At 38.5% G+C, this 144,179-nt stretch overlaps 1 protein-coding gene across 4 annotated transcripts; it reads right to left on the bottom strand.

The window, feature by feature from the left end:
• Positions 1-66,058: 66,058 nt before the first annotated feature.
• Positions 66,059-130,958, bottom strand: LOC149224968 (putative protein phosphatase 2C 55). 4 transcript variants are annotated; one of them, XM_089386369.1, is made up of 7 exons: positions 130,763-130,958; positions 130,038-130,155; positions 128,991-129,937; positions 88,710-89,034; positions 67,117-67,266; positions 66,657-66,994; positions 66,059-66,464 (listed from the first exon to the last, which is right to left on the bottom strand). In XM_089386369.1, exons 3-6 carry the CDS (start codon positions 129,839-129,841, stop codon positions 66,698-66,700), a joined length of 1,623 nt encoding a protein of 540 aa, XP_089242495.1. In that variant the 5' UTR covers positions 129,842-129,937; positions 130,038-130,155; positions 130,763-130,958; the 3' UTR covers positions 66,059-66,464; positions 66,657-66,697. The 4 variants fall into 4 exon arrangements, with proteins under 4 accessions (XP_089242495.1, XP_089242496.1, XP_089242493.1 ...); XM_089386370.1 differs by having other exon boundaries at positions 130,038-130,085; XM_089386367.1 differs by having other exon boundaries at positions 128,991-130,155.
• Between the last annotated feature and the right edge of the window lie 13,221 nt (positions 130,959-144,179).

The following is a 144,179-nucleotide window of genomic DNA, read 5'->3' as shown; positions in this document are numbered from 1 at the left end:
TAGACTCATGTAGACACAGTATGGACGCAGCCATCTGTTTATGATTAGTCTACTATATAATGGATACAAAACTCCTCGCAGCCTGGATGGTGGAAACTAGATCCAGGGTCTTCATTTCTACTTCCCGAAATAGTACGATTCTATCCATGCGAATAAATGAGTTGATGTCGAACATGGTAGAAACCACTTGATTACCAGTTGATGATGTAAACTGTTAACAAGTGTGAGAGAGACCACCAGTGATGTCAATGGTTCTCAAAGTACCCAGTACAATCCATGAGATGTGAATGAATGTGTTGATGTCGAACATGTCACAGAATCCTTTGATCGAAAGTCAATGATGTAAACTGTCGTCAAAGGCGAGAAACCTGCCGTTGATGCATGCAGAATTCAAGGTACTGACGATTTCTAGGTCATCTTTCTAGATAATGTGCTGATGTCGATAGAAAGCGACCTGTTGCAGGCAAGCCCACAACACGAAATCATAGATCAAGTTGAAGAAATGTAGCTGTAAGGACTGACTCAGGGATGGTCAAGATGGATGACGGGTATTTTGCAGATGAATGGTTTATTTGCAGTGACCTCTTGAACACATAACGACACAACAGATGGCTTGGTGACAATTGACCCAAAGTTAATACCCGGAAACCGGCTGAAGATTTTCAATGTGGTTTGATCAACTGTTAGGCAAAGGATTTCCCAACCCAGGTGAATGAAAAGTGTCGTGTTCAAGAGTGGTGATAAGGTTTTTCTGAGACAAAGGATAACAAATAGGCTCATTTTTCTCTCTTTTCCCCCACCATTTCTGGCAAGTACCTCTTTATTTTTTACAAGCTTTTGGAGGATAACATATGCTTGATTATAAGCTCATCCTTCGGATGAGTCCAACTTAGTTTAGATTCGAACCCTAAGAAGGAGTGGTCCGTTCCTGTTTATAATCGAACAGGTCCTTTACTGTGAAATTTTAACGAGTCCAGTATAGGAGAAACTCGGCGTTTTTCAATTTTAGAGAGTCTGAAAAAACTTAAGAAGACTCCAGGGTTGACCTTTTTCGTAAATTTGTGTCTACCAAGCCCGAAAAAGTATAAAATAATACTTGAGAGAACCGCTTGATCTTTATGACCAAGGAGTACTTTCATGATTAGTGTCTCTGACCTGAAAAGTAAAAAGCAATCAAGGACACGTCGTTTTATTTTCAATATTGAATTTGAAACGACAAAAATCCGGCAATCTTTTCATGTTTTTACGGTCAGAAAAGGGCTATAAGAGGACCGTCTTTTAATCTGTTTTAACGAGTGTAAAAGAAACGCTCGGCAATCTTTTCATGTTTTAGGAGTCAGAAAAGGGCTTAAAGATGACACTGATGTTTTTGTTTGTAAAAAATGACAATTTTCCTTGAAAATCCTTTATCCTGCACAAAAACCAACACATTACTCATACCTGTTTAAGATAGATAAAAATACTTTGAAAAATACCTTTTCATGGTGAAAAATAAACAAATTTACCATTTATTTACCCAAAAAACCTATAAAAAGGGCTTTTACCAATTCATTTTTACCATTTTACTGTTGAGGAGAGAAAAAGGGCTTTTGGCAAGACACTTCCTGTGGACATTGCGGAGAATCCGACCGTCAAAATCGAATGCCATCTCTTTCAGGTATTCTACAACATCCTCCTCTTCATTTTCATCCGTTTAGAATTTGTTTTTAGGCCCTAGATGTCATTTTTTGGAGGCTTTGGGGTTTCAAGATCCGCCTTTCGGGGTACGCAGGTGCCACACTAGGGACCCGCGTACCCCGACATTTTCTCAATTGGGAAAATGCCGGGCGTACGTGTTGGAAATAATACTGAGAGGGGGGGTGAATCAGTATTATCTAGCAATTTAATAAATCTTCCTTATTTGATCTTTGAATTATTTTAGCATGTCAGTACCATAAAATAATGAGCATAAAAAACAGATAGTCACACCAAAGAACACAAGATGTAAGGTGGAAACCCAATGTGGGTGAAAACCACCTGCTGCAATATGTCTCTATCTTCTTTCAATTTAGAAACTTCTTTTACAATGATTTTGTACTGGTGCAGTCCTTTACCAGTATGCAGGCTGCAACCTGCAGAGAGCTACAACTCTCTCTCTCTCTCGTTTTCCAGTCTACTCCTGGAAGGGAGCTACAACCCCCTACTTCTTTTCATAAAGCATCAGATGATCAACAAGTACATAACAGATATAGATCACTACAGATATCAGATCAGCAACAACAGAACTAACCCAGAACACCTTATCAATAGAGAAATTCAATCAACAGAACATCTTAAAACAGAGACGCAGTTTTTCTTTCTGTGGCCTGCGACCAGACGCCGTTAACCTTCTGCTACTCTGCGTCCACATGCAGATATCCTTCTGCTCCGCTGCGTGCCCACGCACTGTTCCTTTGACTGCTCTGCGTTCTGTTGCTTCAGGGACGCACCCAAAGATACTATCGTGCCGCGTCTTTCGCTACAGAGACGCACCTGAAAACACTATCGCGCCGCGTCCTTCTGCTTCAGAGACGCACCTGAACCTTGATCGCCCTGCGTCCCCACGCAGGTCTCTCTCTACTGTGCTGCGTCTCGGCGCACTTGCCCTTTACAGTACCTGCGTCCCGGCGCACTTTCCCTTCACTGAACCTGCGACCCTTTAGATATAAATGATATGAAGTCTTCAGGACAAACCCAAACAGTCAGATCTACAGATCTGATCATGCGCCATAGAGATCACAGTCCATTAGAAGATTCGCCCTCTTAGATCTGGACTAGATCTCACCAAATAAGATATTCAACCCAAGACAATTGCTCAATCCAAATGAACTCCTTTGCTTTATATAGGCAAGCTCCTCCCCAAAACATGGAACAATACCACGAGCCGACACCATAGAAACATAAAACCGTCGGCTAGATACCACACAAGAAACCCCCACGTGCTTTTCTCTGCCTTGAAATGTGTGCACTGGGTAGACGCACCTCCTGAACGGCTGGCCGGCATCCCTGGACGCGGGTTCTGCATGGTATACCTGCGGGGACGCACTTTCTGAACCGATTGCCTGCGTCCTTCTTAATTTTCAACAAACTGAGAGCCTTACCACTGGAGTTGCCATCAAGTACAACATCTGTAACATACAGTCATACCAGAAAACATAATGCCAACAATCTCCCCCTTTGGACTTGATGGCAACCTCAACCTTACAAGCTTCAGCTTCATTCTCCCCCTTTGACATCAAGGGCAAAGGGTATGCTCCCCCTTAGCTCATGCTCCTCCAGATCTGCAACAAATAACCAGAAATCCACCATGAAAGAGATAGAGACATATTGCAGCTATTTCCAAGATCTCCTTCTCCATAATGCCAACAATGCATTATGTGCTCCCCCTGAGCCTTGTACCACCAATAAGAAGATGTTCAACAATAAGATGATGCATCAACAACCCCCAGCTTTTGCCTGAGGTATTCAAATGTGTCCCTGGGCAATGGTTTGGTCAGAATATCAGCAACTTGTTCCTTGGAAGGAACATACTCCAACTTGACTTTCTGTTCAAGCACTTGTTCCCGGAGAAAATGGTACTTGATTGGTATGTGCTTGGTTTTTGAATGCATAACAGGGTTCTTTGAGATGCTGATTGCACTTGTATTATCACATAAGATGGGGATTGGTGGAGTACAAGTGATTTGAAAATCCTGCAAAGTCTGCATCATCCAAAGGAGTTGGGTGCAACAAGATGCAGCAGCAACATATTCTGCTTCAGCTGTAGATAAGGCAATGGAACTCTGTTTCTTGCTGAACCAAGATACCAGTCTGGAACCCATAAAGAACGCACCACCACTTGTGCTTTTCCTGTCATCCACGCTTCCGGCCCAATCTGCATCTGTATAAGCATGAAGAGTAAGATCTGTATCTCTAGGATACCATAAGCCATAATTTTGAGTCCCTTGAAGATATTTGAAAATTCTCTTTACTGCCTGAAGATGAGTCTCCTTCGGATTTGCCTGAAATCTTCCAACTATTCCAACTGCATGCATGATTTACGGTCGGGTACCTGTCAAATATAGTAAACTTCCAATCATAGATCTGTAGGTTGGTTGATGTATTGCTGTAGATTCATCATTTGCACTGAGACTACATCCTGTGACCATGGGTGTACATACTGGTTTTGCATCTTCCATGCCATATTTCTTCAAAATCTGCTTGAGATACTTGGTTTGAGATAGAAAGATTCCTCCTTCCTTTTGTTGGATTTGCAAACCAAGGAAATATGTCAGTTCTCCTAGCAAGGACATTTCAAATTCTTTCTGCATGACCGAGGCAAAGCTTTGACTCATAGCTTCTTCATTGCTGCCAAAGATAATGTCATCTACATACACAACAAGTATTAGCAATTTGTCATTTTCAACTTTTATATACAGATTGCTATCTGCTGAACCTTTTGAGAAACCTTGTTGATGAAGATATTTGTCCAACCGATAGTACCAAGCCCTTGGAGCTTGTTTGAGACCATAGAGAGCCTTTTTCAATCGGCATACAAGATTTGGATCATTTCCAAGAATGAACCCATCTGGCTGTTCAATGTACACTTCTTCTTCCAAGTCTCCATTCAGAAAGGCTGATTTCACGTCCATTTGAAATACTTTGAAGTTTTGAAAACTTGAGAGAGCAAGGAACATTCGGATGGCCTCAAGTCTTGCAACAGGAGCAAAAGTTTCTTCAAAGTCTATTCCTTCTTGCTGCGCATACCCTTTACAAACAAGTCTGGCTTTGTTTCTAATTACTTCTCCATTTTCATTCAATTTATTTTTGAAGACCCATTTTGTTCCGATAACATTCTTATCCTTTGGTCTAGGAACCAGCTCCCAAGTGTTGTTCTTTTCGATTTGCTCAAGTTCTTCATCCATTGCTTTCACCCAACATTCATCTTTGCATGCTTCTTTCACATTTTGTGGTTCAGTAGAGGAGAGTAATGCCAAATAGCTTGAGGCTTCTGCAACTGTTCTTCTTGTTTGTACACCTGCTTCTTTCTGCCCCACAATCTGAGATTCTGGATGATTCTTCTGAACATATCTGGATGGAGTTTTCTCTTCTATTCTTGTCTGCTCCTCTGGTTCTTCTTGAGGTTCTCCTTGGGGTTCTTCTTCTTCATTATTCTGTCTTTGAGGGTAGCCTTCATCTTCTTCTATATCTTCATGATGTACTGTCCTAGGAATATATCCCTTCTCATCAACCACTACATCAATGCTGTCAACAATTCTGCCAAGTCTTTTATTGTAGCATTTGTATGCTTTGCTATGTGGAGAATAGCCAAGAAGAATGCCTTCATCTGCTCTAGGTTCAAGTTTGCCAAGCTGCTCATCAGTATTCTTGATATAGCATTTGCTCCCAAAGATTTTGAAGTGCTTTACCGAAGGAGTCCTGCCACTCCAAAGCTCATGAGGAGTTTGAGTGCTGTTCACCCGGACATTTGTTTTGTTGAGAATAACAACCGCAGCATGTGCAGCTTCACCCCAGAAAGTTGCGGGAGTTCCTGATTCATCAAGCATAGCACGAGCCATTTGTTGGATTGTTCTGTTCATTCTTTCAACAACTCCATTTTGCTGAGGAGTTCTAGCTGTAGAGAATTCTCTCCTTATCCCATGTTCATCACAGAAATCGAAAAATTCATTTGAAGTAAATTCCCCACCTCTGTCGGATCTGAGGCACTTAATTTTGTGACCTGATTCATTTTCAACCAAGGCTTTGAAGGATTTGAATTTTTCGAATGCTTCATCTTTGTGCTTCATAAGTCCTAACCAGACAAACCTGGAGAAATCGTCAATAAATAATATCAAGTATTCCTCTCCTCTAGGTGTTCTTTTCCTGAATGGACCACATGTATCTGTATGTACTAGCTCAAGAGGCATGCTAGCTGATCCTTCTTTCTCTGGAAAGTTAGTCCTGGTTTGTTTTCCAAACTGACATGATCTGCATATGGTATTGTCAGGAATTTTGATATCTGGAAGATCGCGAACTGCCTGATATTTGCATGCTTTCCTTATTTGTGAGAAGCTTAGATGTCCCAACCTTCGATGCCATAACCAGTGCTCTTCATCCTTGCTTAAATAGCATTGTTGTTGTCCTTCTTCAAATATGTACAGATTATTTGGAGTTCTTTTGCCTTTGAGTACTGTTTTACCTGTATCAAGATCACGAACAAGACATCCATTCGATCTGAAAATAACCTCGGTTCTTTGATCACACATCTGGCTGACACTTAGAAGATTATGCTTCAATCCATCAACATACAAAACATTTCCAGCTTTGACCTTTCCTTTTAACTGAGCAATGCCTTTTCCTTTTATAGTTGCAGGAGTATCATTTCCAAAAGAGACTTTCTTTCCTTTTTCTAGAGCAGAATAAGATTCAAGTTTTTCTTTATCACCTGTCATATGTTTCGAACATCCACTGTCAATGTACCATAGATTTTCCTGTCCCTCTGCATAAAATGCTATTCCACATCTTTCTGTTTGAGGTTCCTTTATTCTCCATGTTTTGATGCTTGAGGCTTGCTCCTTTTTCTGCTGAAACCTGCTCCTGCATTCAGATTCTTCATGACCAAAGTTATTGCAAATAGAACATTCGACTTCATTTTCAAGAACCGAAAAGTTGTTATAGGTCCTTTTTGTCATCCCTGTCATACTTCTTTGTTTTTGAGCTTCCCTAGTCATGATTGTTTTATATGCAACACATTGAGCTGCTTTGTGGCCAAAGTTATGACAAGAAAAGCATTGTCCATTGAAGAAACTTCTGCGGTTATCGAATCTACCAGCCAACTGATTGTAATTTCTATATTCATCTATTCTTGGACCAAATTGAGAAGATTTTACCTGTGGCTGGTTCACCCTTAAGATGGATTGCCCTTGATAGTTTCTGTTTGTAATTCGTCCCTGTTTTACCTGATGATCTTCATTGTTCTTTTGCTCATTTCTTCTTGCTGCATCAAGATAACTCTTTGAGGTGGATGCTTGAGAGGTTTCTCCATTGTAGCCCAGACCTGTCTTGTTTAGAGGAGACCGCTGCACATTGATAATCTTATCCAAAGTTTCAGATCCTTTGACAAACTTAAGATTAATAGCTTTTGTTTTCTCAATCTCTTTTCTAAGACCAACAATTTCTCCTTCTAGTTTTTCAAGATGTTTTTCCTTTTCATCAATTTGAAATTGTAGAGTATCAATGATCACATTCTTTTCTTCTATACATCTCTTGAGTCTAGTGATTTCATCGTAAAGGTTATCCACATCTATAGCATCCATATAATCATCATCTTCAAATGCCATTAATAACTTATATTCATTACCTCGTTCATCTTCATCACTGTTTGATAGACCATCACTATCTTCATGGGTGTAGTAGCTTTTCTTATTTGCACTTTGTTTCTTGTTCCATCTAGCAGGTTCCTTTCCTTTATCCTTATTAGGACATTTTGCAGCATAATGACCTACTCTTCCACAAGCAAAGCATTTGAAAGGTAGCTTACCTCTGAACCTTCCAGAACCCCTTTGAAGATTTCTGACAAAATTTGATTCTTCTTCCTCTTCTTCTGGAACATGGCTTGCTTCATAGTAATCTTCTTTGCCTGATGCCTTAAAAGCAGCTTCCCTTCTGTCTGATGGACCTCCCTTTCTCATTTCATAAGCAGTTAGAATTCCATGTAGCTGAGACATAGTGAGAACACGGAGATTTTCTTTTTCTTCTATTGCAGATACTTTAGATTCAAACTTGGGGGATAATGATCTTAGAATCTTTTGAACTACTATAGCCTCTTTTATTTCTTCACCCAAATTTTTCATACAATTAACAATCTCATCTACCCGAAGAAAATAATTAGCCACACTTTCATCATTATACATCTTGAGAGTCTCATATTGAATCCTGAGAGTTTGAAGTTTAGCTTGTTTTACCTGTTCATCTCCTTCATAGCTCGTGATCATTTTGTCCCATATCTCTTTTGCTGATTTGAAGTGCATTACCTTCATGAATTCTGTTTGGGATATACTTCCTAATAGAGTACTGACTGCTTTTGCATTTGTTTCATACTTCTTTTTCTCAGCTGGATCTGTAGGAGTAGCTGAAGGAAAAGCATAGCCTGTTTCTACAATGTCCCAAACTTCTGTACCAAGAGATTGAAGATATGCAGTAACTCTTACCTTCCAATAATTGAAGTTTGTCCCATCAAAAATCGGTGGCCTAATTGATGCTTCTCTCTCGTAGTTGCTCATGATGAACGATCTACCTTCAAGCGATCAAGCTTCTCTGAAGGACCTGCTCTGATACCAATTGTTGGAAATAATACTGAGAGGGGGGGTGAATCAGTATTATCTAGCAATTTAATAAATCTTCCTTATTTGATCTTTGAATTATTTTAGCATGTCAGTACCATAAAATAATGAGCATAAAAAACAGATAGTCACACCAAAGAACACAAGATGTAAGGTGGAAACCCAATGTGGGTGAAAACCACCTGCTGCAATATGTCTCTATCTTCTTTCAATTTAGAAACTTCTTTTACAATGATTTTGTACTGGTGCAGTCCTTTACCAGTATGCAGGCTGCAACCTGCAGAGAGCTACAACTCTCTCTCTCTCTCGTTTTCCAGTCTACTCCTGGAAGGGAGCTACAACCCCCTACTTCTTTTCATAAAGCATCAGATGATCAACAAGTACATAACAGATATAGATCACTACAGATATCAGATCAGCAACAACAGAACTAACCCAGAACACCTTATCAATAGAGAAATTCAATCAACAGAACATCTTAAAACAGAGACGCAGTTTTTCTTTCTGTGGCCTGCGACCAGACGCCGTTAACCTTCTGCTACTCTGCGTCCACATGCAGATATCCTTCTGCTCCGCTGCGTGCCCACGCACTGTTCCTTTGACTGCTCTGCGTTCTGTTGCTTCAGGGACGCACCCAAAGATACTATCGCGCCGCGTCTTTCGCTACAGAGATGCACCTGAAAACACTATCGCGCCGCGTCCTTCTGCTTCAGAGACGCACCTGAACCTTGATCGCCCTGCGTCCCCACGCAGGTCTCTCTCTACTGTGCTGCGTCTCGGCGCACTTGCCCTTTACAGTACCTGCGTCCCGGCGCACTTTCCCTTCACTGAACCTGCGACCCTTTAGATATAAATGATATGAAGGCTTCAGGACAAACCCAAACAGTCAGATCTACAGATCTGATCATGCGCCATAGAGATCACAGTCCATTAGAAGATTCGCCCTCTTAGATCTGGACTAGATCTCACCAAATAAGATATTCAACCCAAGACAATTGCTCAATCCAAATGAACTCCTTTGCTTTATATAGGCAAGCTCCTCCCCAAAACATGGAACAATACCACGAGCCGACACCATAGAAACATAAAACCGTCGGCTAGATACCACACAAGAAACCCCCACGTGCTTTTCTCTGCCTTGAAATGTGTGCACTAGGTAGACGCACCTCCTGAATGGCTGGTCGGCGTCCCTGGACGCGGGTTCTGCATGGTATACCTGCGGGGACGCACTTTCTGAACCGATTGCCTGCGTCCTTCTTAATTTTCAACAAACTGAGAGCCTTACCACTGGAGTTGCCATCAAGTACAACATCTGTAACATACAGTCATACCAGAAAACATAATGCCAACAGTACGCACCTTGCCTTAAGGGACCTGCGTACGCACACTCTGTTCCTAAAGGCGGGGTGCGTACTCCGCGCAAAGGGTTTAAAAACCCTAAATTCTCCAAATTGGACCAACAATTTTTGATTTCATGGATTCTAATGGATGTTTTCTGGTGTGTAGATTGTTCACCATGCTTTATTGGCGCGAGAGAGAGCACGAAGATGTTGATTTGGCCGCCATTTGTCATCAACCGTCCATTGATGCTTTGAAGGCATGCGACCTTTACAAATACTGGGCCATACCTGGCATGAGGGCCCAAGTGCGCTTTCTAGAGTGGCTGGTAGAAAGATGGAACGTTCAGGACCAGTGTTTTTATATTGGAGGGCACCAGCTCGAGATAGAGCCCTCAGATATCTACTTCCTCACTGGTTTTCCCAAGAGAGGCGAACACTTGACTCTGTTCGGGACTAGGCCGGGTGGCCAGTCCATCGCTAGTCTCCGACTAGAGTGGTGTAACACTCAGACTCAGGAGAAGGGGATAGAGATCAAAACTATATCCCGCCCTGAACTTATGGTGATTGCTTTTACAGTTACCAGACTTTGCGGGGCTGCCGCTTTACACATTGCCACTGGATCCCAAATGCGGATGGCGATTGATTGCTATCGAGGTACCATTTTCAACTGGTGTGATGCTGTGTTGGCCAATTTAAAGGGCCAACTGACTAGAGCCAAAAACGGACAGCTAAAGACTTTTGGGTATGGGCCTTTAGTTGTGAGTTTTGGCTTAGAGAGGGTTCCGATGCTGATCCCACAGCAGCTCACTGTTGAGGCTGGGCTTCCCCGAGAGCCCAAATTGATGCGATGGGTTGCGGTTATGGCCCGTCATCCTGATGAGGGCACGGAGGTTGTCCGATTTACTCCGGAGTACTTTCACTCGTTAGAGGACCAGGTCTTTTCTATACAGGATTTTCCTTATGCCGGAGTTGATTTTCGTGGAGATCCGGACATGGTTCTTCTACCGGGAGAACAATGGGATAACACAGGTAATTCATTTTCCACAAGTTTTTAAATTATCTATTTTTTTTTGTTTTTTATATCGTCTCAAAATTGATAGTAATAATTTTCAAAATGCAGATGTAGGCCCATGTCGTCCAGCCAATCTCCAGCCTTTCGAGAGGAGACTACCAGTTGCAGCTGCGCCGGCCCCACAGGACGAGACTACAGAGACTTTAGCTGAGTTGGAACAAGACCTAGAGCGTCTTACAGCAGATATACCAGAGACTACTATAGATGATATTCCTATCAGGCTTCAGCGCTATGTAGTCGCAGTCCCAGGACCTTTTAGAAGGTTCTTGTGTAGGGTAGCCCGTGCAGTGGTGTCGTATAGAGAGCATCACCAGTGATTGGATGGTCGTTTTGTAGACACATGTGACATTTTGGTTTTTTTTACTTATCATTTTTGCCGATCATAAGGTGTTTTTCAACCTATGATCGAAGACGATGTATTTTTTTGACACACTCCTATCTATATATATCATTATTACCGGCTTATCTGTTGAACATGTGTGATGAAATGTTTTTAAATTTACATGTATGATTATTGCAAATGTTTATTTAACATTCGAGAAGCAATTGCATCTGCTAATGTATTTAAAGACCTTGGAATATGCTGATATTCAATGTAATCAAATTCACGTTCCAAGAGACGCACTCTCAAAAATAACCTTAATAACACTGGATTTCTAATGGCATACACTCTATTAAGCTGTAATACAACGAGTTCAGAATCTAACCTCACTATCAAACTCTGAATCCCAAATGAAATAGATTCAGACAATAATTCAATTACTGCACTGTATTCGACAATGTTGTTTGTTGTTTGACCGAGGCTCACCCCATGCATAGAAACTAACTCGTCAGAGGGTGAATAGATAACCCAAGCTGCGGAAGAGATATTCCGTGTACTACGACAAGCACCATTAGCAAACCCAATGTATGTTTGGAGAGGCATCGACATCTGCAATATCAAGAGTAAAACCAAGATAAGCAGAATAACGACGAAAATCACACTTTCTAAGCTAAGCACACTGTCTAAACTAATAAACACACCAGCTAGAAAGAAAAACCTAACCTAACTAAAAATCTCCATACCCATCATTTAAGCATAATACCTCTTTAGGTAAAGTCCATTTCTGGGTTTACCCAAAGAGTCCCCGTCAAAGTCTACCAGCTCATAGGCCCCTTTTGCTAGCTTTTGCTTGACAATATAGGGCCCATGCCACATAGGAAAGAATTTTCCAGCACCTAATTTATCATTAGCTTGATCATATAATAGCACTAGGTCTCCTTCCGAAAAATTTCGAGGGGTCACATTTCGATCATACTGAGCTTTCATACGTTTTGCGTGAGTCTCGATTGCCAATGCAGCATCACGTCGAGTCTCATATAATTGAGCTAATTATAATAAACGCTTCTCCTCTTCGGAAGTAGCTGGAAGTAACTCGATGGCCATTTGCAGTGACGGGATTTTGCATTCAATGGGCAGCACAACTTCCAAACCATAAACTAGTTGGAAAGGAGTGAACCCTGTTGATGTTTTCACTGAGGTTCGGTACGCCCAAAGCGCGGAAAATAACATGTTGTGCCAATTCGACCGATGAATACCAATGATTCGTCGGATCATGATAACTAAAACTTTGTTGATGGACTCAACCAGACCATTCGCTTGTGGATAATAAGGAGTTGAACTATCGTGACGCAAACCAAGCTGGCCTGTAAGTTCTGTCATCATAACGTTTCGAAAATGGCGCCCATGGTCAATGATTATCACTTGTGGGACACCAAACCTAGCAATAATGTGATTGAACACGAAAATTGCAGCTGTCTTGACGTCTGCCTTGAATGTAGGCATCGCCTCGGCCCACTTAGTAAAATAATCTACCGCAAGGATGATATACGCATGCCCCCAGGCCGAGTGAGGGTTACATGTAATAAAATCGATACCCCATTTGGCAAAAGGACCAACGGCAATTATAGGGTGGAGAGGAGCAGGTGGAGCGCGCATCTTTCAATCAAACACTTGACAGTTGTGGCATTTTCGGACCGCAGTAATACAATCTTTAAACAAGGACGGCCAGAAGTAGCCAGCACGCAATATCTTTTGGGCTGTGGCATACCCAGACATATGACCGCCACACGCTCCAGAGTGACAGTCATTCAGAACCCTTTCAGCTTCTTCGTGTGTTAAGCAACGTCGAAAAACCAAGTCCGCCCCATGGCGATAAAGAGTATCTCCAATAATTTTGTACTGTTGGGACTGGAATCGAATTTTCCGACGTTCCGTCTTGGAAACTTCGGGCCGAAAGGATTGGGTCTGGAGATAGACGATGATATCCCCATACCACGGATCTAAAGTGCTAATTAGAAACAAAGATTCGTCCGCAATGGGCTCCTCTGCCACAGTTTTCGTGTCAGCACGCGGGAAGTCACACATTAACTCTGCAAAAACTAAAGATTTCTTAGACTTAGATTTTTCAAACTCCAAGTCGAACTCCTGCAGGATAACGATCCATTTAGAGTACTTGCCCCCTAGCAATTGTTTAGTCAAAATGTAGATCATAGGGTTGCAATCCGAAATGACTATAGTTTTACGGAGTAAAATGTAGTGACGAAAACGTTGGACAGCTTGAACGGCTGCCAATGCCAATTTCTCCACATGTGAATATTTGAGCTCAGTTGGGTTCAACGTCCGACTAAGGTAATATATCACATGTTCCATTTCGAATTCATCTTCCTGAACTAAGACCATTCCAATGGTGGAATGAGCGGCGGCGAGGTACAAAAAGTAATCCTGGTTGTAATTGGGAGGATGCAGCAACGGTGCATGGGTCAACGCGTGCTTGAGTGCATCAAAAGATTTCTGAGCTATCTCATCCCAAGTGAATTGAGTGTTCTGTTTCAACAACCGTGTAAAACCTTTTGTAACCTCGGCGTAGTTAGGAATGAATCGTCGTAAAAAGTTTGCTTTCCCCTGCAAACTTTGGAGTTGGCGAAGACTCGAAGGAGGAGGCAATTTGATGATAGCTTCTACCTTCGAGGGATCGACGCGAATGCCGGATTTCGAAACTACAAATCCCAGTAATCGTCCCACTTCTATACAGAAGACACATTTGTGTGGGTTCAACCGAATTCGATAATGCCTACACCTCATGAAAATTGCTCGTAAATGGACAAGGTGGTCAGCTCGATGTAATGAATGAGCAGGCAAATCATCGAGATACGGTTGCACAATGTGTTTGATGTCATGAAACGCATAAGACATCGCCTTTTGAAAAGTTGCTCCAGCATTCTTAAGCCCAAAAGGTAATTTGCAATAAGCAAATGTCCCCCATGGACAAATGAAAGCCGTTTTTGGTTGATCGACAGGTAGAATATTGATTTGATTGTAACCGGAAAAACCGTCCATAAAGGAAAATATTTCACTGCCGGCACAATCATCAATTATTTGATCGATATAGGGTGTTGGGTAGTTGTCCTTTGGACAAGCTCGATTAATGTCCCTATAGTCGATGCATATTCTTATTGTTCCCTGTTTTTTGTTAACCGGAACAATATTCGATACCCAATCCGTTAACGGGATTGGATAAATGAAACCTGCTTTCAACAGCTTCTCAACTTCTGCTTTAATTGCAGCCGCTTTTCGTGGGTGAATCTGACGCAAACGTTGCCGGACGGGTTTAGCGTCCGGGTAAGTCTTGATCTCATGGATAACAATCGCGGGATCAATTCCTGGCATTTCCTCATAGGACCAGGCAAACACGTCGCGGAATTCTTGAAATAGGGCCTTGTATGTCTGAATTTCGTCATCTGTACACGAGGCACCTATATGAATGTTCTCAACAATTCCGGGCTTGACTGAAATGTCAATGGGAATAGTGCGAGAGATGTTTCCCAAATTCAGCTCTGAATCAGGATGTTTCATTGGATTCTGAGCTTCTTTGACATATTCAGCTGTAAAGATTGATGAGAAATCATTTTCAAAACGACCATCCTCAGGTAAAAACGAAAATCTGTGATGGAGATCTTCCCATGGTAAGTCGTCTACACACAGGACTTCACGAAGTTGCTCGTCAGATGACACAACTTAGGGAAACGCTATTAACTCCAAGGTTGATGTGAAAAGTGATTCCTCATGGACCACATTCATTTGGTCGATTTTGGTTGAACGCGGGTCAGTAAAAGACTGCACAACTTCATAGGCAATTTCATATGGACTCAAAGGCATAGCATCACCAAATGTGTCTATCTCAGATTCAGAAGGAACGATCCAAGGATCGTCATAAACAATAGTGTCTAATATAATCATATGAATGGATGCAAACGAAGGCAATGCGTTGATTGGAGGAAAAGGAAAAGTTCCCAGTAAACCGGCATCTTTAACTAATCCTACTCCAACATCCTTATAAGGGATAGTTGTTTTACCGACATGTTGAATACTCTCTGAAGAGGCTGGGTCGGATGAAAAATAAGCAAGCTGGTCTATTGTTACGATCTTGCCATTATGTGGAAACTTTATTACTCGAAAGACCGATGAAACGACCGCTGTCATAGCGTAAGACCAACTTCGACCCAAGAGAAGGTTGTAGTCTAGATGGGCATCAACCACCTCCACATCTAGACTAACGGTTTTTCCTTCAACCCCTATAGGCAAATCCTGTAGAATGCCAAACGGATGAAACCCACGACCATCAAAGGCCTTAAGAATTGTCGGGGATTGGTTCAGTGAAGGAGAACCAAGCGATCTCCAACACTGTATCGACATAATACACGTGGAAGCTCCCTCATCAATTACAGTCTGATGAATAGGCATGTTTTTGACTATCACTGGGATCTGGAAAGCCATTTGATGAGGTAAACGCAGTGTACTATTTTCTAGATCAAAGATTATTAGGTTCGGGTCCTGAACATCAACAACTCCTATAGCCGACAAAAGTAATTTGCGTTGTGCTGGGCATGATTGCAACACTTCCAAAGCCGACATTGCTGAGGGTGAAACAGCTAAGTCCTCAACAATGTTATAATTCTGGGCCGCTCTCACATGTGGATTGAAAGCAGACTTTCGAAGTATACCCTTGGCGGGCGGTTTGATTACTAAGTCCGGGTTAGGCTTCTCGATCTGTAGTGGATCGGAACCGGGAGCTGAGGTTGATGGATTAGAATGAGAAGATTCTGCTTCTTTGCCATCAACAGGACTTTTACTACCATAATCTTGTGATCGAGTCGCAATCCTTACATGAGACATCATCAATATGGGTTCTTCACTGGCACTCGAGGAAGAACCTATCATCTTACTCTCCTGCTTTGGAAATGGATCTTTCAAAACAGCAGGAGTTGGGGAACCTTTGACGATTTTCACAACCTTTGCCCGATGAGGGCAATCTCTTGTAAAATGATCCTCTTCACAAATAAGACAAGGATAACGAGGTTTGCGCTTTTCGTCATTGGTTTCCGATTTTTCAGTTTTTTCCTTTGGAGTTTTGTCTGCTTTATTCTTCTTCTTACCTTTCTTTTTCCCACCGGATTTTGATTTAGCCATAGATGACTCTACAGCATGAATATCAGCGGAAACTTCAGTAGAAGAATCTCCTGTTGGGGAGTCTGGTAAGGTTATAATAGGCGAAGAATTCTTTGAGGATTTCTTCTTGCTTTTAGTGTTCACCGTACCAATCATACCATCAGCGGCATGAGACCCCGAAGGAGCAGCAGCGATTTGATTTGACTTAGGAAGATCTGGGATCTTTTCGTGTAACGTACCTGACTGAGTATAAACTAAGTCAAGGTACTGCGCTTGAGCAATCACTTGCTCCTCAGTAACTACTCCGACCTTAGCTACGTCTTCAGTAATCTTCGGTAACAATGATTTAACAAACCATTCAGCTAAGATTTGGTCCGAGATAAAAACTTTCACTAACCGCCTTCGACGTCTCCATTCATGAATATGATCAGAAATATAAGTGGACGTCGATTTTTTTAATGAAGTTAGTAACTTCGTGCCATTATCATATCTGACCGGCAACTGAAAATGAGTTAAAAACGAGGTAGCTAACTGGCTAAAATTATAAAAAGAGGCCCGTGGTAACTCAATGTACCACTTGGCCGCGAGACCAATGAGAGTGCGCTGGAAAAGACGTAAACTGATCGAATCATCCGAGATGGAATTAGAGGCACACCAGAGGTGGTAAGTCATCACATGATTCGACGGATCCTCTCCAGACTTACCTTCGAACTTGGGAATGTCACTGGGCAACTTATTTGGCATTGGCGGCCAAAACGGAAGATAATTAATTGGATCGTTCGTTAGGCGTGACAAGTCTGGTAAATCCAAAGTTGCGATAAATGGTAACTGCCGATTAGGATCCCTAAAACTCTGGGTCACGAGACCAGTCCCAAGAGGAGGATATCCAGGATAACTTGGAATAGGAATCGCGTTCGGGATATTGTATCCTCCCGGAAAACCAGGATTAACCGGACCGTACTGGGGTTGTTGCGGTTGTTGATAAGTGTTCCCAGGATACGGTTGATACTGGTAAACTGGCTGCTGGACAGCAGGACCGAATTGGTACTGTCCCTGGTACGGTTGATAAGTGAATTGTGGCTGACTTGTGACAGCCGTACTTAAACCAGGTTGTCCTACAAGCATCTGAACCGTAGTTTGAATCGTGGATCTAGACGATGGTAAAGATGTCTGAGGAGTAGATACAGAGACAGTAGAAACCGGAGCTGTCGATACTCCAGAAGTAAGTGGGGTAGATTGAGCAGATGTTGCGGTAGTTGCAGCAGTCGTTTGAGATGGAGTACTAGGTGCAATAGGCCCAGACTGAGAAACTACCGAAGGTACAGAAGTTTGAACATTAGACTTGACTCGTTGTTGGGGTGAACCAGAAACTAAGGGTTGTCCAGTTTGAGATGACAACTGTACACTTGGCTGCAACACTTGTTGAACTTGTGATGGATCCCACACTGTGTTCATTACAGGGTATTGACCCATAACAGGTTGAGGATACTGAGATCCATAACCGGATTGAGGGTAGGATTGATAATTGAAAGGTACATTTCCCATACCTTGAACATAAGATTGACCTTGGGGTGGTTGGTAACCTTGACTCGAGTACTGACCTTGGGGTAGATACCCTTGAGGCATGTACTGATACTGGCGTTGACCTTGAGGTATAAATTGATACTGAGGTTGACCTTGGGGTACATATTGAGGCTGGGGTTGACCTTGAGGAATGTACTGCACCACGGGTACATACTGTCCTTGAGGTTGCCCCCCAGACGCAATTTGTGTACCTTGAGTTTGCCCCCCAGGCGTTAATTGAGGCTGCCCCCCAAGCGGTAACTGGCCACCTTGAGGTTGAGAACCGGGAATAGAACCTGACATCATGTAAACATCTCCTACGCTCAATGGTTTATTACCATTGTTTCCAGTTAATAACCCATGTTCAATGGGTTGAGGAGATGCTCCCGCAAAATTACCAGAAAGTGACTGATACACAGAGGGAACAGAAGGACCGCCGTACAAAAAAGATTCAGGCGATTGAGTAAACATGGACGACTGACCAGACATATTTACAGGAGTATAAAGACCTCCAGGTGGATAAGGAGCACGAGGTGGAGAAAAACTTAACCCTGAGTTGTCCAAATAATTAGTTAAAGAAAGATACCAAGTAGTACTTCTAGGTGGACTGTAAAAAATGGATTCACGCTCCCTTAAATCAATAGTAGGTTGATTTTCAGGGATAGGGACGCCTATTTCTTCTTCTGGAGCAAGTTCTTCAATAGCTATCAAACCAGAAGGAAGATTTTCGGTGATGACTCTTTCTACCCTAGGTGAATCAAGAGCACTAGAAGTTGGAGAGACTAACCCCGATGTTGGAGTAACAGGTTCAGATATCTCAGGTTTGTCGCCTATATCACTAGTAGATGAAAAACTACCAGCAAGCTCGGAAACTGCAATAGCTTCAGGATTATAACCTGTTTCTAGAGTTTGGTAATCAGGATGAACTACCAACGAAGACTCTCCTTCTTCAGGTGAACCTACTTTACTGCCACTAGGAGTTACAAGGACTTTCAAACCTTCGTAATGACTCGGGACGTCTTCAGGAGGTTGGCCCCGAAGTCTACGGGACTTCCTCAACAAATCGGCCACGGTTACAATCTCAGGAGACTGGCCCCGAAGTCTACGGGACTGTCTCGGTAATTCAGCCACAGCTAAAAACTTTTAACTACTGCACACGCAAACAAAGTAAAATCTCAAAGCAAACCGCCTAAAGCCTCTAAAGAACCAAACAAATTCGAATCACACGCCTAAATAATCTAAGGCGTCAAACCATACACAAACAGTAACCTTCCGGACCGAAAACACTAGTTGGTGATGAAATCCAACATCGCAGAATCCAGTACAGAAGTGGCGGGTGGAACAGTTACCCCGGCAACCTGCTTAATGAATAGACTGGCACAAGTTCCTCCACTTTAACCGTCTCGAGTGAAGTGAACCCCCCAGAAAATCCAAGTGAGTCTAGCCGACATCTGCTCCAGGTACAGTGGGATCTTCCCTCCATCGTCACCTTGGGTAGAACCCTAAATATAATGGTCACTAAGGTTACCAACAGCAGCAAATATACCTGGGGGAACAGTCTACGATCCGATAGCACGCAAGGGCAGAGTAACAAGCTCAATCCCCTTGTCGGCTCCTTGACAATAATCCAAGGTTTACCGACAAGTGACCCCAGGCTCCTCAACAATGGTCAATCCGAGGTTTACCGTTTGTAGTACGTGCGTATCTGGCGTCATTCCCAATGAAGGAGGATTGATCCCCTCACTGGTTCGGACACGATCTCGTGCTTCTCCTTTAAGAGGAGCTTTCCCAGAGCATAAATGTAATAATTGGATTTATCCTACCACAAGATGAGCTACTTGTTTGGTTTTGCTGTCTTGGAGAGTTAATTACTCTCCTACTCCAAGACACTAGCCTGATCTATATTGGTGTTTCAGAGCCCTAGTAAATAAAAAGTTACTAAGTTAATTTTACTTTAAGCGTTAATTTTTATGGCTTTTCTTTAGGACAAAAGGCAGTGGAGATGAAACTGATGGTGTGTAGACTCGACTCAAATCCACTAAAAAGATGCACCTAGGATGATTTAAACTATCTTTCCTTTTCAATGAATTCCCTAACTAAGAGAGTTGGAGAATGCAAAATTTATAAAAACAACTTTCTTGGCAATGAAAATCAAAGAAACAATCTCTTTATCTTTTCCAAAGCACACAATACATGACCACTAATCATTTTCACGAAAAATTTCCTTTCTCTTTTCAAAGACTTCAAATGCTACTAAAACAAACTTTTCTTCAAAAGAGATTTTTGTATTTTTCCCTATTTTAACAAAGCATGTAAAACTATTTAACAAAAATCAACTTTAAAAAATCTATGAAAATCGAAGAGAAATTTACCTAAAAGCAAACCTAAGAGAAATTTACCTAAAAGCAAATCTAATGAGGTAAAAGCCTACAAAATATAATTCCAGGATGTTTTACTCAGTTAAAATTCAACCAAGGACTAGTTCATGCAGAATCATAAACCAGTCAAAAACAAAAATAAAAATCTTTTGTTCTTTTTCTTAAGAATAAAATTCACAGCTTTAACAAACAAGCCTTCTCGAAATTCCGCAAAGAGACAACACAAAGGTAGGTTTCTCACAAAGGTGGATTTTACGAAAGGTCAGACTCCTAAGAAGACTGAAAAGACCAGGGATATCCAAGGTTTTTACAACTTCTAAAGCCAAAGTCACTACAGGACCAATACAAAAATCAAACCTAGGGCTAGAACTTCTATGAATTTCACTAAAACCCTTGATGCTAATGAAACAAGCTTAGATGAAAAATTCTGACAGGTAACCAGTGCATCTGGGCAGCAAAAAACAAACTATAAACAAAATCTAATGGGTAAAAAAAGGAAAAAAATGAATTTTCTCAACTTTTGACAGGGTACGCAGGCAGCCTGTTTGCACAGGTGCGGCCACGCTCTGTGTACAAAGTAGAAGTGCGTACAGGTACGCACTGTGCTTAACACAGAGGGTGCGTACTGCTCTCAAAACCAAGAAAAATAAAAACTAAATCAACCCTAAGCTATTCCACCCAAATTCACAGTCAATCAGTCAAAAACCAGAAAGAAATCGACTTTTCTCAAATCAAAGTATCAATCAAAAGAGAAATCAATCAAATCCATGGATTCCCCAGTATGGTCGCCATTTTGTCATGCGGAAAGAGTCAATTTAGCGGACAAAACCGACCTCCCTAGAAGCTAAGGCTTTCTAGTGACAAAAAAAACAATCAAGCACTATCTTTCCCTAAATATGCATTTAAAATACAAGCAACTAGGTGTTTAAAGCATACCTTTAGTCCAACGTTGTTTGTAGCAGCCAAGCCTCTCCGATCCAGATGAGCTCCTCCTTCTCTTTGAAACCTGCATTCACTAACAAGCAAACGATTACATAGCACCGGAATAACTCATATAATAAAACATATTCATCATAAAGACCAAGGAGTATATGAAACAAATTATATATAACAACTTGTTGAGAAAAATGAACTTAATTGTATTAATTGGAAACAAAAGAAACCATTACAACCAGTGCCTTGGTGTTGTGCAGGTCCCTCCCAGGGTCCAGCAAGAGTTCTCCTTTACTTTGATCAGCTCACCCACTTCCAAAAGAAGCTAAGAAAGGATGGGAATCTCTCCTCTCAAGCTCTATAAGGGAGTCCTAATTTCAGCAGCATCTACCCTTAGGAATGTTCAGCTTTCAACCTCCCCTCCCTCTGGCCCAATGCCTGTATTTCTAATGCTTTGGAGGAAGTTAATCAGGTTCACCATCAATGGGATAAGCCCCTCTTTCAATGGGATAGCTCCCCTCTTTATGGGATAAGTTCCTCTTTCTTTGGGATGCATGAACCATCTGGAGGCGCTCAATACACGTCAAACCATCTTCTAGAATGCTCTAGATTCGACCATAAGTAACTTTTTTGAAGTAAAACTCGCGCCTTTTGACCTTTACAGGAGTACGCACCCACCCCTTTACAGACAGAGCATACAAGTACGCAGGTATTGTGAACTTGAGGTGCGTACACGCAGGTAAGGGTAAGATAAATTGCGTAACCAGAGTTGATTTACTTTTTAAAGACTTTCTCTCTTTCTTGGAGTTTGACATGAGGAGCAGAGGTATAAGACTTGCCAAGGAGGATAGTATGACAGTTGATGGAGCCATACTGACTGTAAATAGTCATGGTGACAAATTTTAGTGTAACATATACATCTAAATTATGGGTCCCCCTATGCTTTTCAAGGTATTATTTTGGTGTCTTGAACTAGTCAAAAACTTTTAATAACTCATTTATCATCAAAGCTACAATTGATGTATGTTCATGAGGCACATTGCCTATGCTTGTTTGTCTTGCTTCATCCTCATCATGAGGGTTTATGGAATTTGCACTCATTCATTTTTTCAAGGATCCTAGAGCACTACTCCTCCATGTTCATTTATTTAGGTAAAAAGTATTTTGTTTCTATACTTATGTGTGTCTTTTATATGTCCAATGTTTCGACGAAGTTGCAATCAAACTAGGAGTCTTAATACCACTAGGAACAACTCTTAACGGGAAACAAATATTATTATGTTAGTAGGGTTATAATATGTATCAAGATTCATTTATGGTTCAACGTTGCCATATTGTCACAAGGATCAACCTGGCTCATTCACACTTGAGTTTACAAGCAACAATAGGCTTTGCCTTAAGCCTTTAAAAACTTGTAATTTTTGCCTTGTCGCAATCGCATTTTGCAAAGCTAGTCTTCCTGGCCTCTAGACGTGGATATGTGACTTACACATGAATCTTGTCCTCTTAGTCTCAAATTTCACTTCCAGAGCCTAGTGGCTTATGAATTCCCTTTGCAAATGTGATTTGTGACCTAGCTCTTCCTTGTCGCATGCGATAAATCCAAGTCACACTTTTTGATTATGAATTCCCCCACACGTCATCATTACCTTTTTTCCTATGCTTTGGAATTTAATCGATTCATTTTCTCTCATCGTGAGTACTTATACCTCCCACATGCATTCCTTCCTATCACCTTTACGCCCAACCATAAAAGTTCCCTCTTCAACCTCTATGTTTACTAGTTAAACTATGCTCTCGCAGAAGCACCAATTTTCTTCTTAATTTTCAGACTTAGTGCTTGTGCTTTTGGAACCCTCACCCGTCATTCTTCTGCCAAGGATTTCTACCCTATGTTTACTTTGAATTTCATTTTTTTGCCTATGATTTCTATATCATATTACAGAGGAGCTTCTTCGCTTAGTGAAATTGCATAATCTGATGTTTGTTGTCATTCGTAGGGATTTAAAGTTGTGTGAATACGTTAAGGGGAATCATGTATTTTTTAGGTATTAATGCATAAGATGTATTGGCATGACCATTATATCCATTGTATTGGCACTTCAAAGTTTAATACACCCCCCATTCAACCCTTACAATTCGCAAGCTCAAGAAGCCATCTTCCCCTTCGCAAAACAAAATTTTAAGTAATGCCTAGTGTCACTATGATTGAGGAATGCGACTATAAAATTGATTATTCTCCTTGTGAAATTCATAAGTCTCAATATTATATCTCAGTGAGATTAGAGACCAAAATTGCAACTGACAGTAGAGATACCCATACTTATAGTCGCAAATCGCATTTATTGTTTACACTAAGATTGTTATCTCAAAATGTGAATTGCGGTGCAAATTTAAATTGCAACTAGGCTATGGTCGCAAATCACGTCCATAAGCCCCATCAATATTGTGGTGTGGAAATTTGATTTGCACTGTGAAGAATATTTATTACTAGACTATGCTTTTACCTATCTTTAGGTTGCTAGTCTCATTTGCAGGCCTCATCAAGCCTGAAATCTTGATATGTGATTAGACTAAACTCATAATCTGTGATTGGTGTTAGCAAAGAAAATCATGCTACAATCATAGCTCCAAAATTCACACCTTTTAGAGCCAATGAATTGTGTCGAGAACAAATGGGATTACATCCATATGATAAGAGGAAAACATTGATGAGTATTAGCGCCTTTTTCTGGAATTGATTTTTCTCTAGTACAAACAAATGAAAATCTTTTGTGAAAGCCAGATGTTAGAGAAAGAAAAATAGATGTTGCAGCTTTTGGAAGAGCTTTTATCAATTGATTATTGACATGAAGGAAAAGGAAATAACAATTGTTTTCACATAGTAGCTTTTTAATACACACTTTGGGCCTCTTTGGGAATGATTGCCATTCCTTGCGCAAAAACTATATTCACATAGCATAAGTTAGTTGTGAACTATGTTCTTTTTTCATTATAATTGGAACCAATTTTCCTCTGATAGATTTTTCCTGAGGCATTCCTCGTGGTCCTAATGTACCCTGTGATTCTGAAGATGTCAAAAGTTTAGAGACTCAAGAAAAAACATCAGCTACATCATAGTTTAGATGAAAACAATATTTTCCTTAGATAAATCCTCATTAATAGAACTCACATGATTTCAAGGATACTGCTTATTTGTTAGGATATCCATTCGATAAGATTATATTTTCACTTTGTTATCATATGACTTCTCAAGAATGCACTTCCTACAATATATTTAGAAATATTTTCCACAAAACTTGTGACAATCGTGAGCATGAAGATTATGAGAGATGGTGTTTTACTAGAATCAAAGGCTTTGAAAGATGATTGGTCATTTTATGTGGCACAATTCAAAGGTTGAACTAAAGGCCCACTTGCAATGAAGCCTTATCACTTGTGTAAGGATTTTTATAAGTACCTCATCGCATTTGATTTCAACAAAGTGATCTGGAATTTAGCCTTAAGTTGAGGGTGGTTATTAGAACGACTATTTGTCAACATGGGGATATTTTATGGAACAAAATTGGAATACGAGGTAATGTGGGACTGGATGTAGTTGCTTACAACACGTTGATGTATTTTAGTGGGAGAGCAGGTAAGTGGAAAGAGATGCATCTATGAGGAAAACTGAAGTAGAAAGTTGCAAAAGGATAATGGTGACCTATCACCATTTAATGAGAGATGATAACCTTAAGCTTACAATGGAAACATACCATGTTATAATGGGTGAAAATCTAACATTGAGGATGGTTTTGAAAACCTTACCTATATTTGTGTGAAAAAAAAAGAACAATGAGTATTGGCTATGAACTTTTTACAAAAACATGGTTGGGGAAGCTCGGAATGGTCCTGCAAAAAACACACATACCTTGAGAATATTGTGATGAAAAAAAGGATTGTACAAGGGTCAAAAATTAATATCTTTCTTTTCATGAATATGTTATGTTTCTAGTATTGATCTTTGACTATCAAAGTATCTGACCAGTGTAATTTGTTTGCAAATAGAAAAAAGGGAACAAAAATGTTGACATATGCATGAACAAAGGAAGATGGGATCGAGTTGAGGGCAGTGAGATCTAATATTGTCAATGCACAAGCAAACTTTCTTGCAATGCATCTTCTCCAAGCTAAGAAAGAGTTTATTGTATCCCAAACAAAGGAGCTTGTGGGCCATTAATGTCAGATAAAGGTTTCTCACAAATGTAGAGACAGATTAGAAGACACCAATTGCTTCCTTTTCTAGCTAATGTTAATGTGTTTGGGCTAAAAACTATTGGCATCCAAGTTCTTGGCTTAACCTATTGGTCTGATATTCAATTCCACATAAGACTGCACAACCAAGGTTTTCCTTTTGTAGAATGGCTCAACAAGCAGGTGAATTGGCTCCATACAGGCTTCTAGGACCATTTAGCAGTACCAAGGGAAATCATCTCAAGGTTTTCAACAACATTCTCAATATGATTTTGACTTAAAGCACGTGTGGAAACCTCACAACCTCCTTTTCGTTGTAAATACTAGTTTTTCATTGCCAAAATCCATTAGACATTAGGGAGTCATGAAGAAGTTCACGAGTCATGAGGGTAGGGGAAAGGTCATTGTACATGAAAGGTCACCTCATTTCTATAAATATGCCATCATGCTCCATTTGTAAAGGACTTTTAGCACTTGATCTAGGCTAGGAATTAGATAGTTGTTTGGTGCTTAAGGAGCTAGAAGCACTCAGCTCTTGGTAGATAGTAGGGTGAGTTGTGGTGAGGCTAGGGTTTTGACCCACTATTGGATTTTGATGGACCTGCTTGACATGTACATTGAATTCACATTATGAATAATGAGTATTTATTCACTTTCGACATTGATTCTTATAAATATTCATAGTGGTTGTATTGGCTATCTGGTATTTCCATTGTGTTTGTATGTGTGCTTCCATGCAAGTGATATGTTTATGAACTGATTCGTAGTTATTACGCATGTGTTTGCTTTCGAATATATGCACTTTTATTCACGTTAATGCTAGTAATTTATTGTGAACTATTTTGCAGTTAGCCTCTAGCACTCTCTTAATTATATTTCTTGAATGGTTTTGGCTAACCGACTCCTCTTTGAGATGTACTTCTTATTATTTTTTTGCCTTATTCTTGTACATTTCTTTGTGAGTTTGTCAATCGCGGGTTGATTTTTTCCCCATTCTCTAGGCATTTCATTCATATCCTTTCTCTCACATCTCTGCATTTGACAACCAAGAGTACCACTTACATGGTGGCAGTCAAGACCACATACTAGATGCGGATCCTATCCCAAACGGTGTGAGCTCTAATTGGGACTTCACATCGGGGAGGTCCCCTAACTGTTGGCGGGATATTTTTCCCCGTCAACATAAGGGTTGGTATGGCCCAATCCAAGTGTGATTATCAGGTGATTTTGATGGCTTATATTCCCTTGGGTTTTAATTTCTTAAACCATAGGTTAGTCTCACAAGTCACAGACACATTACTGAAAAGAAAGAAAGAAAAAAAAGGATTTGATTAATCAATTCTAATTTCATTGGATAGTTTTATTGGAATAATGATTGCAAGGAATGAATTTTGAGATTCGTGTTTCGCATAAAAAAACATTGTTGCAAAATGGAATTCAAATTACACAATTGAATTAAAGCAATAGTAAATAAATAAGGTTTTAACTTTATATATTAATATCATAATTAAAATAAATGCTAAACTAGATATGTCAATTGGATACAACTCAAGTGGTTGTGAGGAAAAGTCAATACCATACCCAACTAGTTCAAAATCCACTTTATGACTCATGATTGATATGTTGGAAAAAAAAAAGAGAGTAAAAAATAGATGTAATAAAAATATAGCCAACATTATAACAAAGTAAACTTAATCTGTAAATTGTCATAGATATTCCACTGGAACAATATGTCACAACATATTTGATAAATTACTGAAATATTTACTATGAAGGTTAATTTCTTTAAATCACATATTCTTTAATTATTGTTTGTATGCTTAAATGTGTACCATCCACAAATCAACACAATATTTACCCTTTGAAACTCATCCGAGAGAAAATCCAGCTAGAAGGTAAGGTTTCTCTACTCTCCTAAAGGAAATAGTTACTCTTTAGGGAGTTACCTAAGACCTATAGAATATACAATTTCTACAAGATCTTAAACCCTATGTTCAACACTCTAACCTCCCCACTCCTAGATTCTTTACTCAACTATGGAATAAATACAATGACATAGAATGGGACCGCTTCTCCTCCTAGTGGCCTAGTATTCAACATTTCCCAATATCCATCTAGGAGTTATATTTTAACCTCTCCAACACTCAATTAGAGTTACAATTTTGGACCTTCCAAAATCTCCCTGAAATCCCACACATGGATAGCCCCATATGTATGAGTAGTGGGGGCTGACATGGCATCCCTTGATACCATGGTGGTCAACATATTAGGTTAATGTGCAAGAAGCATATATTTTCCATAAAAGCTCCAATTTGTGTAATTCTTATGTCGTTGGAAATTTCTTTGAGCGTCTATTGGTGTCAAGGAGTCTTGGCACAAGTGATAAAAGATTTAACCCCAAAAAATGTTGTTTGATGCCTCAAATGGATTTGGTTTCAAACTCCAATTTTCCAAACTAGAAAATTGTCCTTAAAATTACCATGCAATTGATTCCTCCAAATTTTTCCACTCTAATATAATCAAGATATATGAAAATTAATTTAATGATCCAAACTGAATTATATCTCCCCATTTAGGGAGGTTTTTGGTCGCTTTTGGTCCCCACAATATTTAATGAATAAGGTGAGTAAGTTTTTCCTCTAGCTGAATCTCCCTGAAGAACCACTTTGCTTCACTTGGAAGTTGTCCTTTCAACCTAGTATGCAAAATTCATGATACCCTTCTCTTGTAGTTCTAGACCTCTTTTTTAAAATTGTGTCCTCTACCAACTTTGCCTAAGCATATGATGATAGTTCCTCTATGGAAGGTAGGACCCACTCTTCCTCCTAGTCCAACATGGAGGGTTCATAAAGTTTGAGATTCTCCACACACACTATTGATTAAATGTGCATGTATGGGAGCAGACTAAGTCGATAGGAACTATTTCCCATCTTTTCAAATATATTGAAAGGACCAAACTGCACAACCTTGATTTCTTATTGGTACCCTATAGTATTTCCTTTGTTAAATTCTATCCAAACTTTGTCTCCCACTCTAAATGAATTCTTTGTTCTATGCCAATCATGTTTATCTTTTAACTTTCTTGTAACTTCTTCAATGTCTCTTGTACTTGCAAATGGATCAATCTCATCTTCTCAATAATTTTTTCTACTCTCAATGCATCTCTTGTGATGTGCTCCCTCACTACTACTTGTTGTCCATTTACAACATACAAGACTGAAGGTGTAAAATATCCAAAGCAAGTTTCAAAAGGGGACTTACCAATAGAAGTGTGGACTTCCCTATTATAAGAATGTTAGATATAGATCATATTATCATCCCAAACACTCAAATACTTATGATTGTAAACCCTTAAAAAGCTACACCAAAGTCTTGTTAACTACTATTTTCACATCTCCCTATGGATGCAATGTTGTACATGTATTCAAATTCATGGCCATCTTCTCTCGTGACACAGTCCAAAATTAACTGAGGAATTTGGTATCCTTGTATAAGATTATGCTCCTCAGTATTCGAAAGTGCACCTAGACATGTTCAAAGAACAAGTTTGTTATTTCTTGTCCTTTGATGGTCTTTTTACAAGGCATGAGGATGCACATATTGTTGAACTTTTAGACTACCATAAGCATGTATCCATGTCCCTTCCTAGTTGTTGGTAATCCCACAAAATCCAAGAAAATTCTTTCCCAAGGAAGAGTGGATATAGGTAGGGTATGGTATAGACCTTGCTTCTTGTTATTAGAGGTTTATTGGTACTACAAAGTATACATCCTCTAATGTACCATTCTACATTTTATTGCATTATGAGTCAATACACATACCTCTATAAGTTGGAAACTATATATCTTCCCAACACCAAAATGTCTTGAAACCTTGGAGGTGTGAGCCTCTCGGATAAGTTACAATCACTCGCCTTTAGGAACACAAAGCTTTTCCAAATTGAAGAATAACTCATTCTAGAGATGATGGTCATCTTTATTAGCACCATCTTCTACATGAATCTAGCCCTATAGCTATTGAAACACCTCCTTGAAGTCATTAGGGTAATTCTAAGGTATAAAATGGACCTCATAAGGAAAATAACAAAATAATGGTTAATTAAAATAAGAGATGAATTTTTAAAGAGAAAGCAAGGAAAGTAGGTTTTTTATTGTATTTTTGGCTTATCTCCTTGTAGGTTTACTTAAACTTAAGTGTAGACACCCAATGGATACGGAATTAAATTCTACATCCAATAAGTACCCACTCTTCATACTTTTGAGTAGACCCACATCGGGAAAAAATGAAAATACATGAAAAAAAAAGTGTGTTGAGCACACTTTTTGTATATTTTCAAATATTTTTGATGTGGGTCTACTCAGAAGTATGCAGAGTGGGTACTCGTTGGATGTGGAATTTAATTCTGCATCTAGCAGGTGCCTACGTTTGACATTTGAGTACACCTATAAGGAGATAACTCAGAAAAATAAATAAATAAATAAATAAATAAATAATAAATAATAATAATAATAATAATAAATAAATAAATAAAAATATAAATAAATAAATAAAATTAATTAATTAATTAAAAATAAAATAAAAAAATAAAAAATAAAAAAAAATTAAAAATAATAATAATAATAAATAAATAAATAAAAAATTTAAAAAAAAAAATAAATAAATAAAATTAAATTAAAATTAAATTAAATTAAAATTAAAATTAAAAAAAAAAAAAATATATATATATATATATAATGTTTTTTTCCCTCCAAAATATTTACCTTTGGGGATGACATCATCATCTTGAATCCTATTGGTTATTTTAAAGTTAATTTTGTTAGTACATATTTTTAGGCTCATTTTTAACCTAAAAATTCCCCTAAGGCCTCATATTATTTTTGTACCTCTCTATATGCATCATGGGTGAAAGGCTCCATATACAACAAAGGTCCCAGAGCTATAATTTTGGATGTAGGTGGCCTTGAATGGCATGTCTACCAACTTTTTGGGTTACCTTTATTGTAATTTATGACTTACCTATCCACTTGTAATGTTTGGTCTATTGTAGCTTACTTTGGGCTATAGATACTGTGGTGGCTAGTGATATGTGTGGATGGTGCTCTCCCATGGCCATCAAATAGTGCTTCCACTTTTTAACAACTCATACTATGGCATAGAGCTCCTTTTCATGGGTAGGGTAGTTGAGAACTACCCCATGAAATTTTCCAAAATGATAAGATATAGATCTTCACCCTTTCATTAACATCGCTCTCATGGCATACTCTCTTATGCCTATCTCTATTTCAAAAGGCTTATTCAAGTTTGGTAAGGAGAGAACTGGTTTGACTAATCTTTCTTTTCAACTCGTTAAAAGTTTTATGATGGCTCTTCTGCCACTGGAAAAGTGCATTGCTCATTATTATGGCATAAAATGGTTCAACTATTGTTGATAATGAAGCTATGAACTTCTACAAGTACTATGTTGCCCTAATAAAGCTCCTAATTTTAGAGACATTTGTAGGGACTAGCCACTTCATGATGGCCTCCATTTTTCTAGGATCTATCTTGAGTTCCCCTCCACCGATCACATACAGCAAATATTGTTGGGAAAACTCACATTTATTGAGGTTAGCCAACAGTTGGAACTTCTTCAAAATATCTACACCTACATAAGATGTGATATATGATCCTCCTAAGTAGCACTATAAACTACTATATCATGCAAATAAAATATAACAAAATAATATAGATATATGTGTAATACATCATTAATCAATATCATAAAGATATTTGATGCATTACATAAATCAAATAGAATGACCATTTATTCATACAAGCCTTACCTTATTTTGAAAGAATCTTTCCATGTGTCTTATTCTTTAACTCAAATATGTCGGTATCCATATTTTTAGATCCAACTCAATGAAGCATTTTTCCTTTTGCAATTGATATAATAAATCATCGATCCCAGGTATGGGGCACTAATTTTTTAGCATAATCATGTTTAATGCTCTATAATTTATGCACATTTTCCTAGTCCCATCCTTTTTTGGCACAATTATGATGGGTGACCCACTAGGTGAGGTGCTTGGTCGAATCACACCCTACTCCAACAATTGCTACAATTGCTTCTTCAATTCATTTACTTCTAGAACATATTGTCTAGCAATAGAGAGTTCAATAGTCTACAATAGAGAGCCTAGCAATAATTTTATTTATTTCTCCACTTCCCTCTTGGGTGGTGACCCTTTAGGCTCTTAGAACAATCTTTTGTATGCATGCAACAACTCTTCTAGTCGATGTTTCTTCTCTTTAGTACACCTCTCTGTGGATGCCTTTACTCTTATTGATTCATTTTTTGACTGATTCTATCTTGAGAATATCAAACATATTTCTTACTAGAACTAATCAAACTCTTGGTTTGATTGGCACTTACTAGTGACATCTTTGACTTTCCCTTATGTGCATTAATGATGTAGGATTTCCCATCCTTGACCAGGTGGTATTGGTTGGCTCTTTGCATGGATTGCATCCCTCATATACATGTTGGGGCTTCCAAACAAGACTCCACATATGTCAAGGGGTACTACATCCAATTCCACTTCATCAATAAAGTCAACACTTGTAACAAATTTAGTCTGTCACGATTTCTTTACCTTGATCTCTACATCCTTGTATACCCATCCCAATGGATATGGGATTGGATGATTATGAACCTATAATCCAAGCTTCCTAAACTAATTTGTTGTTATGAGATTAGCATGTGAACCAAAGCCGAACAAAGCATCTATCTTGGTCTTCTTGAACTAGAGGAAATTTTATTACAAAATTAAATAGCTCCATGATATATATATATATATATATAAATTATCACTAAAACAAACTTTCGAAAATTTAAACCAAATATATAAATAAAATGAAACTAAAGCACAACCTTAAAATTAAAATTAATGACATGTCAAATGATGGATTGTTATTTCGAATAACAAAACTTTATAAATCATATTCTCTTCAAAATTCTCTACATTGACTTGCTGTGAAACAACCATCAAAAAATTGATGTGATAAATAATAACCTTTATACAATTTACACCATCAATATGAAAATAAGAACAACATCATTGTTAATAGAGTTTTGGTTTAAGTTATAAAGTTTTAAGTTGTCTAACAAGATTCCAATCCTAGTAAATCTATCAGACTTGAATAAAATATTGTTCGACAAAGTGCTAAAGTACAGCCTCAAAGATTTTGGTGGAGTGGATATCGCTTGGAATGTGTCACATAAGTGAATAAAATTTGTATTGCAAAGTGCAACTTCTTAAGACATGTTGCTAAACTTTTCTCCACAAATATAGAGTTAGTTAATATTGGTGATCAGATAATTTAAATAAAAAATATTTATATGAAGCAAGTGAACCTCAAATTTATTTTGGTCGGAAAATTATCTTTCATTCATGAAATCATAAATTTTCAAATTTGTTTTTATTTGAGAATTATCTTTCATTCATGAAGTCATAAATCTCCTCAAATGTCATAACCAAAGAATACCAAACCCATCAATTTCACAAAAAACTTTCACTTAACCTTACTTGTTTTTGTCAAACTTAATCATAAAATATTACAAAATAAGAAAATAAAATTATCAAATTATATTATTATAAAACTAATATTTATTATAATATCACATCACCAAGAAACCTACATTAGCCTAAAAAAAATTACAAAATTTTAAACCCTATAATCATCTTGAAAGTCCTTCAACTTACCAATGCACCATAGATTTCCATGCAATGTTGGCTTTCTATATGTTATTAAGGTTTTTCATCCTAAAAGAAAACAAGGGTTTCCATCCTAAAGAAAACTCAGGAAAGGATAAATTTGATGTCGTAATATATTAGTGTTAAGGTAAGTTTAAGAAGAAATGAATGTTCTATTTATATTTATCTTGAAGATATTTTATTTGGTAGGGATGATTCTCAACGTAAATCATGTGTTATTTATTTATTTTTAAAAGTGTAAATTTATTTTAAAATGTGATTTGAAAATATTTTAAGAATATATATAAAAGATAATAAATATTATAAAATTTTGATTGAGCAATCGGAGATGGGAGGGATCTGCAATCTGAACTAGGGTTTGAGTTAGGGTTTGGTGGGTCATGGAGGAGGGAGTTCTGCTCCCTCCTACAGTCAAATAGCCACGAACAGAAGCAAGGGAACTGGTCTACATCGCTTCAAGAAACCACCGGAGGTGATAACTGAGGATACTAACACAGGAAATATCAAACCTCACAGACAGAAAGAAAATCATGAGGAAGATAGCAGGGAGAAAAGGAAAGAGGGTAGCAGTCAGAAAGCTACACCTATGAGTGCGACAGGGGTCTGTAAACCCAAGTTGACCATTATTCCTCAGGTCGTTTTAAGTGACCCAATGCTACAGGTGCACAGAGAACACATGGCGGAACACGCGGTTATATGCAAATTTATGGGGATTTGGCTGACGGAAAAGGCCTTACACATATGGATAAGGAACCACTGGAAACCGAAGGGGGAAATAAACCTTCACCTTGGATCCAAGGGCTTCTTTACGGTGGTGTTCACGAGCTTAGAAGATAAAAACAGAGTGTTCAACGGAGGACCCTATTTTTACGGTGTTGCAAGCCTTTACATGCGACCATGGGTGATGAACTTTGTCCCAAAATGAGAAACGTTCACTTCAGTACCGGTATGGATAAGAATATACTCCCTTCCTTTATATTATTGGCTGTCGGAGTCTTTAAAGGCTATCAGTAATAAACTAGGGCATTTTATAAAAATATCGAATGCGAGCGGTAAATACACCTCTTTCGCCCGGATCTATATGGAAATGGACTTATCTGGGGCACTTCTGGACGAGATCATTTTAGAAGTATATGATGAAGAATGGGTGTAGGCAGTGGAATATGAACATGTCTCAATCAGATGTTGTAAATGCCATGAACATGGGCACCTATACAGGGACTGCCCATCAAACAAACTGGAGAGCAACACAAAAACCACCACAAGCAAAGATCTCGAGGGTTTCACTAAGGTGGGGGACAAAGGGAAAGGAGGAAAATGGTACCAAAATAAAATCAACGAGGACGGGCAACTGAGCAACAACAGTTTCAAAATCTTAGAAGAAGAAGATGGAAACAACGAGGCAAACCAGGAAGCGGAGACTAATACCAATGAGAAGGATAGGGATGCTAGCATGGAGGATATACCAGAGAACAGCCAGCAAAAGGATGATCTACCAAGCATTGTGGAGCTCAATAGGGACCATGAGATGACCCCAAGTGAGGCGGGAACGGAGGACCATGAACTGCAGGAGATTCTTGAGAGGGAGAACTTAGATCTAGAAAAGTTTCTGGAGCAGGGTATTTCCAAAGGGGTTGAATCCCTGCCAAAGGAGGAGTTTGACAGGGTTCAACAGCTCTTCCTCTGGAGATCCCAATTGAAGGGCTCTGGAGTCAATAGAAACCATGACAGCCAGGAGAATAGAGGGATGAAAACAATGAAGGAAACACTGGGGCACTCTTCCAAGAATCCAGGTAGGAAAAGAGGAAGGAAAAGACAAAATGAGTTGCTGACCGAATGTGGAAAACTCATGATTAACTCAAGTAAGATGAGAGATCTCACTATCTACTCCTTTACAAACCTTTCTTAATGAATCTCACAACCTGGAACATTAGGGGCCTAGGAAGTAAAAGGAAACAAAGAAATCTTAGCAATAGAATAAAAGAAGAAAAATCAGATATGGTTTTTATTCAGGAAACTAAGTGTTCGATGGACAAGATCAGAGAAATACAAAGTAAATGGTTAAGCAAGTGTGAGTATCTAGAGGTTAAGGCAGATAACTGGGTAGGAGGGATTCTTACGCTTTGGGATCCTTATAAACTTGGAATACTGGATGCGGAAGCATCTAGGAACTATCTATCGTTGGTGATTCAGCCTTTGGGTGATAGGGAGACTTACATGATTACAAATGTCTATGGTCCTCAAAAAATAGAAGACAAACTCAAGCTTCTCACCTCCCTTAAGGAGATAAGAGAGAGATATCCTGATATGCCATGGATTCTGGCAAGGGATTTCAACATGATCAAATCTCTTACAGAGAAGAAATGTGGCACCAGAACACTAAGCAGAGACTCCATTGCCTTCCTGAACTTCATAAATAAAATGAGACTAATTGATGCTAAAACAATAAATGGCACTTTCACCTGGAATATTAAGAGAGGAGGGGCTTCTCAAGTTGCCTCTAAACTAGATAGATTCTTAATCTCAGAGGACCTCCTTCTCACAAGCCTTGACATGATAGCTCTAATCCTTCCCTTTAGAGGCTTGGACCACTGGCATGTCCAGCTTGAAGCCACATTTATAGGTACACCAAGGAACAGACCTTTTAGGTTTGAAAATGTCTATCTCTCTCACCCGAACTTCACCAACAATATTGACATGTGGTGGGTGGAAGATTTGACCATTCAAGGCACTAAAATGTTTATGCTGCAACAAAGACTTAAACACATCAAATCCAGACTCAAAGATTGGAACAAAAAAGAGTTTGGTAATATTTTTAAAGCCAAAAGAGAAGTTGAACAGAAACTCCAGGGGATTAATCAGATCATAATCACATATGGTTTTACCGAGGAAAGGAAAACTCAAGCTGACTCTCTTCAAAAGGAATGGGAAGATAGGTGCATCCAAGAGGAGATATTCTGGAGGCAAAAATCTAGAGTGTAGTGGATTAGAGAAGGGGGAAAAACACAAAGTTTTTTCATAAATCAACTTTGGATCACAGGTCAAATAACAGAATTTCAAAACTCAAATATTTTTAAGGGAAAGAGCTTGTCTCCCACAAATAAATGGAATCTGTCCTAGTACAACACTTCCTTAGCATTGCAAAGGAGCCTCTCTTAGACAGGTCACAGTTCATTAACAGTTTCAAGAAGTACATTCCCAAGCTTTTAACAAGGGAATACAATCACAATCTTAACAGGCCAGTGTCTAAAGATGAGGTCAATGAAGTTATCAATGAGATAAAAAATGGGAAAGCTCCTGCCCGGATAGATTCAATGTGGACTTCTTCAAGGCATACTAGAAAACAGTCAAACAAGACATCCCTGATGTAGTGGAAGACTCCAGAAGATCCAAAACGGTTTTGAAGGCTCTCAATGCCTCTTTCGTAGATTTGATTCCAAAGAAGGAAAAAGCTATGACACCAGACAGATTTAGACACATAGCTTTATGTAATGTTGTGTACAAGATTATTTCTAAAGTGATCGCTAACAGACTCAAGCCACTTCTTCCAGCTCTTGTCTCAGAGGAGAAAACTGGTTATGTGGAATGAAGACAGATTCTCAATAACATCATACAAGCTCATGAGATGGTACACTCTCTTAAAAGCAATAAGCAAATTGGTATGATTATTCAGCTTGACCTAGTGAAAGCTTATGAAAAGCTAAGTTGGTCTTACATAAGGGCAATGCTAAGAGCTTATGGTTTCGACCACAACTGGTTTAGATGAGTTATGGCCCTGGTATCCACGGATATATTTTCAATCCTGCTTAATGGCTCGCCCTCCAGAACCTTTCTGCCTTCTAGGGGTCTCAGACAAGGAGATCCGCTTTCCCCCTTCCTCTTTGTGCTCATGATGGAAGGACTAGGCAGAGCGATAAAAAGTGCAAGTGCTGAAGGAAGAATCCAGGGACTGAAACTGACCATAGATGGAGCTACTTCAACTCACCAACAATTTGTGGATGACACTATGCTGTAGGGCATTCCCATGGTCAAGGAAGGCAAATCTTTTAAACAAATCTTGAACGACTTTGCTATGGCCGTTGGTACAGAGGTAAGCCTTGACAAATCAAAAGTTTTCTTTTTTAACACTGAAATTGTTATTCAGAGAAACCTCACCAGAATTCTAGGGTTTCAAAGGGATCAGTTACCTTCTAAGTACCTTTGAATCCCTCTTACAGATAAACCTCTAAGTAGGGGAGTGTGGGAGCTGGTAATTAACAAACTTCATGATAGGATCAGGAAATGGACATGCAGATCTTTTAATTTCGCAGGGTGTCTTGTGCTTACAAAGGTTGTCCTGCAGGCCATACCCATTTTTATGATGTCATCTCTTCCTGCTCCTAAAGGAGTTATGCAACAGATCAGGAACATTCAAAGAGATTTTCTTTGGGACAAAGGGGAAGAGAAAAATAAATGGGCTTTGGTAGCTTGGGACAAGATATGCAAACCTAAGGCCCATGGTGGTTTGGGGTTTCATGACCCTGAAACCCTCAGTAGAGTTTCGGGTGCTAAACTTTGGTGGAGGTGGCTTAAGGAATTGGTAACCCCTTGGGCCAAGCTTTGGAAACAGAAATATGCAAATAATTGGCAGGAGAGGGATCATATTCGAATGTCTGGGCTTATCAAGGGCTCCCACATTTGGAATATGGCTTGGGAAAACAGAGCCATTGTCTAGCAGCACAGCTTCTGGGAGATCCGAGCTGGGAACCTGGAAAGATTCTGGGAGGACAACTGGCAGCAGGAACCAAATTTGTTTAGTGCATAACTAACCGCCCTCAAGAATGACACTGACAACAAAGGCTTATGCATGGTAAGTGACTTCTGGGATCAGGCAAGGAACAATGGTCAATGGAGAATATGGAAGGATCTGGGCTATAGTGAAGAGAGCCCTTTGAAGGCTCAAGTGGGCTCTCTTGCTCGAGACTTGGAACAGACGAAGATTTTGGTATCATCATCGTCTGACCAACTGAGATGGGGAAGAAACACAGAAGCTAACTTTAACCTCAAAGAAGCTAAACGAATAGCCCTAGGGTTTGATTATCAAAACCTTAATAAGGTATGGAAGGACCTTTGGCAGCACCAGCATTGGAAGAAAATAAATTTGTTTATGTGGTTGGTCAACAAAATAAAATTCTAACTTGGGAAAATATTATGAAAAGGGGTTTTTTTGGCCCATCCAAATGCCATCTATGTGGTTCACAAGAGGAGACGATGGAACACTTACTCAACCTCTTCCCTTTTACCTCTTCCTTGTGGGATTGGATGGCCTCAATCTTCAGACAGAATGATAGGGATAGACTCAGTATTACCAAAACCTTAAATAATTGGAGAAAATACTTCTAAGGCAATGAAATCATAAACAAAACTTGGACTCTGGTTCCAGGCTTCTTAATCTAGGATGTCTGGAAAGAATGCAATGGCAAGATTTTCAAGAATAAAAATGGCTCAACCCAGAACATTATTGCACAAATATTAAGACAGCTCAAAGACACTGTTGAAGCCCTTTAAGGAAGACCTCCTGAGGACCCTACTCTGCCCCAGGACGCTCGTATACTACTGCAGTTGGGTCTCAATTCGCTAGTTCCCCAAAGCACAAACAAGGGTGTGAGACAGATAAATGCTAGTAAAGACATCTGGCAACCACCTCCTCATGGTTTCTTGAAATTCAATATAGATGGAGCCTCTAAATGTAACCCAGGGATGGCTGGTTTTGGAGGGGTCATCAAAGATGAGAAGGGGTGCATTAAGGTTATCTTTCACATTCATTTGTGGACTGCCACTAATAACATGGCGGAGCTCATGGCCTTAGAGCAATGACTGGAAATATTGATAGAGTCAAATCTACATAATGCCATCATTGAAGCAGACTCTGAATTGATTATCAATGCAGTCAAGAAGATTTGTAATGGAAAAGCACCAGGAAAAGTTCCAAAACATTGGCGGCCTTTGCAGGTCTTTCAGCGCATTCATACCCACCTACAAACCCTGAGAACAGTTAGCTTCATTCACGTGCGAAGGAAATCCAATATGCTAGTTGATCATCTAGTGAATGAAGGAGTGTTATGCAAAGAAAGTTACAACAAGTATGCTTGGGATTCGACACCCTTCGGAAAATTGCGTGAGGATTGTCAAACACAGGCAGCCAAAGACATGGAGAACTTCCAGACTATCAAGAATGAACAAGAAAGAAGACCAGTGGAAGCAGGAGTGAGCGGAAGTGAAAGTCTTTCTTAACCGTTGATCCCTCAAAAATGCGTAAAACAGAGCTTTCTACAGGGAAGGGGCACTTGGTAAACAGCAGGCTTCTTAGCAGGTCGCCAACCACAAATCTTGATAGCCTTCGCCATCATATGGATATCGGGTGGGAAAGTGACCAAAGGTTAACTAATCAAGCGGACCCGAAGATTTTAGATTAGCGATTCATAATCTTCATCGAGTCCGTAAAAGAGGGTAAAGACCATGCAAGTTTCCGATCCGATATCGCGAAGGACCATCAAATCAACGGCGACCTAATCGTATGGATTTCGGGTTCTAAAAGTAACCAAAGGTTAAGTCTCAGATCAGACCCGAACATTTATAAACCAATGGTTCATAATCTTTATCGGGTCTGTGAACCGTGTAAAAGGGGTTCTTGTTGCGAAGGTGATAGTGTTCGTGATTGTTGGATCTTATGGGATCCGGATCGAAGGGGAATCGAGTTTCAACATGGGAGGAGGTTAAGGCCAAGAACGGACCCGAAGTTTTATACGTTGACAGTTTATTTACCCTGTCGGTTCCGTAAAGCTGGTAAAGGTCGCGCATATCTCTGAAGCGATTGCTTTAACAAACATTGGATCACGAGAGGTCTTATCGAATGGCCATCAGGTTGGCTAATGGGCGGAGGTTTAGATGTAAGACTAAGGCATAAGGTTTCAGGTTTGTTTCGGGTTGTTTCGGGTTAATCTTCATCGAGTTAGCCCTTGTGGGTCTTTACACTTATAGAGACATATAATATATGTAATATTTCTTGCGGTTAATAGAAGTCTCCACTCTTACTTGACCAAAAAAAAATTATAAAATTTCAAAAAATACATTATATTTTAGCATTCATCAATGTTTTTCTTTAAAAATTATGTGTTCAATGACCATTATACTTTCAGTTTAAATTGTGAGTGTTCAATGACCAATGACCATTATACCTTTAGTTAAATGAAGACAAGTGTGAATCATGATCAAGATTCAAGGTTCAACAATATATCCATCAAATTGCTCACGTCTTGTCTTCTCAATTCCCTACTTGAAACGTTATGTTGTGAATATTGTTGATTTAACAATTGGCATGCATTCACTATCTCAATTCCCTACTTGAAATGTATGTTGTGAATATTGTTGATTTAATAATTGGCATGCATTCACTATCTATAATGTGTTTGACTCCCACACTCTAACTCTAATATAATGAGTTTTTTTTTGTTTTTCACATTATTCCATTAATAATTGTGCTTGAAATTAAAAAACTTCTTCAGTGATAATTTCAAACATGTGTTTTTAATTAATTTTAGATATAAATCTGCATATGCACAAATTGAAATTTGTCAACACAACAAAACCTAAAATTGAAATCACAACTATAAGAACTATGACTTTGATCATCCAATCTTTTGTATCATTAAATCTTCACTTCTTTGTTCTCTAAGTTAATCACCTTTTCCATGCTTATTTATCTATCATGCTTTCATTTTTTTCCTGTGCATCTTTGAAAACTCAATGTATGGGTGGGATCTTTGTATAAGATAATATAATTGTTGTTATCATAGATAATTGTTGTTAGACCCTCTGGGGTTTTATTTTTGTCTCTACAATCATGTTGTTTCTAAAGGCAATCTCTTTTTGGTATCATGCTCATCCTTTGATGCTTCTGTATACTGACCATCAGTCTTTCTCTCAGGCGATCTTTTAACAGATCCATCAGAACTATTCTGTATGTCTTTCTCTCAGACGATCTTTTAACAGATCCATCAGAACTATTTTGTATATATTGCCTCAATATAATATAAAGCTTTTCTTTTTGAAAAAAAAGGTATTAGTGATAATTCTCTACCATCCACTCTAACAAAGATTTTTGAGTTCTTGGAAATAGAATCAACAATCAATATTTTTAAAAGACAATATAGGATTTATTAATTATTACTTTTGTTATTATTAATGTGGATCTTATAAATGTAGGTTTTAAACCCGTACAGAAATTACTCGCATACGAATTCTAAAATAAACAAAGGCGAGATTATAACACATAAAACACATATACATAGAGATTTTCCCCCGGATCCCAAAACCGGGACTACCAGATTGATTTTTCATTGTGTTCCTTTCAATGTTACAATACATATATATACATGCCAAAGCATCCGTAAATCATAATCCATTAACCCTGGATTAGAACATAATCGTAGTTCCCTTGGCCAGATCTACATAATACCATGGACGGAAAACCATCGCGCCCAAAACCATGTGCGAAATCCATGCAAAAAACCATAGGTAATATAGGGTCCGAACATAGCCCTTGCATACCCCCTAACAAGGGGGTTGTTGTCCCCCCCATTTGACCCTCCTACTAGTCCTGAAAAGAATATAACACAACCCAACATTCTCCCACTTGTTGTTTTCTTTCCACAGGGGGCCACAGGAGAGCTTAGTTTTTTATCCAACCCTGCAACGCCCATTGTTTCTCTACACCAAGAGAACTTCTCAGAGCACACAGATTTTGTCAATGCATCTGCAGTATTCTTTAAAGTGTCCACCTTTACCAACAACACCTTTTTTTCTTCTATCATATCCCTCACAAAGTGATACTGAACGTCAATCTTCTTTTTCTTTAAATGATAAGCAAGGTTCTTTGCCAAGAAAATTGCACTTTGATGGTCACAATCTATCCTTCTAGATCCCTCTACTAACCCAATACTTGAACACAACCTCTACAACCAAACTGCTTCCTTGCTTGCATGACTGGCTGCCATGTATTCTGCCTCTGTAGTTGAAAGTGCCACTATAAATTCTTTCTTACTCATCCAACTGACTGCACCTCCAAATAGGTTAAACACATACCCACTTGTCGATCTTCTTTGATCTGGATCTCCAACGCAGTCTGCATCAACAAAACCACTGATATCCAAAACTTTGTCCAATCCTGGTCTTCCTTGGTAGCACATACCATAATCACTAGTGCCACACAAATACCTAAAAATCTGCTTCACTATTGTTCAATGCTCCTTCCCTAGTTTTGACATAAACCTGCTCAATACTCCCACTGCATGTGAAATGCCTGGTCTAGTACATACCATCTCACGCAACAGGCTACCGACTGCACTTGCATATGGAACACGAGACATTTCATCTTCATCTTCTTGTGTCTTGGGACACTATTCAGCGGATAACTTTACACCTACAGGAATAGGAACCTTCACAGGTTTACTATCGTGCATATTAAACCTCGGCAGTATTGTCTCGACATACTTCCTTTGGTTTAACCAGAGCTTCCTCTTTGCCCAATCTCTTTTAATTTCCATTGCCAAAATATAGTTTGCAACACCAAGATCTTTCATGTCGAATTTGGAGGACAATTGGGTCTTCAAATCTTGGATAATTTCTTTGTCATTTCCAACCAACAACATATCATCCACATACAAGACCAGATAAATAACACGGTTGCCAATTAATTTAAAATACACACTGTTGGTATCATCCCAAGACCCCTTTTTCCTCCTAAAAACATATCATTTACCCATTCTTTTTCATCATATATCCCTTAGAATCCTTGAAAATTAATTATTAATAGTCTTATAGTTATTAAAATGCATTGAAATTGATTTAGGAATTTTATGTTGAAGAATTAGAAGTTTTTGGTGAAATGGTTACAGGAAGTTCCAACATCCTGTAATTAGCTCATTGTTTGACATGTGGCACAACAGCTGGGCTAGAACGAAAGGCATGGGTGAAAAGTAGAATGTCCAAGCATGGAAAAACACCTATCCTACAGCCGGATCGACTCTCCTACATGCGCGGTCAACTCAGGTCAAAGCATGGCACACTGGCGACAAAGGCAGAAACAGCAGCTCATTCTAATTTGATTTAGTTTTTGTTCTTTTTGAAATCAGTTAGGATAGAAACATTTTGAAAAGCTCGATGTAATAAAAGCGGCAACAGCCAAATTCCGAATGTACATTCATTATCGAAATGACATGGTTGTGCTAGACTATGTAAATACAGTCCGAGTAATCGATGTAATGGTTAATCATTGTATCATTCTGAAACAGAGTTTTTAAACTTAATACTAAGAAACCAATTGCAGTTACGACTTGTGTTTAGTGCATTGATTTGATATTCGGTCGAATATAGTCTAGTGTACCTCTGGAACGCGGACGGGCCCTGCGTTCAACCGGTATACTGTTCTTTTCATTTTATTTGCACTTAGGTTATCGTATGGTTTGCACAGTAGTTACGATTGATTGGATTCCGATTTCAATAGGTATTATATGGTTTGCACAACAGTTACAATTAATTGGTTTCGATTTCCATAGCTCTTGATTTCCATCGAATGTATATGGTTTGCGTTTGTGGTAATCCCTGAACAGGCATCACTGAGGTCTTGAAGTGCGTCCTGTAAGGGATTCGATCCCTGTGTTGTCTTTTAAAAGCACTGTCATGAACTTTGTTTTCATTTCAAAATCCATTTATGATCTCTGTATATTTTGATATTGTATAAATATTAGTGAATGCTGGGTGTTTACTGAACAAGGGTTTTATGTGTAATGTCTTTGTAAGGAGATTGAGATCATTGTTGCAGTGATACACAGTGTTTAGTTTCAGTGTGTAATTTGGTAAATGCATTTAATGATAGTATTGTAATCAGGTATATTAGCAGAGTGACCTGAGTGTTTGGATGATAGGTGACATACCCCAGTCTTCCGTAAAGAAGCCCTGTGACCTACATCATAACCACTTAGCCAACAATCCTTTATTTCTATATACTTTAGACGCATGCCTCTAAGCTTACGCATCCTGGTCGATAATAAATATAGTCTAGTCTAGTACCCTAGCTAGAACACTACACACACAGCGATCTACTTTGCTTCTGGTGAAGCCAAGTCCCTGTATAAATGTATCAAATTTCTAATACCACATCCTTGGTGATTGTTTTAACCCATACAAAAACTTTTTTAACTTGCATACCAATTCTTTCTTACCCTTCACCGCAAAGTCTTCAATTTGCTTCATGTAGATTTCTTCTTCCAAATCCCCGTCACGAAATGATGCTTTTACATCCATTTGTTCTACCTCAAAATCAAAAACAGTAGCAACAGATAAAAGTAATCTAATAGAAGCTACCTTCGCAATAGGAGAAAAAATATCACCATAATCAATTCCCAACACCTGGAAATAAACATTTTCTACCAACCGAGCTTTGTATTTCTCCAACTTTCCTTCTACATTCATCTTCTTCTTGAACACCCATTTGCTTCCAATGGGTTTCCTTCCAGTCGGCAACTCCACCAGATCCCAAGCCTCATTTTTGTGCAAATATATCATTTCATCAACCATGGCCTCTTTCCAGAGTTTTCCATCCTCTGAATCTATTGCTTCCTTCACTGTTCTGGGATCATTATCAGTAATAGATAAAGAAAAAATTGAACAGAAAGCAGATGGACTATACCTTTCTGGCTGCCTTCTTTCTCAAACTGATCTTCTCACAATTGGAGTTTGTGGCTCTTCATCTTTTGATTCCTCTTCTGTTGTACAGTATGATTCTTCCTCCTTAAGCTAAAACTCTATCTTATCAGGTTCCTTTGGTTGGGCTTCATGTTTGATAACATCTTTCACCTCTCTGAACACCACATCTTGGTTGTACACAACCTTCCTTGTTACTGGGTTCCAAAGCTTGTAACCCTTTAAACCATCCTTATACCCAATAAAGAAGAACTTTTCAAATTTACTATCCAACTTTGTTCTTTTCTCCTTTTGAACATGTACATATGCATCACATCCAAATACCCTCAGATGTGAAAGAGAAGGTTTCTTACCAGTCCATACCTCTTGTGGAGTCTTATCCTTCAACACTGATGCAGGTGATCTGTTGACCAGATAACATGCAGTCTCCACCGCCTCTGCCCAGAATTCTTGTCCTAACCTGACACCACTGAGTATGCTTCTTGCCCTTTCCATCAACGTCTTGTTTATTCTTTTTGCAACTCTATTTTGCTGAGATGTGTATGGAGTAGTCTTATGTCGTGCTATACCACACTTCTTACAGAATTCTTCAAATTCCTTCTTGCAAAACTGTCCACCATTATCTGTCCTCAACACCTTTATCTTCTTCCATGTCTGGTTTTCCACCAGAGCCTTAAATTCTTTAAACTTATCAAAGACTTCAGATTTCTTCTTAAGGAAATATATCCATGTATTCCTTAAGAAGTCATTTATAAATGATACATAGTACACAGAATTACCTAGTGATGGAACCTTCACAGGTCCAAACACATCACTGTGCACAAGCTATAACATTTGTTTCGCCCTCTTACAACCAGAGGAGAAACTCACCCAATTCTGCTTCCCATATACACAATTTTCACAGAAATCAAAATCCAGAGAGCTATAAGTCATATGTTCTACCATACCTTTACCACGAAGTATTCGAAGGCCCTTGTCTCCAATATGTCTAAGCCTTTGATGCCATAGCATGGTCTTTTCTCCAAAGACCACTAGATTTTATGTTCCACTTTCAAGAACCATAGAACTGTTGCACCCATAAATAACAGTGCTACCTTGCAGCTTGTACAGAGTTCCAGTCTGAACTCCCCGCATCAATATCAGTGCTCCCCGAACCATCTTGCAGGTATCTTTCTCGAACATTGTTTTTACACCTGCATCATCCAGCTTACTTACAGAAATCAGATTTCTGGGTAATGCAGGAATATGCAGAACACCTAGAAGTGTTCTAATCCTTCCACCTTGCAACTTCAACTTAAATTTTCCGCGACCAACGATTCTAGCCTTCCTGTCATCCCCCAAGAATACATCACCACCATCATATTTCTCATACTCGCAGAACCACTCTCTATGGGGAGTAAAGTGAAGGGTTTCACCTAAGTCAATCAACCATTCCTCATGATCTACATGTGTACTTGAAGAAGAAGCCAATTACACATCCCCACCTTCATCTGAGGTGGTTTTCACCTCTACAGAAAGAGCACCATCACATCCCTTTCCTTTCTTAGGAGCTTTAGATTTACAGTCCCTTTTGTAGTGCCCTTACTTTCCACATTTCCAACACACCTTTACAAATTTTCCTGGAGATTTAGATCTCCCACTCGATGACTTATTTTTGTTTCTATTCTAGAACATTCCTCGTACGGACAAGGCATCACCATTCTGGCTCTCCATATTTTTCTGCCTCATCTCCTCCGTCAGCAAGAATGAGACTATTTCATAAAACTACAAGGCAAATGCATTGCTACCTATTGCAATAACCAGACTATCCCACGAATTTGGTAGAGAACACAACAAACGGATGCACTTATCTTCATCTGAAATTTTAATATCAACAGACAATAATTGGCTTACCACAATATTAAATGTATTCAGATGCTCTGTCACTGAGTCTCCATCTTTCATCCTCAGGTTATACATTTTTTTTTTCCGTAGGAACAGTTTATTCACCAGAGACTTAGATTGGTACAAATTCCCTAACTTGTCCCACAAAACCTTCATCATAGTTTCCCCTGATAAATTCAACAATACTATATCTGGGACACACAATCGTATTGTTCTCTTAGCCTTCTAATCCAACTTCTTCCATTCTTCATCGGACACTCTCGTTGGTTTAGTACCTGGATCTACCACGATCCACTGATATTTTTCCACCATCAGATCCTCCATCTTGAGTTTCCACAACTCAAAACTCTGACCATTAAATTTCTCGATCTCTATCTTTCCACTGTTCGCCATCTTCTTTCACCACCAAAATCGATCCTGCAAATCTCCCACTGAGCAGGGTCTACCACAGGCTCGAGCGAAACCCCTCAACAACAAAGGTGTCCCCTTGAAGCCAAAACATCTCCGATACCAAATGTAGGTTTTAAACCCGTATAGGAATTATCCGCATACGAATTCTAAAATAGGAAATAAAAAAGGGTGAGAGCATAACACATAAAACACATATACACAAAGATTTTCCCCTGGATCCCAAAACCGGAACTACCAGAATGATTTTTCATTTTGTTCCTTTCAATGTTACAATACATATATATACATGTTGAAGCATCCATAAACCCTAATCCATTAACCCTGGATTAGAACATAACCGTAGTTCCTTGACCGGATCTACATAATACCATGGACCGAAAACCATCGCCCCCAAAACCATGTGCGAAATCCATGCACAAAACCATAGGTAATATAGGGTCCGAACATACCCCTTGCATACCCCCTGACAGGGGGTCTACCGGCCTCCCTGTGACCCCCCCACTAGTCCTAGAAAGAATATAACACACCCCAACAATAAAACTTCACAACATAGACAATATGTTACGCTACAATAATCGTTTTAGATTTCCACATTCTTAAAGGGCCATAAAGAAAGTCTAAGGATATAATATTGTTTTGATAGAATTGACTATTTGTAGACAAAGGCCTCAAGGTCTATGACGATTCTTTCACCTAATAGGATCTACAACTAATAAAGCAAATTTGTTAATTGTGACCTAATAAGGCACTAATTCCCATGGTTGAACATGCATTTTGATGAGCTCAAACTATGGAGCAACGTTGTAGTCTTGAATGATCATATGATTAAAGTGAGCAAATATCTCTTCTATTGGTTTCCACCAAAAAAGTCATGTGTAAGAAGCATTTTGTTGTGATTTTTAATAGTTTAAAAAAAATGTGAAATTGTTTTTAAGAAACTTATTTATTTGTATCTCATTAAAAGTTGTAATTGAAATTACGAACTAATCTTCTTATTATTTGCTTGTATAATAGAAGTTATAATTTATTTATGAATACTTAATTTTTAGGACTATTTTAATTATCTTTTTTATGAAATGCGCACTTGATTTTTTATTACTGTTATTTGAAACACTGCTACATAACTTTTCATCATAGAAGAGTTATGTTTATATACCGTTTAAATTTAAATTAACACTTAAATTTTGAGCATTGATTGTTTGCATGGTGCATCAAATATACTGCAAAATTTAAAAACAATGAAATATCATATATAACACATGAGCACGTGTTATGCAAACCAATTCACTACGAACCGATTTGCATTCTTAGACTTTGTTTTTGGACAATGTTGTTTAATATTAACAAAAATTTATGATACAAGAAATGAATACACAGAAAAATTAATGTCAAAAACCTTAACATCAAATTGCATCTTAGTCATAAAATGGTGCTTTTGAATTTGCCCTAAACATTTAATTTATTAAACAAATGTTATCTTAAAAAAGCAATAAATAACATATTAGTGAAAAAATGAGATACAACGATGACAAAATGACAACTTGAACACACTCCCAAGCACCTTCAAAGTGAAAAGGGTCAATAGAATCACCATCTTGTTAGAGATAATGAAAGGGGGGTGAATCAGTATTGCTTATCATTTAGTAAATTTATTAATTTTCAGAGCATTAACAAGTAAAAATCAACACATCAAGAGAACTATGCACAAAAAGTTTTTAAGTGGAAACCCTTCCGGGAGAAAAACCACTAAACGTTTTTCTAATAATTTGTTAGTACAAATATGTTTCATCTCCAACTAAAAAGGGAAGCCCCAACTCCCTAGTACTCTAGAAAAACGATCAATTTACAAACTCCAACTAGAAGGACGCTCCAACGCCCTAGTTTTATCAGCTATCACTGATAGGATGCTCCAACACCCTGCAAGTTCCAACTGGTCCCAGCACCACCCTGAAGTGTTTTCAAGCTACAACCTGAAGGAGACATCAACCCCCTACCCTGCACCACCTTGAAATAATAATAAAATGGACAAACCATTGTGGGCTCCCGTACTAGGGAAAATGACCCACATATAGGTCTATTCAATCAAACCCTCACTGTTAATATTCACTTCAGATGTACAATAAAACAAAGTTTCTTCAAGTGGTGCAAAAAGGATATGACGATGAAACTGATGTACCTTGAACTTATGATGACTTTAAATTTGTGCTCAAACTTTGAATCACTCTAACAGTTGATTTGAGATCCATATCCAAGTTGTATATTAAATCAACCCTTAATCAAATCTATATTAACTCCTTCATTAGTGAGGCAGAGAAGGGGCAGTTCTACTTATATTCTGTGTAGGGTTACACTGGCCATGATCCTTAGGTGACCCCACCTACTTTAGATTTTTTATTATCAAGAGAACGATGCAAATATGTCACAAAAAGTTTGGATTGGTTACTAATATATATACACCCTCTATCCTCACGTCACAAAAATAAGATAAACCCTTGAGGAATAGCTTCACACAACTTTTGGTTATTGTGCTCAGGTATACTCTCACTTTCTTGAATTTACTTGTGCACGGAACTAAACTTGGAATCAACTTATACTTCTGTGTCTAAATTGGTTATTTGTACATAAATGTTTGCAAGAATATGCTTCGGCCTAGGGCTTGAATATGTCACAGCAGTATGACCCCTTCAACAACTCAAACTAGATTATAATTTTAGGCAAGTGTATGAAACACAAGTCTGTAACAAAGATCTGTGCCCTAGCAGGGCCAAAATACACAAGGAACCTTCAGATATTTGAGCCAAAATGTTGCCAAGGATTGATCGAAAAATGGATAAAATATAGATTTTTAAGGGCCACAGTGTATGCAAAGTTAGCGCTTATGAAACAAGGGTTGTAACAAGTCTACAGGAAAGAAAATATTGTGTTTTGAAGTCTGCAATAGGGCTAGAACATAGCTAAGAAACAAGGTTATATTAGGGCCAAAAAACCATATGCTTCTGCCTCCTCAAATCAGATGAAGTCTCATTCCTATAGCTCAAATGTGCACAGCTATACTAGGCCGCAGGGATGAGGTTATCAAGCCATTGTTAAAACCTACTTCAGATTTACGGATTTCAAGAGTGGATTAAGCCTTCAGTAGTATACAAACCACCTGCAAGATAAGCATAAAACCTAATGAATCCCATTAAAGAGAAATACAACTCATAAACCCTCAGAAAATTAGCCTCCTTGTCAGACCTTCAAAGCTCCTCAAGGCCATAGTTTATTTCAAAGATGAGAAAATGTGTTGTAAAGTGTAACCAGGTTCAGTCTTCATAATGGCATGTAATTATGATCTTTGTAAATGATGAAAAGAAGAGAATAAAATTATTTTGTAATACTTGCTTCATGGGTTTCATGAGCAAGAGATTTTATTTAGATGGCTCCCATTGAAAGCCTTAGTATTTGTCATTAAAGTCAAAATAATTAATGTCATGTATGAATAGCTCTTCTTGAGCATGTGTCAAATGTATATGAGTCTATTAAAGTGTCTAGAAGCCCTCCAAAGACAAGCACAGTCCTCCTCTTCAAGTCAACCTCCAAAATGAATGAAAGAACTCATGTCGGCTCACCCTATGAAGACACACCTATTTGATTTTATAGGTCAGCTTATTTATGGACAGATTACTATATATATGAGCATAGGGTCTTCACATTTACACAAAGAATTTTGGACATCCCTCTATGTTTCGAATGGGTAGAACAGAAGATGAGTTCATATCTCCAATACATAGACAAGCTCAGATGAAGAAGGGACAATGAGGTTCTATTTATAGCTAACCACAGTCAACAGAGGTTCGGATCTATCTCTAAGTTCGGATAGACATATTGCAATAGTAAGTCTGGTAAAGAACATTTCGGTGTCATATCAGCTAGATAACAACTCAGACAATGATATATATATATATATATATATATATATATATATATATATATATATATATATATATGCATATGCTAAAGTTCGGTGTACTTGAAAGGATTACAGTGTGGAATAGAGCAAAGAGGGTAGACAGAGTTTAGGTGATACCATAGCGAGCAAGGTTTGATGTCATCACAAGGAGTGATCAAGAAACTAATGGTATCACATGGAATAAGGTCACGGGACATCATATGAAGCAAGGTCTCTAACAGCAAGGAGATCTCACAGTAAAGAAGATCACAGTATGAAGACAGTGATAAGATCTCGATGATGCTAAGAAGATCAAAGTGGAAGAGGAGACAAGAAGAAGAATGATTGTCAATAGGAATTGTGTCTTGGTCTTCGAGTGGCTAATAGGTCAAGGGTATTGGTCTTCGTCTTCATCAATTGAAATCTCTATAAGAATAATTTGTGCAGGTTTTCCTCTCAAAGAGTGAGAGGTTTTGGCCCTCACTGATAGCCTACATTTTGCGTCTCTTGACTATTTATGTTCGTGCATTGGTTACTGTTTGATGAAGAAGAACAATAATTATCTAAGAAGAAGAAGATCATAATCTAAAGAAGTAAAAAGCATTCACAAGTAGTCATTAATTGAAGAGAAATCATGTAATGCTAATGCCCTAGATTTTTCAGCATGGTATCAGAGCTAAGGTGACATTCAAGAATAGGGAATTTAATTAAGGAGACACTAAAGGATTGAATTTCAATGAAGGCATCAAAGCAAGTTGAAGGATATCAAAGTGAAATCAAGATCTACATTGGAGAAGAAAGTCTTGGGATCATCAATCAAATCAAGGCAACTAGAAGCCTACACCAACAAAAGTGTTGGATCCTCTAGTCACCATCAAAAGACCACAAAGACCCTCATCAAGTTGAAGAGATCTACAAATAAAAGTAGCCAAAAGTATATACATCCAAGAGAAGCACCTTAAGGACGAAGATCACATCATCTTGGATAAAGTCGAAACCCCTAGAAGCATTTCTGATCTGCACTCATTCACCACCAAAGAAGTCGAAATATCTTGAAGGCTAGAAGGCATTGTCATCATCTTAAAAATCTATAAGGCAATCACTCTATCATTGCGGCAAGGGTCCCCTCGTTATCCTTGAAGAAGATCATCTGAGGAAGCATCAAAACATCCTCATCAATCATCATCAACAAAGGAAGCTAGATCTAAAGGCATTGTCATCATAAAAGAAGCAATCTCCTTTCATTAAAGAAGGAATTTTCATTTGAAAGAAGATCATCCAAAAGGGGGCACTAATACATCTTCCTCAGAGTGATCAAGTTGAAGATTTCATCTTCACTTGTCAAGTAAGTATCTTTTACTCTATAAATCTAATCTAGTAAAATGACTTCGTTTTGCAAGGAGATCTATAAGTTGGTTGGGTTATTGAATTTCCTTGCATGGAAAAAGGAGGATAGATAGTGCTCAAATAATGTGAAGTCATTAAAAAGGTCTCCAAATCATCTGAAGGTCAAACATGATTTGAATACATGGAAAGCGATCAAGGGGATCAAGGGATTCTTATGAAATTAGTAAAGGGTCCCCTCATTCCCTATATAGCGGGATTGGAGGCATCAAAAGAGATATATGATAAGTTGGTAAAACTATTATCTTAAGATGCGATAAAGAAGTTCATATCACTTAGATCTAATGTACACAAATTGAATGTATCAAAGGATAAAGGATTATCTTCATAAGATCTAAATTGCAAGATCTTGCATGAGATAATATTCATTGTTCTAAATACACTAACTGATGAACAAGGTAACAAATCTATGTGACGATAATAAAGTTATTCCATTCAACAACTTGTGATTTCTATGCAAGATAGAAGAAGACAAGTTGAGGACAAAAAATATTCAGACATTTTCTAAAAGGAAAGAAGAACATAACTAAGATTCAATGCTATAATCATTACAAGAAAGATGGTCGTAAGTGCAAAAAGGGAAATAACAAGGAAGATAGAGGAGAAGTCCATTTCACCAAAGAAGTGGAGGAAGTTGTAAGAAGAAAAACATTAGCAACAAGAGCTCATGATAGGACAGTTGGAACAAAATTCTATGGAAGTCAACTATGAAGGACATAGTTCTTGGTGGCCTCATTTAATCTCAAGTAGGAAAGGAAGAAGTCATCTAGGATGAGGCTCATCATACATCAAAAGGAAACATCTGATGGATAGGTATATGCAAGATCCTCGAGATTATCTGATGGAATCCTTATTGGAGGGTTCACTAATATAGAAAGGAAGCAAGTGTTTCATCAGGAACTCCAACTTGTGGAATTCATGGGATGATGGTATGATGACATAAGAGATGGAATAGATCAAGGGGTTGAAGATTTTTTCAATCTAGGAAGTTGTTCAAAGAATCCTAGATGACCTAAAGGTAAATAAGGTATGTATGCTTGTATTCAATATTATAAAGTCATGTTGTATGGTTGTAGGTAACATGGATCACTACTCAATTTGAGAAGCATGATCAAAGGAAAGGAATCTCCTCCTATGAAAGGTTATCGGAAGACATGGGTCACACTAGATGAAATCAACATAATATGTCCTCATATGAAGTATGAGGTGGTTGACTACAAATGATAAATTCTGGATGGAAGCTCCTGGGAATCAATGTGTGAAGAAATAAAGGAAGAGATCGTAAAATATGCAACCATGGTAAAGGAAATCAACATCTGAAAGACCAAGAAGATTTGACCAGGAAATTTCACAAAAATATATGAAGGATCTGATGGAAATCTGAAAAAGATGGAGACCCTTGACAATGGATATCTTTGGGAGATATGTCAACATGTATGCATGATGTTGATGCACACTGGAATATGTCATGATGAAAGGCGATCACAAAGGTAATTTTGATATAAGTGTTCATTTCTTATTGAACAAATATCTGGATAGGCTTATGCAGGACTGCCAAAGGAAGAACTATGGATGTCTTCCCAAAGGACCATGTAGAAGGATGTAAGATCCTTCCGAAGAAAATGGTATGAAGAAGGCAGCATGACATGAAGCAAGGCCGGATGTAGACTGATGGATCACTTTCTGATGAAAGGAGAGGTGACATGACTGACTCATGGATGAAAGTGATGGATGGTATGTGCCCTATATATAAGTCCCAAAAGATGAAGACTCTATGATGAAGGAATTCATGACATCGAAGGGAGTTCTTCAAGCAGCTGAGGAGTTGTTGTAGGTCCTTAATTAAGAGGAAGCCTGGAAACTAGTTTCTTACTTGGAAGAAACTTGAAAATTCCTAAGCGAGGAGGGAGCTTAGGTACATTCCTTTTATAGGAATGAGTACATTCCTTTATTGGAATTGATATGTCCTCCCTAATTGAGAGGGAGAGATAGACACATCATTCTTGTCTTTACTTGGGAAAACAGAATGGTGGATTGGGTAATCATTTGGCATATGATACTCTTTGAGGATGAGATAGGGCATCCAAGATAATGTTGAAATTTCTAAGTCTAACACGTCAGAAATCCCTACTGCATTATCTGGTTTATTTTATCCTACTTGTTCTTTTAATTAACAAGTTATTTATAAATATAAATACTGAAAATAAACACAAATGCAGCCTTAACACATACAAATCAGCAACTGAAATAACTGAGACAAACACACAAGGGACACCATTATTTTTGGACAATCGTCCCGGGGAAAACCCAATGCGGGAAAAGCGATTCAACAAATATGAGGGTTTTATTATTATGCAGTTTTTGAATACAACTAGGGTTCCAGAAATGGCTCACCCAATAGAGAATTCCCTCGGTAGAAGTACCTCTCATCGGAGACAGATATTCTGGTTGATCAGTCACCGGATGACCAATCCCATAGCGACTACAACAGTTCCTTAGCTGGACAGCGAAAGTTGCTCCAAGCTTCTCTACTGCTCTGTCACTCTACAGGGACTGTGTCACCCTTCCCAGCTCACCAACACTCAGTCTGCCCCACGAAAAATCTCTCAACGCTGCCTCTTGGCCCTACGTCAGCTCTTCTAGCCTCTGCACAACTACTAAAGCCTCTGCGTCAACCCCTTGGCTCTAGGTGTCAGCCCTCAGACCCTCTGCGTCACCCTCACTCGCCTCTTCAGCCTCTGCGTAGCTCCCAACTGCCTCTGCATCAACCTTCCCAGGCTCTGTGTTGTCTCTTTAGCACTATCTCTCCCTCTCTGCTATGTATTTTCGACGTCATGGCGAATTGACCTTCACTACAATAGATCACTGGTTTGATTCTCTCAACAAACCCTGCTCCAGAAAATCGAACTCCCTGATCAATTTGGTGTATCTTCCACTGACCCTTAAGCCTCCTCTTATACTTTTCTTGTTAAGTCTTCAACGGCCGAGATTAAGTCCCTAATCAATGGCTAATATTATATTTGGCTTCATCCATGTCATTTAGAACATTCTCACCCAGTTTTATATTAATACCCATTGATATTTTAATTTTCCTAAGTTTAGACTTAGACTTAGGAACCCTATTAAAAATATTTTATTTTAATATCTCTCCAACCAGGTGGAATTTCCCCAAACGATTTCTGGGTCTTGGAGATCTTAGGTGCCTTATTCTCTCCGCCAATTTTCATGGCTAAAGCACATCTGATGCTACCACAAATCAACACTCCCTCTTAACAAGGAATGTGCTCTAGTAATGTTTCACCATGGAAACATCAAACTGATCCTCCGCACCGGTACCTATGCTGATGCTTGGCCTGCTGCCACACATCATCTGCATTGTTGCTTCTTGTACTACTTCCCATGACACTACCACTGCGACTACTGCATTTGTACTGCAGCTCCCTCTCAATGTGTTGCCCATGCTGCCCCTAGCACTGCCACTATTCACTGCTTCACTGCAACTCAATTACCGAGAAGTAGGTCACTGACTTATCCCAAACACTAACATCTCGGTCAGTCTAGAAGCCTCGTGATGTTGAAGCTACCTCTGCTGCTATTTTGTGCACTCTCTGTTGCCACTGCGTTGTTGCATACACCTTTTTGTCTCTCTCACTGCTGCAACCTCCACTGCGTTGCCTCATATTTCTGCACCCAAGCACTGCCTTACTTCTCCAATACACTTTTCTCCACCCGACCTCTGTCATCCTGCTACTATCGTAAAGGGCTCCCATAGTTGGATATAATCCAAGAGTTTGAGCACCTCAAGGATCCTGCCCCTAGTATGTAGTCGTCCTGACTACAACTCGATGTCTCCCCACCTCTTCTCTAGAGGTGCATGAGCACTCATGGCACAATCGTCATCAGCCTCAACCTCTTTCTCCGCCTTAGCTGGAGCTACCTTAGAATTGGAAGCCTCTCCCTTCTTTTTCTTCATGGTACACTAGGATGCATAATGTCCCAACTCCCCACAATAGGAGCACTTCACCTTGGAGATATCCTTCTTCTTCCTCTTATCTTGTTATCCCATAGATGCTAGAGCCACATCATCCTCCTCCTCTTTCTTGATTCAACTTCCCTTGCCACTACTCCCTGTCTTGGTCAACCTCCTAATCTCTTCTTGGCGAAGAGTTGCCCACATCTCTTCCCAACCTGGAAGAGTATCCCTGCCCAAAATACTTTGGACAAATGTCTCCCACTCCTCGAAGATTGCATTTAGGGTAGTCTTGACCATAAATTCTGGATCCGGTGTAGACCCCATGGAAGTAAGCTGGTCCCGAATCCCCTGCAACCTAAGAAGGAATGGATCTATCTACTCTCCCTTCTGCATCTAATATGACCGCAGGTGATTTTCCAATAGCATATTTCGTTGCACGAAAGTGCCCTAATACAAGGTTGTCAAAGTATCCCACATCTTCTTTGTTGTGTTTTTTCAGCAATAAGTGGTATGACATGATCTTTGACTCTGTCTAAGATCATGCACTTCACCCTCACCATTGCATCATCACACTTCTCATTCTCAGTTGGGTCCACTGGGATAGCCACGGCTCTCAAGGCAAAGTCCTTGATGTGATGTCGATCCAGGACTGCCAGGATCCTGACCTTCCAGATGACAAAGTTGGAAGCCTCGTCCAACCGGTCCTGATCCCTCAGTCTGTGCACTGCGATTTCAGCGCCTCTTCTGGACTCCCTCTAAGTCTCAACTTCCCTCCTAGAAATCTCCCTCTAAGTCTTGATTTCTCATTCCTCTCCAATCTTCCTTACAATTGCAACTCGGATTTAAATTTCTTGCCAGAAATCCGTCAAGGTAGCGACTCCCTCTACCTCGGTTCCGTCCCCTTAGGTATTGTTCTCTTCTGACAAAAACAGCACCCCACCACCTTCTCAATCACAATCTGCCCATAGCTCTCCAAGCCCCAACAACTGAAGAAACTGAGCCTTTCAGGCTCTGTGTAATCCCGGCAACCGCAGAATCTGCTCTTCCTGGCCATAGTGTCGATCCTTCCTGGCTCAGAAAGATGATCAGGCACTACATAGGTCTGATATTCCCCTCTCTGCCTCTGCGCTGGCCCTCCTCTTGACTCGAAATGATGACACAGGCCCTCTGCGTCACTTCTTCTCTGTTGCTTCTGCTCTGGAACAACATTGTCTCTCAGGATAGCTGCTACTACTGCAAATTCTTCATACCACTGTTGGTGCATTCAGTCCTCCTGTGATCTGCAATGCTTTGATACCATGTTGAAATTTTTAAGTCTGACACGTCAGAAATCCCTACTACATTATCTGGTTTATTTTCTCCTACTTGTTCTTTTTATTAACAAGCTATTTATAAATATCAATATTGAAAATAAACACAAATGCAACCTTAACACACACAAATCAGCAACTAAAATAACTGAGACAAACACACAAGGGACACCGTTATTTTTGGACAATCGCCCCCGGAAAAACCCTATGCGGGAAAACCGGTGCAACAAATATGAAGGTTTTATTTTTATGCAGTTTCTGAATACAACTAGGGTGCCAGAAATGGCTCACCCAACAGAGAATGACCTCGGTAGAAGTACCTCTTCTCGGAGACGGATATTCCGGCTGATTAGTCACAAGATGAACGATCCCACGACGACTACAACAATTCCTTAGTTGGACAATGAAAGCTGCTCCAAGCTTCTCTACTACTCTACGTCACTCTGCAGGGACTGCGTCACCCTTCCCAACTCACAAGCACTCAATCTGCCCCACAAAAAATCTCTCCGCACTACCTCTTGGACTTGCATCAGCTCTGCTAGCCCCTACACAGCTACTAAAGCCTCTGCATCAGCCCCTTAGCGCTCTGCGTCAGCCCTTAGACCCTCTGCGTCACCCACGCTGACCTCTTCAGCCTCTGCATAGCTCCCAGCTGCCTCTGCGTCAACCTTCCCTAGCTCTGCGTTGTCTCTCTAGCACTATCTCTATCTCTCTACTATGTATTCTCAGCCTTGTGTCAAACTGCCCTTTGCTGCAATAGATCACTAGTTCGATTCTCTCAACAAACCCCGCTCCAGAAAATCGAACTAACTGATCAATTTGGTGTATCTTCAACTAACCCTCAATCCTTCTCTTATACTTTTCCTGTTGAGTATTTAACGGCCGAGATTAAGTCCCTAATCAACAGCTAAGATTAGATTTGGTTTGATCCATGTCATTTAGAACATTCTCACTCGCATTTATATTAATACCCTTTAATATTTTAATTTTCCTAAGTTTAGACTTAGGAACCCCATTAAAAATATTAATTATTTTAATATCTCTCCAACCGGGTGGAATTTCCCCAAACGATTTCTGGGTCTTGGAGATCTTATGTGTCTTAGCCTCTCCACCAAATTTCATGGCTAAAGCACATCTGATGCTACCACAAATCAACAAATAAGAGGGGCCATGAAAAATTGATATTCTTTTAAGGACTAGGGAGTCCAAGATAAGAATAATTCTGGTGGAACAAACCTTGAGAACCCGGGTGCGGTATGTTCCGAGAGAGATGAGGATGTCTATAACTCATGGGTCTCGCCATCATTGAGCTCAGATCTTGTGGAGAGATAGAGTTGTTAGTCAAGGCCTTGCTATATAACAATGTTGGTTAATATGATGCTAAACAAATGGGTTACCAATCTGATTCTTCTTATGAGAATTCTTCAGATTGAGAATGACCAAGTACCATTATGAATACCTCCCTAGTTAAGAGGGAGTATTTTAAAGTGTAACTAGGTTTGGTCATCATAATGACATGTAATTATGATCTTCGTAAATGATGAAAAGAAGAGAATAAAATTATTTTGTAATACTTGCTTCATGGGTTTCATGAGCAAGAGATTTTATTTAGATAGCTCCTATTGAGAGCCTTAGGGTTTGTCATTAAAGTCAAAAGAATTAATGTCATGTATGAAGAGCTCTTCTTGAGCATGTGTCAAATGTATACGAGTTTATTAAATTGTCTAGAAGCCCTCCAAAGACAAGCACAATCCTCCTTTTCAAGTCAGTGTCCAAAATGAATGAAAGAACTTATGTCAGTTCACCCTATGAAGACACACCTATTTGATTTTATAGGTCGGCTTATTTATGCACATACTACTATATATATGAGCGTAAGGTCTTCACATACACAAAGAATTTCAGACATCTCTCTAAGTTTTTCAGATGGGTAGAACAATAGATGAGTTCGGATCTATCTCTGAGTTCGGATAGACAGATTGCAATAGTAAGTCTAGTAAAGAACAGTTCGGTGTCATATCAGCTAGACAACAGTGCGGACAATGATATATATGTGTGTGTGTGTGTGCGCGCGCGCGCCACAATTCGATGTACTTATAGGATTATAGTGTGGAATAGAGGAGAGAGGGTAGACAGAATTTCAGTGATACCAGAGTAAGCAAGGTTTGATGTCATCACAAGAAGGACTGATAAAGAAACTAATTGTATCACATGGAAGGTCATGGTGACATCATATTAAGCAAGGTCTCTAGCAACAAGGAGATCTCACAGTAAAGAAGATCTCAGTATGAAAACAGTGATAAGATCTCGGTGATGCGAAGAAGGTCGAAGTGTTAGAGGAGACAATAAAAAGAATGACTGTCAAGACGACTTGCGTCTTGGTCTTGGAGTCACTAATAGGTCAAGGGTCTTGGTCTTGGTATGATCTCAGTATGAAAACAGTGATAAGATCTCGATGATGCTAAGAAGGTCGAAGTGTTAGAGACAAGAAAAAAAATCACTGTCAAGAGGCCTTGTGTCTTGGTCTTGGAGTGGCTAATAGGTCAAGGGTCTTTGGTCTTGGTATTCATCAACTGGAATCTCTATAAAAAGAATTTGTGTGGGTTTTCCTCTCAAAGAGTGAAAGGGTTTTGCCCTAGCTGATAACCTACATTCTATGTCTCTTGTCTATTTATGTTCATGCATTGGTCACTGTTTGATGAAGAAGAACACTAATTATCTAAGAGGAAGAAGATCATAATCTAAAGAAGTAAACAGCATTCACAAGCAGTGATTAATTGAAGAGAAATCACCAAATGCTAATGCCCTAGATTTCTCAACAAAATGCCCCTATATTTATATACGTTGAAATGAGCTTTTGGAGGGGCACACTGACCCCATTGAGGGAAAAGAAGCGAAATTTAAAATTTAAATTATTGGAGCCAATTTTTTTATGAATTGAGACCAACTTGTTGGAGGGAAGCATTTAAAATTCAACATTTCAAAATCATTTTCCTTCGAAATCAATTTTAAAAATGGCACAACCATAAAAATATTTAAATTGACAATTTAATAAAGGTCTAGAAAATCGTCTCCTTTTGGGGATTTCAACCACAAGAAGGGGGCTTTGTTTTTATTAAGCATGTCTCCCAAACTATGAGGACCCTCGTGATGTGCCACATACCATCAGAATCGGCATGACAAAGAGAAACCAACGAAGGTGCCTTTGACTCAAAATATCATGATTTTCCATGTCATATTGGTCAACAAAGGCGGGGCTTCTTCTGGTGTTGCTTGGGTTGACATCAATGACAACCATAATTCAACACATCCCTTAGCATAGCAACCTTCGAAGAAAACTCACGACAGAAAATGCCCCAAACAAGGCCACAATGCATCCGAGCATAATTGCAGATCCAAAAGATATGGCGAATGGTTTAATTGTCCACAATGAAGACAAGAATCATCTATGTATGTATTGTTTGAGATCATGGTGAATAATAATTATCCACGATGAAGACAAGAATCATCATTATATGTGTGGTTTGTAATAGTGGCTTCTTCAAAGGAACCCCCTGATAGAGGACCACACTAATTGGAGGATAATAACACAATTTTTGAAACCAAGCCACTCTGATGTTTGTTTAGCATTTCCTAGAAGTGATGTGTTATTCCAACATGTATACAAACTCTTAGGATTACAAGTCTAAATAGCCATACCATATTTTCCTTAAACAACTTCACCAATAAGTCCAAAGATATGAAAATTGATACATAGTCCATCTTATAGAATCTAAAGAAGTCCATCTTATAGAATCTAAAGAAGTCCACCTTGCATAGAAATTGAACATATAAAGTTATCATATAGGATCCAAAATAGTTCACCTCTCATAGTTTTGGAGTGCATATTTCTTTCTTTTAAAAGAAATTCAAAAGCATATCAACAATAAATTCATGTATTGCAATTTTTCAATTGATTAAAAAATCAGGGCAGTCATTGACCACCAATAGGTATCAACAAAAGAAGCTGATTCGTTTCATGCCAAGATATATGATTCATTTTCGTCTAGACATTGCTAAAAGAATTGTTTCCAAACAGAGGAGCCACCCTTAACCACACCATAGATTGGAGATTTCATAGGTTAATTGAAAGTGACTAACAAATTCATTGCAAAGGCATATGCTTCATAATCCACCACCCTCTCCAACTCTACTTCCCCAAATGTGATATCTAGCTTAAATAATCCAACTCAGTGATTTTAACCTACTTAATTAAAATAAAATGGTAAAAACTAATAATAAAAATAAACTACCAATTTAGAAATTTCATCCATCGATGAAGAAAAACAACGAAAATATGCGAGTGTCTTTAACTTTGAACCATTTTATTCAGATTCTTAATTGAGGGGGGGAGGGGGCAAGTTCTTAAATTCAGATTCTTAATTGAGGGGGGAGGGGGGAAGTTCTTATTGGGGGGCGGCAGGGCGGGGTTCATGCCTATTGATGTAACTAAAAATTAAAATGTGCGTAACAGTGCATGTTGAGTGTTCTTTGAATTTGATTATTGTGAAAAACGTTTTTTTACATGCCCACTCGAGTTTAGAATGTTTGTTTCCACTATTTAGGTAAATTAAAGATAATGAAGCCAATGTCAATATGAAGCTGAAGGTAATGCAAAACAAAATAGAGGAATTGAACCAATGAACTCCACAACGTTTACTTGTTTGTTATGGCATGTGAATGAAATATCCAAATAGAAACGATGCTTTCGAAACAAATATACAGGTAAAATTTAATTGCAATACTTTTTCATTCAAATTATAACAAAATTCATTATTGACCACTATAACAATCCCTTCGCGACATTTAACACTAACTTTGCAAAATAAAAAAACTTATCTTTCATAAAACATATTCCTAAATTATCAAAATGAAATATTCAAATTGCTATATAAAATACAATACTAAACTATCAAACTGAAAAACTCAATTCCTCCTAAATGAAAAATGCTATCAAAGTGAAAATTTATGTAACAAACTCAAACTCTCTTTACAAAGCTAAGACATGCCCTGCTGCTCACCTTAACATACATTTTGGAAATGAAATCAATTTTGACAATGTTTATTAACCCCACATAGAACCCCTATTCAGTCACACATGAAAGTACAGAAATCCTAACACTACACATCCTAACACGTTATTAGAAGGCCAAATCTTAAATGATGACAAACACCAACCACATGAAGGGATCTTGAACTTGAGCTCCAGGTCAGTGAAAAACTTAGTCACCAAAGTTCATTCGTTACTGAATCTTACATTTTACCATCCCATCAATGAGAGGGTATATATTCTTCAATCTCCAATAAAAGTCAAAAATGATATTTTTTTAATGTCCGTTATCACAGTGGGAAATGAGAAGGTATATATTCTTCAATCTCCAACAAAAGTCAAATAATATTTTTTCATGTCGGTTATCACAGTGGGGCATTGATTATGATTCTTTTGGTGACACTCAGATTTTTTTCAAGAATAACATCACAGTGTCGGAAAAACAAATGCATATAAAAAACTGAGTTGTTTCAATTCTCAAAATATCTTAGTGCCGCCAACATGGTTCAAATTATAAACAATGTCTCCTTCGATGATGACACACGTTTTCTGACATATTAGGATATTGAATGTTTCCTCTGAGGCCGTCTCAAATCTTAAAAATACCCCAGTTCTAAATAGATAATACACACGCCGATGCAAATCCCTGTATAAAGCATAACAATCCATTCAACGGTAGGCAAGAGAAGGTGGTATGGTGTTAGCATTTCAACCCTTAGCGAAAAGCTCTGCCATTGTTCTATTGTTTGAACATCTATTGATTTCTTACGAGAAAAAGGGCTTTTGAACTCAAAGATTATATCTGGCATCCATTGTCACATAAAGGGCTTTTGAACTAAAAGATTATATCTGCATCCATTGTCACATGAAGGCTGGCCTACTCCTATATTTTCGATAGGTAGCCAAACTTCGGGTAAAAGTTAGCCAATCTTTTTTTTCCACCTTTATGGGGATTTCCCTCAACTTATTAACCTCTCAGCATCAAAGGCAAAGATGGAGTTCGCGTATCCAAGCATCAACTCTATAACTAGATATAAAACACACACACACTTGCACCCAGGCACCTAATTTAAACAATGGCAAACCCTTACACATTAGAATTTTAAAATTGAACTCTCTGAAAGCCACCTGTTTTCTCTATATTTATACGTGAACTCCATCTTTGCCTGTGATGCTGAGAGGTTAATAAGTCGAGGAAAATAAGTTAATAAAGATGGATTAAAGAGGTAACAGGTGCAGGGATGATTGCTCTCGATTTCCAAGGAAAACAAGAAATAAGTTAGGAATAGAGAATAAGAAAGGCCACCAATAGCCAAGAAGAGTCACTGTCATTGTTCCATGGGTTGACAATACTCGAAAGAATAGAGGGGTTAACTGTGGTGGGGAATTCCACGAGTAATAACCAGTCATGCAAAATCAATCAACACCCCAAGACATGTAATTAGGAAAGCTAGTTGAAAGGATTCAAAGCCCTACAAAGAGTTACGATACCATAAGTTCTTTCATGTTCTGAGAAGACTCAATGCCTCTGCCGATAGGAAAGCAAATGAAGTAGTTGGAAAGGTAATAAGCATAAACGATGAGGATCCATATCCATCCTACCTCCCCTGACCTATACCAATTTATCCTTGGTCCAAAGTTTCATGGAATTAAGCATTGGTGACAAGTGGCAAAATGTGAATGCAGTTAAGATATGGGCATTAAAGCCTCTTCATTACCGACGACTCACTCTAACTTTGCACCAGAGGTAACATTTATCAATGCAGAGAGGATGGGATGACTTTTTGCATGTGGGTTTAATTTCTTGAATGCCTGGACATTCCTCCTCATTTCCAGTCTGATGCTTCTTGTTAAGAGAGGACAGACACAACTTAAGAGTGAACAGCCCGTGCATCTCACATTTAGCTTCTAAACGGAGGTCCACTATGGGAAAGGGTTGGAAGGAAGCCTGAAGTATTCAGCCTGGAGAACAATTGCCAACACCCACGAGAAAAAAGGAAAGACAGTTGAAATTTTATGGAGAAACATAACCAACATTAGGAAGAATTGGCAGAGGGAGTGGGCATGCTCCAAGACAGGCTTGTGAAGCTGGAGAAAGAGAGGCATTCTCTGGTCCAGTCTCAGCAGTTACCACACCCCCCTTCCCGTCACCCAGTCCCCAAACCCAAAAATTTCAGTTGGATCATTGTTGAAAGAACTTTGAAGGCATAGGAGGAGGATACAGTGCGACAGGATCCATTCATCCACGATCAGTGTCAAGCAGGGGGGCCTTAGTAGGATAAATGGATAGACAAGTAGGGATAGAAAGGCTTGCACAGCCTGTGGAAAATAATTTTGAATTTTCAGGAATGTTTGAAGAACACATGAAAAACTCATCTATATTTTGTAATATCTTGTTGGTCGGTTCAGCAGCAGCTAAATTTTAAAACAAATCATACCCGTTTTTCATACATATAAATAACATACATGTACAACAGTACAAACTTAAGAATAAGCCCTGTGATCTGAACTCTAGACAATATCTCTTCAATTTAAAGTTCCTGCAGTTGTGGAAAGGGCAAATCATTAAGAAATTTAGACAGTCAACATTTTAGCAATAGACACATGAGTTGAATCTATATAAGAGGTCGCCACACAATAAAATAGACAAATAAAAACAGCTGTGCAGTCATTGGACGCAAAACACAGACTAATCCTCTATATCAGTTATCTAGACATGAAATATAAGTCGGACAATTTGGATAGCTTACTGAACAGACTCATGTAGCAGATCACAAGGTATGGAAAATGCAAATCGGATTTTAATACACACTATTATGCATAGAGGATGAGGATCATACCTTGAAAATTAAAACACCAGGCATGGATTAATCTCTAGTACCTACAAATCAGAATTTCAAAATGCTTTCAGGGCACATCCCTTAAGTTTCCCTGCAAACATCATCCCATACCCAGAACGTGGGATGCATCCCTAGGAAGGTAGCGATGTGGTCAGATGCATCCCTAGAAGGCGTAGATATGGAGACGTGCCACCCAGGGCCAAAACAACATCCCCTGGCAATGCAGGTAAAATCTAGTTCACCAAGCATGCAAAACTGGACAGCCAGTAAATATTTACTTGATCAATAGATAATAACTCAAAAATGTCACATATCCCCAACAAAAATTGTGAGAGCTAGTAAATGCCCAATATATTTGATTAAAACATGAAGAACAGTGGTAAAATATTTCCTTTGTTAGCTCTTTAATATTTTCATTTCAACATTGTCATCTGCAAAGTACCATTCATACAACATTTTATGCCCAAACAACAGTTGGTATTGATATTTTTCAAAAGTTTAATATAATACAGCAAATATTCTGCATTTTCCGCAGTTGCTTTGCAATTTGGTTATGGTAGGATACATCTCCAGTGGCTCCCGAACAAACAGGAGTCATACAATAAGGAGAAGTTGATCTGCTTATCACAGACTCTCAGCAGAGGCTGTGAGATTTAATGAGACTTCCACTACAGAGGCAAAAATAATGGTTGATATTCGCATGTTTACAGCTGGTAGTTTACATCAGTGGTCCAATTTGGATAGCCTTGAATGGATCCAGAACATCACCAATCCTTCCTGTTCAAATTCATTTACATCATTTCTAATGGAACAGTAGAAGGCAATTATTCCATATTTGGGAAATCTATTTAACTACTATTGCAATGACATGATTTCAGACAACTTAGGATACAAAGGAACCAAAATTTAGAGAATTAAATATATTAACAGGCAAAAGCAGTAGAGGATATGGCTAGTCATTAAACCCACCTCAGAATCACAAATTATCAAAAACATCAAACTTGAATCCCCTAGTTGGAATTAGAGCTTGAAACATACGACACAACAACAGTGATATCATCCAGTTTCCCACCATAATATCGAAAACCTGCATCCTGGGCAGCAGTGGAGAAAGGGGTCTGCCGGTGTGTATCCTGTGCTCTCTGCCTGGCAAGTGCAGCAATTTTCTGAGCTGTAACCTGAGGTCCTAGCCCAGCTCTTACAGCATGAACTACTACAGCAGTCACTTCATTATTGTATAGGTTATCAAAGAGACCATCTGTACCAGCAATAATTACATCACCAGGAGCAACCTGAACGTTGAAAACCTGTATCACTAAACAAAATTAGAACATTAACAATAAAAGAGAGAATCTGAAATTTTGCTACAAAGAATCAATTTAAATATGAAGCATAGGCCAAAATAGATCAAACAATAGCATTTCTTGACCTGAGCAGAGCTGGGGAGATCACTGCCACCACCACTTTCAAGTTGAAATGTTAAATTGAAGTCATGTTGCTGTACAGGAGACCTTAAGATCGTGCATCCATCTCTTACTACTAAAAATCCGCTATCCCCCAAATTTACAGCATGCAAACCCTAGAAAGAGACAATATTCAGTCAGAGAAACAACCATCATGAAAATTGAAATACAAGCAACAACCAAACTCCTTATTAGAAGTGTCAAAGATGCAGCACCACCACCTACAGTCAAATATTTAACAGGCTATGGACAAAAACACCATAGTTACCAAATACTGCCATATAGCCTGTTCCTGTAGGAAAATACAGCAATAGTATAGATACGGCTGTATTTTCCATGCAGTAGAGGCACTGTATGGTCGAGTTTTCCTCCATTATAGTTTTCTTGCCTATCTTAACTTCCCTGCCATACCAGTGCCTCTGGAGTTTGTAGCATGCCCAGCATCTCCTAAAAAACTACATTCCTCCTCTACACATTCAGAACTGTTTGCGGAAGGTAGTGAACAGCAGGCAGGAGCCATGAAGCTGCTGACATGTATTGTGATGGTTGTGATGGTTCACACAGCAAAAAGACAGTTGGAGATGCAGTCAGGTCCTGCGGGTATATGGTAATGGGAATGTCAAAGCTGATTGCCCGAATGGCACCTGCTTTAAGGAACCAAATCATACCTTCATGGCAAAGCTCCGGCACCTACACCGCCCAGCATCTCAAATAGTGGGCATGGAGTTTCTGGATGTTGCAGCCCAGGACAGTGAAGCGAACAAAGTTCCTTCTATAAGTTAATTACTCCAGAAAACTTGGAATATAAAGATATCCATGAGGATACAGATATTATATATTAAATATGAATAAGAATGAATAAATGATTTATAAATGACAACGAGAGACTTGCTTATATATTAGGCAAGTGTCTCTTCATGAAGAGTCATGTCTCAATTAAACATGCCTCTTCAACCTAATTACTACTTAACTAATAATTATTTATGCTTATTATCATTTATATTATATTTATGCTTATTATCATTTATACTATTTTACATTATTTATATATATTTTATTTGTTACATTGCCTCCTTCCTCAAAGAGCTTTGTCCTCAAAGCTTGTCGATGAAAAAAGGCTTGATCTCTTTTTCGGCTTCGAACGTCTTTCTCTTTAGGAATAGTCATCCTCGTCGATACAAGTTGATATGATCTTCTTAGTGACAAACAAAATTGTCGCATTGAGAAGGAATCAGACCATCTGAGATTAATCTTCTGTATAATATTTTGATCACTGGAATTTTGTAACGACTTGTTAGCATAAGACTGGATTGAGAGTACATCACTATTATATGGAACATCAGTTTGTTTTTTCTGGTCTGAATGGTTCCGATAAGTAGCTTGGTTGAGTTGTCTATTCTCATGATTTGGATGCCGATAGGGAACTTTACTTTCCCTTATTGGGCATGTGCCAATTTTTAGATTTTCTTTTCGCGAAGATGTCTTTGAGTTGGTTATGAAACATTCACTGGGGATGTTCATTGGCTGAACTGCAACATCTAAGTGTGTCCTTTCTTTAACTGAATTGTCTTCTTGGTGAGTTGTGACATTCACTGGATCGGTATGTTATTTTGTCATCAACTTGAATTCCTACATTTGATGCTTCTTTCTCAATAAGTTGATGTACCTTGTTTTCTAATGACTTCTTATCCTTCGTTTCTTAATTTGAAACAGTAATTTTTCGCTATGGTTTTTAAATCAAAAAACTTCTTCATTTTTGTCAACATTGATTTTGTCAATTTCTTTTTGCATATTTTGTAATACCTTTTTACCTTCTTGAGACATTACTTTTGAAATATCTGAGATATCTTCTGGTGTTACTGAATTTGGTTTTAGTGTAAACTCTTGGAGCATTATTTTCTTCTTCTTGTAAGAAAATGTTAAAAACTTCTCCTTTGTATTTAGAATAAAGGAACCTAGAGTTTCCATCCAAGGTCACCCCAAAACAATGTCACTATCAATGTCACTATCGTAAAAACGTAAGGTTTTCACAGTGAATTTTGAGGTAAAAGTATAATCTCCAATATTTAAGTGTAAATTGCTTATATCGTATTGTTTGCCACAAATATTTGTTTCAACTATATTCGATTCAGGAATCACCAATTGGTTAGCACATTTAAGACTAACATAATTACTTCTTTCAACAAGACAGATAGAGATTATGATGTCTCTACCTACAAGCAATCCTTTGATTTGAAATAATGTATCAACATATTTACCAAAGGTTTCAGGAAACCTTTCATTACTAGTCTCCATTTTACTCTTTAAATATTAAATACCTTTTTAAATCACTACTTTTTTTTATATAAAACCCTTTTTCTCTTTTCCTTTATTTTTTTTTAATTTTATATATTCTCTTAATTTATAAAATAAATTTCCACTTCTCTCTTATAAAAATCTAATATATATATATATAGATATATATATTTCAAATATTCTCTTCTTCTTCTTCTTCTTTTTTTCACTCTTTTAATAAAAAAATTTATATAATAATAATTTTTTTAACTATAATTATAAATTATATATATTATATAATTTATATTTATATTTATTATAAAAATTATAATTATATAAAATTTATATATACTTTTTTGAGACCCACTTTTCCTTTTATATGTAACTATATAAGGCTTATATAGTATCCTTTTTTATAGTTATAATAATATTTTTTTTCTCAGAAAATTTTATCTTTAGATTTGAACAATTAAAATTATTTATATCACACCTTTTTTCTCAAATGTTATCAAAGTATCTTTTACTTTTAAAATACTACGGGCAATTACCATGGGTTGTTTCTAAAACCACGGGCTTCTTCACATAAAAAGTTTTAAATGTCACTTGGTATGAGATTTTGTATCCCTTTGGTTTTTTATTTTACTTTTAAAATACCATGGGCTATTACCATGGGTTGTTTTTTAAAACCACGACTTCCCCATGTAAAAAGTTTTAAATATACTTGTTATGAGATTTTATATCCGTTTTGTTTTTTCTTATTTTTTTTCTTCTTCTTTTTTATTTTATTTTATTTACTTATATATATATATATATATATATATATTTTGGTTAAATTTTTTTTTTATGGCCAGGCATAGAAAAACAGAGAAAAGGAGAAACTCCCAAATTCTGCGCAAAATGCTTCAATTGTACGACAACAAGGTTGACGAATTTGGATAGCCAAGGACCTAGATAGGAGAACGAGCTCTGTGCACCGGTTAAGCAACCTAGAGGACCACCAAACTGCTCTAATACCACATGAAGCGAACAAAGTTCTTTCTATAAATTAATTACTCCAGAAAACTTGGAATATAAAGATATCCATCAAGATACAAATATTATATATTAAATATGAATAAGAATGAATGAATGACTTACAAATGAGAATGAGAGACTTGCTTATATATCAGGCAAGTGTCTCTTCATGAAAGAGTCATGTCTTACTTACACATGCCTCTTCAACCTAATTACTACTTAACTAATAATTATTTATGCTTATTATCATTTATATTATTTTACATTATTTATATATATTTTATTCGTTATGTTACGAGTCTTTCAATGAATGTCTAGTTAAATCCAATTACTAGGGCCCATCTGGGAGATTGTAATTTGTAGCATGTAAAAAGTCTTGGGTCAGTCCCGAGACAACCCAGGTTGAAATATATCATTTAATTAAAATAGTTATATTGCATACTTTTATGGTTGAAATTAAATCAAACAAAGCTATACAATACTTTATAATTATATTATATTACACAAAGTAACATTATAACTAGTAAAAAGATATTAATAATAAACTTTAGATCGGAAATATTAATAATAAGTAATATTAATAATATCAGTAAACGGGAAGCGAGGACTCTGGAGCAACATGAGGAGCGTTAGGGTTTCGTTCAGCAATTGCAGGGTTTGCTAGGCCACCGCTGCGGAGTTCAGATCCACTCCGGGTGCACATGGAGATCGCTACTTCTGTAATGCTCTAAGCACTAGGCGAGAACGTTTGTGGGTTTTGGTTGGGTTGTATTGTATTGTATTGGCCGAATTTTTGGAGCAGAGAACGGCATTTTTCCATTAAGAAAATGGCTGGCAACTTCAACGCTGCCCTTTTTCTCCAGATGTGGTCAGAGTGGGTACAAGGGATCGCGGATCAAGTCTATTTTGCTCTGACAGGTTTATCCTAGCCGGCCTTGTTGAAATGTAACTAGTGTCGATCATCATAATTTGTACGTGAGTCATGACTTGATATAATCATTGAGGTATTTGTCAAAAGAAAAAGAAAAGAAAATTTATTATTATTGAAATGGGTTTCTTGTCCATCATATTGTGGTCTTAGGTCAAAGCACCCATTGAATGCTCTAGGGGTCTTGTTGACAAGTCAAAAGGTCAAGGTCATGATGTACTAGCCCTTGGAGAGCTCATGTATCAAGAAAGAAAAATAATAGATGTCAATTGTATTGCCTAGAAGCCTCCAACTGATGAGTCGACTAGCCTTCTTCAAGTCAGCCTAAGGTGGCCCAATTCATCCACAAGCAAAGCCTATATAAAGGAACTCGCTCTCATCATTTCCATATACATGCAACAAGTAATATATCTCTGATCCAGCAAGAGAATTAGATGAGATCTGATCCACCGAAGAACGGGAGGAGAAGTAAATTTCTATGGAAGCCAACGAAAGAAGAAAGGAAGCAATTTCAAGATCCGCCTGCTCACACGTGTGAATTTTTTGAGGAACTAGGGTTTCCTCAACCTTCTTGTGCAGAGATATTCTTTAAGGTTCTGGTTGGCTCATCACTTGGGATTTGGTCAAGGTCTTGGAAGTCTTCATTGAAATTCTATAAAAGAGATTTTCGTGGGTTTTCCTCTATAGGAGAGGTTTTGACCCTGGCTAGCAACCTACATCTGGGGTTCTTGTGTTTGTGTTGTGATCTTCTTATTGGCATTTGTCTTGATGATAAAACAAAGCTAAATAACAAAAATAATGTCACAAGAAAATGTCATGGATTCAACAGAAATCAAATTTAAATAACCTTAACTTTTATGCCCTAGATTTCTCAACATGGTATCAGAGCTAGGGCTTTTGAACAGATGGCAAAAAATGTTGAAAAATGTGTAACTTGGTTCGGTCTTCATAAATATGAAATGTACTTTTGATTATTGTATACTATAAAATGAAAGAAAAATTATTATTACTATTATGAAGCACCCATTGAGTGCTTCTAGGGCTTGTCCTAGGTCAAGTCAAAAGAGTCATTGCCATATGTTGAAGACCCCATCATGCACATTGTAACTTGTAAAAAGAATTATTTTTGTATTTAAAAGTGTTAGTATACCCTCCAAGACCAAGTCAGCCTGCCAGCTAAGAAGTCGGCCTATTTTGAGGAGCCTCGTCCACCTTAGAAGCCTATATAAAGGAAGGAACTCGACCTCGCATGGACACATATTCACTTCTCATTATCCAAGCGAAGGAGGAGCAAGAAGGCTAGCTAAGAAGGAGAAGGAAGAAGGAAGAAGTTTTTGGGCTAATTCTCTCACACGTCCAAAGAAGAAGAGCTAGGGTTTGTTGCTTCAAGGTCGAAATTCTCAAGTTGTTAGAAGAAGATCGAAGTTGCTCGAAGAGGAGCCTACTAGGTCACTCTCTAGCTCTAGACAAGGAAGCAAGTGAAGAGAAGTTGTTGGGCGGCCATGGAAGGCTAATTTTCACTCCCACGTATGGATGCGGTGCATTTGCAACGACCGAAAATTTCAGACCTACAATAGAGGCCAAAAATCTAAAGTTGGGGGATCGAAGTTATGTTGCTAGAAGAGATTTGACTTGGTTTGACTTAGACAAAGGAAGCACATCATCAAGAAGGTCGGACTTGGTCTTGGAAGTGTATTGGTCTTCATCTAGAGGTCTTGGAATTCGTCAGTTGAAGAATCTATAAGAGAAGAGATTTATGGGTTTTCCTCTCAAATGGAGAGGTTTTGGCCCTGGCTTGCAACCTATATCTTGTGTTTTTATGTACTATTGTTTTGGTAGTTGTTTGATGATAAGAAAAAACATAATAATAAGAGAAGAAGCTAATAAGATGTTGAAATTTGGTACCGGAGGACAGGTGGTTCCCTTAGGCTTTGATCTTTGGCCTAGGGAAAAGTGTCCAAAAAAATTTAATTTTTCTCCTAAATTGACTTTATAATTTTATAAAGTTAAAACTAATTTAAAAGTGACTTTAAGTGATAAAGTTATTAAGTCTAATTTTAAAGTGACTTTTATAAAGTCAATGAAAAATTAGAAAGGAAAAGTGACTTTGGAAATAAATGACTAAGTGGGTCTTTATTAAAGTGGGGTGAATTAAAAAATAGAAAGTGAGATTTAAATGAGCATTTAATCTCAACCATTGATCTAAATCTATTTCAGCGATTGGATTTAGAGATCACCCAAAAGTCACTTGGATCACCCAAAAGTCACTTGGAGTTATATTAAAGGAGGAAAAGAAGGAAAAGGTCATTCATTCTTTCATGAGCAAATTGGGAGAAGGAGAGCAAGAGAGCAAGAGAGATTTCTGAGCAGGAAGGAGAAGGAGACAGCAGCTTGGCACACATTCCAAGGCAGCAGTTGAGCAGATTTGTACAGTTGATTCAGCACATAGTGAAAGGCAGATTTTTGCACAAAAATCGAGGAGCAGTTTGCTGATTTTTCTGCACACAAAACGGAGGTCGTACAGCATTTATTGCTGTCCTGTTTGCTGTAATTTCCAGATTGCTGTGAGGCACGGGAAAGGAGATAAGTTGTAAATTTGCTTGCTGATTTTTTGCTGAATAATTCTCACTGTAAAAAGACAATTTTCAGAAATAAAGAAGAGCTCTCAAACTGGTTTTCTCCAAGAGTTGTAGGGGGTTTTTCCAGGGTCAAGTTGACCAAAAATATCAGTGTTTTAATGTGTTTTAATGGCTGTTTTTAATTGCTGATTTTTAATTCTGCAATTTCCAGCATTCTGAAAAATTTCCAGAATTTGTGTTTTCAGCAATATTTATTTTTTCAGTCTGTTAAATGTATGGTTATGGGAATGGGCATTTAACTACATGGGAGAAATAAGGAGAAACTGAAAACCGGGGTGGGAAAACAGAAATTTTTACATGGTATCAGAGCTTGAGTGCTGAAGGGCAGTTTGGGACAGCAAAAGGAAAAATTACAGTTGCTGATTTTTCACTCAGAAAATTCCAGCAAGCTGATTTTTTCATAAACAGCAGTTTTACCTTTACTACAGCAGTGCTATTTTTCAGTTTTAGGACAGCAGGATGTCATTGGGATTGAGGGTGGAGGATAGGCTGGATGGGCATATAAATTACAGCGTTTGGAAGGAGAGAATGCAGAGTATCTTTGAGGAGGCAGAAGTCTGGGATATCATGGTGCATACTGCACAGAACCCTGTTGTTGTGCCCACTGATATTACTCAGTTGGCTGAGTATAAAAAGAAGAACAATAAGGGTAAGAGGCTGATTCTAGACGGAATCAAAGACCATTGCATTCCTCATGTGAGAGGAAAGAGCAATGCCCATGAGATGTGGACAGCATTGTCCAATCTCTACCAGAGTACCAATGAGAACCGGAAGATGGTCCTGAAGGAGAAGCTGAAGAACATTAAGATGGGTAATGATAGTGCAGCTGGATATCTCACAAAGATTACCAATGTGAGAGATGAGTTGGCAGCGATTGGAGAGGCCATTCCATCCACTGAGTTGGTGCGTATTGCAGTGAATGGCCTCCCCCGTTCATGGTTGAACTTTGCTGATGGGGTTTGTGCACGTGAGACCCTTCCCACATGGGAGAGGTTTTGGGATGATTGCATTCAGACAGAGATCAGGAAAGGACAGCTTGGGGCAGCCAAGCCAGCTGAACAGGATGAGGATGTAGCACTGGTGGCAGGAGGCAAGAAAGGCAAAGGGAAGAAGCAGACTTCCACAAGCAGTGGTGGGGGCAAAGGCAAAGGTAAAGGTAAACCGGGGAACACACAGAAGGACTATTCCAAGGTGAAGTGTTGGAATTGTCAAAAGATGGGACACTATGCAGTTGTGTGTCCGGAGAAGAAGAAGAAGAAGGGAAAGAACCAGGACGTGGCAGCTTCAGCTGAGATTGAGGACTTTGCAGGTCGTTTTGACCGGGAGTTTGCGTTCACTACATGTGAGTCCTCTAGTGCAGGATCACCTGCCACACAGGTTCAGAGGGAGCATGCTTTTCCCTCGATTAGCGGAGCATCTACAGGTATTTGGTATGTGGACAGTGGGGCTTCACGTCACATGACAGGAGTCCGTGAGTACTTCTCAGAGCTTTCAGAGAGTGGCACTGATATTGAGGTAGTACTCGGTGATGACAGAGTTGTTAGAGCAGTCGGGGTGGGGACAGTGACATTTCAGAGGGAGTCCAAACCTCCCTTGAAGGTGTCAGAGGTTCTTTATGTGCCAAGGATGAGGAAGAACCTCATATCCGTCTCAGCTTTGGAGGACAGAGGATATGACGTACTGTTCAGGGGAGGACAGGTGTTGATGTATCCCAGGGACACTCCAGCTGATTCAGCTAGAGTGATAGGTGTACGCCAAGCAAAGGTGTACAAGTTTGCATTTCAGCCCCTTTTGGCATTGAGCAGTAGTACCGACAGCAGATCTAGCAGTTCTGAGCTGTGTGAGATTTGGCACCGCAGGATGGGACATATGTATCATGGAGCCTTGAGGACATTGCGGGAGATCACTACAGGTGTGCCAGATTTCAGTACTGATCACTTTGATACTTGCAGAGGTTGTGCGATGGGCAAATTTGCCAAATCCCCTTTTCCCAGCAGTGACAGCAGAGCGACGGGGATACTTGATTTGATTCATTCCGATGTGAGCGGTCGGATGTCTCATGTTTCCTTGAGTGGGTATGAGTACTATGTTTTATTCATTGATGATCACTCCAGGAGGACCTGGATTTATTTCTTGAAGACCAAGAGTGAGGTCTTCAAGCGGTTTCAGGAGTTCAGAGCTCTTGTGGAGACACAGACAGGCCGAAAGATCAAGTCCTTGAGGTCGGACAATGGAGGAGAGTACACCCTTGGAGAGTTTGTTGACTATTGTGCGGAGGCAGGCATTAGGAGGGAGTTCACTGTTCCTTACAACCCCCAGCAGAACGGGGTTGCGGAGAGGAAGAACAGATCCATCATAGAGGCTGCCAAAGCTATGTTACATGATCAGGGGTTGCCATTGTTCTTGTGGGCAGAGGCCTGCAACACAGTTGTTTACTTGCAGAACAGGAGTCCGCATCGTGCCTTGGGGCACATGACTCCGGAGGAGGCTTTCTCTGGGAAGAAGCCTGATCTTGGTCATCTTCATATCTTTGGATGCATTACATACTCCTATATACCCAAGGAGAAGAGGACCAAACTAGAGCCCACCGCAGAGAAGGGTATCTTTGTGGGCTACAATGAGACCTCAAAGGCCTTTCGGATTTACATTCCTGCACAGAGGAGAGTTGTTGTCAGACGGGATGTGAAGTTCGAGGAGGACAGGGCCTTTAGGAGGTCACGGGAGTTAGAGTATCTGGATCAGCCAGACCCTCAGCAACAGTTGAGTCAGTCGCAGGGATCCAGTGGGCAGGGATCCGGAGGTACATCTATGAGGATGTCAGGTCCGTCAGTGAGCAGTGGCTCATCGAGCCAGAGGGGTGGTGCTCCGGGCAGCATGCAGAGCAGTTCACAGAGCAGTTCACTAGGGAGTCCACTGATGGACAGTTCACACGGTACCTCAGCTTCTACAGGTTCAGGTGCAGGCAGGAGGACAGCAGACAGACAGTCAGGAGTTCAGGCTACTGATGATGATGAGGAGGAGGAGTTTCATTCTCCGGTGGAAGAAGTGCGCTCAAGGAAGAGGAAGCCCAAGTGGCTTCAGGACACCTTGAGAGATGCCACATCTGTTGCTGAGCCGAAGAGGCCGGTCAGAGAGAGTAGACCACCTGAGAGGTTTTGTAGTTATATGGCGATGGTTACCAGCATCCTTGACTCTGAGCCTTCTAGCTATGAGGAGGCAGCTAGCTAGCAGGTCTGGAGAGAGGCCATGCAGGAGGAGTATTCTTCTATCATGAAGAATGATGTTTGGGAGGTGGTGCCGAGGCCTGAGGGCAAATCCGTGGTTACTTCCAGATGGCTTTACAAGGTAAAGCATGCTGCAGATGGCAGCATTGAGAAATTCAAAGCGAGGTTTGTGGCTAGAGGGTTCTCCCAGGTAGAGGGAGTTGATTATGAGGAGACCTTCGCTCCCGTGGCTCGATATACTTCGATCCGCTCCATTATATCGATAGCAGCAGAGATGGGTTGGAAGATCCACCAGATGGATGTGAAGACCGCATTTCTCAATGGCTTCATACAGGAGGAGGTGTACATTGAGCAGCCACAGGGCTTTGAGGTGCATGGGAAGGAGTCCCATGTGTGCAGATTGAAGAAGGCCCTTTATGGCCTGAAGCAAGCTCCCAGAGCTTGGTACTCCAGGATAGATGCATACTTGCAGGGGATGGGTTTCACAAAGAGTGAGGCAAATCCGAACCTTTACTTTATTGTGATTGGTGAGGAGCCTCTCATTCTGGTGCTGTATGTGGATGACTTGATCATTACAGGTGCAGAGAGACTCATAGAGCACTGCAAGAGAGATCTTGCGGCGGAGTTTGAGATGAAGGACATCGGCTTGATGCATTACTTTTTGGGTTTGGAGGTGTGGCAGGAGGAGGGGCATTTCTTCCTGGGGCAGGGGAAGTATATTGTGGACATCCTTAGCAGATTCCACATGGAGGATTGTAGACCCATGTCGACACCGATGATCACCAACTGGAAGAAGCTTCATGCTTCGGATTCCGAGTTGGTGGATCCCACATTGTACAGGCAGCTGATTGGTTCCTTGATGTATTTGGTCAACACTAGACCAGATATCTGTTTTGCAGTCAACACGATGAGTCAGTTTATGTGTGAGCCTAGGAAGGTTCACTGGGTGGCTGCAAAACACATTTTGCGGTACTTGCAGGGGACAGTGGATTATGGTCTGGACTACAGGCAGGGAGATGGAGTGAGATTGGCAGGATACACTGATTCTGATTGGGCAGGTTGTGCTTCTGATAGGAAGAGCACTTCAGGGTGTTGTTTTGGGTTGGGTTCAGCAGTAGTGTCATGGTTCAGCCGGAAGCAGCAGTCAGTAGCACTGAGTTCAGCGGAAGCAGAGTATATGGCAGCCAGTCTAGCTAGTTGTGAGGCCATCTGGCTTCGCAAGATGTTGTTTGGCTTATTTGGTCAGCCGTTGAGACCTTCAGTGATTTACTGTGATAATCAGAGTTGCATTAAACTCACGGAGAATCCAGTATTTCATGACAGGTCAAAGCATATCGGGATCAGATATCATTTCATCAGAGACTATGTTCAGAAGGGAGCTGTGAAGCTTGAGTATATTTCCACTGATGAGCAGGTTGCAGATATCCTTACCAAAGCCTTACCACGGGGCAAGCATGTCTACTTCAGAGACAAGATGGGTGTGGTGAGGAACACCTTCCTCGGTAAGAGGGAGTGTTGAAATTTGGTACCGGAGGACAGGTGGTTCCCTTAGGCTTTGATCTTTGGCCTAGGGAAAAGTGTCCAAAAAAATTTAATTTTTCTCCTAAAGTGACTTTATAATTTTATAAAGTTAAATCTAATTTAAAAGTGACTTTAAGTGATAAAGTTATTAAGTCTAATTTTAAAGTGACTTTTATAAAGTCAATGAAAAATTAAAAAGGAAAAGTGACTTTGGAAATAAATGACTAAGTGGGTCTTTATTAAAGTGGGGTGAATTAAAAAATAGAAAGTGAGATTTAAATGAGCATTTAATCTCAACCATTGATCTAAATCTATTTCAGCCATTGGATTTAGAGATCACCCAAAAGTCACTTGGATCACCCAAAAGTCACTTGGAGTTATATTAAAGGAGGAAAAGGTCATTCATTCTTTCATGAGCAGATTGGGAGAAGGAGAGCAAGAGAGCAAGAGAGATTTCTGAGCAGGAAGGAGAAGGAGACAGCAGCTTGGCACACATTCCAAGGCAGCAGTTGAACAGATTTGTACAACTAATTCAGCACATAGTGAAAGGCAGATTTTTTGCACAAAAATCGAGGAGCAGTTTGCTGATTTTTCTGCACGCAAAACAGAGGTCGTACAGCATTTATTGCTGTCCTGTTTGCTATAATTTCCAGATTGCTGTGAGGCACGGGAAAGGAGATAAGTTGTAAATTTGCTTGCTGATTTTTTGCTGAATAATTCTCACTGTAAAAAGACAATTTTCAGAAATAAAGAAGAGCTCTCAAACTGGTTTTCCCCAAGAGTTGTAGGGGGTTTTTCCAGGGTCAAGTTGACCAAAAATATCAGTGTTTTAATGTGTTTTAATGTGTTTTAATGGCTGTTTTTAATTGCTGATTTTTAATTCTACAATTTCCAGCATTCTGAAAAATTTCCAGAATTTGTGTTTTCAGCAATATTTATTTTTTCAGTCTGTTAAATGTATGGTTATGGGAATGGGCATTTAACTACATGGGAGAAATAAGGAGAAGCTGAAAACCGGGGTGGGAAAACAGAAATTTTTACATAAGAAAGAAAAAGTAAAAAGACATCACAAACAGTTATCAAGAATAGAGAAATCATCCTAACTATTGCCCTAGAGATTACTCAACAGAAAGAAGATCAATTTGGCGTTACATCATCTCAAGGAAATCATCTACCATAGACCGAATTTATGGAGGCAAATAAGTCAAAGTTCTAGGCATAATTACCAGCCCTAATTGCAAAAGTAAGGTTGCAGGCATTGTAAGGCTAGCAAGAGCACTTTGAGGACAATTCAGCCCTATTCAAGGAAACCTAAAGGCTAATTTAATAGCCCTCTCCACACCCACTCATTGGCAAGCAAATCAAAGCTTTCTGGACACCATTATCTTGCCCTAATCTCTACATCAAGGTTGCAAACCTACTTTAGCAAAGCAAAGGCATAAGGAGCATAGTTGTGCAGGGTTAAACGACTTATCTAACAACATAAGAGAGGTCGCACCTCTTGACATTGGAGAGAAGGTTAAAAAGGAGACCACCAAGTCTGCATCTTTTATCCAAATCACCGAATTTCTGAACAACTTCACAACATTATAGTCATTGTTAACCAGTGAATTTATCAAAGTTTTGTGAAGGGATTGTTCTAGTTTTGCAAGGCATTCAAGGCCTTCCTATTGGCAACCATATCAACCCTAGAAGGGAGACAAATCTTCTGTACATGGTTCGAAATTCTATGACATTGTTTTATACATAAGTGTCACATTGATAAGGACAATCTCCAAAAGAATCGAAATTCTAAAACTACACTTGTGCAAATAAGTAGTACTAGATCGATTTTGTTGAAGGGATACTCTGAGCATAAGACTAAAGCTTAGTCTCCCTGTCAAGCGAAACTCATACCCTTCATTTGTACATGATCTTCTCTCTACTTGAGCATGACGTCCGAGCTACTCTTCAAAATTCTGAGCATACAAGTAAAGGCTAGAAAAGAAGAAGCCTAGTTCTCCTATTGTTCTAAGCACAATTACATTTCAAAAGGATTTAATTCGGGCCTCTGTCACCAAGGAAGAGGAGTCGAGACTCCTATTACATTTCTATGCATGAAGGAAACCTAGAACGAAGTGTAGAAATTTCTGTTTTCCCACCCCGGTTTTCAGTTTCTCCTTATTTCTCCCATGTAGTTAAATGCCCATTCCCATAACCATACATTTAACAGACTGAAAAAAAAAAAAATATTGCTGAAAACACAAATTCTGGAAATTTTTCAGAATGCTGGAAATTGCAGAATTAAAAATCAACAATAAAAAACAGCGATTAAAACACATTAAAACACTGATATTTTTGGTCAACTTGACCCTGGAAAAACCCCCTACAACTCTTGGGGAAAACCAGTTTGAGAGCTCTTCTTTATTTCTGAAAATTGCCTTTTTACAGTGAGAATTACTCAGCAAAAAATCAGCAAGCAAATTTACAACTTATCTCCTTTCCCGTGCCTCACAGCAATCTGGAAATTACAGCAAATAGGACAGCAATAAATGTTGTACGGCCTCTGTTTTGTCTGCAGAAAAATCAGCAAACTGCTCCTCGATTTTTGTGCAAAAATCTGCCTTTCACTATGTGCTGAATCAGTTATACAAATCTGCTCAACTGCTGCCTTGGAATATGTGCCAAGCTGCTGTCTCCTTCTCCTCCCTGCTCAGAAATCTCTCTTGCTCTCTTGCTCTCCTTCTCCCAATCTGCTCATGAAAGAATGAATGACCTTTTCCTCATTTTCCTCCTTTAATATAACTCCAAGTGACTTTTGGGTGATTCAAGTGACTTTTGGGTGATCTCTAAATCCAATGGCTGAAATAGATTTAGATCAATGGTTGAGATTAAATGCTCATTTAAATCTCACTTTCTATTTTTTAATTCACCCCACTTTAATAAAGACCCACTTAGTCATTTATTTCCAAAGTCACTTTTCCTTTCTAATTTTTCATTGACTTTATAAAAGTCACTTTAAAATTAGACTTAATAACTTTATCACTTAAAGTCACTTTTAAATTAGATTTAACTTTATAAAATTATAAAGTCACTTTAGGAGAAAAATTAAATTCTTTTGGACACTTTTCCCTAGGCCAAAGATCAAACCCTAAGGGAACCACCTGTCCTCCGGTACCAAATTTCAACACGAAGGATCATTAGGCCCATCACTTTGGGCTCAGTCCTAGACACTCGCATAAAAGGATTGAAGCATTTGCACATCCTACAATTATAAGAATATACATTGACCTATGGAGATGGTATAAGTCTCTGTGATATGAGATCCATGATTTGTGCCTTCCACATTGACAAGGTCACCATATATATATATATATATAGTTTGAACTACTTATATCAGTTGATCTGACCTGTGGATATTTTGATTTACAATGGCAATATTGTTTTAATTGTTGAATAAGGGTCTATATTGAAGCCCCAGTCCTAGGATATAGACATGAGTGAATATTTGGTCACGTTGGGAAGGAAAGGAGGCTACAGGCAAAAGGTGAAGTCACATCTTTGTGATAGTGACACTATAAGTGCTAGACAGTTTTGAGTTATTGACAGTCAGCACTTGTGGAAAATTCTTGGGCATAAGAAGAATTATTGCATATGAAGCAGTTGTCTCGAGGCAGTAAGTAGGGTCACGATATTGTGATAGTCTTCTCTTTAAAGGAAGGGTCCAGTTTACCTCAATTTTGTTCCATCATGGGAAAGGGTTATTGTTGCTAACAACAAAATAAAAAAAGATAAAGCAAATACAGAGAAGGATATCTTGAGTTCATGCACACCTTGAAGGAAAACAATGAAGAAACCATGGCATCTGAAATTGCAGGTCACTATAGGTATGTAACCATGAGGTATGTATGGCATATTTTTGTTAAGGGTCCAACATGAACTATTGTGGGGTTAGTGGTACTAGGGTTTGTTGTTAAAACTATTGATATAGGTGTTATATCTGAAAACCTTCATTGGTATAAGTAAAAACCCTAATCATATCGAAACCCTAACTATGTTCCCTCAAAGAAACCCTAACCCTCAGTCTTTAGGGTTTGTGCACAATCTAGGGCTCATGTCTAGTAGGCATGGATAAGGCTGATAAGTTATATATGGAGCCCTTGGTCTAGGGTTGACACTTGAAAACCCTAGGAATTCAACCTCTAAGTCTCATGGTAACCCTAGATTTACAGATTGACATCATGTTTTTGTTATTGTATACTTCGCTTGGGTGTACTTGATGATGAATGTTGCATGCACAAAAAGTAAAGAAAGAAGGATGAGCAAATCCTCTATTTTGGTAAGCATGATGGAAGGAGGGAATTGTAGGGACCCATGAATCCTTGGGCACTTTGATATGTAAAGATATATTCATTATATAATCATGGGACTATGGATGCCTGAAAAGAATTAGTAACAGCGTACAATAGAATTCATAAACCTGATATAGAAGTGAGCTAGCCAATATAAAGATTTTGTTACAGAGAAATAATAAGGATCATTTTTGGATCCTCCTTTGTAATGTCATGAAGTGACTTCTTCAGCTAGGAAGAATGACCATCATGATTGTTATCCATTCTATATGTTTTTGGAGCAAGCCTCTTAAGAAGCTTGTTGGATTAATGCACGATATATCTCATTTCTGGACATGAGGAGCAGGGCTAGATGACTGGCTGAGATGAGTTCTGCTAAAGACTAATAAAATTTGAAGGAAGACCATGATGTTAATGAAGACATGATATACTGTTAGGTTTTGCACGATAATGTTATATATAGAAGATTCACTTTAAGAAGAATATGATTGGGTTGTTGCCTCGGTACTTGGTCCGAGGCGTTGATGTACACCTCAATGACAGATATGATAACAGGTTGCAGATGGTTTGATGGTCATGACTTGATCACTTTCCAGATGTTCAAGAAGGAGACATTTTGTGATGAAGATAATGATTAGTCTGTGATGAAAATGATGATTAGTTTGTGATGAAGATGATGATATAACAAAGGGTCATCATAAAAGGGTAACTTCATTTGATGTTCATTTTGATATTTAAACTCATCTGGTTGAGTTGAAACAGTACTACCAAAAGAGGGTTGTAGAATGCAATGTTTTAAAACTCCAACTCCGACTCCGACTCAGTCGAGGGCGACTCCGACTCAGACTCCAACTCCGAGGGCGACTTGGTCGACTCGATTTCAATGACTTGGTCGTTGTAAAAAATACATTAAATATTTATTTTTTTATAAAAAAACATAATTTTAAGATTTTCATTCAGGTTTCCAAACACACAGCATTAGAATATAGATAGAAGACAACATATGATCAAAGTAGGCTCATGAATATATCCATTATATCAAAATGGCACCCAGTGCATTGTCCAATACATACATGATGATGATATAGAGATCAAAACAAAAACACATAACCAAGGAGGCTAGAAATGGCGCTATCCTCCAAAATAGATTGTAAGTCATCAAGGAACTAATACAAGGGTCCAAGAGTGTTCCTCACTCCGAGAAAGTTCCAAAGTGCATGTGTACATCTTCAAAAGGTGCATCCTCCACCATGATGTCATCTAAGAGAGAACCTATGTCACCCTTTTCAAGCATGTGAGTGACATGGCACCCCTAAGTGTAAGCATTGGCGTCAAAGAGGGATGTGTTAGCCCTCCTAAGCCATTTCAATGATAACCATCCTCATTTGTGCTTTGAAAGAAGGCACCATCCACCAAAATAGGGTCAAGGCCAGCCAGGGGTCATCTTCAGTCCATTTGGGCATATCATCAAAAAGTCCAACATCCAAGCTTTTAAGTTTAGTGTTTTAGCATTTGGAGGTTCATCAAGGGGTGTAGCATCACGTGGAATCAACTCAAGGCTCGATGCTCATCTTTGGAGGGCCAAGGTTGGGGCCACAAAGTTAGGTTTGCCTTAAGAAAGGGGCAAAGAACCTATTAGAAGGTTTTGAAGAAGAATGAAGCTATCTCTTAAGGAATCTCTATTACATATGTGATACCACCTAAACAAACCTCTCAAGATCAAGCGAGATAAACTTTTAGGGACAAAAAACTATTAAAGTATCATCGTGAAAACCTTGGAGTCCCCCAAAATCAAAAAATTCAAAAAAATTGTTCTTTTTTTAATTCACAGGCTTTTGTCATCCAACCCGGCCAAGTCGGCCGAATTATTACCGAGTCGGCCGAGTTGTTAGACAACTCGGTCGGCTTGGTAATAACCCGGCCGGCCAAACCGGTTCACTGGCCGAGTCGACCTGGTGAGGCCTTGACTCGGACCAACTCGGCCAAATTGGTTCCGAGCCGGCCGAATCTTAAAACACTAGTAGAATGTCACCTATAACTAGTACTCATGTGATTGGATGGAAGATCCTAAACTAAGCATGACTTGAAAGAGGTAGTTGTATGAAGGATAACCAGATGTGGACTAAAAGATCACTTTTCGAGGAAGAAAAGGATTACATGACTGCGGGTTCAACATTATGGTTTGTTGAAGAGAAGTGATGAAGAAGATGGCTTATGCCCTACAAAGGAGTTATGAAGATGAAAGGCCCCATGATGATGAAGTCGTATATACAGGGCCCTGTAAGATTCAAAGAAGCTCGCATGTGTGATGATGACAATAGAGTTCTGAGAGCTACTATAGTAGTTGATGATTGACACTTCTCCCTAGTTGAAAGGGAGCACCTCCTTGGTTGAGATGGAGTGACAGATATAGTTCTCTGCTTCATGTGTCATGCACTAGACTCGACTAAGACTAATAGTCGTAAGTCTTAGTGATGACCACGAGGAGAGAATGGCGTCCAGAGGACTGGTAAGCATCTGAGACAGATACTCCTTGAAGATTTGGAATCCAAGATTGGAAGTAGTCTGGTGACCGATACTATTTGTGGATGAGGTAGGGCATCTAATAGGTAAGAGTAGTCGAAGAGGAAATTCCTTGAGGATGTGTAAATCCAAGACAAGAATAGTCCTAGAAGGACATACCTTGCAAACCTCCGGATGGGGTATGTGCCTTAGAGGTAGTGTGGTGTCCCACATAAAACCTCCCAGCATTGGGCTCTGATCTATTGAGAGATAGAGCGTGTTAGTCAAGGACTTGCTATGTTGACAAGTTGGTTGTATATTGATCATAATGTTGATGCTTAAAATGGCTTACCAATCTGACTCTTCTTATGAGAATATTTCAACGAGTATTGTCCTTATACCTGTGGTCAATTATGAATACCGCCCTAATTAAGCGGGAGTGTTGAAATGTAACTAGTGTCGGTCTTCATAATTTGTACTTGAGTCATGATTTGATACAATCATTGATGTACTTGTCAAAAGAAATAGAAAAGAAAAATTATTATTATTGAAATGGGTTTCTTGCCCATCATATTGTGGTCCTAGGTCAACGAACCCATTGAGTGCTCTAGGGGTCTTGTTGACAAGTCAAAAGGTCAAGGTCATGATGTACTAGCCCTTGGAGGGCTTATGTATCAAGAAAGAAAAATAATAAATATAAATTGTATTGTCTAGAAGCCTCCAAGTGATGAGTGGATTAGCCTTCTTCAAGTTGGCCCAAGGTGGCCCAATTCATCCTCAAGCAAAGCCTATATAAAGGAACTCGCACTCCTCGTTTGCATATAGATCCAACAAGTAATATATCTTTGATCCAGCAAGAGAATTAGAGGAAGTTTGATCCAACGAAGTAGGAAAGGAGGAGTGAATTTCAGTGGAAGCCAAGAAAAGAAGAAAGGAAGCAATTTCAAGATCTGCCTGCTCACACGTGAGAGTTTTTGAAGGAGGAACTAGAGTTTCCTCAGTCTTGTGAAGAGATATTCTTTAAGGTTTTGGCTAGCTCATCACTTGGGGTTTGGTCAAGGTCAACGTCAAGGTCTTGGGAGTCTGCATTAAAATTCTATAAGAAGATATTTTCGTGGGTTTTCCTCTCAAGGAGAGGTTTTGGCCCTGTTGGCCCTGGCTAGCAGCCTACATCTGGTGTCCTTGTGTATGTGTTGGGATCTTCTTATAGACTTGTTGGCATTTGTCTTGATGATAAAACAGAACTAAATAATAATAATAATGTCACAAGAAAATGTCATGGATTCAGGAGAAATCAAATTTAAATAACCTTAAATTTTATGCCCTAGATTTCTCAACAGGCCTCGCAGCCAGAGCCGGTAGTATTTTGCTTTGTTTTCATCTTCTTGTGCAGCCAAAAACATGTTTTGTGGGGGTTGTTTTTTGTGATTTCATGGAAGCAAGTCACTGCAAAAACGATCTTAGCCAAGGATCTGTTATCTACTCTTCTGGATCTGGAGGAAAATTTTGCCCTATCTACAGATCTGGGGGCATTTTTTAGGCTCCCCTTCAAATCTCTGAAGACGGGAGATATATCTCAAATGCTGAACGGGAAGGAGTGTTGTCAATCAGATCTGGTAAAGAGGGAATCCTTTCAAATTTGTCTAAAACCTTGATGGGAAATTGGTTCTTGTAAGGGTAAAGGCTGGAGATCTGGTGCAAGATCTGAAGGAGCAGATCCAAAATAGATTGGGTATTCCGATAGAGTTTCAAAATCTGATTTACATGGGTAGATCTCTGCAAGACTACAGAATCAAAAGAAACTCCTATATCATTATTACTTTGTGGCTGAGGGGTGCATGCCAGGTCCCAGTAACCCTAAGGGTCCAGCATTGTTTCAAGGTGCAGTGAAGAGAAAGGTTGAGCCACAAAACAAATCTGATCCAAATACCAATATTCCTAGACCTTACATCGTGGAACAAATAGATCAGGTCCAGACAATGGCAGTAATTTCAAAATGGTTCTCCAACCTCCAATCTCAAGCAATCACTTGTAGATTTAACAGTTTTTGACCCAAAGCGAAGGATCTACATCATTGGATATGTACAAATTGGACCTCAAATTGTGAAATCCACTTGTGTTCAAGGAGTGTTTTTGTTGTACAATTTGCTAACTTGCAGGATGTGCAGTTCGCCTTAAATGAAGGCCCATGGTTTTGGGGCAGCGCAGCGCTTTTTATAACCCCATGGTTTCCAAGGTTTGATGCCAATACCATGGTGGTTTCCAAAATGCCACTCTGGATAAGATACATAACCTTCCTCTGCCTTTCTGGCACCACCAAGTTCTAGAAGGAATTGAAAACACTTTGGGGAAGTTTGTAAAGATGGATCTGGATAACCCTTCAAAGGGAAATTTTACTTTTGTCAGGATATGTGTAGAAGTTGACCATAGTAAGGGTTTACTTGATTGTAACAACCTGACTCATAACACCTTTCAATGGACCCAGCTATTAGATTTTGAAAATACGGCATTCCAATGTCGTATATGTCTTCAGACTAGACATCTACAAAACTTGTGTCCACAGGCAAAGAAATATCCAAAAAGAAAAAAGAAAAAACCCCAAAAGCCAAAGGGTTGGCAGTTTCAGGAGCAACCTTCCTCAGACAAAGAGGAACATAAAATAATGCAGAACTCTATGGATACCCAGAAATCACAAGGAGCATCTGTGGATGGAGGGGTTGAGAAGAAGGGAACAATGATTCAAAGCACAGCAGTAGTAACAACCTCAGTTCCAGCACAGCAGAACAAAGAATCTAACTCTGAGATGGGCGGGCATTAAAAGACCTCATGCATCCGAAAGTTCAGACTCAGATAAAGAGGCCCCGCCGAAGGTGGCAGAGAATCAAATGGTAATTACAGAATACAATCAACTGGCAATTGTAAACGCCACTCAGGGATAAAATTACTAATATCAATATTAATATTAGTAACTAGTTAATACAAATATTATTAACTAATTTATACTTGTGAGATGTATACTTCCATAATGGGGCCATAATGGACTTTTCAGAAATGTACTTTTGTCTTACTGTATAGTATGTGTATCTGGAAACTGTAAGAAACACAGTGGTTGAAGCAAAGACTTACCTGATCTGACAGGGCCAATAAACAAGCTGTTGATGATCCCCTGGCTTTTGTACTTAAGTAAGCTTTCTCCAAGACCCTAGCAAGATCGATAGAACCTCGGGGTTCCTCTTGAATTGCAGCAACAGAATGAGACATGAGTTCACGAGCATAATCACCAGCATTAACACCCATCTGAGCCCAACCTCCAACACCATCAGCAACCCCAATAGCTTGCTCATCTGTACAAATAAAGTGAGCATCTTCACCACCTGTAGCCTCCTTGTCCGGGTGTGGGAGGTAGCATGCACCTGATAGTAATTTCAATACTCTGTCGCCAAGTAGTGCCCTGTTTATCAAATAGATAATTGTGAGAATGGAAGGCAATGGCCATCTGTGCTTTAATTAGAGAAATCAATAGTACCAAATTGCAACATCAGAATAAACCTACAACTAGCAAACCCTAGTCTTTAGATGAAACATCCCAGAAAAGACGTGCAGCAGGAAGATGAATCAGCCCTCTTGAAGAGGACGAGAGGTATAGATATGAGAGCACCGTTTCTAAAGTTATCACCAAAGATTCTTGTTTCCATAAACATTTCAAACATGCTGCACATAGCTCACATTATCCTATATTTATTGTTATGATTTATTGTTAACTATCATAATGCTAATAAAGAAAATTAATGTCCTTGTACTTTGCAACATAAATCTCTTCATTCTGGACTTTTACAAAATTGGACCGACTCTACAGAACAATATCCTGTAAATTGTTTGTCATGATAGTAATAATTAATAGAATGCAAATTTGAAGTTATCGAGGCTCCTCAAAAGGCACCCATGTCTCTATGCCTGGAGAACTGATTTGGCTGCATTTTGATAGACCGAGGAAAAATGCTGACAGTTCATGGTCAAGTAGATGGTTTGGTTGTTGTCCAGATACACTGTACTAAAACACCTTGGAGACATATTTTGAATGTCCTTTGTAAATATTATTGCATTGGAGATTATATTTCATTTCTGTATGAACTATGAACAAACTGCACTAGGGATGATATTTATGCAAATATATTTTTTTTGCCTGTTATGAACATAATAATAATAATATAATTATGCTAATCAAAGGTCAAAGGGCACATACCTCTTTCCCTCATGACCAGTCAATGTGTATAAGGCTATAAGCATACCGTCATGAGGCTCATTATAATCATCATTCTTATCATTCTATTAATCATTTATCATTCAATATTTTCTATACTTGCAGAAATCTCCTTGCAATCAGCAAAAAACAGTTCACTTATCCCATCTGGTATCCTGTGTCACGTCATTCAGCGAATTTCAGGGTCAAAATTCATCGAATCTTAAGCCCAGTCAAAATAATTCGGTTCAGATTTGCTGAACTCAAAAATCGAACCCCATTTCGAATTCAAACTCAAATTCAAATGATTTTCGCGGATGTGAATTTAAAAATTAGTCATTGAAATTCGATGGCTAAATGCAGGCTGCGTGATTTTTGGTATTTCCGTGGTTTTGGTACTTCCAGTTGAGCTAAATGCTTTGTTCCTTGCATTCATGTGTATAGTTACATATATTTTCATTTTCATCTTCATTTATTATATATTTTCTTAAATTTTTTAGTATGTCAAAATTAATGCCGAATTTTATTACAAATATTTTCACTGTCGAATTTTTATCAAACTTCAAGGTTGTCGAACTCGAATTCGAATTCGAACAAGGTGACATATAGCTGGTATCAAAGCCATTGATTTGGCCAATTCTCAATTAGTTCCACACAACCTTCAATCTGCACATCAGCCCCTATATAACAATCAATCCATAATCAGGGCTATCAGTCCATATCACTCCTGCAATCATCAAATCAATTTTGTACAGTATTAATTAATTCCATACGAGTAATTGTGCATGCTGTCAATTAAAAGTTTACAGTCATCGTACACAGCTGTCAATTAGCAGAGGTTCTAGCCTACACCATTTGTGTTGCCACTGCTGCCAGATCCACACAATCTGCCATCATTCTACACAATTTGCCATTGCACATTGCTGCAGCTGTCTGCACTCGTACACTTAGCTATCATATCAGCATACGCCAATTCTCAGCATACGTCAATCCATACACTAATCCAACCATACTCTTACATTCTGTACAAGCCACCATCTATGTATCTGTTGATGCAGCCATAATCATTCCGGAATTCGTACAAGCTCTAATAAATTGCTCAAATTTTTTTCAAGGGATAGCTTAAAAGTCACACCTCTTTTTATTTTTACCTTTTCAAACGTACCGTTGTACATACGTACAAAATTATTACTTTCAAGAAATAAATTTATTTAAGCTATATAAAAAAAATCATTTTCAATACTTTTTATGCATAGTATATAAAGAAATCTAATGACTCAAAAGTGGGGTCTACTAAAAAAAGGCTAATTGTATATGTTAACCGATGTAGAGATAAATCATCAACATTGAGAAGGAGAGAGGGCAAAAAGAATTAAGAGACCAAATCATCAAATTAATAGAAAATGAAGACAAAATTGAAAGATAAATAGAAGAGTCCAAGGCAACCCCTACAAAAAATGAGAAAGACAAGGATTAAACACTGAGGATACTTAAACATCATCATGAGAGATTTGACCATCAAAGTTAAGGCGTAGATGCATTATTTACACAACCCTTGACCCACCAAAGACCACCACTAATTCCAAACCCATCTAGCTCTAGTTATCAAAGATATCAAGATAAAATGGATTGTCTAAATAAAATCAAAATCGATATATAGATATGATGAACTAGACGATAGAAAAGTTATCATGTGGATTAATCAAATTGAAGGGAAACATGCTACAAACCCACCTACTAACAAACTAGAAAAAGTATTGACGGCTTCACTAAACTTAGAAGGTGACGCTTATGATCGGTTCACCTGTTGGTCAAAGAAAATGAGTGGTTTATCTGCTAATTAACAAATATTCATAGATCTTCTGAGGAGATTGCATGGCAAAGAGATAAGATGACACCTTTACTAGGTTCACTCATTTACAACAAACAATAACAATTAATGAACACACCCATAAACGGCAAGTCATAGCTACTAAAATCCCAAACCTTACACAAGATCAACTGCTCAAAATTGTATAATTAAAGATTAAAAGTTAAAACCCATTATTCACAGCCAATGAAGACTATCAAGACCTAAGAACTTAGTTGAAGCCAAAAACATGGCAAAGATAATAAAAAGAAAGCTCAGTACTCAAAATAAGATAGCTTTTGGATTCTCAAAGAAGACAACCAATTGCAGTGCAACAAGTGATTACAACACCAATAAATATCGCCAGTCAAAGAAGGAGAAAATGAAGGAAAACAATTGTTGTTAGTGGTGTGGTAGAAATTGGACTCTAGGGCATTGCTAAAAATTGAACTCCAAGCTATGAATACATTGCACTTAGTGGTTCATTAGGGCCTCGTTAGGACCTCAACTCTAGCCATCATCAAACCCTCTTCCTTTTCCTTGCATTATTAGGGGCACATACGACCACTTTCCATTCACTACTAGACATTCCCTATCATTTGGCACATCTTCTATTTTTAAGATTTTCTATTTTTAGTTGGCCTATTTTTAGGCGGAGGTGCCATCTAGGATGACATGTGGCATTGATTGGAGGATGACTTGGATAATTCCACTCCATAAATTCGTACTACCTCATGCATAGTCCTTCCTAAAGTGAGTACACACCTTCTCTCTACTTTGCAATAGTTAATTGCCATTATTCTCTCTCCTCCCCTTGTTAGTTGACGTTTAGTCATATTTTGGGCTTTAACCTAGTTTAATTGGTTAATTTTTTGCATGTGAGAGTTATTAATCAATTCTAACTTATTTCCAGCTCATATTACTTCCAATTCACTCCATTTTACGATATTTTCCTACTATTATGTTTCCAGAGTAATTTTGACTCATTTGCCAATTAAGGAAAGTACTTTTGAGTTATATGAAGTGCATGCACATGGAACCCCCAACCTAATTCGAATTGGTTGGCTTCCACAAGAGTCTCATATATTGTATATCATCCGACTTTGAGTAATTTGAATTGTCTTCTTCCTTCATTAGTCAATTTCTCAACAATTTTATTCTCTTCATTCTTGTTTTGTGAGTAGCTAGTCTAGTATTTTTTTGCACTTACATCCTGTGATTGTGCTTAAAATCCAACATGCATATCATTACACTACTCTAGAATAGTGGATGGGAAGTAAGTATAAGTCGAAAGCCCAGATAATGAAATCACTATAACAAACAACTCAGATTCTGACTATCACTAGCTTCAATCTCATGTGTCCAACAAAATAGAACTGAAGAAGACGGACTTCAAGGAGAAACAATTACTCCAAAAGACCAAATACAACCAATTGCAAAATACATTCTGCCACATCTTGGAAAAGTTGATCAAATCCAATATCCACGAAAAGAAAAAAGCAAACATACAGTTCCATTGGCAACCATGACAAGGAAACCACAACCTAAGACCCTAAAGCTTAAAGGAGTCATAAAAGATATAAAGGTAATTGTACTCGCATATACTCATACCAAAATACACCATTGTAGTATGGGTTTCCCATGTTTAAACCCACTTTTACACTAGTATTCCATGAAAATAGCCCAAGGAACCACTTATCCAAAGTTATTTTCATTACATTTACTCATATATCATTAAAATGGCTTAGAAAACCAGTTTTTCCTAAGTTGCCTACCCTTAATAAAAATCATAAACCTCTATTTATGACTCTTTCCTCTTGAATTTTAGGCCAAAAAAGAAAATCATAAATTAATCAAGTAACAGTTAAATTTGATTCGGTCAAATAACCATATTTGAATATTTTGACCATATCAAAGATAACCACTATTTTGCTTATAAAATTCAAGATGTTTTTCCACATTCTTCATTACCATCTCATCTTTCATTAGCCATAGAGGAGAGAGATCACTACCACACACAAGGATTACCAAGAACCCTCCCCACTACTCTATGTACATTTGGCATGTCCAAAACATCAAAAAATGGGGGCACACAAGCCACATAACCTAGTCCTCCTCTAAAGGAAGCTCGAGTGCCTGTGTCAACACGTTTGGCATGTCCATAGCATGCATAATACATCAAAAAATGGGGGCATGCAAGCCACATATCCTAGTCCTCCTTTGAAGGAGGCTTGAGTGCCCATGGCACCATGTCCCCAACTGAAATATCTTCAACCACTTGTCTAACCATCATTACTCTATGCAGTAGTGGGTGCCACTTTAATGATATCCCTAAGCATGCATCTATAAACCTATCACCTAGCTCATGCCCTCCTCACCCCCCCCACATTGGTCAACATAATCGACAACGCTCTTCCATCTTCAACACTCTTCATGTAATCCTTCTTGTTCTTGTTCTTGTTATCTCCTAGACCCCGATGGTCGTAGATCAACAAAACCACCACCCATCCTCTCTGGCATTTGTCTTGTTGGCCTCATCAATGCTATATCCACACAATGAATGGAATAAAGTGTGACTACCAAATACCAAATCATTTTGTTCCTCCATGCAATCCTTACCTAGACCTATGTTACTTACCGTCTAGGCCCCATGATCTAAGTGATAGTGGCAACTCAAGGTCACCCTAAAAGTTCATTCTTGATTCAAGGTAATCCTCAATATAGATTGGGAGTTTGTCCCAATGCTCAAAGAACTTTGACTATAACACTTTCAACCTTGCCACTTGTCACATAAGGTGTCCCCATCACCACATCCTATGCTCTTATAGACCCCCATCCTAGATCTGGATGAGGTTGAACCATTCATATCCTTTTAAGGTTAAAAAAGAGCATAATACAGTCCCCAAAGCACAATTCTCGCCTTCTGATATCCAACAAAAATTCAATAGGCACTTCAATGCCATCAGCACCATCTGGCCCCACACACAATAGGTCCCTACTAAAACATTCTCCACCAAAAGCATCTACCCTCCAAATACTTTATAGAGTGAATGACTACCTAATATGCAAGTTACCATTGCAGCCATTGCCCATGTCTCTAGTCTATCTATATCCGATAACTAGATACTTTATAGACCCTTTGATGCTTTGACTCTGGCCACTGAAGAACTATTACACTAACATAAAAGGAGCAACGCACAAATTCAACAATAATAAGACCAAACATTTTCATTAAAAAAGACCAATATTTATACATGCCCATGAGCCAATGCTCGATTGAATCATTTCCTACGATCTCTCAACAATTTCTCTACAACCTCTCCACAAACCTCTCAACTAATAATTCTCTATCCCAAATTAAACGCTCAAGACAACAAAACTTAATAATAAATAATTCTAGAATATGACAAATGATCTGTGTTTAGGAATGCCAATCAACCTCAAAATATTTCCCCATCCATCCTAGCTTCACTTCAATTCCAAAATTAAAGTTAAATTCACACAACAGTGTGTGCACTTTTTAAATCCTTATGGTTGACTGGTATTAGTTAAATATGCCCTATCTAGACCTCTTTTTCCGTTTCCAATTCTTTTACTGCCAGTGAGGACTAGATTGGTTATGGATCAACAAATTGGAAAAATTTTGTGGCAAACTAGTAAGTCTAATTCCAAAAAATTCCATCTAGTCAACTGAGCAATGGTGAGAATGCCAAAAATATGGTGCAGAGAGAATCAGATATCCATCTTTAATGAATTTGGCCCTTGACGCCAAATTCCTCTGGAAACTCATTTTGAATGAAATGATTGGTGGAAGTAGGTAACTCATAAAAAATATTTCTAGAGAAGAAACTACTGTTTATTGGCAGTTTCCTTGGATATCATAATTGTTATGCTCTAATTTCTATTCATAGTGTTGGAAAGAAGTTTCATACAAACTTCTAGAATCTCTTCGTCCATGAACTCCTCGCCACCATAAATACTTTCCAAATGTTCAATAAATTTTTCAAAATGTGCACAATAGTTTTTCACCAGCAACAAGGAAGGATAATGTTCTTTGTATTTCTCATAAAACACTGTGTGAAAATTTGTAAGGGAATACAAACTATCAGTTGGCAACTTTCATACCAAGACTGTGCCTTTCCCTCCAAAGAGACCATGAATATTTTCATCAAAGAATCCTCATGCAATTTAACCCCAAGTCTACGTATATGCATATGAAACTTAACCAAATGAAGAGAAGCATCATCATCTTCCATATCTTTAAATCTTGGCAAGTACGAGGAAAACGATTTGGAAAGCCAAGTTTATGAGCATGATTCATCAAATCATACCTTACAGATTGAGAATCCATTTTGAGACAGTGGAGTCGCCAATGATACTATGAATTCTAGATCCTACTGAAAGTGGAGTTGCCAAGTGAATGATGTGCAGCCTTTTCTATTCACAAAAGAGAGTAGATCTGTATCTTTATCATTCTTTCCCAAGATGATTTGACTTTCGTTCCCCGACAACAGCACCAAAATGTTATCACTTAGAAATTTTCCCTTGGTTGTAAAGGAAAAACCCCTAAGATAACTCTTTCAAACCAACTTTAGCACCAAAGGCTAGCCCCTTCAACTCGAAGAGGGGGCTCTCCTTTATAATTCAACTACCCAATGTCACCTCAACAATTGGTTGTGTCTTTAGTATAGTGGCTAGATCATGAGTTCAGTAGGGTTTTGGAAATGATGGTAAGGCAAAGAATGTGTATCCTTGGGCATGGAGTCATAGAAATTGCAAATTAATCAATGGTCACTAGGATACAGGTTGTAGTCACAGAGGCTAAGAGCAAGATAATTGACATATCCTTAGACAAAATTGCTATAGAAAGTGGTGGCAAAAATGAACAAAACATTGTTTTAAAACAGAGCATTTGATAGATGAATTCTTTTTAGGTTTAGATGGAAAAGCGATACTTGAATGCAAAAGACAGCATGAACGTAAAGCATGAATTCTACTTCTTATACCTTCATCCAAGCATAAAGAAGAAAAACATTTAATGAAAATAACTGAGGAAAAACACATTCACCACGAAACTGACTAGGGCACATCAATACATGAATTCTTAGCATTGACATACTACGTTTTTCTAATCATTAGTCAATTGTGATTAATAAACGAAACAGAGCACATACACCAATTATAATTCTTTTCTCCAAATCCCAACCCTGTACATTATAGAAATGATAGTCTTTATAGACTACTTACAAATTGTTCAAGATCCAAAAATAATGGATCTCAAACCTCTTCATCTATCTATAGCTTACTAAATCAAAAAAATCAAGGAGATAATATCTAATCCCCAAGTCGAATTTGACGAGGTGGCCTTCAGTTGTTGACTTGGCATTTTAATATGAAACAAAATTTCAAAAAATCTAGAAAAATAGGCCTCAAAGATACATCTGAATCTCTCAAACCATGATAGTTGTTAGAAAACTAAGAGAGATTTTTTAATCAGCTCCTTCCCTCCAAAAACCTCTTTTTGTCAATGTCGTTTTTCAAAAAATGATAGGTTGTATGGAAAACTGATTTTCCAGCGTTCGCTTATTTAGAAATTTAAATATCTGCTAATATTTGATTTTTCAGCGCTTTATTATGATACTTATTGAATTCGCGCTGGCAATCCAACCGCCAGCGCCTTTATTTGACATTTTCAAATTAGCACTGACAATTAAATTGTTAGCACACCCAAATTCTTTTTGAATAAAAATTTAAAATTGATGAGCCTTACACTAAGAGGCTAGACTGAGATAAAATGTTGCAACAATAAATCCTAACCCACAAAATAATAATACTAGCAATCATTCCATGTACAGGAAAATAAGCAGTAACCCATGCATAGAAGATCATGCAACACCTCTATTTGATTTCATGTTCTTCTGTACCATGGTCGGTACTTATTTTGTTGCATGTTATTATGTATCATTTGTACAGAAGATGTTATGAATCGTTTGATATTTCATCTTTGTTTTTAAATTTTCAATATAAAATTAAAATTTTAAATATATATTTATAAAGAAATTAAGGTTAGAATTATAAATCCCTGATCAATTCCAAAATCTATGATGTTATGAATCGTCTGAGATTTTATTTCTTTGTTTTCAAATTTTCAATATAAAATTGAAATTTTAATGAACAATTCTTTAGAATTTTATTTATTTGCTCAAAAAGCATTAAGAGAAGCATTCCAAGATCACTATAGTTTTGTTGGCTTAAATTGGTAGTGTGACAAATATTTTGAAAATTAGATCTAACGTGAGTATTGTTGAAAACAGTACCAAGGAGAGGTGTTACTAGGCTTTTATCCCTTTTACCCAAGTGAGAACATTAATGACTTGCCTCAATGACATTTATAAGTTATATTAATGTCATGGTTAAAAAAGGTGCTTAGAAGTGTTGTGCCATGTATTTTTTCTAATATTAAAGTCACTTGTACTTTATAAAATGACTTTATGTGAAAAACACTAAGGGTACTTTTCTAATATTAAGGTGAGGTGAAAATTCACTTTATGAGAAAAATAGAAAAGGTACACAACTTGAAAAAAATACTAGGAGAATTTTACGTGATGGGGCCAATGTATGAGGGGGCTCATTTGGGAGAACTGATATCAACCAAATCTTGAAATTTGAAGATAAAATCTCAACCATTGGATCCTAGGCTTAGGGATTCAATCTTTTCCAATAAGACAAAAGAGGAATCATTCTTCACTTCACACTTGATAGAGCATGAGGAGTAGAGAGCTAAGGAGAAAACTTCAAGGAGGAGGAGAATTTGAAGCTAAGAGAAAGGAGCTTGAATCCCAAGGAGATTGTACAAGTAGTAGCTCGATTTTCTAGGAGGAAAAGGTAGCACAAATTTCAAAGGAACAGCAGCATGAAAATCGAGGGAACAACAGCAAATACTTAGCACGAATTTTGAAGCAGGAGGCATGAATCTTGAGGCAAGATGCACAAATTTTGAGGGAGGAAACAACATTGTTCAGGCCTGAAATTTAAGGCGCGGATTTTGGGATAGAAGCTACATGAGGCACAACTTTCAAGGAGTTGTTCTACTGCATTCTAGCACGAATTTCGAGGTAGCACAACCAACATTTCAGCATAGAAATCAAGGTAGATTTTGGGCACTGAAATCGAGGAGCTGAGAAGAGGAAAAATGCAGAAAATCTAGGCACAAAAATTTGTGAAAATATGATTTGTTCAATGAGCACAAATTTCCAGAATTTGTACATTTAATGCTACATCAGAAAGGGAGATAAGCACAATGTTTTTATGTACTTAATAATAATTTTCTCGAGCAATATAATCGTCCTTTGAAGATCGGTTTTTCCAAGAGGCTGTGGGTTTTTTCCGGGGTTATCTTGACCAAAAACAAGCGTCTCATATGTGTGAATGTTTGCATTTAATTCTGTGTTAATTATCAGTGGTTAGGAAAGTGAAAAAGAGTAGAAGCATTCTTTATGTTCGCAATAAACGCATTTTGAAATTTAGATCAGCATGGCGAAACATGTGTGTTGGGCCTAAACAAAAACATGCAAAATTGTAAACTGGGTTAAGGGCGCAGATCATTAAATTTCTACATGTTATCAGATCAAAGTTGAAGCTCAGGTCTCAAATTTCAGTCCGCTGATAAAGAGGGCAGCAAGCATTAAATTCTGCTACAGTGAACCAAAACCTTGTCAGAAACCCAAAGACTTCAGAAGTTCAGAGGGAGGAAGGTTCTAGCTCACAAATTTCCTGTGGGGTTTTTCCAAGGTTATCTTGACCAAAAACAAGCGTCTCATATATGTGAATGTTTGCATTTAATTCTGTGTTAATTATTAGTTGTTAGGAATGTGAAAAAGAGTAGAAGCATTCTTTATGTTCGCAATAAATGCATTCTGAAATTTATATCAACATGACAAAACATGTGTGTTGGGCCTAAACAAAAACATGCAAAATTGTAAACTGGGTTAAGGGTGCAGATCATTAAATTTCTACATGGTATCAGAGCAAAGTTGAAACTCAGGTCTCAAATTTCAGTCAGCTGATAAAGAGGGCAGCAAGCATTTAATTCTGCTACAGTGAACCAAAACCTTGTCAGAAACCCAATGACTTCAGAAGTTCACAGGGAGGAATGCTCTAACTCACAAATTTCCTCCATATTGTTGGTTGTGGGATCATGGCTATTAGGTTGAGAGTAGAGGACAGATTAGCAGGGCTGAAAACTTTGGCCTGTGGAAGGAGAGAATTATGCGCTTACTGGAAGAAGTCGAAGTTTAGGATGTTGTTGAAGCAATTGTACAAGCACCCACTGATCCAGCTCAGTTGGTGGAGTTCAACGGGAAGAATGTGAAGGCAAAGAGGATCTTTCTAGATGCCATCAAGGACTATTTATTCCCTCATGTTTTAGGGATGAGATATGCCTATCAAATGTGGGAGTCCTTGGTCTCTTTACACTAGAGTTCTAATGAGAACAGGAAGATGGTGTTGAGACAAAGGTTACGTAACACCAAGATAACCAAGACCAACAGTGTGAGCTCTTTCATCACCAGAGTCTCACACATGAAAGATGAGTTAAATACCATTGGACAGGCTGTTCCAGAGGAGCATTCGTTAGGATTGCCTTAGATGGGTTCACCGAGAAATGGGATGGTTTTATCCATGGCTTGGTGGCCAAATAGCACTTTCCTGGTTGGAGGAGGATGTCGGACGATTTCATCCAAGAGGAGATGAGGAGTGCAAAGTGGGGCAACAAGAGTGGTGGGGGAGGTGAAGAGGGGAATGTTGCTCTTGCGGCAAAAGGAAAGAAGGGTAAGAAGGTCAAGAAAGGGTCTTCTAGTGGAGCAAAGCAGGAGAAGGGGAAGCGGAAGACTAAGGAGAAGGACATGAGCAAAGTGAAATGCTTTGCTTGTGGGAAGATGGGTCACTATGTTGTTCAATGTCCCAACAATAAGGGTAAGAAGAAACAGGGAGTTGCAGCTCCAGTTGATGTGGATGTTTGCAAACGAGTAGTATGTTATCCGCGTAGCGGACGTAATGGGCGTAGGGAGACCTCGCTAAAAATGTTTCCACGAGAACATCCAGCTGATGCAGATATATGTTCATAAGGATTGGAGAGGTAGGGCTCCCTTGGGGAATTCCTTTTTCTTTTCCTCCATAATTAGTGCCCTTCTTGTCCACTATATCCGCCTTTAGAAAGAAAGATATCAGAGCCCGTAGCCCCAAGCCCGCCCCTACTCAGCATTTTCTCTTGGCGGAGGTTTTTTCAAGATTCCCCTCCGGTCCTTTTGGTCAAGCACCTAAAGGTCCTTGGGCATTTTGTGGCTATATTTGATTCAGAGTGTGCTTTGGTGGTGATTTTAGCCACTCATGTCACATCTTCTTGTTCATGGTTCATAGACAATGGAGCATCCGGCCATATGACCGGAGTTAGAAAGCACTTCACGAGCCTTTTAGAGGATGATGTTGACTTGGATGTTTTGCTTGGAGACAACTCCAAATTCAAAGCAGTTGGAATGGGGACAGTTTCATTTCAGAGGGAGTCGTTACCTCTTCTGAAGGTGACAAATATTCTTTATGTTATAGGTTTGAAGAAGAGTTTGATATTAGTCTCAAGCTTGGAGGACAGGGGGTTTGAGGTATTGTTCCGAAAGGCACAAGTGTTGATATATCCCAGAGGATCCAGTATCGAGTTTGCTCGTGTGATTGGAGCTCGTAGTGGGAGACTATACAGACTTATGTTTCAGCCTCTTCGAGCTATGGTAGCGCAAACCAGTAGCAGTGAGTTATGTGAGCTATGGCACATGAGGATGACCCACTTGCACAATGGAGCTTTAAGGCTGTTGAGGGAGATGGTTACAGGTTTGCCTGACTTCAGCACAGAGCATCATGATGTGTGCAGGGGGTGTGCTTTGGGAAAGTACACCAAGACACCTTTCCCGAGCAGTGACAACAAAGCTACAGGTATCCTTGATTTAATCCATTCTGATGTATGTGGTCCTACGTCTTATGTTTCATTGAGTGGATATGAGTATTATGTGACCTTCATTGATGACCACTCCAAGAAGACCTCGATTTACTTCTTGAAGACCAAGGATGATGTCTTCCGGAGATTCCAAGAGTTTAACGCTCTTGTGGAGAACCGGACAAGGAGAAAAATCAGGGTGTTGAGATTACGGGGTGCATCAAGATCAGGAGGTTCACCTTCTTTAGGGGTGACTAGTTCATAGAGTAGAAGTTCAAATAGTTCAAGATCACCTAGTGCAGGCTCATCAGGCACAGTATCTTAGAGTTCAGGATGTCCATTGGTTATAGCAGAGCCTTCCTCTCCAGGAGGAGAGGCACCAGCTGAGAATTTTCCCAAACCACCACAGGAGACTACTGCAGGGAAAAGGAAGCCAAGATGGCTTTGGGAGACCCTGAAGGAGGCTCAGGAGGCAGCGGGGAGACCCAAGTGGTCAATGAGGGAGAGCAGACCACTAGAGAGGTTGGGTGGCTTTGTGGCAGATGTTGTGGAGACAGAGCTAGCTAGTTTTGAGGAGGCTACCAATCAACAAATCTGGAGTGATGCCATGCTGGAAGAGTATGCCTCTATCATGAAGAATGATGTCTAGGAGGTAGTACCACGTCCTGATGGGAAGTCAGTGGTGACTTCCAGATGGCTCTACAAGATCGAACATATTGCAGATGGCAGCGTGGAGAAGTTCAAAGCTCGATTTGTGGCGCAGGGGTTCTCTCAAGTAGAGGGAGTTGACTATGAGGAGACCTTTACACTGGTTGCTTGTTATACTTCCATTAGAGCAGTGATATCTATAGCAGCTGAGATGGGATGGAGGGTTCACCAAATGGATGTGAAGTCCGTCTTTCTCAATGGTGTTACACAGGAGGAGGTGTACATTGAGCAACCTGAGGCTTTGAGTTGCATGGGAGTGAGTCTCATGTGTGTCGGTTGAAGAGAGACTTGTATGAACTGAAGCAAGCACCCAGTGCATGGTACAAGAGGATAGATGTCCACTTGCAGCAAATGGGTTTCCAGAAGAGTGATGCAGATCCGAACCTATATTTTATCTTGGTAGGTGACGATTCACTCATTCTGGTTTTGTATGTGGATGACTTTTTATTACAGGGAAGGATAGACTCATCCAACACTGCAAGAGAGATCTTGCTTCAGAGTTTGATATGACAAATATGGGGTTGATGCATTACTTTCTGGGGTTGGAGGTTTGGCAGGAGGATGGGCATATCTTCGTGGGCCAGGGTAGGTATGCCAATGATATATTGAGGAAATTTTGTATAAATGGTTGCAAGCCTATGTCTACTCCTACGATCGCCAACTAAAAGAAGTTAGCGGCTTCATATTCCGAATTGTTGAACCCCACTTTGTATCGACAGCTGATCGGTTCATTGATGTATCTAATCAACACTAGACTGGATATATGTTTTGCAGTCAACACATTGAGTCAGTTTATGATGGAGCCCAGGAGAGTACATTGGGTGGTTGCAAAACATGTGTTGAGGTACTTACAGGGCACAGTGGATTATGGTTTGGACTATGTCAAATGTGATGGAGTTAGATTGATTGGTTGCACAAACTTCGATTGGGTTAGTAGTGTTAGTGACCAGAAGAGTACTTTCAGATGTTGTTTCTCATCGGGCTCAGCAATTATGTCATGGTTCAAAAAGAAACAGAGATCAGTGCCATTGAACAACACGCAAATGCAAAGTATATGGCAGCTAGTCAAGCAGGGTGCGAGGCATTGGGGCTTTGCAAGATGCTTTATGGTTTATTTGGTCAGATGTTGGGACCAACTATGATTTATTGTGATAATCAAAGTTGTTTTAAATTCTCTGAGAATCCAATATTTCATGACCAATCAAAACATATAGAGATCTAATACCACTTCATCAGAGAGTGGGTTCAATGATGAGCAGTGAAGCTTGAGTACATATCCACAAATGAACAAGTAGCAGACACTCACCAAATCATTGCCAAGGGGCAAGCATGTATTTTTCAGAGACTGGATGGGAGTGGTGAGCAACATATTACAAGGTAAGAGGGAGTGTTGAAAATAGTACCAAGGAAAGGTGTTATTAGGCTTTTATCCCTTTTAGCCTAATGAGCAGTTGAGCACATTAACGATTTTTGTCTCAATTACATTTATGAATTGCCATCGCTAGAAAAGGTACTTAAAAGTGTTGAACCATGTACTTTTTCTAATATTAATGTCACTTGTACTTTATAGAGTGACTTTATGTGAAAAGTACTAACTGTACTTTACTAATATTAAAGTGAAGTGAAAAATCACTTTATGAGAAAAGTTAGGAAAGGAACATGACTTGAAAAAGGTACTAGGAGACTTTTAAGTGATGGGACCAATGTATGAGGGGGCCTCATTTGAGAGAATTGATCTCAACCACTCATCTTGAGGTTTGAGGATGAAATTTCAACCATTGGATCTTAGGTTTAGGAATTCAATCTTTTCCAAGGAGACAAAAGAGGAAAAGGAAAATCATTCTTCACTTCACACTTGAGAAAGCATGAGGAGAAGAGAGCTACGGAGAAAACTTCAAGGAGGAGAATTTGCAGCCAAAAGAAAGGAGCTTGAATCCCAAGGAGACTGTACAAGCAGCAGCTCGATTTCTAAGAGGAAGAGGCAACACAAATTACAGGGGAACAACAACAAAATTCAAGGGAGGAAGCATCATTGTTCAGCCCCAAAATTCAAGGCACAAATTCCAAGATAGAAGCTACATGAGGCACGACTTTCAAGTAGTTGTTCTGCTACATTCAAGCACAAATGTCTTGGCAGCACAATCAACATCTCAGCACAGAAATCGAGGCAAAATCTGGACACTAAATCAAAGAGCTTAGCAGAGGAAAAATGGAGAATTTATGCGCACAAAAATCTGTGAAATTTTGATTTGTTCAATGGGCGCAAATTTCTAGAATTTGTACATTTAATGCTACAACAAAAAGAGAGATAAGTACTGTGTTTTTATGTACTTATTAATAATTTTCTCAAGCAATGAAATCCTCCTTGAAGACCGATTTTGCCCAAGAGGTTGTGGGATTTTTCTAGGGTCGGCTTGACCAAAAACAAGTGTCTCATATTGCATTTAATTTTGTGCTAATTATCAGTTGTTAGGAAAGTGAAAAATAGTAGAAGCACTCTTTATGTTTGCAATAAATGCATTCTGAAACTTATATCAACATGACTTAACATATGGGTTGGGCCTAAATAAACACATGCAAAATTTGAATTGGGTTAAGGGTTCAGATCATTAAATTTCTACAAGTATAAGCTCGACAAGCTAAAAGAAGTTGCTTTTGATCTTCAAGCCTCTTAGTGTGGCAAAGTTGACAAATTCTTTTATACCATGGTGTCTTGGGAATTGACCAATGTCTAGTCTCACTATAAAGCTCATGAGAATTTTTTCTTATTTTAACAATGTTTATTAAACATTTTCTTCTTTACACTATCCAAGACAGAGATGTATGTTATTTTCGAGATTTGAGTTGGTCATCTCCTTATAATATCTTAGTTTCCTTTTTCCCTTTAATTCTTTATCACCTTACAATTTCTCCTTAAATTTTGAAGCAATAATATATATTTTAAAAAAAATGGGGTTCTGAATCCCCAATCATAATGAGTGTTGCACCCACCATATTTTTCAATGGATTACAGTGGCACCCACAATTTGTGTAACATTTGCTTTTTCAATTTATTATGTAAATTTTTTATACAAAGTAAGCTTCCAAAACATGAAAATAACACATGACAAAAGTAAGGTTGGTGAATTTAACAAAACAGCATATCGTCCTACCCATTTTCCCGTTGTAAAAATGTAATATCTTTGGTGTAGCACTCAAAATGTAGTATCTTTGGTGTAGCACTCACCCAGCACTATGTTTTTGCATCTTATCATATAATGACAACATAGTAGGTTTGTCACGCAAAAATCTGTTAAAATAAGTAACACTCAATAATATAGAAATTGTGTATTATAGTGTAATGATGACCTAAATAAATTAGTCAATAAAAATGTTATGTAGCATAACTAAATAGCAAAAAAAATAAAAGGAGATCAACTCCAGAGGTAGTGTGTGACTCAATGATTGGGATGGCAAGAGTTAGGGGGGTTTCACCTTGAGAATCATGAAGAACTGAAGGATGTTTGGGGATTGGGCCACACCTCTAATAATTGTTGGAAATTGCAACTAGGTTCGGTCTTCATAATGACCTAGTTGTAATCATGACATTGTATACTTTGTATAAAGAAAGAAAAAAGAAAAAAATATTTTATTTAAAGCATGGGTTTCATGCTCAAGTCTAGGTCAAAAGCATGTTCTTCGTGCTTCTAGGTCTTTCTAGGTCTTTCTAGGACAAAGAAGAATTTATGTCATGTATTATAGTCCCATTTGGACTCATTGTAACAAAGGAAAATATTTATTTTGTCAAGAAAAAACCATTTATTTCTTCAAGACCAAGTCGGCCCCAGTCAAGGACAAGTCGGCCTAAGGGAGGGCTATTCGACCCCTCAAGAAGGCTATAAATACAAGGAGCTCGACCTCATTTGAGACACACATCCAACACAAGTTCAATCTACAATAGAAAAGGAGAAGAGCTAGAAGAACAAAGAAAGTAAGAAAGGAAGTTGAAGTTTCTTGGGATCATCTCTCTCTCTCTCTATACACATGCAAAGTTAGGGTTTTGTTGTTGCTAGTTGCAGGAGGCCAAAAATTGCAAGGCCGAAATCTGAAGTGCAATTGCAGGGCTGAAATTCTAGAGCAAAGTTGTAGAAGGTCGAAGTTTTGAAGTTGCCTTGGAGAGATCTTGTTAGGGTGGCTGACTTGGTGCTTGGGAGGATCTTGGACTTTGGTCTTTGGGTCTTGGGAGTCTCATTGTAAGAAGATTCTATAAGAGGTGAAACATCCTTTCTGGGTTTTCCCCTTGGAGGAGTTTTTCCCTGGCTTGGAAACTATATCTTGTGTACTTTGTCTTGTTTTGATCTTCATTGTTTTGGTAATTGCTTAATGAACAAGAACTAATATAGTAATAAAAGGCCAACATATATCACAAGTAATTAACAAGTAAAGGAAAATCATCAATACATAAGTCTCTTGATTTTCCAACATGGTATTAGAGCTAAGGTGCAAGAAGGACACTGAAGATCACATTCTAGTTGGCACTGTGGCAAGAGTTGTAAGGAAGGGTTTCAAGTTTCTTGGAATCTCGCTACATCTATCAAGGATTGCATATTGAATATCATCTCCAAGGTAGCAAAGGAAGTAATAGATGGAAGTTTGTTATCCGCTTTATCTGACACTTTTAAGGACGAGATGTATGGGTTATTGACAATGGTGCCTCTAGACACATGACGGGAGAATGCAGTCAACTTCAAACTTTATCAAAAGGAACCTCCTATCATTCAATCGAACTTGGAGACAAGAAGAGCTATCAAAGGGATTGGATCTACTTCATTGGAGCTAGAGTCTAGTGGAATTATTAACCTATATGTTCCAAGTTTGAAGAAAATGGCAAGGTGTTGGTTTGGGGTAAGGGCTCTAGTATTGATAATGCTAGGGTAATTGGGATTCTTAAGGGGAAATTAGATAGACTTTTTACACCTCTGTCTCAAGCCCTAGTTCACTTGGATGTAAGCCCTTCCGAACTATGGCATAGAAGGTATGGGCACCTTCACTATAAGATTTTGCCATCTCTAAGTCAAATGGTCAATGGCATCCCCGAATTGAAGGAAGATCCTGAAGGGGCATGTAAGGGATGTGCTCTAGGGAACAATGTAAAGAAAACATTTGCAAGAAGTGATACTAGATCTAAAGAAGTTTTAGATCTCAGACACTCATATGTATGTGGACCTATGGCAGTAAAATATCTTGGTGGGCATCAATATTATGTGACCTTCATTGATGATTTCTCAAGGAAAACTCAGTTATGCTCCTCAAGAACAAAGATGAGGTATTCGAGAAGTTTCAAGAATTCAAAAATGAAGTGAAAAATCTAGCTGAGAGAAAGATCAAGACTTTGAGGTCCGACAATGGTGGAGAATGCACCTCCAAAGAATTAATAGCATTCTATAAGGAATGCAAGGATTAACAATGACCTAATTGTTCCTTATAATCCTGAACATAATGGCGTCGCTGAAAGGAAGAATAGAACAATTGGAAAATGTGTCAGGGCCATGCTACACGATCAAGATCTCCCTCAAGTTATGTGGGGAGAGGCATGTATGACAATTGTTTACTTGCAAAACCAAAGTCCTCACAAGATTCTCAACAACATGACTCTGGACAAAGCATTTATAGGAAAGAAGCCAAGTGTGGATCATCTTCAAATATTTAGGTGTCCTATGTATATACATATACCCAAGGACAAGAGAAATAAATTGGATGCTACCAATCTAAAGGGCGTCTTTGTTGGGTATAGTGCTTCATGAAAGGCATATAGAATCTATATTAAGGAGGATCATCAAATTGAAATAGGTAGGGATGTCATCTTTGATGAGAGTATAGCTTACAAGAAGTCAAAAGATGTTTTAGTCGACTCCGATGAAGAAGAGATACCTATCTTTGAGGATATCTCAAGGGACAATGAGGGTCAAGATCAAACATCTATTGAAGAAGATGTTGAAGGTCCAAGTGAGCATGTGCAACGAGTAACTGTTCCAGAAATTTGAAAAAGGTTTGCTTTGTTAAGAGCTACTCTACAAGAAGCAAAAGGACACATGGCTAAGGGGACACTTAGAGAAAGCAAAAGACCAAAAAAGGTATTATGGGTATGTTGCATATGTGACAAAGCTCATTGAAGTTGAACCTTGCTCCTACGAAGATGTAGCTAAACATCAAGAGTGGAGGAATGCAATGCAAGAAGAATACCCGTCAATCATGCAGAACGATGTCTGTGAAATTGTCCCTAGGCCAAGTGACAAATCTATAGTCACTTCAAAATGGATTTATCAAAACGGAGCGTTGATAAATACAAAGCAAGGTTTGTAGCAAGAAGCTTCTCACAGAAAGAAGGTATTAGTTACAAAGAAACCTTTGCTCCTAAAACTAGATATACAACAATAAGATCACTTGTTTCTTTACCTACTACTATGGGATGGAACATCCATCAAATGGGTGTTAAGACAACTTTTTTGAATGGGACCATTAATGAAGAGGTTTACATTGAGAAGCCTCAAGGATTTGAAATAAATCAGAGAGAGACTCATGTTTGCATGCTAAATAAAGCTCTATATGGCTTAAAGCAAGCACCTAGAGCTTGGTATGCAAGAATGGATGCATACCTACTAAGACTTGGTTTTACTAAGAGTTCTGCAGATCCTAACCTATACATCTGAGTGGTATAGGGTGAACGAATCATCATACTCTTGTATGTGGATGATCTACTTGTTACAAGTGTAGAGCATCAAATTCAAGAATGCAAGAAGCAGTTAGTAGTTGAGTTTGATATGAAGGATCTTGGGATTATGCATTATTACTTGGGACTAGAAGTTTGGCAGAAGCCAGGTGAAATATATCTTGGTCAAGGTAAATATGTGATCAAGATTCTTCAAAAATTTGGCATGATGGACAACAAGCATATGATGACTCCTATGATTACCAATCTAAAGAAGTTGAGGAGTTTAGACTCTAGTTCGATGGATCCTACTTGCTACAGGCAGTTGACTGTGTCCTTGATGTATCTAGTAATCACAAGACCTGACATTTTTTTTGCAGTAAATGTCCTCAATCAATTTCAGATGGAGCCAAAACATGATCATTGGATTGCAGCCAAGCATATCCTAAGATATTTGTGTGGAATCATACATCACTACCTCCGATATACTAGTAATGAAATCCATCTCATGGGATATACACATTCAGATTGGGGTGGTAGTGAGACAGAGATGGAAAAAGCACAAGTGGATGCTTCGACCTAGGGTCTTCCATGATCTCATGGATGAGCAGAAAGAAGGATACAATTGTTTTGAGTAGTGTTGGAGCTAAGTATGTTGTTGCAAGTGAATTTTCTCAGGAAGTTGTTTGGCTAAGGAAGTTATTAAAATATTTGTTTGAAGGACCACTTAGCCCTACACGTATACATTGTGACAATGAACGCTATATAAGATTGACAAAAGACTTGGTGTTTCATGCTAGGACGAAACATATAAGTAATAAGTACCACTACATCAGAAGCCTGGTACAACATGGGGTCGTGGAGCTGCATTACATGCCTATTGATGAATAGGTAGCAGATATTATGACTAACGCATTACCAAACAAGAAGCTTGAGTATTAGAGAGACAAGCTTGGTTTGGCAGACATCTTTTCCCTAATTGAGAGGGAGTGATGTTGAATAGTTCTTGTCTTTATGGGTCATGCACTAGACCAAAACTATCAGTCGTAAGTCTTAGTGAAGGCCATAAAGAAAGAATGGAGTCTAGAGGATTGGATAAGCATCCGAGATTGGAACTTCTTATGGATTGTAGAATCCATGAAAAGAATTTGTTGACTGATACTCTTTGAGAATAAGGTAGCGCATCCAAGACAAAAGTAGCCAAAGAGGACATATTCTTTGAGGATTCAAGATTGGAAATCCATGATAAGAATAGTCCTAAAAGGACATACTCGGTGAACATCCAAATCGGGCATGTGCCTTAGAGGTAGTGTGGCAACGCACATAAAGCCTCCCCGCATAATGCTCTGGAATGAAGATGAGCTTGTCTAGTTAAGGCCTTCAAGGAAAATGCTAGTAATGGTATAGATGCTTAACAAAGATGGCTTATCAATCTAACTCTTCATATGAGAATGCTTCAAGGATGAGGTGGGAAAAACCCTTGATCAATTCTTCTTATTATAAATATCAAATGCTCAACAGAGAGAGTACAATAATACAAAGTAGGTCAAAATTGACTTGCCAACTCACTGTCTAAAACAACCCTGTCAAATCTACAATTTTGCTCCCAGTCAACAACAGTCAAATCAGCCCTAACCAAAACGTCAATAGCAGTCAAAGTTTGATCAAATCCTCCCAAAAGAGCTCAGTCAAAAGAGAGAGAAACTCGGCCTCTCTTGTTGGTCAAAGTCATCTCAAAACACTCCCAAAACAGTCAATCAAACTTGGTCAAAGTATGCACTTCTTGCCTCAAGGGGTGGGGATTTATGCTTCATTTTGATCTTTTTTGTGAAGTGCGAGGACAAAGTTTTGTTAAAATATGCAACTAGGGCCAAATTCCACTTTGGACAGCTCATTTGTAGAAGATGATTATTAGATTGAATTCCTCTTTTTGAGAGGACCAAAATCGAGCTAAAAATCACTAAATTTGGACAAGGAGAAATATGTTTTTGAAGTCAAGCCCGCACATGTGCAATTTGTCAAAGTTGCCTTGGGGTCAAGTTGGACAAATTGACCCTCTTCCATCACATATAAATAGAAGAGACCTCCAACCTCATTTGGCACATTCACAACACATCATTCTTCTCTCTCCTCATCTGATTGGGTCGTACAAATTACAGGCAACATGTTTCATCTCACACATGCGAGCTTTTGGAGGATAGTTTGACTGGGCATTGACTTTTTGTTTCAGCCAAATTTGACCAACATTGATGAGGCTCCTTTGACATGTTTTGACTGAGATTTTTGGAGGATTAATTATGTTTGACCAAGCCGCATTTATTGGCACAATTTACAAGGATTTCTAGGACAGTTGACATGCGTTGACCGCGAGCTCGAAGTGATTGTTTGAACACAGAGTTGATCTTTTATTTGACTGGGTTTGACCGCTCCAAAGTTGACTGATTTTGATACGGTTTGACCTCCAAAGAAGGTCGAGCTACTCTGACTTTGACCAAGCTCAAGAGGGATTGTTTTGTTGTTGCATTGACCAATGGTTAAGGCTATTTGACTATTGTTGATTGAGAGGAGGATTGCAGATTTTGATTGGGCTATTTATTTGTCTAAGGGCAATGGCATTAGATCATCTATCATTGTGCATTATTGGAATCAATGTTGCACGAAGCGCCCCCCCCCCCCCACGGTTCCAAGCCCCGAAGCGCGTCTCGTACGGAAGCGCCTAGGAAGCTTGGCCGGAAGCGCACTTTCGAAATTCGGAAGCGCCGCTTCTGAATTTTTTGCCGCTCCCTGAAAATTCGGAAACGTGGCACGGAAGCGCCGAAGCGCGCTTCGTACGGCGCTTCGGGCGTCGGAAGCGTGGCGCTTCGAAGGAGGAAGCATACGCTTCCCGTACGCTTCCAAAAAAGCGTTTAGAAAATCGTTTTTTTTTTCAATTTTTTTTTTAATTTTAGGTGAGTTTGCTTGTTGGGGGTGGGTCCACCTTGGGTTAGGGTGACGAATGAAGGCAAAAGAAATATAAATATAGCAGATGCCCCCTCATGGTAATGTTAAATTCATAAAGTAAAAGTGACATTCTCCTTTATTTTTCATTTTCATCATTTTACTTAAATTTTTAACATTACCATGAAATGACTCAGGATGTTTGAGAGTGGTTCCAGCCTCATTAGACTTCATATGGAGAAAATAGAATTTCATATCCTATTCAACAGACTTAACAGTTTTCAGGAATTCGGGATCAATGGGATTGTGGCATTTCATTAGATTATATCAAGTATGAAGGTATCTGATTAGCATTTAATCAAGAGCACCAAACCCTATATATACCCTAGTGTTGGTGGGGTTAATTGTTGAACTCCTTTGTCACGCGGCACGCCCTTAGCAAAAAATTACCTTTCAATCAAGTCAAAATCATCGATCAAGCATGTTAAGCTTTTTCTACCATATTTTAAGTCTTGAATTAGGTAGGTAGTTTGATCAAAATTGAGCAATGTTGACTAATATCCCTAGACAATCGAGGTAGAGGCAAAGGCTAGACAAGAGGAGAAGAATCTAAATTCTAGATGGTTGATGCATCTAAATGGTTGATGCTCGAATAATTAATCATTAATGTACAATGGATGTTATATCTATCTTGATTTATGCAAAAATATGCATGTTTTCATATCTTCTACAATTAATTTGCTATTTGGGATGTTTGTTTTGAGTATAAATGCAAAAAAATATTAAAATATATATATAGCAGACGCTTCCGCGAACGCTTCGCTTCCTAGATTTTTGAAAAATGACGCTTCTGCGTCCCCGCTTCCAAAAAATGCTTCCGCTTCGCCCCCACTTCGTGCAACATTGATTGGACTCTCTCTCTCTCTCTGTTGAACATTTGATATTTGATAATAAGAAGAATTGATCAAGGGTTTCCCCATCTTGGGGTTTTTCCCTAGCTTGAGCCAAATTCTTGTGTTCTCTTGTCTTGGCTTGTCTTTTGCATTTATTGTTTATGTTCTATCTACAATCACTGTCAATGTGAATAATGGTTAATGTGATTGTTATTGAAAATTAAGTGGAATTTATCATCGGGCTAATAAAATGGCATTGAAGTAATTGTTGCAAGCATAAAACATACCATTGTTATCTAAAATTAACAAGTTTCTAGGCCTAGGTGATCAAAAGGTTGAGCATCGTTGGTGGTGGCCTGTATTTGCCTCTCCTGGCCCTTCAGTCGTTGTGTATGTTTCTATGTCAATGAAGGTTTTGGCTTGGGTTATGCTGGTGGATTTGGACTGTATGCTAGAACCTCAGACTTTCAAGTGAGGCGAACTCGCTAGATTTATATGATAATTTCTATTATTCACCTGATCCTTACATGCACTACTACTCTGTTGCTCTCTTAAAGGCGACTTTCGTGCTCCTTCTAGCTTTGGATTGGAGGTTTTAGGATAGAAATCAATCTTAACTTGTCATGGGTGTCATTGACTCTCAGAGTGGAAATTTGGATAGGTTGCTCTAAAGACCCTATTTCTAGGCTATTATTCTAGTTCTCTTTGATATTCAATGTGCTTATGGTGGTTATTGGGTGTTAATTTTAGATAACCATGGTATGTTCTATGCTTGCAACAATTACTTCAATGTCCTTTTATTAGCCCAATGTTAATTTCCACTTAATTTCCAATAGTAATCACATTAACAGTGATTGTAGATAGAACATGGACAATAAATGCAGAAGACAAGCCAAGACAAGAAAACACAAGAATTTGGCTCAAGCCAAGGAAAAACCCCAAGATGGGGAAAACCCTTGATCAATTTTTCTTATTATAAATATCAAATGTTCAACAGAGTACAATAATACAAAGTCAGTCAAAATTGACTTGCCAACTCACTGTCCAAAACAACCCTGTCAAATCTGCAATTCTGCTCTCAGTCAACAACAGTCAAATTAGCCCTAACCAAAACGTCAACAGCAATCAAAGTTTGAACAAATCCTCCCAAAAGAGCTCAGCGAAAATAGAGAGAAACTCAGCCTCTCTTGTTGGTCAAAGTCATCTCAAAACACTCCCAAAACAGTCAGTCAAACTTGGTCAAAGTGTGCACTTCTTACTATAGTCAAACCTGCAATCAATGTTGGCCAACTAGCCCAAAAATCATAATGTGGCCTGTTAGCACTTGAAATTTCACCTCAGGCTGGAAAGGCAAATCTCAAAGCTACATCAAACCATTCAGCCTCGTAGCTAGCCCTACGGGGCAGGAGAAGGCTCTCTTCGGTCAATCTCGGTAAATTTTCAATAGGAAGAGATGACCAATCAAGGTAACACTGATATTAGGCTAGTAAACTGATTTGAAGGTTGATTTGGGGGTTTTTTGGGTTTTTGGTGGCAATTTGAGGAACTGCAATTTAGGGTGCGGGGATTGGACACAGTTTCTGCAGGGGGGTCTTTGGGGCAAGGTAGGAACCTGTATTGATGTCTTTAGCTGAAGTGGATGATTAGGAAGAAAGATAAGAAGGCTAAAGAGAGCAAACAATGGATTTGAATTCTCTTTAGACAGCAGAAAACATAGAAATTAAACAAATTTAAAAGCAGAGCATGGCTAGCATGAATTCTAACTTTATCACTTCATTTGTTTAATATGCAGCAGTATAGAAAGGAAATGAATCACATAACAAAGCTTACAATGACATGAAGAAACACACCATCAACACCTGAGTCCACAAGAATCCCAAAGATGACTGCAAAACCCTGGTCTTCCTTAGCCAAAAATTGCAGAGATACAAGTGAATAATACAATAATAGCTTCTCCCTCAAGAGTCCAACCATGAAAATGAGCATGAAAGTACATAATATAGATGATCTAACCTATTTCCGTGCCTCCATGGGTCGAGCTCACTATCCTAGGAGCTGTTTGAACAACTTCTAAACTAAGCACTACAAAATAGGCAGTCAAAACAACTTGCCTCTAAAAACTTGGAAACCAGTTCATACAGTCAATTTTACCCTTTTACATGAGAGAAACTTCTAGAAGAGTAAAACAAGGGTAAAAGTATCCAAAAAGTGCCACAAGTACAGTCAAAAGGACCACCATCGACCTCAGAAAGTCAAACTGGAGCTAAACTGCAAATTCTGGGCTGAACTGGTCAAATCTGGCACAAATTCCTCAACGGGTCGCGCACATCCTCCTCAACGGGTCGCGCACTTTGGAGCCCTGTTTGGAGGCCTTCCCGGTGTCAGAATGAGGTGCAGGATAGCTCGTTGGAAAGGTCTCTGAGTCTACTTTCCAACCCAACTGGAATTTTTGGATTTGGAGGTCATTTGCCCAGTCAAAAGTCAATTCTCCCAAGACTACTTCTGCAGCTCAAAAAAGGGGCAGAAAGTCAAAATTTGGCTGTAATTTGACCTTTTGGAGGCCCAAAACTTCATGAAAACTCAAATCCATCCATAGACATGTGTAACTTTGCATGACAAATCCAGCAATGCTGAGTTTTCGCAAAACGGAGCTACGATGACAAAGGGTCTCACCGGGGGTGAGACCCGTTGAGAAGCCAAAACATGTAAATTGCCCAAAAATGTCAAAAATGAGCCAAAACTTCAAAAAAAAATTGTGCTTGGTGCTGTGAAGAGGCTAGTGGGTGTCATGATGAGTGAGAGAAGCCTCGGCCAAGATGCGGAGGGGGTTGGTCTTCTTCTTCCTCTTAAGAGTCTCGGTCAACCTTCTTTGGAACATTTTCATCTTTGCTTTACAAACGTGCATTCTAGCCCAATAGTGGTTTTTCATGTTCCTTAGCAGCTTTTTCTCTTGGTTGGCCTTAGCCAACAGCCTCTCCAAGTGGGCATTCTCCTGAATAAGCAATGACTCCCGGTCAACAGGCAATGGGTCACCGGGCCTCCTACGGTTTAGGACTCGGTCACTACGAATCCTCCAAATCTCATCAAGTGCCTTCTCCTCCTCCAGCTGTGTGTTCCGCTGCTCTAGATATGTGATGGTCCATTGGACACCCTCAAGTCTCCGCTGCAAAACATCATTCTCGGCCTTGAGCTGCTGAATGATCTCCTTTGCCTCTTGGCTAGGAGAACTGACCTCAAGATCAATCACCGGATCCTCATGAACCATGGGCTCTTTGCCCCTCTGCAATACCTGTGCTGGCGAAGAAAACGAGACCCCTTCCACCCGCTGTGGAGATAATACTCGCCTAGCTGCTGCAAATAAGGCCCTTGGGCCTTTCTGATAGGTGACCATAGGAGTGGAGCTGACATGTCGGGTGATGGGAGCATCAGGCTGCTGAGATGGTCCTCCCTCCTCATGAATAGCCTCTTGATGTGGCTGAGGTGGCACTGTGAAAAACTCACTGGAGATGAACTCCTCCCATGGGATACCCTGCTGAGTCAACTGATGAGAGACTATAAGCTGGATCAAACCATAGTGACAAAGGCTCCTGTACTGCTGGGTCGGGGTCTTCCTCTGCAACATGGGCACCATCCTCTGAAGGTTCTGAAACAGGAAGACCGGGAGGTTCATCATCCTCACCCGGGTGAAATGCATCAACAAGCGAATGTGATATGAAATTATGAATACACCTGTGAAAATCTGCCCTCACATGTAAAATAATGCATGATAAGTCTCATGAGGGGGGCATACTCACTCCGAAGAAATCTGAATGGGAAAACACCCGTCAACAGTCTCACAAATGATGGCCGGACATAAGGCTCAAAGTGAACAAAATCAAGTAATTTGCGCTTAGGCCACACCTCACCCACATTTGGTATCCCTGTAGCCTCTGAGATCACCTCGGGTGTCAATATGAAATTCACCCCTGCAAGAGTGACATGTCCATCATGGAGGTGTAAGACAAACAAGCGGGCCAACTCTCTATGATGCTGAATCTGAGAGAGCCTCTCACAGAACTGATAGCATGACATATACTGGAAACAATTCAGTGCCCAAGGACAAGCCTGTAACTCTGCCAAAGAAGTAGGCTCCTCCCTCTTATGATGGCCTCCCTTACCTCCTCTACGAGGCCTCCTCTGTTCCTCAATCTCTGTAGATGATGAATGGTCATCACCTTGCTCATAAGTCTCGGTATCTGACATGGTTTTGGAGCAAGGTGGGCAAACTGAAGGACAAATTGAACTGCTGCCTCTGCCTGCAAAAGTACTGAATTCTATGCTGTTCCAAAGGGAAAAAACATGAGGGGAATGTTAGGGGAGGGAACTTCTTAACGAGGAATGGGAATATATGAAAATAACAGGGAATTTTCAAGGGAAACTTTACAAATTGTCATGCATATAGGAACACATTTTAACATTGGGAAATCATTTGCAAAGAACATCTCATATGGGACAAAAACATGTATGATAATGAACATGGAAGGGGCATCATGTATCAATAGGGACATAGGGACACCATACACCAAATTTGCTTATAGGATTTCATGTGTGTCATAAGGCAAATTTTTGCTCTTTTGTTCTTAAGGAGTACATGCACATTGTTTTCACATAGAGGGAAGGTTTTCATGTACAAGGGAATATCAAGGGTATATAGGGGTTATGTACATGCCTCTAGATATACAGCAGCATTTATTTTCACATGAATCTTTCTTTATTTACAAATGTATCTTTTCTTTTTGTTTTATTTTTTGCATGTGTATGGTAGAGGGAATTAGGGCTTTGTGTGCTTGTGAGAGGGGTAGGGTTTATAGCTTAGGGATGGGGGAAAAAGTCAACATTTTATGTACAAATAGTATGGGACAGAGATGCAAGCATGACTATGAATGAAAGAGGAAAAGAGGGAACGGACCAAATGGGACAAAAACACTTGAAACAGTCACAAAACCCTAGCATTTTACAAACATTAGCAAGCAGCCATATTAATCCATTCATTTGCAAATTTAGAAGATGAAATCATAGCATACATCCTTATTTTCACCACCAATATCAACAACCATGCATTAAGAGCCTACCTCGACCGATTGAGCAAATTTGAAGTGGAATGAAGGAATTTGATTGAAGTTTTGGTGGCAGACAGTTGAACGGGTCGCGCACGCTCCCCAACGGGTCGCGCACAGCCCAACGGGTCGCGCCCGTTATAATTTTACACTGCCGGAGTGCGCTGGACGGGTCGCGCACCGCCCAACAGGTCGCGCACAAGCCTGGACGGGTCGCGCACCTGCAAACTGCCCGAAACCGTTGCAATTTCGCCTCCTTCGCCTATCACTCTCTCACAATCTCTCTTGCAAGCTTGAAATGCACAATGAGAGTGAAAGGAGGGAACATTACCTTTTATAATCTCATTTGAAAAAATTTCATCCATAAACTCACTTTATAAAGTCTATTTTGACACTTTTTTAAAACACTGATTTTCTTGGTTTCCTTTATCCTGAAGTTGACTTTTTGAGTGCTTTGACCTGATTCTTTTTGCAGGTAGATCATCTGAAGGACTGTGGCAAGGGGACCAGGGTTGTTGCTGCCTTTTTGAAAACATTTTGGAAATTTATTCTTTTTACAAAAATTATCATGACCTTGGCTTTAAAAACAGGGTTTTTAAATCCAAGGTTAAAAATGAACTGTACATGATGAAAATTTCAAAGGAACATGTTTACCATCCTCCCTCTGTCTTGCTGGTCACTCAAGGACTTTCAGAGACATGACCTTGCTAAGACAACTGACCAAAACCCTAGACCTAGAATTTTGACATTAAGACCAAACAAGAGCAGCTTGACAAACTCAATGACTGATATGACCTGATCCAGCAAAGCCAAGAGGGGTATGAATAGACCAGCTCCTCCATCAGGATTATGGCATGCCTAACGAGATGCAAATTTTGACACTGATGAGACACCTACTAATGCAAATGCAAAGAGCTTTGATCACTGATGGAGGGCTTTCAAGACCGACACTAACATGGCCTACCCAAAAAGAAAATCTCCGATAAAAATCGCAGTCAAAGGAAGTCAACTACACCCAAGTCAACATTGGTCAACATTTGGTCAAACTACAGAAAACTTCCTGATTTCAGCGTCCTGAAATTCGTCCTCCTTTTAGCCATACGTATGAGGAGAACAGTTGCCCAATAAGAAATATGAACTAATTAGATGAAGAGAGAGAAGAATGATGTGTGCAATGATGATGCCAAATGAGGTTGGAGGACACTCTTATTTATGAATCGATGAGGGTCAAAAGACATGTCCCTTGGGCTTCATGAGCCTACATGTTGATGTGGCCGACCTTGACAATTTGCACGTGTGGGCTTCACTTCAAAAACACATTTTTTTCCTTGTCCAAATTTAGTGATCTTTAGATCAATTTTGGTCCTCTTGAAAAGAGGAATTCATTGCAATAATTATCTCCATCTAATAAGCTGTCCAAAGTGGAATTTGGCCCTAGTTGCCAACTTTAACACTCCCTCTAAACTAGGGGGAATTCCCCCTGCCAATACATCCATCATCATGAACAATCTATACATCTAATCTTAACTCCGTTGAACATTGATATAGATAATAAGAACAATCTATTGAGAGCGAGTCACAAGACCTTGCCACTCTCCACAAACAAAAGTCAGTCCACATAACTAGGGGCAGAACCCCAATCGAACTTGCCGCTCTCCACAAACAAAAGTCAATCCACATAACTAGGGGTAGAACCCCAATCGAACTTGATCCCTGATCAAGTTGTTGAACATTATGCATCCTAGACATAGGGGGTACAACAGTACATGATGTGTCTATCTGTAGTGTTCTAGTCTGTATCCTCTTTTCCCAACTCATTGGCGAAATGAGAGGTACTTCCCAAAAGTCCCAAACAACATCAGTAGGATGTATGCTGGGGCATCCGTAGGAGAACCACTAATCTTGCTCATATGCCATACCAGTAAGTGAACCACTCACCCTACACACATGTCAACCATCATAGGGGAAGGTGAACCACTCACCTTATGTTCTCATATATCATCATGGGGGTATCACAGGGGAAGGTGAATCACTCACCCTATGTTCTCATATATCATCATAGGGTATCACAGGGGAAGGTGAACCACTCACCCTATGTTCTCATATATCATCATGGGGTATCACAAGGGAAGGTGAACCAGTCACCTTATGTTTTCATACATCATCATGGGGTATCACAGGGGAAAGTGAATCAGTCACCTTATGTTCCCATATATCATCATGGGGTATCACAGGAGAAGGTGAACCAGTCACCCTATACACAATATACCTATTGGGGAAGCTGAACCACTCACCCTATGGTCGCTCATAGCTCCAAAAAGTACCCAGGCCCCCAAGAACTCCCAGAGTTCAATGTCCAACTTAAACGGGACCCTCATTAGAGGGTCCTTCCATGACTCCAAGTCTCTCTTGAAAGGTTAAGAACTTGGCCTTAACTAAGAGCTTCATGAGGATGTCAGCAACCTACTCAACAGTCCTGGTGTGTTGGAGCCTTAGTGCTCCCTGTTGTACCATATCCTGGATAAAGTGGTACATGATATCAGTATGCTTGGAGCGGTCGTGGAATACGGGATTCTCTGAAAGACGAATCCCAACCTACTCAACAGTCCTGGTGTGTTGGAACCTTAGTGCTCCCCGTTGTACCATATCCTGGATAAAGTGTTACATGATATCAGTATGCTTGGAGCGGTCATGGAATACGGGATTCTCTGAAAGACGAATCCCACTCTGATTATCGCAATAGATAACGATGGTATCCAGCACGTGCTTAAATAGCTCACCGAAGAGCTTCCTCAACCAAACAGCTTCACAACAAGCCATGCTAGTTACAATATATTTAGCCTTGGAAGTGCTTAGAGCAATCGATTTATGCTTCCTACTCATCCAAGAAATCGAAAAAGATCCCAATAAGAAGCAACATCCTAACGTGATCCTTCTATCCACCACAATACCAACCCAGTCAACATCAAAATATCCATGTAGCCTCAAAATCTCGGCAATGTATCTAATCCCATAGTTGATAGTGCCATGAAGATATCTTGAGAGATTTTTTGTAGCAACCCAATGTATGTGTTGAGGCTCAACAATAAGTTGACTCAAAGTATTTACAATGAAGCATATGTCTAGTGGAGAGTTTACCTAGAACATCAAAGCCCCCACAAGTTGTCTGTAGTTAGAAGGGTTTGCCAATTCGGGCCTAGCAACACTTCCACATATCTTCTTGAAGTTTAGTTCCATTGGAGTAGTCACAGAGTTGCAATCCAACATCCCACATCTTTCTAACAACTTCACAATGTATTTTCCTTGAAAAAGGAAAATCTCGCCTGGCTTTTGCCAAACTGCAAGACCTAGGAAATAATGCATCAATTCTAGGTCTTTCATACTAAACTCAGAATTCAACTCCCTCTTGCATTGATATATGAGAGAGTTTGCACCAGTCCGAAAGAGATCACCAACATAAAGGACCTATTGAAAAGTGTAACTAGGTTTGGTCTTCATAATGACATGTAAATATGATTTTATGTAATGAGATGTAAATAAGAAAAATAAAATTATTTTATTGACTTGCTTCATGGGTTTCATGAGCAAGGGATTTTGTTTTTGAGTCAAGACTCCCATTGAGAGTCTTTAGGATTTATGTGTCATCTAGTCATAAAATGTTAGAGTCATTGTCATGTAATGAAGTCATGTTACACTTTGTAAAAGGTCAATCTTGTCTATGTAAAGTATCCTCCAAGAACTTGTCATCTATCCTCTTCAAGTCAGCCTACAAACAATGAAGGAACTCTCTAGAACAAGTCGGCCTACCTCCAACAACCATGTTGGCCTAAAGGACATGTGGTGAGGTGTATATATACACACACTCGTCCTCCATTTGAAAAAAAAGCATCTCGACCTGAATTCGGTAACACAGAAGTGCGAAGAGAAGTGCGAAAAAAGGGTAGAAGTGCGAAGAAAGGAGAAAGAAGTCTCTTCTGGGCAGTGCAAAGATAGGTATCTTTTGAGCAAGACGAAGGAATTTCTTCTGGGCAGCGAAGAAGAGATTCCTCTAGGGCAGCAACAAGGAGGTTTCTTCTAGGATAGCGAAGGAAGGTTTCTTATGGGGCAACAAAGGAAGATTCTTCCAGGTGACCAAAGTAGAGATCTAGAGACCGAGTTTCTTTAGAGGAGACCAACAAAAACCTAGAGACTGAGATTATCTAGAGAAAGCCAAGGAGCAGTATGAAGGATAGAGAGAGAGTTTCTTTAGAAGGAGTCGAGGAGGAGAGCAATTTGAGATCAAGAAAGGTGAGGAAAGGAAGAGGCAGAGCATCAAGGTTAGTGACAAGGATCTTGGGAGGATACTAGAGTCAAGGGTTGTTGTCATGGCCATGGTACTTATCAATTGAAGATCTAGAAGAAGAATTTTGATTGGGTTTTCCTCTCAAGAAGGTGAGAGGTTTTAACTCTGGCTAAGAAGCCTACATATTGTGTCACTTGTTTTTTATTGTATATATTGGTAATTGTCTTGATCAAGAAAACATAATAATAACATAACGAAGAAAAGACTAAGCTAAGAAGTAAAAATACATCACAAGAAATTACCAAGCAGAGAAATATGTTAACTATGAATGCCCTAGATTTCTCAACAGGACCAAATTAGAGGCATGTCCTTTTCAACTTTCAAGTATAGGTTTGGATCAGCATAGCTTCTAGTAAACCCCAGCTTCACTAGATAACTATCAATCCTTTCGTACCAAGCCCTAGGGGCTTTGCTTCAACCCATAGAGTGCTTTCTTTAGCCGGCAAACATGTGTCCTTCTATCTTGTACTTCAAACCCCTGAGGTTGTTCCAAATAGACTTCCTCCTTAAGTGAGCCATGCAAGAAGGCAGTCTTGACGTCCATCTGATGTAGGCTCCAACCTTGGTTGGCAACGAAAACAATAATGGATCAGATAGAGGTATATCAAGCAACTGGTGCAAATATTTCATCATAGTCCACTCCTTCCTTTTGAGAGAAGCCACAAGCTATGAACCTGGCCTTCTATTTTTCAACACTTCCATTAGCTCCATGTTTAATTTTGTAAAGCCATTTAGAGGTGACCACAGACTTGTCCTGGGTCTAGGCACCAAGTCTCAGACAACAATCTTCATGATCGATTCATATTTCTTATTCATCACATCTTTCCATGCTTGGTGTTTTACAGCTTATTCGAACATGCAAGGTTCAGCTTGAACAATAGTACTCATGGCAACCAAGTACCCTTGATACCTATTTGGCTTCTTACTTTCGCAAAGTCTCCCTCTTGGAGCAAAATGTCTTTCAACATCTTCAAGAGTGTCCTTGAGCCATAGAGGTCTTTTCCTTGAGGTAGAGGAAATCCCCAGGAGGTGGATCAATATGATCGATCCATCCATCAATATCATGCATAAGCTCATCCATCGAAGGTTCGTCTTGTTTTTCAACACCATCATCATCATCCTCCCTTGAGATGGGGAGATCTTTGGCTTTCCCGAGAACATTGTCTTCATCAAAGGTAACATCTCAGCTTACTTCCACATCTCTTTGACCAAGTACATATATTTTATATGCCTTTGAATTTTCACTATAGCTGACGAATATACCTTTCTTCCCAGAAGCTTCCAATTTACTCCTTTTCTCTTTAGGCACATGAAAGTATACAGAACAACCAAAGATTCTAAAATGAGAAACATCAGGTTTCTTTCCAATGAACACTTCCTCGGGTGTTTTGAAATCCTAGGCTTGATGCAAGCGCTCTTATTTAGAACATATATGACAATGTTGGTAACTTCTCCCCACAAGAATTTTGGTAGACCTTGATCATAGATCATGGCACCGGTGGCTTCCATAATTGTTCGATTTTTTTTTTCAACAACACCATTCTACTCTAGAGTGTATAGAACAGTTGTCTCCCTCTTAATGTCAGCTTCTCTGCAAAAGTCGTTGAATTCAATTGATTCATATTTGGTTCCATTGTCGATCCTCAACGTCTTGATCTTCTTCCTTATTTGATTCTCCACCAACGCTTTGAAAGAATGAAACCACTTGAACACTTCATCCTTCCTCTTCAAGAAATAGATCCAGGTTTTGCATAAGTAGTCATCCACAAATATTGCATAGTATATGTATCCTCCCAATTAGGTTACAGGCAGGGGAACTAGATAGGGCAAAATGGATCAATTGAATAATATTGTTTATCTTGCTTTCACTAAAAGGAATGGCCCCTTTGTACGTTTCCCAATCGCACAGCCCTAGCAAACTCCTTCATGGTTCATATAGTCGAGCATCATTGTGACCATCTTCCTTACCCCAGGTAAGGCTTTGTAATATAAGTGGGCAAACTGCAAACTTTCAGTGCCATAATTCACATTGAAAAGAAGTATTACTCGCCAAAGCTCCCAAAGGACTTCCACCAACTTGATAGAGACCATCAACCCTAAATCCAAGAGTAAATGCATCTTTAAGGGTTTTATGCCAAATACGTACCTTTCCATCGATGAATGCTACCTTGAAACCTTTGTCTTCCATCGCAGAAATAGACACCAGGTTTTTCTTCAAATCGGGTACATACAACACATCTTGTAGATGAAATGGTTTGACCTTGATTCAAGTGAAGAGTGATAGTACATATCCCTTTCATGAGATAAGTGGCATTATCTCCAAGTATGATCTTTAAATTAGTTTTCTTCTCAACTAAATTTGAGAAGGCCTTCTTGTATCCAGTGAAGTGCCTTGAGGCTCTACTATCAATCAACCAATGATACAAAGTATCTGCAAGAGAGGTAGTAGATAGAGTAGAAATAAGATAGAACTCATCTTGTTTTTCTACAACATTACTTTCATCATACCTGGCATTTCTTGTCCTTTTGGGAGGTCGACCATTTCCATTTGAGCAACTGGAGCATTTCTTTTTGCTTTGTTGTTGAACCTTTTGTTCCTTTGATTGCCATTGTTTTTGTGATTGTTGTTGTTGTTGTCATCATCCCTTGGAAGATTCTTCTTGTGAGGGCACTCTCTAGCATAGTGGTCGAACCTATTACAATTGTAGCATCTTCCTTTTCTTCCTCCTTTGAATCCCTTCTTAGATCCTTGACCCTGTCTCCTTGGACCAGCATCATTCTTCCTTTTCGCATGAGCGAAGAAAGCAGTAGGCTCATTTCCATTAGAGGATTTATCTCTCTCCATCATCCTTGTCTCTTCTTGAATGCATCTAGCCAATAACTCATCGAAACCAAGTAGTTTGTCATTGTTGAGAATAGTGGTGACAAATACATCCCATGGTCTTGAAAGACCTCCAAGTGCAATGAAGATGAGCTCCGTGCCAACAAAAACTTCTCCAATAGATAGCAAATCATTCTTGATTTGAGTTATACTCATGAAGTAGGATTGGATAGACTCCCCTTTATCCATCTTGATATCGTTCAACTTGTTTTTGAGAAAAAGGATTTGATTTGCATTGTTCACTTTGAACACCCTAACCAACTTATCATATATTTCCTTAGAAGTTTCCAAATTAGAAATATAGGCAACTAAATGCTTTTGAATGGAGTCAATCAAAATTTTCTTTACTTTGAACTCACCTTTTCTATACTTCGTTTTCACAGCGACAAGTGTATTTGAAGGAGGCTCCGCCACTTTTCCCTGCACATAGTCCAATACTTCATACTCCTCCAAATTCAAATCCAAAGTCAAGTCCAAAGTCATCTTCCATGCATGATAGTCAGATTGTCATTAAGCTTGTCCTCATACTTGAAGTAAGATGTAGAAGCCATGGAGACTTCTCCAATAATCTTTGTCCAACATATCTCTTAGTGATTGCTTTTCTCTCTCTTACTTGGGCTTTGTCTTCACCTGGGCTTTGATACCATGTTAATTTTGGATAACAATGGTATGTTCTATGCTTGCAACAATTACTTCAATGTTCTTTTATTAGCCCAATGATAATTTCCACTTTATTTCCAATAGCAATCACATTGACAATAACTATAGATAAAACATAGCCAATAAATGCAGAAGACACGCCAAGACAAGAGAACACAAGAATTTGGATCAAACCATGGAAAAACCCCAAGATGAGGAAAACCATTGATCAATTCTTCTTATTATAAATATCAAATGATCAATAGAGAGAGTACAATAATACAAATTCAAAGTCAAAATTGACTTGCCAACATCAATTCTTCTTATTATAAATATCAAATGTTCGATAGAGAGAAAGAGTACAATAATACAAAGTCAAAGTCAAAATTGACTTGCCAACTCACTGTCCAAAACAGCCCTGTCAAATCTGCAATTCTGCTCTTAGTCCTCCAAAAAGAGCTCGGTCAAAAGAAAGAGAAACCCAGCGTCTCTTTCTGGTCAAAGTCAGCTCAAAACAGTCCCAAAACAGTTAGACAAACTTGGTCAAAGTCTGCACTTCTTGCTGCAGTCAACCCTGTGGTCAGCCCTGTGGTCAACAATGGTCAACTAGCCCAGAAATCCTCGGTTTCTGTGCCAAATAATGCGCCCTGCCCAAACAGAAAATCTCCAATAAAAATCAGAGTCAAAGGAGGTCAAATACACCCAAGTCAACATTTGGTCAAACTGCAGAAAACTCCCTGATTTTGGCCTCCTGAAATTCATCCTCCTTTCAGCCACACATGTGAGGAGAACCGCTGCCCAATAAGGTGTACGAACCAATCAGATGAGGAGAGAGAAGAATGATGTGTGAGATGATGATGCCAAATGAGGTTGGAGGACACTCTAATTTATACGAGTCAATGAGGGTCAAAAGACATGTCTCTTGGGCTTCATGATCCTACATGATGATGTGGCTGACCTTGACAATTTGCACATGTGTGGGCTTCACTTCAAAACACACATTTTTTTCCTTGTCCAAATTTAGTGATCTTTAGGTCAATTTTGGTCCTCTTGAAAAAAGGCATTCAATGCAATAATTATCTCAATCTAATGAGCTGTCCAAAGTGGAATTTGGCCCTAGTTTCCAACTTTAACATTGGGCTAGTCTTTGTGTAACACTCTATTTGCTTGTGGGTTTTACCTCTGTGCTCAGGTCAGTGTTTCATCTTGACAGTGGTGGTGCAGACTCTCATGGCTCACAATGAGAACGATTGTTGGTTTGATTATGTTATGAGAACCATGCATCAGGAACTATGTGATATATTGGAGAACATGCAGCGCCTTCAGACCAGAATTCAATAGATGGAGGACGAACTGGATTATATCAGATCGCAGCTGGAGGAGATTCTTTTAAAATGGGAAAATGTTGAGTCAACAGATGGTAAAAATGGCAACAGGGGGGTGATACCCCCAAATGGTTAATTTAGTATTTCGACATGTGCAACAAATTTTGTTTTTTGGTGGATCAGTATTGGCGTATGTATATATGGAATGTTGTATAACCTGTTGGGAAAACCTGTGTCTTAGACTCTTAACTTTTGAAAATGCCTGAGGATATACTGTCTCACTAGATTATGCAGACCACCACTACTAGCATGTTTTTGTATGTACTCAAATGAGCGTTCTGCTCAGCAATTTTAATATAAATACATATTATCGGTTGCTGCTAAAAAGGTACGTGACTCAATAACTAATATAATTTATGTGAGTATTTCTCTGTCTCTCCTCTTTCTTGCATAGTCGAAAATCCCTCATGGTATCATAGCAAAACCCAAGTTGAATCAAATTTGTTCATGGTCATGAATCAAGGGTTCTCAGAAGAGACAGAAGAGTTTGGAATCAAGTCTGTAAGAAAATAAAAATTCTTTGATTTTCTGAGCAAATCATGTTTGATTAAAGCTACTATACAGTAGGGAAAATCTTTAATCCACACAGCAGCCAAGAAGATTAGTTAGCAGCAATTTCAAGCAGCCCACCATCCCAGATGCAGTCAAACTAAAAGAAGACAACAATATTCTAGAAAGCTTATATTTTTCAGAGGAAACCAATTCTCTCAAATTTGAAGTTCTGAAAGCATAAAAGGGGACAAATGTACGTATAATTTACTTTTAGAAGCTAATATTTTTCTTAGTTCCAGAAAGTGAATTTACTCTATCTTCAGAGGTTTCATACTAGTTCTAAAAATGAAGCCCCTCATACTGTGAAACAAGAACAAAGAATTGTAACACTGTCATGGGGCATGGATCCGGACAATGGTTTTAATGAGAATGATACTGAATTGAGCGATGACTACTTATCTTAATTCTTGTTCAGTAACTTACCAATTTAAACTCCACATAAAAGATGTCTTAGAACTGAGCGGTGTTGTCTTGTTGAAGTTTGAACAAGGATGTATTTCGGATTTTGTGATTATCCTTAATTATATGGGAAATGGCGATTGATAATGTATTCAAGGGGGTATTTAAAAAATATAATGTAGCATAACTACCTAAAGTAACGATATTCAATGAGACCAACCCCATTGTATCATGTGACTCGGTGATTACACAAGTCCGTTTGAAATTCTCTCTCATCTGTCTTGTATACTCAAAAATACAACAAGAACCACCATGCTAACTCCAGCCAAGTAAAAAGGCCATAATTGTAAGCTTCAGGCATACAACACAGCAACATGTGGATTTATTCTCAACAATAGTCAATCTTTACCATATATTGCATATAAATACACAAATCGCTTAATAGAATAATTGTATCATACGTTCTAGCTTCCTGTGTGCAATCATTTTCTAGTCTTAATTTCAGAATCAATATCTGCCAAATCAACTCAATAGACATTATACTAACAACATAAAAAGCAGAAAATACATATGCAGTACCTAACATTGGCTAATAAGAAACCAATAGAACACAGTAAAGGTAATACCAGAATGCTTTGCAAGGTCCGAGGAAGATGTATCACAAGATTATTATAACCTGCATTTATCCTTGTAAAAAGTCTTTATTGCAAATTCAAGGCAGTTGGCAAACAGAAACAAACACAAAACACCCATCCAATGGAATCACATAAAAAAGAGCACAGAGACTAAGGTCAAGTAAAGGAAGAAATGACATACTGATCTGAAGCATTAGAAGAGTCATCGAGATTATCATATTTAGCAGAACCATCAAAGGTAATGTCTGGAGATGCCCGAGCAGCTGTATTCAAGAAGGCAGTGAAATTGTGAAATCCCTTTGACTCTGGCCCCCATACCCACCGAAGCCAGCTTCCATTACTAAAAAATTGAAAGCCAAACAAACCATATGCCAAATTCAATCCAACAGGGTTTCTTTTCTCTGGCCTATCCCCGTCCCTCTTGTAATGGTCATTCCCTTGAATACTGCAGTAAGAAGCAACTAGTGAAATCTTGTTCAAATTGGCATCCTTGCGAAGGCCCAATAATTGACTCGATAACTTTGCACCATGAATGCTTTTCAATGATGTACAGAATCCATCCAGATGCCCCGTGCCAGGGTATGTAACTGCCTTAATGCTGTTATCAACTGCCACCTTCCTAGGAAACTTCACTTCTGAAATTGTATTTGGAGAACAATTTGAGGATGATATTGAGCTCTTATCAACAAGAAATAGATGTGTGTGATATTCACAAACCTGCCATGAAGGACCATGGACCGAGGGGATTGAAAACGTCCGGGAAAGAGTTCCTGACATAGAAAGGGTCTTTTTGTGATCAATTGTCTGATCAAACCATCTATTTGATTGATTGAAACGGCCCAAATTGTGCAAGCCTGCAGTTGACGATAAATTATCTATGCCAAAAGAATAGGAAAATGAGATATTTGGCGACTGATTGCCTCCTTTGAGTAAACCCCTTGCAGACTTCTGATGTTCTCGGTGTTTCAAAGTTCTTCGGCAATTTCCTTGGAAAGCAGCTTTCAACCTCAGTAAGTTTTGCGTAGATGGCATTTTAGCCTCGGCTAACTATCTTCTCGGCCTCCAAGAAACAACAGTTCCTTTACGGGGCAAGAGCTCAGGGAACTCTCTCAATAAACCACTTCATGACTTAAACACAAGAACAATCGCTTTGTGAGTCTGTAATTTTTTAAAAAAGCGAGCAAATTCTTCACAATCATAATTCGAATACCAGAAGCTACCGTTATACCCTTTGATCAGTCTTCAATCAATTCTTCCAGCGAAGACTGACATTTGCCTGCACACCAGCAGGAGTTTGATATTAATTACTGCATTGTCATCCTTCTATTTATCGATTTCAAACCCTCCTGCCAACAAAAAGTTTACCCCAATTTAAACGCTCTGGATTAAAAACAAACTCTGTCAATAGAAAAACATACACCTCAATTTCAATAACCCGAATGAAGAAACCCTCCGCCCAATAAAAAAAAATCGCTTCAAGTTTAATGCCGCGTTGAGAAACCCTCACAGCTACAAATTTGACTGGACAGCAATACACCACATGGACGAACCCTCCGCCCAATACAAAAAAATCGCTTCAAGTTTAATGCCGCGTTGAGAAACCCTCACAGCTACAAATTTGACTGGACAGCAATACCCCACATGGACAAACCCTCCCCCAACTATAATTTCACCTTAACTATAGTACCCCTGTTCTCTGAATTGACCCCAAAACACTTCTGCAGACTTTTCAAGCTGCCAGTTTTGGGCAAAATGCACAAAACTTCACCTTAACATTTCAACATTTGAATTCCAGGAAAAATCAAATACAAAATAACTTAGAAGGCACAGTTTTATAATAGACATCTAAATTTTTCCACCCATCGACTCTTGCAGGTTCTAAAATAGAAATGGGCAAAACCCTAATGGTGTTTAGGTAATTTTAAAAAAAGAAACTACTAAAAGATTCAATACCGTTAGATTCAGGGTGCCGATGCCGCTTCTGTACATGTAATCACCATCGAATTCAGGCGGGGAAGATGAATAAATTTGAACACAGAAACCAAGGGTTTGAATACAGAACCGAGACAAAAACCCTTTGAAAGATCAGACCCTTTGTGATTCTACAAAGTTCCTTGATCTTATTCATCCATATTAGCCCCTCTAAAATAGACTATTATTATTTTATTTATGGAAATCGTTGATTTTTCTAATAGTGTTATGTATTATTGGTTTTTTATCGGCAAATTATTGGTTTAGGTTTTTGGGTAATTCGCTCTACTTTACATCAACTGTTCGTTAAGAAGGGCATCTGATCCTTTGTCATTAAACAAAGCTCCTTGATCTTATTCATCCATGTTTAGCCACTCTAAAATAGAGTATTATTATTTTATTTATGGAAATCGTTGATTTTCCTAATAGTGTTATGTTTTTTTATGTTTTTTTATTCAAATTATTGGTTTAGGATTTTGGGTGATTCGCTCTAATTTACATCAACTAGTTCGTTGAAAAGACATCTATGAACGAGTAAATTGGCTTAGCCTTTTATTAAAAAAAAAATGTATATATATATATATAATAATTAATTAACAATTTTTTTTAATTAGCATGAATTAGTAATTAGTTAAAGTAATTTTGACAAGGTTAAAAATTATAGAAAAGTATAATTTGGTTTTCCCATTTACTAAAAATAAATATAAATTAGAAAGCAAAATATATATATGAACATATTAATGTAAGTTTTGAAGGTGATTTGAGACTCAGTGCTCATGTAATTTAGGGTTTCTCTATTTATATCTAGGGTTTTTCACAGTAGGCTTTTCCATCACAATTAAGGCATTTATTTTTTCATAATTCAAAATGGAGGACGAGCTTGTGGATTATTTGGAGGACCCATATGAAGACCTTAAAATTTGGGCACAACTAGACGATATTGCTCATCATTTTCCATTAACACTTGGGCAAAAGGTTCTGACATCCCTGCAACATTTCACATGTATAGGTTATCCTGCAACCTCTTTTCCCTTGTTCACGTGACGAGGTCCTACACTTATATGCCTGGTTGTCTGTCGATTTTCTTCGTTTCCACTTAGCTTGAGGGTCTTTTTTCTCAGTATGATCCACCAGAGTTATCCTTCTTCGAGCCCTTCGTCAAATAGACCCCTGCTAGAGCATTGCTTGTCCGATTCCATGGAGTTGACTCTACCCTCGTGGACCCAACCACCCATCCTTGTTTTGTGTCAGACTTGAATGTTGCCACTTCCTTCCTCCTTTCGTTTTTCTAAACGATATTCTAATGTGGGAGATGCAAAGTGGGGGTTTGTTGCCTACATGTCAGTCATCATCCCTCTAGATGGTAGGGGAGGAGGTTACAAAGCTAAACAAAAAAATGTGTAAAATGTAAAGCAGAGGAGCCAAACCTCTTGTTGGGTGAAGGTGTCAAGCTTAATGACATTTCAAGAATGGAAGAGATTGCGTTGTTTGGACATTTTGCAAGTAAACGAATGGTTATGGTTGTGATACGAAGCTAGATGTCAAAGAACTTCTCCCTAATCCTTGGTTACTCGTTTCGATGTTTAATTATGGCTAAGGGTTGGATGGATGTTGGAAATACTTAGAGGGGGGTGAATCAGTATTCCTTAGCAATTAGCACTTTGAAATCTTTTTAGAGCATTAGTTAATTTTAATTATTATTAATGTTTATGCAGTAATAATAGTAAATAAAAGAACACAATAAACACAAGAATTTTAGGTGGAAAACCCCCTTCGGGTCAAAAACCATCGAACGATTTCTAATAAATTCTTTAATCTTCATCCCCAACTAAAATGAAAGCATCAACTTCCTAGAATTCTAGAAAAGCATTCTTCTCCAGCTCCCACTGGAAGAACACCCCAATGCCCTGATCTCTTCAGTAGTCAACTAAATGGATGCCCTAACATCCTAGACCAACCTACCACTCTATAATGACTGAAAATGAGACAAGAGTGTAGATTCCAGTACCAGGGACAACGATCCACAATACAATATGATTTACAATGATTTTGACCGAACACGCAATCACACTATGACCTGCAACCCAACCATGACATCATCCCAAGAGAGACTCTTATACCTCCCAATAATGCCTTTTCAACTCTAGGCGGATTGACTCTTTTACAATAATGGCTCTTACAATGATGACACTTTTACAAATGACTCTTTTACAACTTTACAATGATGACTCTTGGCCTTGAAACTTCTTCATAATATATGAATGGTTGTCATGTCTTCAAAGGATGTCTCGTTGCAATGCTTCCTTTGATTTGATACTTCTGCTCTTGAATTCTTGCTTGAAGTTGTACTTGAATCTTCTTCTACCTGCATGCAAAATTTGCCCCGCGAAACCAATCCCAAAACAAAACAAAATACCCTTTAACTTACCTCTGCTTGCAAAACACATGTAAGTGCATAATAATGAATAAATACAAATTAAAATTACAATGCGTACCTAAAGTGTGCTTGTCACTTTTGTTGTTGACTTGTTGCAGCAGTAGACAAAGACTCCCACTCTTGATATAGGCATGGACTCTATGCAGGACTATATTCAAAACTGACCTAAAGATATATACAATAAAAACTGATGATAGGCCCTAGATTTGTGATGGACCAAGGTCTAAGTACAACAACAGAGACCATTCTATCAACTATGACAAGACAAGTAACATGAACTTACAACATCATATAGATTTAGCAGACTTGGTGTAGCATCAAGAATATGTAGCATCAAATGTGTAATATTAAGAATAGGACATCTGAAATGTGGTATCAAAACATATAGAGACATAGAGATATAATCGAGACCCTATATGTACTTGCATTGTTCTGCAAAAACATATGTAAGAGATGATACTCATATTTCAAATGTAAACACTAATCATACATACCTTGTTGTAGGAGACTTACCCTTAATTGTTGATGTGTGGTCCTTACTGCAGTGATCCTTGAATGCATGTTTTTTCTTGCCTTCTAGGAGCTCGATATTGAATCTGTTGTATCTATGTAATTTTGGATCTCCAAGGTCTGAAATTTCGTCTTTTGGTGGCCCTTTGAGTCCTCTTTCCAACCCCACAGGTCTGATCAAAATTGGATTCTTCAAGAAAGAGTTATTCCCAATCTCCCACGATGACCTGATTATAGACAGGTTGAGTAGAGCAAACTTGTCCGAAGTGCCGCATGTCACTGTTACGACCTTCGACCCTGAAAACGCTACTCAACAAACTACAATCTGTCCTCTTTCTGTCACTATTTACAAAATTGGAATCCTATGCTCAGAGAGAAAGTTATGACGATTTTCCCAACGTCACCTCTTTGATATGGAATTCAGGAGCCTACAAAAACCCTAACTTCCTCAAATCATATCTCCGAAAATATAGCAAACAAAAATTTGAAATTTGATCACGAGGTTCATCAAGATTTCGGCTCAAATGGGTTTTAATTTCAGCTTCTGAAGCTTCAGAGAAAAAAAAAATTTAAATTAAATAAATAAAATAAAATAAAATAAATAAATAATAATAATAATAAAATAAATAAATGAAAATAAAAATAAATAAATAAAATAAAAAATAATAAAAAATTAAAAGCCCCAAGAGTTAGCTCAATCGGTCAAATCAAGTGCCTCGCCAATGGGAGGTCACAGGGTCGAATCCCGAAAGCTCTTGGGGTTAGGTCAGTAAATAGGCCGAGGGGTGTTGATGCCCTTCGGGTGGCGTCCACTCAGTGTTTAAAACCCTGGACGTAGTGGCTACCCACTGACCCGGGTATCCGTGAACCAGTAAGTGAAAAAATAAAAATTAAAAAATTAAAAAAAAATTAAAAAAAAAATAAAATTAAAATTAAAAATTAAATTAAATTAAATTAAATAAATAAATAAATTATAGCTAAAATGCCACGATGACTTGTTTGAAGCCACAAAATCCCTACTATAGGAGGATATGAGTGTCATTATTTGTATTAATGTCTTGAGTTGAGAGGTTCCTCAACAAGTGAACATTGGAGGGATTTTGGGAGCAAATTTTTTTATTAATTATTGACTATTCAATGACCACAACCAATTATGAGTGACATGCCACAACCCCATAGGGTTTTAGCCCACTAACTAGGGTTACTAACTTCAAACATGAATATCTCTCAAACCATGAAGAATTACTTGGCATGCCATATATCAATGGAAACATCTCGACGAGTAGAATCCATCCAGAAGATCCTTGACTCATAATAGAGTAAGTTGTCAAGTCAAAATGCCCATGCAAGATTGGGGTAGCCCCTGGTGTTGCTTGGGTTGACATCAATGACAGGCACTGATCAACAATGGGGTGGCTCATCGAATTGAAAGAGGATGTGAATAAACTCCTCCAGTGAAGATGGTAATGGGGCTCACATACATTATTCATGAAAAAATGGTCAGTTAGATTCGATGCTCGATTAGAAAGGCTCTCAATGGTTCCCATTTAGGTTCATCTTCTAGCCCTCCCTCTGCACTTTTAGTCAAAAGAAGTATTCAAAGAAATCAGGAATATATTGGGCTTATATTATGAAGCATATATGTCTTACAGGAAAACAAGATATATGGTCATTGCTAGAATTCTAGTGGGTGTAAATATGGGTTCAGGGTTTCTTGATACCATCTCAATCCAAGTCAGCTCCAAGATTCAAAAACAAGCATTGGACTATGAGGAAATTCCCTACAAATGTGTGAGGTGCCACTCCAATGGGCATCTAAGGGAAGATTTCACTCTCAAGAAGTTAAAGAAAAAATGGGTTAAGAAATAACTAAGGGGTTCAGATTTTGAAAGTTCTCCTTCTCTGATTTCTACAGATTACAAGTAGGGGCAAGGAGAAAAAGACTCAACTCCATCCATTGAGTCAGTTGGTCATGGGAAGTTTCAAGTAGATGTGCCTTTGGATGGGCTAGAGGTTATTTTCATGTTGCACCTCAAGGACGAATATGCACATGGATTGGATGTCATGACCACAATTTATGGTATTTGTCTATCTTCCTTTGCACCCTCTTTATATTTGGATTTTTTTCCCTCCTTGTGTTATTGGTTCTCCCCCTATATCGACTTAAATTGTTTCTTGCCCTTTATCGGACCTCCAAAACCTATCAATACCCTCCCCCCCACACGCCCCCCCTATTACACTCTACTCTTCCCCCAACCTTATAAACCCTATGTCCCTCATTTCAAATCCATCTTTCATCCTGATTGAACCACAACCTCCCCCCATCTCAACAACCACCCATTCCTATTACTTGAGATCACACTCATTCCTCCCTCTCAGTGACTACTCGACTATGGAAGTTTTTTCTCCTGAGCCTAGTGGAGGTTTAGGGTTTTTAGAAGTACATCTTCCACAAAGCTTTGGGCAAGGAAAAAAGTCTCTTATCTCCTTGGCCATGAAGCAGGCCTCTTCAAAGGCGAAATTGGGGAAGCAAAAATCCATCCTCGGGGTGCTAAGAGCATCGACCCTTGCAAAGGATTTGGGATGAGAATCCTTTCCTTAAACATTAGGGGTTTGGCCAACCCCTCCAAAATCCTACCCCTTTGAAGATGATCAGTTCCCTCTCTCCTCAAATTATTTTTTGTTTAAGAAACTATAATGGAGGGCACAAAGGTGTAATTCATTCTTTCATCTTTTCTTCACTCCTGACCCTTTCATCATATTGATGCGTTGAATAGATCAAGAGAACTAATAACAGGTTGGAAAGAATGCATCATGTATTGTTCACAAGCGTGCACACCCTGGTCATGTTTGGTTACATCATTCATTCATAGGGATAACAATTTCTCATTCATTGGTTTAAATGTTTATGGCCTTAACTTGAAAGGAAAATTTTCTAGCATAACATTTTCAATCTACCATGTTTCATATCAGACCTCATATGTCTTGGGGGGGGTTCTGAATTTCTCAGTAGGACAATAAAAAATTTGGGGGCCTTCGACTCACCTAGACCCCCTAATAGATTAGTTTTTGGACAGTTTGGACTCTATGGAACTGGTGGACATTCTCCCTGCAAAAATTCTCCCCACTTAGTCAAATACTATAATCATGCATATATAACCAAAAGGTTGGATCATTTTCTCATCTTTGAAAGATTGTTGGATCGAAATCTGCAAATCAAGTAATGGGTAGAATCGAGAGGTGAGCCTAATCATAAACCTATTATACTAGACATGGATTTTGTGCTTGTTAAGCCCATGGGTCTCTTCAAATTAAACCCAAGATAGTTGTATAATCCCTTCCTCCTTATTGAAAAAAATCAAGGAGGCCTAGGTAAAATTCAACCCTTCCCTTGGATCCTCCCCTCTTAATCAATTCCAGGAGAATTTAAAAATGGAAAAGAAAATAATCTCTCTATGGGGCAAAGACAACAAATTAGAAGATGAAAACTTCCTCATTGAGATAGAAGGCAAACTTTAGGATCCAACTCAAATCACATCTCATCCTCTGATGAACAAAAATCAACCCTCAAATCTCTTGAACATAAGAAAAGGAATATCATGCTTGAAAAGAAAAAGGAATGGAGACTAAAAAGTAGAGCTCTATCGCTCCAGGTGGGGGATGAAAACACAAAATTTGTTCACATAACTTCCAATAATAGGAAGGCCATCAATACCATATGGAAAGTCACTAAATCTGATGGATCCAAGGCTTCTACCTTCAAAGATACTACAGAGGAAGGATGCGCTTACTTCAAATCTACTTTCAAAAAGGACGGTCAAGCAAATATTGATAAATTTTTGTAGTTGGTAGGTTACTTCCCTAGGTTTATAGATGAAGATGGAAATGGATCTAATGAAGGAAGTTACTAGGGAACATCTAGGGAAGAACTGTAACTGGTGATGAAAAGCTTTCAAAAAGACAAAAATTCGGGCTCGAATGGTTTCCCCATTGAATTATATCATGCATGTTTTGAGTTTATTGGGAAGGACCTATTGGATGTCATTGAGTATTCTAGAACGAATGGAAGAATATTTACTCCCGTTAACTCTACCTGATTGGCGCTCATTCCAAAAATTGACAAACCTGAATCTTCTAACCAGTTTTGGCCTATATCATTATGCAACTCTATGTATAAAATTATCTCGAAAATCATTTCTCTTTGATTGAAGCCCATTCTTTCAAAGAATATCTCCCTCGAGAAATTTGTTTTTTAAAGGATCGTCAAATTCACGAGGCTATTGGATTATCCTAAGAAGGAATCCATTCTCTCCATCCATCTCATTGTCATCAACTGAAGATATCTTAGTCTAGTTGTTGGCCCCCTTAGGTCGTTATAGCCCAAAATTTGGGTATCTAGCCCTTGCTCAACATCCAAACATGCATCCTCCTCCTTGGTGGGCAAAGAGACTTAGAAGTTATCTTACCCTCCAAACCAAACCTCTTCGTGTGGCTTCTTTTAGAAGATAAAGCTTCCACCTGAGACATCCTTCAAAAAACATTTTTCCAAGGTCCTAGTTGTTGCCCCTTTTGCCTTGAGGATGTTGAAGCAATTCCTCTTATTTTCATACATTTCCTTTTCTCCAAAAACATTTGGGTGGAAATTTAGAAATTGGGATGGGTTGAATACATGTAGTTTGGGAACTTTGTGGAGGAATGTTTAAAAGCCTGATTAGTCGGGAAACAAAAAGAAACCTTAAAAGCACTTCCCTTAGTGGTTTGTTGGGGTATTTGGCTTGAGAGGAACATTGCAATCTTCAAATTCCAAGGCCAACCATATATTAGAGTGGTTATAATAGCCTTTCCCTCCAAGATTCCTTTCCAAGGAAATTAGCTGCCCAAAATCACCACCAACATTCTCAGAAAATCTTATAAAAAGATAAGTCGTGGGCCTCTTTTGATGGAGTGTCCCAACAAAATTCATCCATGGGAGGAGTAGGATGGCTCGTTCATCTATTAGATACACACATCTATTATTTTTCCTATAACATTGGATTGGCATCAAATAATTTTGTGGAATATTTTTATCTAAAACTTCTCCTCCAATTAGATGAATTTCTTCAAATCACTAAAATGAATATATATGGGGACTTAGTGACTTTGATCAACTAGATGACTATGAAGACAAAATTAAGAAATCACACTCTTCTTCCTCTTCATCATAATATATCGAACAAATTAATTTTCTCACATGTATATAGGAAAAAAAAACCAAGAAGCAGATAAAATTTCAAAAAGAGGATTGTCATTAGCTCAAGATCAGTGGGTAATCCAAGAAGACTATGAAGGCATGCTTATCTTTCTCCAATTATGTCCCGAGCATAATTAAAAACTCTATTATCTATATCTCTTTTGCTCTCATATGCAGCGTGTTAGATCTTATTTTGGTTGATGTTTCCAAATTTGTATGCGGATAGGGGATCCCCTCGAGGAAATGCAAAGATATAGTTCTCAAATTGTTTTCCTTATGTTTTTTTCCCCTGGGAAAAATCGTAATTTTCTATTAATTTAATTTGGAAAATTACATGTTGTAGATGCCTAAAGGAATATGTTCTATGTTAGGCCATAGCCTTCAAAAAATAAGTCTGTACAAAAATTACCCACAAAGGGTATACAGTGACTGTTCAGTAAAAAGATTTATACAAAAATATATAAAGCATAGATAGTTGGTGTGAGTTGCAGTAAAATAGCTGTGATTAGGGCCTATCGGCCCTCTCATATAGCTGATCGATGTATGGCTTGTGGTAGTACTAAAAATGCTCTGCCTCCCGCTGCTCTTGAATTAACCATAGACCCCTGGGCTGGTTCGTGGCCTCCTTGGATAATTGGTCGGCAACCTGATTGCGTTCCCTGTAAATGTGTAGACAAGAAATATAATCAAATTGTGATTTTAAATGCATGGAATCATCCAATATGTTCCTGAGTGAGTGCACATGACATGCAGATGTGTTATTGAACCAATTAATAATGATTTTGGAGTCCCCGAAAATCTGTAGGTGTCTGCATTCATGTGTCAATGCAAAGTGTAGCAAGTGTCTGAGTGAGATGAGTTCAGCAAAATTATTAGTACCAGCACCCAATCCCATCTGGATACGGTAAGAATGATTGTCTGATAAGTGTAATAAAATGCCCCCCACACCCCCCCCCCCCCCCAACATCCTTGTTCTTGAGCAGATCTGTCAAAATAGGCCCAAGGTTGATTATGGTTAATAGCTTTAGGTATCACTGTTCGAACAGGAGGAGTATGATCATCATCAGGAATCTCATGAAATGCATTGATAATTTGAGCAATTGATATGGGCCACCAAATTTCTTTGTTGCTGAAGATGATACCATTCCTGTTCAACCAAATAGTCCAGCATATAATCAATGGGAGATTATGATTTTTCAGGTTTGAGGACCCAGCCCACCAGTGGTTCCAAGCATCCAAGATATTTTGACCTAACCATCGCTGTGTGATAGCCAGGGAGGAGAGGACTTGTTCCCATATATGGCTAACAGTGGGACAAAGTAGGAAGAGATGATCATTTGATTCCTCTACATTGATTTCCTTATGTTATTTTAAGGGATACGTTTTTAAGAGACGCACCTACATGTGACACATTTGGGCCCTTTTAGATTAAAAACAATATTGTCACCATACAACACATACAAATTTGTGATCAGGTATCAATGGGAAAATGATTTATTTGATTTATGATAAGAAGAATGATGGATAATAACTTGATATCATTTCTTCCTTGCTATATTTTTCTCCCTATAGGGGGCTTGGACATGGCAGACATTGAGCATATTAGTGCATTGGGCAAGGACTTTATATGAAACAAAATGTTTTGATCTTGTTTAGTTGGACATGTAGTGAACATATAGAATGACTCTTTGGGTTAACAACCTTATGAACGCTTTTAACATCTACACTGTATTTTATTTTCACTATAAATAATATATATATATATATTTTAAATTATGGTGAACTAATAACTCATTAGAGTAATTTGGGCAAGGTTCAGGATCATACCTTGGTTGCCACAGTAATTCATAGAGTATATCAAGTTGCTATTACAACATCTAGAGTATATCTAACATCCTGCAAGCTAGATATATCAATAACTTATAACTTAGCGAGACTTGAGACGTCCCACCCCTACTGGAATGGGATCTATCCCAAAGGTTACCTACTCTTCCAACCTTATCACATCGGGCCAAACATGTCCCTTGAAATTGAAATCGAGTGGATGGAAGAACAAATTGTGCTCTTAACCACTTGAGCTACTAACCCAAAACAAAAATAAAATAAAAATAAAGAATGTTTACTCTTTTATAAATGGCATGTTTCTACATCATTGAGATTGGTTAAATATAGACATTTATTGGGGTAGTTTAAGTGGTTAGGTAAATGGTTCATTTTCCCCTCCACCCAAGATTGATTCTCAAATAGGAATATGTTGGCCTATTTTTGTAAACGCTTGAAGAGTGGGATCTCCTCTTACTCCAAAATGTTGTTTATTCACCATGATTAAAGAAAAGAGATATAGATATGGGATTTTATGTATTTACTCGGAGGATTTTCGATCTATATCTCAATATCAATACAAGTTTAATCACCTCATAACTCATCCATAAATTATATTGATTTTTTAGGTGGTGTGAAAAATGTCAAAAGACATGTATTACATTTATTAATTCAATACTTTGTTGATGATCTTGGCTAGGGAGGGTGAAGATTTTATAGTTGTAGCAACAATCATGAAGATATATCCGACTTTTTTATTGTTTACACATTTAAGTACACATGCCATATAGAGGAGGGAGAGGAAGGTCATTCAACCAAGCCCAATCACCCCACAATCAATCAACCAAGCCATCTGTAAGAAGGTCACTACCTTTATGAATTTCCTTATTGACACGAGAATTATAACATATTCATTTTTATATGTTGTTGCAAACCAATACATGTATCCAATATGAACTATGAGGGAATTTGTGTAATCAATGTAAAATATGATGGAAATAGATTTTATAGTTATATCAACGATATCAAGATGCTACAATATGCTACAATAATGATATATTCAACTTTTTTACTATACATATATTGAAACACCCAAAAAAACCAAAACAAAACATATCATTATATAATTAATCAATTATTATACTAATAAAAATTCAATGCCTAAATTTACAACTCATAACTCATATATTAATCACAAATAAACATATATAAAAATAATATATATATATATATAATTACCCTACAATCCATTAAAATAATCATACAATTCAACATAACCACCTTTTCGTGCAAACTTAAAGTTAGAGCATGCTCAAATTTATCATACAACCGCAACAATTTTATTTCCTCACAAATGGCATGGTCAAAGTAGCCCAAGCATGTCCCCATGCTTACAATGGTAAGTGGCTCATATGTGAAATATCAATGATAATTTTCCTTCTCCTGTGTTTTCCTTTGTCTCATATTTCTACACATTACTTGTCATATGGAATATGACCAAACAAAAAACTTGCATATCCTTAAAGGAAGAAAAATTAATGAATAATAATAATATATTGAGAGATCTTTCATTAGTTTATCATTTTGGTTTAACTTTTATATATATATATATATTATTTATTTTATTTAATTCAGTGATTTATTTTTTTATTTTATTTTACTTTTATTTTTATTAAAATAGTAATATTAGAAAATTTAATTTAATTTATTTCATTATTTATAATTAATAATATTAATTTAATACAACTATTTATTATTTTGATAATTTTTTAGTCAAAACTAGTTGTTATATTCTAATAGTTAGAAAGCATCTCTTCATTTATTTAATTTGATGTCATGATCTGGTTTTTCATCTTGTCCTAAAGATGAACCACACTAGACGATTTGAAATGCATCGACAAAAAGTTCCCTATGTGGATTTTACCAAAAGATCTCTCAACATGCATAATATGGATCACAGAAGCCTAAATTTAGAAAATAATAAGATATGTTTTTCTCACCATAGAAAACAAATGATGAAAAAAATAAAAAAATCCATGTATATGGTAGAAACAAGACATGTTACATGTGTAAACTTTTTAATTTTAGCTATCAATTAAGGATATTTGTTACCCACGAGCAACATTTTTAAAATTAGAAAGAAGAGAAAGTATAATATGTTGGACACTGGGTAATTACTGGGGGGGGTGAATCATTAATTGTGTCTTTTTAACAATAACCAATTTTAACAATTTTAACTTCTTCTTCAACATTTAACAAAGTTATATATGTGTTCAACAATTAACCATGAATTCAAAGGCAAACACACAAACAACACATGTAGACACCATATAAGTGGAGACCCATAAAAACAGAAAATCACAAATTTTTGTTGTGATGTAAATGCAACCACCCACTCCTTTTTACATCAATTTTTGTAGGCTCCTAGTTACAAGAGGCTTCAGCTGCTCTTTTCTTTCATAAACTACAACTTGCTGAAAGCATCCGCTCCCACTTTTTACAGGTTCCAACCTGTTTTTTTTCATGCTACTACCTAAAAGGAGACACCAATCCCCCAATAGATTAAAATTTTATTTGTTGGCTTACCTGATCTTTAAATTATGAATTCTTACTTCTCTTTGACTTTGTTTTGTACTTTGTCTCTACCCCATTATTTCCTTTTCTCCTATCTCAATTATGTTTCAGTTTTGCTCCTCTTCCTCAAGTCTTTTTGTATTTCTCTCTTTGCCAAACAATTCAAGAACCATGCCTCTCAAAATTCAATGAAAATAATAGAACAACATTCCAAAAATCCATCTTTATATAACTTGTTATCTCTTTGTATTCCAATGCAGGGATTTGAAATTAACATGTTGTCTCTTTGTATTCCAACACTGTCTCTTTGTGCTCCACCCATTCGTTTCACAATCTTCCAAATTTTAAAGATCAAAATAAAACAAATGGACCTTGAGATATTAAAAAAAATAACGTAAGCCAACTCCAATGAGTGCATAAACCATGCCATGTGATTTTTCACAACAACAAAAAATGAGCTACTACATTTGCCAACATCTCAAGTGCTAGTTATGATTTAGAACAATTGAAATAGTACATCCAATACTTGCACATTTGTAGTCCAAAAGCACTATAGATTAGATGTTTAAGGCTACTACATTGCCCTTTCCTTCTCAACCGTATTTTGGCTAAATGAGTTGTTGCAATCATAAATCTAACCTGAGGAGCAGGATTTATTGTGGAAAAGCAAGACAAGACTCATGCTTTCGCTTTGTTGTTGTCACAATTTGGAACCTTGTTACTTATCAAATGTTTGATGTCAATTTGGCTTTAGGTCTCTTTCTCCTTGAAAAAAATCCATATAGATGATAACACCTACTCTCAAAATAAGTTCTATTTGTCAAACA

The sequence above is a fragment of the Pinus tabuliformis genome, chromosome Q (assembly GCF_031772625.1).
Source record: "Pinus tabuliformis cultivar Carrire ecotype Pingquan chromosome Q, CPIR1, whole genome shotgun sequence".
In the NCBI taxonomy this organism is placed as follows: Eukaryota; Viridiplantae; Streptophyta; class Pinopsida; order Pinales; family Pinaceae; genus Pinus; species Pinus tabuliformis.
Note: the sequence above shows the minus strand (reverse complement) of the source record. Positions and strands in the feature narration are given on the sequence as shown.

What these genes read in the sequence shown, in the direction of transcription:
- LOC149224968 (XM_089386367.1), bottom strand. Translation starts at nt 129,841, where the DNA reads ATGCCATCTACGCAAAACTTACTGAGGTTGAAAGCTGCTTTCCAAGGA. An exon ending in TATTGGCCCTGTCAGATCAG is followed by an intron (nt 67,267 to 88,709) that starts GTAAGTCTTTGC and finishes GTCTCTTTCTAG; the next exon opens with GGTTTGCATGCTGTAAATTT. An exon ending in ATCTCCCCAGCTCTGCTCAG is followed by an intron (nt 66,995 to 67,116) that starts GTCAAGAAATGC and finishes TTAGTGATACAG; the next exon opens with GTTTTCAACGTTCAGGTTGC.